At 44.4% G+C, this 144179-nt stretch overlaps 5 protein-coding genes and 1 long non-coding RNA gene across 8 annotated transcripts; 2 read left to right on the plus strand and 4 right to left on the minus strand.

Annotated features, from left to right (window-relative positions):
• Positions 1-42408: 42408 nt before the first annotated feature.
• Positions 42409-46370, minus strand: LOC127348721 (uncharacterized). Its single transcript, XR_007879904.2, has 4 exons — positions 46202-46370; positions 44367-44762; positions 44149-44260; positions 42409-42514 (listed from the first exon to the last, which is right to left on the minus strand). It is a non-coding gene; the product is annotated as an uncharacterized lncRNA (long non-coding RNA).
• A 15839-nt stretch (positions 46371-62209) lies between these two features.
• Positions 62210-70288, minus strand: LOC127294370 (disease resistance protein Pik-2). Its single transcript, XM_051324172.2, has 2 exons — positions 69145-70288; positions 62210-64309 (listed from the first exon to the last, which is right to left on the minus strand). The coding sequence occupies exons 1-2, from the start codon at positions 70189-70191 to the stop codon at positions 62390-62392; spliced, it is 2967 nt and encodes a 988-aa protein (XP_051180132.1). The 5' UTR covers positions 70192-70288; the 3' UTR covers positions 62210-62389.
• Positions 70289-72269: 1981 nt separating this feature from the next.
• Positions 72270-76308, minus strand: LOC127294371 (uncharacterized). Of its 2 annotated transcripts, none has more exons than XM_051324173.2 (4): positions 75833-76308; positions 74562-74675; positions 73156-73753; positions 72270-72877 (listed from the first exon to the last, which is right to left on the minus strand). In XM_051324173.2, the coding sequence occupies exons 1-4, from the start codon at positions 76235-76237 to the stop codon at positions 72525-72527; spliced, it is 1470 nt and encodes a 489-aa protein (XP_051180133.1). In that variant the 5' UTR covers positions 76238-76308; the 3' UTR covers positions 72270-72524. The 2 variants fall into 2 exon arrangements, with proteins under 2 accessions (XP_051180133.1, XP_051180135.1); XM_051324175.2 differs by having other exon boundaries at positions 73167-73753; positions 75833-76305.
• A 3232-nt stretch (positions 76309-79540) lies between these two features.
• LOC127294372 (succinate dehydrogenase assembly factor 2, mitochondrial) lies at positions 79541-82008 on the plus strand. The gene is made up of 4 exons (XM_051324176.2): positions 79541-79829; positions 79935-80061; positions 81452-81520; positions 81610-82008. Exons 1-4 carry the CDS (start codon positions 79669-79671, stop codon positions 81751-81753), a joined length of 501 nt encoding a protein of 166 aa, XP_051180136.1. The 5' UTR covers positions 79541-79668; the 3' UTR covers positions 81754-82008.
• A 206-nt stretch (positions 82009-82214) lies between these two features.
• Positions 82215-86426, minus strand: LOC127294373 (uncharacterized). Its single transcript, XM_051324178.2, has 15 exons — positions 86104-86426; positions 85362-85456; positions 85151-85264; positions 84922-85026; positions 84753-84824; positions 84409-84521; positions 84186-84320; positions 84031-84099; positions 83842-83929; positions 83673-83744; positions 83495-83595; positions 83252-83369; positions 83110-83169; positions 82740-82850; positions 82215-82580 (listed from the first exon to the last, which is right to left on the minus strand). The coding sequence occupies exons 1-15, from the start codon at positions 86279-86281 to the stop codon at positions 82470-82472; spliced, it is 1542 nt and encodes a 513-aa protein (XP_051180138.1). The 5' UTR covers positions 86282-86426; the 3' UTR covers positions 82215-82469.
• Positions 86427-139759: 53333 nt separating this feature from the next.
• Positions 139760-142402, plus strand: LOC127294374 (uncharacterized). 2 transcript variants are annotated; one of them, XR_007846573.2, is made up of 3 exons: positions 139760-139897; positions 139988-141888; positions 141967-142402. XR_007846573.2 is itself a non-coding variant. In XM_051324179.2 (2 exons), exons 1-2 carry the CDS (start codon positions 139837-139839, stop codon positions 141619-141621), a joined length of 1695 nt encoding a protein of 564 aa, XP_051180139.1. In that variant the 5' UTR covers positions 139760-139836; the 3' UTR covers positions 141622-141953. The 2 variants fall into 2 exon arrangements, 1 of the variants encoding a protein (XP_051180139.1); XM_051324179.2 differs by lacking the exon at positions 141967-142402 and having other exon boundaries at positions 139988-141953.
• Positions 142403-144179: the final 1777 nt, after the last annotated feature.

Below are 144179 nucleotides of genomic sequence, written 5' to 3' on the forward strand. Positions count from 1 at the left end.
TGGGTTCACCTTTGTACTCGACTGATGGATGTTCAGTTATCCACTCAACCGGATATATTTGTTTGGAAGTTAACAACATCTGGTGTTTTCTCCTTCAAATCATTGTATCTAGATTACATGAATGACCATACAAACTTTCTGCGCCCATATATATTTCAAAAATGTAAGTGTCACTTAAAATTAGGATATTTATGTGGTTCTTACTTCGCCAAGTGTTGCTTACAAAATATAATTTAGCAACAAGGAATTGTGAAGGGAGTAGAAGATGTTGTTTTGTGATCAATATGAAACAAGACAACACCTATTCATATCGTGCCCTTTTGCAAAGATTGTGCGACTTGTTGTTTATATGACATTCAATATTAGTCCTCAGCCAATATAACAAATTTGTTTGGGGATTGTCTAGGTGAGATTGCAAAGTAAGATAAATTACAAATCAGTGTTGGTGTTTGACCTTTACTTTGGTACATAAGAAATACTACGGATGATTATATCTGTAACAATGCAAAATTGACTTCTTAATGTAGGTAATACCGTTGCCTACTCAGTGGATCCGTTCATGGTTCCTCCTACAACCATCAAAGAAGTGAGAGGATTTGGATTACTGGGTGCAACCTGCTCGAGAAGGTTGCACATGATTTATACAACTAGTACAATTGACGTTTTGATCATAGAATAGCATGTTAGTGCAGAGTCACTATATATTTTCTCTTCTGTTCAGATGGTTGATCCATTTGTTGACCCAGTGTGACCCATGATGTAACCATTTGCAAATAATGCCCTTGTGGCATTTGAGTCCATCCACTCATTGAAGAGAAAGAATGAAGGAAAGAAGGGGAGATGAGCGGTGAAGCTTGACATGATGAAAGTATATGATCGTGTGGAATGGTGGTTTATTGAATCAATGGTACTGAATCTTCGATTTCCTTCTTTGCTAATTCAGCTTATTATCAAATGTGTTCTAATGTCAGTTCTTCTATCAAGGTGAATAGAGGTCTTCTTAAGCTGTAATCCTGGAATCAGGGAGGGATAATTGATGTTACCTTACTTGTTCTTGTATTGTGTATAAGGTTTGACAACTCTTTTACACCACTACAATACTAGTATTGTTGATAGAGGTGTATGTCTTTGCAATAGTTTGTTATGGATCTTGCACGTGTTATTTAATTTGCAGATGATTGTGTGATCTTCATTAATGCTAACTGTGCAAGTCCAAGGAGGTTGGAGGAGATTATCCAAATTTATAATGAGACATCTGTCCAAAGGGTAAATAAAGGGAAGAGTGCTATATTTTTAGTCCATGTACACCCGATGATCATAGAAATACAGTGAAGGAATGTCCAAATATGGAAACAAAAGCTTTCACTGAAATGTATCTTGGCTTACCATTGGCATTTGTAAAGCTTACTAGTGATACCTTTGAGTATATAGCAGAAAGTGCAAGAGGAAAAACAAATGGGTGGGCAGAGAAGAACCTCATATCCTACTTTGGAAAGGAAGGTCTAATGAAATTTGCTATTGATGCCAAACCAACCTATAGTATGAGTTGTTTCCTTCTCTCTAAAGGACCATGTGAAAAGCTCACATCCATGATGGGTAAATTTTGGTGGAGTGGAAATCTAGATAAGATATCCATGCATTTGGATTGCATGGGAGAAAGTTGCTATTCCAAAATGACAAGAAGGCACGGGATTTCGAGATATGCACAAATTCAATATTGCATTGCTAGGGAAAAGAGCCTCGAGAATCGTTATGAATCCAAATTCTCATTATTTTTAGGTCCTTCGTACGAGGTATTTGCACAATCAAAACTTCATTACAGCTACAACACCTAGAGCTGCTACTAGGACTTGGCGATCAATTTTGGTGTGAAGGGAGGCTTTGAAACTTAGTCTCGTCAAGAGAGTGGGATCAGAAGAGTCTATTTTGATTTGGGATGATAGTTAGCTCCTAGATATTGGCACAACAAAGCCAATGGGTTGTTTGCATGATTCTAATCTAACTACTATTAGTGAATTGTTGGTGCTTGATCATAAGTACGGAATATACCATTTGTTCGTGGTCTATTCTTCAATTCAGATGATGACTCAATTTTGAACATACATCTTCATAGGATTGCTGGAGAATATTGGTTGGCTTGGTCAAAAGAAAATCCAAAGGTATATTCAGTTCTCTCGAAATCAAGGAGAGGAGACAACTTGGAATGAGGGGGCTCCTTCATCATCTGATAATGATAAAGATTAATGGAAGAAGCACGAGCCTTAATGGAAATGTTTATGAAATCTTTCTATTGTTCCTAAGGTGAGATTAATTTTGTGGGGAGATCTTTGTGTTACTTTACCGAATTACATAATTTTGTCATGACGACATGTCATGGAAAATCACACCTACAGAATATGCAAAGCAAAATTCAGAAGTTTGATGCATGCGCTAATTGAGTGCAACCATGCAAAATAGATTTGGTATTCGAGAAAGGAAATTTTGATGGTAAAGTTGTGGATACTCCATCCTACGACATGTGTGGCAGATATATTATGTGATCCATCGTTTATTATAAGGGATAGACAAGTTATCATTACATGATGTACTCAATCTGGGCAAGGAATAATCTAACACATGGCGAAACTGGTTTTAATTCAGTCAAGTCAATGCAGTTTATTGAGTATAGACATTGTAGACATCGGAGTTACCCAGGGATAAGATGACTATGAAACCTCCTCGATGATCTTGTAAATGGCAGATACCATCAGAGGGTAAAATGAAGAAAAACAAATCACAAGGGTTATTCAGGTGGAGTTACGACATGGCGTCGTTAGGAGTCCTAGCCAGTGATGGCGTTTCATTACTTGGAGCTTCTTGCAAGTTCTATAGAGAATTTTTTGATTATCTAATAGCAGAAGCATTGGCTTTGTGAGATGCTATTGTAGGGGAGCATGGCTTCAGCACATTGGCGACGTAATCTTCATGGTTGATTGCTCATAACTTGTGCGACACTAGTGATTGTTTAGCAGTTTTTTTTGTGATCAAGCCTATTTTAGATGAGAGTGCCGAGCTAAGTTTGTCTTTTATGTCTTTTACCATCATCTTTGCTCGTTGTGAGGCTAATTAGGCGGCTCATTCTTCCGTAAAATGAAAATATGCAATCATTCATGTGTTTAGACGTGTTATAGGGGGGCTTTTAGTCCTCTAAATTTTGTACTTCGGTTAGAGATGCTCTTATTGTACTATACAACATTTACTGATAACGCAGATGTGTCCTGGAAATCCCACTTGGAAGTGGGAGGCCGTGGCTCATGGTGTTAATGCTTTTCTTATCGCGATCCCTACAGCAGAGGATTTGTCGAGGATTGATGGTATGCAGATGAGTGTGCCCAAGAAAAATGCACAAGCGCTAGTGACTTCATGGGCACATCAATATGTCACCCCGGAGTTTGTTATGGAGCCGGTGTGGGTGCATATCGATGGTGTTCCTGACCCCGTGCGACACTTCTTAGGACTTTGGGCTGTGGGTACTCTTATTGGATCCACTCTGGATGTTGATTTATATTCCCTTTGGAGCCAGGGGATTGTTAGAGTTCTTGTGGCCATGAGAGACTTAGCAGCGTTGGAGAAGGATAAGGATGGTGACAGACCGCCGTGCTTGGAGGTGATAGCTCGTTTACACCTCATTGGCTACAAGTTTCGTTTTCGGAGAGAGGCGGTTGGGTATAAGACAGATCCTCGGTTCCGGCCTTTTTTCTGGAAGGATGATGGCGATGATGATGCTTCCCATGGTTTTGAGGAGGAGAGATTTGATGATTCTGAGGCTAATATTGCACCGTACACATCTCACATGGATGTTGATGGTCATCCTCCTACACACACTTCTGGAGCCACAGCGGCGCCAGTTACTCAGGTGGCGTTGACCCCGTTTAACCATTTGCCGATGACAGCCAGAGGGAGGGAGATTGTGGCTCGGGCTAGGTCCGCGTCGCCTCATCTAGTCGCCTCTCCACCAGTTTCTTCGAGGGCTTCTTCACCATCTCGGGTTCGGACTTTCATGCAAGGTCGCACCCGCCCTATGTCTTCGGCCTCTTCGTTGACCATGCCGCCGAGTACGCCGCAGGTTGTACCGACTCCGTTTTCAACATCAGCACAGATGGAGTCGGTGCACAGTATCGACGAGCCACCTATGACGATGGTGCAGTCGGCGTCGTCGACACCACCACCACCCAGCTCCAGGGACGTACAGGGGCCGGGACAGCAGCCGGCAGACTCGTCTCCACCACCGCAGAGGTCGCAGTCGCTGGGGACAGCGTCTTCACTGCAGACTCAGCCCAGGAGTGGCGACGAGTTGGAGGCAGGGCGATCGGCCCTGGCGGTGTGATAACCCACAAGTATAGGGGATCGCAACAGTCTTCGAGGGAAGTAAAACCCAAATTTATTGATTCGACACAAGTGGGAGGTAAAGAATACTTATAAGCCTTAACAACTGAGTTGTCAATTCAGCTGCACCTGGAAAAGCACTAGTAAGAGGGGTGATGTGAAAGTAGCAGTAATATGGGAGCAATAGTAACAGTAACACATCAGAGTAATAGTAACACAGAGGCAATGGCACCAGAAAATAGTTGATACTACTTCCAATGACATGTAGGATCGAGTATATGATGATGAAAGATGGACCGGGGTTCCCAGCTATCTACACTAGTGGTAACTCTCCAATAACAAGTGTTGGGTGAACAAATTACAGTTGGACAATTGATAGGATTGAAATAGCATTAAGACAGAACATCAAGATTATTAATCATGTAGGCATGTTTTCCATATATAGTCATACGTGCTCGCAATGAGAAACTTGCATAACATCTTTTATCCTACCAGCCGGTGGCAGCCGGGCCTCTAGGGAATCTACTAGAAATTAAGGTACTCCTTTTAATAGAGCACCGGAGCAAAGCATTAACACTCCGTGAAAACATGTCATCCTCATACCTAAGCCTTCCCCTCTAGTTATCCCGGTTGTTGTCACTCTGGGGCCTCGGGTTCCGGACATAGACATGTGCAAACAACTTGTAGATACAATCTAAGCAATAAGTATAGAGCTTAAATCTAAGATCATGCCACTCGGGCCCTAGTGACAAGCATTAAACACAACAAGATTGCAGCAACAATAACTTCACAAACTTATATAGATAGACTAATCATAATGTAACAATCCATCGGATCCCAACAAACACAACACCGATTACATCAGATGAATCTCAATCATGTAAGGCAGCTCATGAGATCATTGTATTGAAGTACATGGGGGAGAGAGTACCAACTAGCTACAGCTAGAACCCGTAGTCCATGGGGGAACTACCCACGGAGCATGATGGAGGCGGTGACGTCGATGGAGATGACTTCCGGGGGCACTTCCCCGTCGCGGCGGCGTGCCGGAACAGAGATTCTGTCCCCCGAATTGGAGTTTCGCGATGGCGGCGGCGCCCCTGGAGTCTTTCTGGAGTTTCGTCAATTGGTATCGCGTTTTTAGGTCACCAGGGCTTAAATAGGCGAAGAGGCGGAGTCGGAAGGGCCACGGGGGTCCCACACAATAGGCCCCCCTAGGCCGCGCCGCCACCATGTGTGGGGCCCTCAGGGCTCCCCTCTGGTCCCACTCTGGCTTTCTGGAAGCTTCCGGGAAAAATAAGGTTATGGGCGTTGATTTCGTCCAATTCCGAGAATATTGCCCGAACAGCCTTTCTGAAACCAAAAACAACAGAAAACAGGAACTGGCACTGTGGCATCTTGTTAATAGGTTAGTTCCGGAAAACGCATAAAAACATTATAAAGTGTGAGCAAAACATGTAGGTATTGTCATAAAACAAGCATGGAACATCATAAATTATAGATACGTTGGAGACGTATCAGCATCCCCAAGCTTAGTTCCTACTCGCCCTCGAGTAGGTAAACGATAAAAAGAATAATTTCTGTAGTGACATGCTACTTACATAACCTTGATCATACTATTGTAAAGCATATGAGATGAATGAAGTGACTCAAGGCAATGATCTATAGTTGCTAACAAATAGATAACATATAGCAAAACTTTTCATGAATAGTACTTTCAAGACAAGCATCAAAAGTCTTGCATAAGAGTTAACTCATAAAGCAATAAATTCAAAGTAAAGGCATTAAAGCAGCACAGAGGAAGATTTAAGTTTCAACAATTGCTTTCAACTTCGACATGCATACCTCATGGATATTTGTCAACACAAAGTAATATGATGAATGCAAATAAGCAAGTATGTAAGAATCAATGCACAGTTGACACAAGTGTTTGCTTCTAAGATGGAAGGAATAGGTAAACTGACTTAACATAAAGTAAAAGAAAGACCCTTCGCATAGGGAAGCAGGGATTAAATCATGTGCTAGAGCTTTTTAAGTTTTGAAATCATATAGAGAGTATAAAAGTAAAATTTTGAGAGGTGTTTGTTGTTGTCAACGAATGGTAGTGGGCACTCTAACTACCTTATCAACCAGACTTTCAAGAGCGGCTCCCATGAAGGACGTTATCTCTACCAGCAAGGTAGATCGTCCCTCTTCTCTTTTGTTTACACATGTATTTTAGTTTCATTATTTATGGATGACACTCCTCCCAACCTTTTGCTTACACAAGCCATGGCTAACCGAATCCTCGGGTGCCTTCCAACATTCACATACCATGAAGGAGTGTCTATTTGAAAAATTAAGTTGCTTACTAATAGATCAGGGCAAAGCATGTGAAGAGAATTATTAATGCAAATTAATTAATTGGGGCTGGGAACCCCATTGCCAGCTCTTTTTGCAAAATTATTGGATAAGCGGATGAAGCCACTAGTCCATTGGTGAGAGTCTGTCAGAAGTAAATGACAAGATCGAAAGATAAACACCACATACTTCCTCATGAGCTATAAAACATTGACACAAATAAGAGATAATAGCTTTTGAATTGTTTAAAGGTAGCACATGAAGTATTTACTTGGAATGGCAGGAAATACCCCATAGTAGGTAGATATGGTGGACACACATGGCATAGGTTTTGGCTCAAGGTTTTGGATGCACGAGAAGCATTTCCTCTCAGTACAAGGCTTTGGCTAGCAAGGTTGTTTGAAGCAAACACAAGTATGAACCGGTACAGCAAAACTTACATAAGAACATATTGCAAGCATTATAAAACTCTACACTGTCTTCCTTGTTGCTCAAACACTTTTAGCAGAAAATATCTAGACCTTAGAGAGACCAATCATGCAAACCAATTTCAACAAGCTTTACGGTAGTTCTCCACTAATAGGTTTAAACTACATGATGCAAGAGATTAAACATGATCTACTTGAGAGCTCAAAACAATTGCCAATTATCAAATTATTCAAGACAATATGAAGCATTTTCTGTTTCCAACCAAATACCAATAAGTGCAGCGGTTTTCTACTCCGCCATGAACATTAAAATAAAGCTAAGAACACCAGTGTTCATATGAAAAAGCGGAGCGTGTCTCTCTCCCACACAAGGATTGCTAGGATCCGATCTTATTCAAACAAAAATAAAACACACAGACGCTCCAAGTAAAGCACATATGATGTGACCGAATAAAAATATAGTTTCAATAGAAGAAACCTAATAAGTTGATGAAGAAGGGGATGCCTTAGGAATCCCCAAGCTTAGACGCTTGAGTCTTCTTGAAATATGCAGGGATGAACCACGGGGGCATCCCCAAGCTTAGACTTTTCACTCTTCTTAATCATATATCATCCTCCTCTCTTGACCCTTGAAAACTTCCTTCACACCAAACTTCTCATAAACTTCATTAGAAGGGTTAGTACTCAAAAAACTTTAATCCACTTTAGTCCTGTAGTGACATATTGCAAGAACTCAATAAAACATTAGCTACAACTCTCCACGTCTAGAAAGCCTTACTTATAGTCCACAAGAGACAATGCAAAAAATAGAGACAGAATCTGTCAAAACAGAACAGCCAGTAAAGACGAATTTTTAAGAGGTACTTCTGTTGCTCAAATCAGAAAACTCAAAACTAATGAAAGTTGCGTACATATCTGAGGAACACGCACGTAAATTGGCAGATTTTTCTAAGTTACCTACAGAGATCCCTGCCCAAATTCGTGACAGATAGAAATCTGTTTCTGCGCAGAAATCCAAATCTAGCATCAACCTTCTATTAGAGACTTTACTTGGCACAACATTGCAATAAAATAAAGATAAGGAGAGGTTGCTACAGTAGTAACAACTTCCAAGATACAACAAAACAGTAGAAAAATAAAGACATGGGTTATCTCCCAAGAAGTGCTTTCTTTATAGCCATTAAGATGGGCTCAGCAATTTTAATGATGCTCACATGGAAAATAGAAATTGAAGCAAAAGGAGCATCAAGAAGCAAATTCAAAACATATTTAAGTCTAACCCACTTCCTATGCATAGGAATCTTGTACACAAATAAATTCATGAAGAACAAAGTGACAAGCATAGAAAGATAAAACAAGAGTAACTTCAAAAGTTTCAGCATATAGAGAGGTGTTTTAGTACCATGCAAATTTCTACAACCATATTTTCCTCTCTCATAATAATTTTCAGTAGCTTCATGGATAAACTCAACAATATAACTATCACATAAAGCATGTTTTTCATGATCCATAAACACATAATTTTCATCAAGCTCAAAAATAGTGGAATTAAAACTTTCAAACCCACTTTTAGCAATAATATAACAAGATGATTGATCAATCTCAAGAAATATGGGACTCCTAGATAAAGTCAAGACCTCTCCAATCCCATTTTCATTAGTAGTACAATTAATATTATCAAGTAACATAGGACCATCATCTAGAGCTTTATCATAAACATTTGCTAAGCAAAACTCTTTAGTACCATGCATTTCGATATCAGGCACAAACAAAGCATTCTCATAAGATTTATCAAAAAAGTATGGATTATCATAGATAACAGTAGCATAATTATTCTCACAAGTTTTACTCATAGGGAATATTTCAAGAGAATCCACAGGAACATAACATTCATCCTTCTTTGGTAAGCATGGAGGACAATCTAATAGTGTAAGAGATAAAGAGTTACTCTCATTAGAAGGTTGCATGGGTAGCTAATCCATTCTTCCTCCTTTTGTTCATCACTCTCCTCTTCTTTTTCATCCAATGAGCTTTCAGGTTCATCAATTTCCTCCTCTTTTTCATCCAATGAGCTTTCAGGTTCATCAATTTCTTCTTCCACTGGTTCCTGCAAATTGTGAGTGCATTCTTGTGCATTAATGAGTCTCTCTTTATAATCAATGATATAAGGATTATCACTATAACTTTCTGTGCAAAAATTAAGGATAGAAGAGACATAATCTTTAAGGTCCTTACAAACAACACAAGTTTCATAATTTTTAGCCATGAAGGATTCTATCTCAGAAGCTCCCATAAACAAAACAAATTGTTCTACTTCTTCGAACCCAAAATGAATATAGCTATTTGATGACCCACAAGTATAGGGGATCGCGATAGTCTTCGAGGGAAGTAAAACCCAAATTTTATTGATTCGACACAAGGGGAGGTAAAGAATACTTATAAGCCTTAACAACTGAGTTGTCAATTCAGCTGCACCTGGAAAAGCACTAGTAACAGGGGTGATGTGAAAGTAGCAGTAATATGAGAGCAGTAGTAACAGTAACACAGCAGCAGTAATAGCAATATGAGAGCAATGGCACCAGAAAATAGTTGATACTACTTCCAATGACATGTAGAACAAGTATATTATGATGAGAGATGGACCGGGGTTCCCAGCGATCTACACTAGTGGTAACTCTCCAATAACAAGTGACAAGTGTTGGGTGAACAAATTACAGTTGGGCAATTAATAGGATTGATAAGGCATTAAGAAAGAACATCAATTCATTAATCATGTAGGCATGTTTTCCAATTATAGTCGTACGTGCTCATAATGAGAAACTTGCACAACATCTATTGTCCTACCAGCCGGTGGCAGCCGGGCCTCAAGGGAATCTACTGGATATTAAGGTACTCCTTTTAATAGAGCACCGGAGCAAAGCATTAACACTCCGTGAAAACATGTGATCCTCACATCACCGCCATCCCCTCCGGTTGTCCCGATTTCTGTCACTTCGGGGCCTTTGGTTCCGGACAGTGACATGTGCATACAACTTGTAGATACAATCTAAGCAATAAGTATAGAGCTCAAATCTAAGATCATGCCACTCGGGCCCTAGTGACAAGCATTAAGCATAACAAGATTGCAGCAACAATAACTTCACAAACTTTATAGATAGACTAATCATAATGTATCATCCATCGGATCCCAACAAACACAACACCGATTACATCAGATGAATCTCAATCATGTAAGGCAGCTCATGAGACCATTGTATTGAAGTACATGGAGGAGAGAATGCCGACTAGCTACTGCTAGAACCCGTAGTCCATGGGGGAACTACTCACGGAGCATGATGGAGGCGGTGGCGTTGATGGAGATGGCTTCCGGGGGCACTTCCCCGTCCCGGCAGGGTGCCGGAACAGAGACTTCTATCCCCCGAATTGGAGTTTCGCGATGGCGGCGGCGCCCCTGGAGTCTTTCTGGAGTTTCGTCAATTGGTACGGTGTTTTTAGGTCGAAAGGGGTTTTATAGGCGAAGAGGCGGCGCAGGAGGGTGCCTGGGGGCTCCACACCATAGGGTGGCGCAGGCCCAGGCCAGGCCACGCCGCCTTATGGTCTGGTGGCCCTCTGGCCCCTCTCCGACTCCCCTTCGGTGTTCTGGATGCTTCCGGAAAAAAATAGGAGGTTTGGCGTTGATTTCGTCCAATTCCGAGAATATTGCCCGAACAGCCTTTCTAGAACCAAAAACAGCAGAAAACAGGAACTGGCACTGTGGCATCTTGTTAATAGGTTAGTTCCGGAAAATGCATGAAATCATCATAAAGTGCAAGCAAAACATGTAAGTATTGTCATAAAACAAGCATGGAACATCATAAATTATAGATACGTTGGAGACGTATCAGCATCCCCAAGCTTAGTTCCTGCTCGTCCCGAGGAGGTAAACGATAAAAAGAATAATTTCTGTAGTGACATGCTACTTACATAACCTTGATCATACTATTACAAAGCATATGAAATGAATGAAGTGACTCAAGGCAATGATCTATAGTTGCTAACAAATAGATAACATGTAGCAAAACTTTTCATGGAGAGTACTTTCAAGACAAGCATCAAAAATCTCGCACAAAAGTTAACTCATAAAGCAATAAATTCAAAGTAAAAGCATCGAAGCAACGCAAAGGAAGATATAAGTTTTAGCGATTGCTTTCAACTTTCAACATGCATATCTCATGGATAATTGTCAACACAAAGTAATATGATGAATGCAAATATGCAAGTATGTAAGAATCAATGCACAGTTAACACAAGTGTTTGCTTCTAAGATGGAAGGAAGTAGGTAAACTGACTCAACATAAAGTAAAAGAATGGCCCTTCGCAGAGGGAAGCATTGATTGCTATATTTGTGCTAGAGCTTTGGTTTTGAAAACATATAGAGAGCATAAAAGTAAAATTTTGAGAGGTGTATGTTGTTGTCAACGAATGGTAGTGGGCACTCTAACCCCCTCGCCAGACAAACCTTCAAAGAGCGGCTCCCATTTTATTTTATTTTTGGGTGGTACTCCTTCCAACCTTTCTTTCACAAACCATGGCTAACCGAATCCTCGGGTGCCTGCCAACAATCTCATACCATGAAGGAGTGCCTTTTTATTTTAGTTTTATTATGATGACACTCCTCCCAACCTTTGCTTACACAAGCCATGGCTAACCGAATCCTTCGGGTGCCGTCCAACAATCACATACCATGGAGGAGTGTCTATTTTTGTTAATTAATTTGGGACTGGGAATCCCATTGCCAGCTCTTTTTGCAAAATTATTGGATAAGCGGATGAAGCCACTAGTCCATTGGTGAAAGTTGCCCAACAAGATTGAAAGATAAACACCGCATACTTCCTCATGAGCTATAAAACATTGACACAAATCAGAGGTGATAAATTTTGAATTGTTTAAAGGTAGCACTCAAGCAATTTACTTTGGAATGGCAGGAAATACCACATAGTAGGTAGGTATGGTGGACACTCATGGCATAGGTTTTGGCTCAAGGTTTTGGATGCACGAGAAGCATTCCCTCTCAGTACAAGGCTTTGGGCTAGCAAGGTTATTTGAAGCAAACACAAGTATGAACCGGTACGGCAAGACTTACATAAGAACATATTGCAAGCATTATAATACTCTACACTGTCTTCCTTGTTGCTCAAACACTTTACCAGAAAATATCTAGACCTTAAGAGAGATCAATTATGCAAACCAATTTCAACAAGCTCTACGGTAGTTCTCCACTAATAGGTTTAAACTACATGAAAAAAAAACTTATGATCTACTTGAGAGCTCAAAACAATTGCCAAGTGTCAAATTATCCACAACATATGAGGCATTTTCTGTTTCCAACCAAACAATAAGTATTGTAGCTTCCAACTTTTATCATTGAACATTAAAAGTAAAACGAAGAACAAGTGTTCATATGAAAAAGCGGAGCGTGTCTCTCTCCCAAACAAGGATTGCTAGGATCCGAATTTATTCAAACACAAACAAAAATAAAAGCACACAGACGCTCCAAGTAAAGCACATATGGTGTGACCGAATAAAAATATAGTTTCAGGGGAGGAACCTGATAAGTTGATGAAGAAGGGGATGCCTTGGGCATCCCCAAGCTTAGACGCTTGAGTCTTCTTGAAATATACAGGGATGAACCACGGGGGCATCCCCAAGCTTAGACTTTTCACTCTTCTTGATCATATATCATCCTCCTCTCTTGACCCTTGAAAACTTCCTTCACACCAAACTTCTCATAAACTTCATTAGTGGGGTTAGTACTCAAAAAATTTGAATCCACCTTGGTCCTGTAGTGGCACATTGCAAGAACTCAATATAACATTAGCTACAGCCCTCTACGTCTAGAAAGCCTTGCTTAAAGTCCACAAGAGACAATGCAAAAAACAGAGACAGAATCTGCCAAAACAGAACAGCCAGTAAAGACGAATTTTAAATAAATACTTCCGTTGCTCAAATCAGAAAACTCAAAACTAACGAAAGTTGCGTACATATCTGAGGAACACGCACGTAAATTGGCATATTTTTCTGATTTTTCTACAGAGAAAACAGCCCAGATTCGTGATAGATAGAAATCTGTTTCTGCGCAGAAATCCAAATCTAGTATCAACCTTCGATTAGAGGCTTCACTTGGTACAACAAAACACAAAACTAAGATAAGGAGAGGTTGCTACAGTAGTAAACAACTTCCAAGACACAAATATAAAACAAAGTACTGTAGCAAAATAACACATGGGTTATCTCCCAAGAAGTTGCTTTCTTTATAGCCATTAAGATGGGCTCAGCAGTTTTAATGATGCACTCGCAAGAAATAGTATTTGAAGCAAAAGAGAGCATCAAGAGGCAAATACATAACACATTTAAGCCTAACATGCTTCCTATGCATAGGAATCTTGTACACAAATAAATTCATGAGAAGCAAAGTAACAAGCATAGGAAGATAGAACAAGTGTAATTTCAACAATTTCAGCATATAGAGAGGTGTATTAGTACCATGAAAATTTCTACAACCATATTTTCCTCTCTCATAATAATTTTCAGTAGCTTCATGAACAAATTCAACAATATAACTATCACATGCAGCATACTTTTCATGATTTCCAAACACATAATTTTTATCAAGTTCAAGAATAGTGGAATTAAAACTTTCAAACTTTCTTTTATTAATAATATAACAAGGTAGTTGATCAATCTCAAGAGATATGGGACTCATAGAATAAGTCAAGAACTCTCCAATCCCATTTTCATTAGTAGTACAATTAATAGTATCAAGTAACATAGGACCATCATCTAGAGCTTTATCATAAACATTTCCTAAGCAAAATTCTTTAGTACCATGCATTTCGACATCAGGCACAAACAAAGCATTATCATAAGATTTATCAAAGTAGCATGGATTATCATAGATAACAGTAGCATAATTATTCTCACAAGTTTTACTCATAGGGACTATTTCAAGAGAATCCACAGGAACATAACATTCAACCTCTTTCGGTAAGCATGGAGGACAATCAAATAGTGTAAGAGATGAAGAGTTACTCTCATTAGAAGGTTGGCATGGGTAGCTAATCCATTCTTCCTCCTTTTGTTCGTCGCTCTCCTCTTCTTTTTCATCCAATGAGCTTTCAGGTTCATCAATTTCCTCCTCTTTTTCATCCAATGAGCTTTCAGGTTCATCAATTTCTTCTTCCACCGGTTCCTGCAAATTGTGAGTGCATTCTTGTGCATTAATGTGTCTCTCTTTATAATCAAGGATATAAGGATTCCTACTGTAGCATTCTATGCAAGAATTAAGGATAGTAGAGACATAATCTTTAAGGTCCTTACAAATAGCACAAGTTTCATAATTCTCAACCATGAAGGATTCTATCTCAGAGGCTCCCATAAATAAGACAAATTGTTCTACCTCTTCGAACCCATAATGAATATAGCAATTCCTATTATAGCTCTTAATTAAATATTCCTCACTAAAGCCACATTGAAATTTAAGATGTTTAGTATCCTGTCGAGAGCAACAGTTTATATCATGGCGTCTAAGCAAGATTCTAGCCATTGTATTCAATTTTTCTATCATAGCACTCATTATTTTACCAGTTCTTGATTCTCTATAACAATTATAACATTCCATAAGCTCCAAGTAGGTTGTTGGTTCTCCCATGACAGCAGTTTTTAATTTTTCGGTTTTTCAAATTTTTATGGATTTTTGGGTATATGAGGAAAATAAAACAAAACTGAAATAAACTAGACAAAAGTAAACTAAGCAAAACAAAATAAAATAAAACAGAGAGAGAGGTAGAGTGTACTCCCCAGGTGAACTTATGAGTAGAGCTATGCCTCCCCGGCAACGGCGCCAGAAAACAGTCTTGATGACCCACAAGTATAGGGGATCGCGATAGTCTTCGAGGGAAGTAAAACCCAAATTTATTGATTCGACACAAGGGGAGGTAAAGAATACTTATAAGCCTTAACAACTGAGTTGTCAATTCAGCTGCACCTGGAAAAGCACTAGTAACAGGGGTGATGTGAAAGTAGCAGTAATATGAGAGCAGTAGTAACAGTAACACAACAGCAGTAATAGCAATATGAGAGCGATGGCACCAGAAAATAGTTGATACTACTTCCAATGACATGTAGAACAAGTATATTATGATGAGAGATGGACCGGGGTTCCCAGCGATCTACACTAGTGGTAACTCTCCAATAACAAGTGACAAGTGTTGGGTGAACAAATTACAGTTGGGCAATTGATAGGATTGATAAGGCATTAAGAAAGAACATCAATTCATTAATCATGTAGGCATGTTTTCCAATTATAGTCGTACGTGCTCGCAATGAGAAACTTGCACAACATCTATTGTCCTACCAGCCGGTGGCAGCCGGGCCTCAAGGGAATCTACTGGATATTAAGGTACTCCTTTTAATAGAGCACCGGAGCAAAGCATTAACACTCCGTGAAAACATGTGATCCTCACATCACCGCCATCCCCTCCGGTTGTCCCGATTTCTGTCACTTCGGGGCCTTTGGTTCCGGACAGTGACATGTGCATACAACTTGTAGATACAATCTAAGCAATAAGTATAGAGCATAAATCTAAGATCATGCCACTCGAGCCCTAGTGACAAGCATTAAGCATAACAAGATTGCAGCAACAATAACTTCACAAACTTTATAGATAGACTAATCATAATGTATCATCCATCGGATCCCAACAAACACAACACCGATTACATCAGATGAATCTCAATCATGTAAGGCAGCTCATGAGACCATTGTATTGAAGTACATGGAGGAGAGAATGCCGACTAGCTACTGCTAGAACCCGTAGTCCATGGGGGAACTACTCACAGAGCATGATGGAGGCGGTGGCGTTGATGGAGATGGCTTCCGGGGGCACTTCCCCGTCCCGGCAGGGTGCCGGAACAGAGACTTCTGTCCCCCGAATTGGAGTTTCGCGATGGCGGCGGCGCCCCTGGAGTCTTTCTGGAGTTTCGTCAATTGGTACGGTGGTTTTAGGTCGAAAGGGGTTTTATAGGCGAAGAGGCGGCGCAGGAGGGTGCCTGGGGGCTCCACACCATAGGGTGGCGCGGGCCCAGGCCAGGCCGCGCCGCCTTATGGTCTGGTGGCCCTCTGGCCCCTCTCCGACTCCCCTTCGGTGTTCTGGATGCTTCCGGAAAAAATAGGAGGTTTGGCGTTGATTTCGTCCAATTCCGAGAATATTGCCCGAACAGCCTTTCTGGAACCAAAAACAGCAGAAAACAGGAACTGGCACTGTGGCATCTTGTTAATAGGTTAGTTCCGGAAAATGCATGAAATCATTATAAAGTGCAAGCAAAACATGTAAGTATTGTCATAAAACAAGCATGGAACGACAGAAATTATGGATACGTCGGGGACGTATCACTATTCCAATTATAGTTCTTAATTAAAACTTCCTCACTAAAGCCACATTGAAATTTAAGATGTTTAGTATCCTGTTTAGAGCAACAGTTTATATCATGGCGTTTAAGCAAGATTTTAGCAATTGTATTCAGTTTTTCTATCACAGCACTCATAACTTTTCCCGTTCTTGATTCTCTATAATTATTATATAATTCAATAAGCTCCAAATAGGTTGTAGGTTCTCCCATAATAGCAATTTTTAATTTTTAGGTTTTTCAAAATTTTATGGATTTTCGGGTATATAGGGAAAATAAAACAAAACAAACTAAACAAAAGTAAACTAAGAAAAATAATATTAGACAGAAATAAACTAAGCACAAATAAACTAGAAAAAAGTAAACTAAGCAAAACAAAATAAAATAAAAACAGAGAGAGAGGTAGAGTGTACTCCCCAGGTGAACTTATGAGTAGAGCTATGCCTCCCCGGCAACGGCGCCAGAAAATAGTCTTGATAACCCACAAGTATAGGGGATCGCAACAGTCTTCGAGGGAAGTAAAACCCAAATTTATTGATTCGACACAATGGGAGGTAAAGAATACTTATAAGCCTTAACAACTGAGTTGTCAATTCAGCCTCACCTGGAAAAGCACTAGTAACAGGGGTGATGTGAAAGTAGCAGTAATATGGGAGCAATAGTAACAGTAACACATCAGCAGTAATAGTAACACAGAGGCAATGGCACCAGAAAATAGTTGATACTACTTCCAATGACATGTAGGATCGAGTATATGATGACTCTAGGGAATCTACTGGAAATTAAGGTAGTCCTTTTAATAGAGCACCGGAGCAAAGCATTAACACTCCGTGAAAACATGTGATCCTCATACCTAAGCCTTCCCCTCCAGTTATCCCAGTTGTTGTCACTCAGGGGCCTCGGGTTCCGGACATAGACATGTGCAAACAACTTGTAGATACAATTTAAGCAATAAGTATAGAGCTTAAATCTAAGATCATGTCACTCGGGCCCTAGTGACAAGCATTAAACACAACAAGATTGCAGCAACAATAACTTCACAAACTTATATAGATAGACTAATCATAATGTAACAATCCATCGGATCCCAACAAACACAACACCGATTACATCAGATGAATCTCAATAATGTAAGGAAGCTCATGAGATCATTGTATTGAAGTACACGGGGGAGAGAGTACCAACTAGCTATAGCTAGAACCCGTAGTCCATGGGGGAACTACTCACGGAGCAAGATGGAGGCGGTGGCGTCGATGGAGATGACTTCCGGGGGAACTTCCCCATCCCGGCGGTGTGTCGGAACAGAGATTCTGTCCCCCGAAATGGAGTTTCGGGATGGCGGCGGCGCCCCAGGAGTCTTTCTGGAGTTTCGTCAATGGTATCATGTTTTTAGGTCACCAGGGCTTAAATAGGCGAAGAGGCGGAGTCGGAAGGGCCACGGGGGTCCCACACAATAGGGGGGCGCGCCCCCCCTAGGCCGCGCCGCCACCATGTGTGGGGCCCTCAGGGCTCCCCTCTGGTCCCACTCTGGCTTTCTGGAAGCTTCCGGGAAAAATAAGATTCTGGGCGTTGATTTCGTCCAATTCCGAGAATATTGCCCTAACAGCCTTTCTGGAACCAAAAACAACAGAAAACAGAAACTGGCACTGTGGCATCTTGTTAATAGGTTAGTTCCAGAAAACGCATAAAAACATTATAAAGTGTGAGCAAAACATGTAGGTATTGTCATAAAACAAGCATGGAACATCAGAAATTATAGATACGTTGGAGACGTATCACGGTGACGCCTCCACAGGCGGAGGGGCACGCTGGGCCCCAGCGCTGCGAGGAGGCGGAGATCGGGCAGCTGGCATAGCAGCACCGCCTCGACAGGCGGACGACCGCGCTACGCCTCGGGCGGAGGGAGGCGTCTGCACGCAGCTGTCGACGCCCTCCTTGCCTAGGGGTGCGTCTTCATCGAGGCCGAGCCCATTGCAGGGGCTGCACCACCATCTACCCCTGCTTCGGAGGTCTCTACGCCCGCCTCGACTGTGTCTTAACCACGCTTGAGTGATCCCTCACCGGTCTGCACCTTGCAGCAGCCTCCTTCCGCTTGCCCCCCACCGGTTGTTCAGCCAACAGTGAGGAGGAGTGGGAGGTATGCACTTGCTGAGGATGCGATGGGGGCCACAGACGAGGACATGATGCAGAGAGCCATGCGGCGCAAGGCAGAGAAGAACCTCGACCTGACAGGTATTAAACAACCAGTCAATTCGTTTACATCTTTTTCAGATTCTCGTATTTCTTCCAATTTGATTAGTTTAGGTGTTTCGATGGGTAGTAGGTCAGATGTGATTTCGGTTTCGGCTAATGTGTTGAGACGGATGGAGTACGACCGTTTAACGGTTGTTCCTAAATTTTCCACTGGGATTGAAACCACCACTCCAGACGATGATGAAGATGATGACATCCTAGATGGTCAGCTTCTCTCGGCTATAGTGGGGAATATTACATAAGTTGATTTGGAACACTCAGAGCTTAGTTCATTGTATGATCTAAAGGTGTCTGCACATGGTTCTCGATCTTCGGCTGAAAAGAAATCTCATAGATATGGCAACAATAACAAATCTAAAAAAGTTTCTCGATGAATGACATGTTTCGGAATAGCAGAGGTCTTGGTGACTTGGCTAAGCATTCTCACATTGCCGCTTGTTGTAGAGATTTTGATTTGGATTTCATTGCTATAATGGAGACAGGTAGGAAAAATTTCTCACAAAGTTTTCTCGACCGATTATCAGGCGGGATTAACTTTTAGTGGTTTTCTCGCCCGCCTTATGGCAGGTGGGGGGGGCATATTACTCGGAGTCCGCATAGACACTATGACCGTCTTAGCTAGTTCTGATGGAGAGTATCATATTAAACTCGACATTTAGAATAAAACTGATTGTTTCATTTGGAGTCTCTGTGTATGGTGCCGCCCAAGATACATTTAAGGCTGACTTTTTACGAGAGTTGGTAAATCTTGCAAAATATAATCCCCATCCCATTTTAATCGGAGGGGATTTTAATTTGCTCAGATTTCCTCACGAGAAAAGCAAATGCCATTTTGATGGACATTGGTCTTTCTTGTTTAATGATGTTATCGATAGCTTAGACTTAAAAGAGGTGTTTATGTCCGGTCGACAATTTACTTGGGCTAACAGCTTGCCTGAACCCACGTATAAAAAACTAGATCGCGTGTTAATGGATACCGATTGGGAAGATAAATACCCTATGGTGTCGGTCCGTGCACTAGAGCGTATCGAAAAATTGTCTGACCATGCCCCTATCCTCCTAACTACTGGGAATCCCCGACCTATTTGTAAATGGCCATTCAAATTTGAAATTGGCTGGCTACATCGAGAGGGGTTCCTGAAATGGTTAGGACGGTTTGGGAGAGACCGGTCTCGAGTAGCACTCCAATCTTGAGATGGAATAATAAGATACGGGCAATGCGCAAACATCTCTCTGGTTGGGCTGCCCATATGGCTGGTATTCTTAAAAAAGAGAAGGCTCGCTTGTCAGCAGTGATTGATGAGCTAGAGGCTTCTGCGGAGGTAAGACCATTATCTCCACAGGAGATCGAACTCAAGAATCAGTCTAGTGCGCAGATAGCAAGCCTTATTCGCGAAGAGGAACTTAAATGGTATCAGCGTTCCAAAGCCCAACTCATATTGGAAGGAGACTCAAATACGCGATACTTCCATGGCTTGGCCAATGGGAGGCATCGGAAAAAACATATTCACTCTCTGGTACAAGATGAAGGGCTGATTGAAGGCCATGAGCAACTCAAATCCTACATTACGAATTACTATAAAGGTATGTTTGGTCTTCCGGAGGAAAGTGCATTTTCTTTAAACGAGGACTTAACGGATGACATACCCCAAGTTTCTATGGAAGAGAATGTCCTTTTGACTGCACCTTATTCAGAAGAAGAGGTTCAGAAGGCAATTTTCCAAATGGAATGCAACAAAGCACCATGTCTAGATGGTTTTCCAGCCGAGTTCTATAAAACCTTTTGGGATACTATTAAATCGTACCTTCTAAATTTGTTCAGTGCTTTGCACACGGGACAACTAGAATTATTTTGTCTAAATTTTGGTGAAGTAATTTTGTTACCGAAGGTTAATGAGGCAGAAAGGATTCAACAATATAGACATATTTGCCTCTTAAACATATGTTTCAAGATTTTCACGAAAGTGGCCACCATTAGACTTAATACGGTTGCGGATGATACGTCTCAAACGTATCCATAATTTCTTATGTTCCATGCTACTTTTATGATGATACTCACATGTTTTATACACATTATATGTCATTATTATGCATTTTCCGGCACTAACCTATTGACGAGATGCCGAAGAGCCAGTTGCTATTTTCTGATGTTTTTGGTTTCAGAAATCCTACAAAGGAAATATTCTCGGAATTGGACGAAATCAACGCCCAGGATCTTATTTTTCCACGAAGCTTCCAGAAGACCGAAAGGGAAACGAAGTGGGGCGACGAGGCGCCGACACAATAGGGCGGCGCGGCCCAGGTCTTGGCCGCGCGGCCCTGGCGTGTGGGGCCCTCGTGTCGCCCCTAAACCTACCCTTCCGCCTACTTAAAGCCTTCGTCGCGAAACCCCCAGTACCGAGAGCCACGATACGGAAAACCTTCCAGAGACGCCGCCGCCGCCAATCCCATCTCGAGGGATTCAGGAGATCGCCTCCGGCACCCTGCCGGAGAGGGGAATCATCTCCCGGAGGTCTCTTCATCGCCATGATCGCCTCCGGATCGATGTGTGAGTAGTTCACCCCTGGACTATGGGTCCATAGCAGTAGCTAGATGGTTGTCTTCTCCTCATTGTGCTATCATGTTAGATCATGTGAGCTGCCTATCATGATCAAGATCATCTATTTGTAAAGCTACATGTTGTGTTTGTTGGGATCCGATGAATATTGAATACTATGTCAAGTTGATTATCAATCTATCATATATATGTTGTTTATGTTCTTGCATGCTCTCCGTTGCTAGTAGAGGCTCTGGCCAAGTTGATACTTGTAACTCCAAGAGGGAGTATTTATGCTCGATAGTGGGTTCATGCCTCCATTGAATGCAGGACGTGTGAGAAAGTTCTAAGGTTGTGGATGTGCTGTTGCCACTAGGGATAAAACATCAATGCTTTGTCTAAGGATATTTGTGTTGATTACATTACGCACCATACTTAATGCAATTGTCTGTTGTTTGCAACTTAATACCGGAAGGGGTTCGGATGATAACCTGAAAGTGGACTTTTTAGGCATAGATGCATGCTGGATAGCGGTCTATGTACTTTGTCGTAATGCCCTGATTAAATCTCATAGTGCTCATCATGATATATGTATGTGCATTGTTATGCCTTCTTTATTTGTCAATTGCCCAACTGTAATTCGTTCACCCAACATGCTATTTATCTTATGGGAGAGACGCCGCTAGTGAACTGTGGACCCCGGTCCATTCTTTACATCTGAAATACAATCTACTGCAATTGTTCTTTACTGTTCTTCGCAAACAAACATCATCTTCCACACTATACAATTAATCCTTTGTTTACAGCAAGCTGGTGAGATTGACAACCTCACTGTCACGTTGGGGCAAAGTACTTTGATTGTGTTGTGCAGGTTCCACGTTGGCGCCGGAATCCCTGGTGTTGCGCCGCACTACACTCTGTCACCAACAACCTTCACGTGTTCCTTGACTCCTACCGGTTCGATAACCTTGGTTTCTTACTGAGGGAAAACTTGCTACTGTACGCATCACACCTTCCTCTCGGGGTTCCTGATGTCTACGTTCCCCCTCCTTTCCTGTAGACATTGTTGGGCCTCCAAGAGCAGAGGTTTGTAGAACAGCAGCAAGTTTTCCCTTAAGTGGATCACCCAAGGTTTATCGAACTCAGGGAGGAAGAGGTCAAAGATATCCCTCTCGTGCAACCCTGCAACCACAAAGCAAGAAGTCTCTTGTGTCCCCAACACACCAAATAGGTGCACTAGTTCGGCGAAGAGATAGTGAAATACAGGTGGTATGAATATATATGAGCAGTAGCAACGGTGCCAGAAAATAGCTTTCGGGCGTGTAGTTGATGGTGGTAGTATTGCAGCAGTAATGCTTAGCGGTGAAACGATAAACAAGCAGTAGTAACTCAGCAGTATTTAGGAACAAGGCCTAGGGATTAGACTTTCACTAGTGGACACTCTCAACATTGATCACATAACAGAATAGATAAATGCATACTCTACACTTTTGTTGGATGATGAACACATTGCGTAGGATTACACGAACCCTCAATGCCGGAGTTAACAAGCTCCACAATTAATGTTCATATTTTAGTAACCTTATAGTGTAAGATAGATCAAAAGACTAAACCAAGTACTAGCATAGCATGCACACTGTCACCTTCATGCATATGTAGGAGGAATAGATCACATCAATATTATCATAGCAATAGTTAACTTCGCAATCTACAAGAGATCATGATCATAGCATAAACCAAGTACTAACACGGTGCACACTGCTTGTCACCTTTACACACGTGCAGGAGGAATAGAACTACTTTAATAACTTTGCTAGAGTAGCACATAGATGAATTGTGATACAAAACTCATATGAATCTCAATCATGTAAAGCAGCTCATGAGATTATTGTATTGAGGTACATGGGAGAGAGATGAACCACATAGCTACCGGTACAGCCCCGAGCCTCGATGGAGAACTACTCCCTCCTCATGGGAGCAGCAGCGGTGATGAAGATGGCGGTGGAGATGGCAGCGGTGTCGATGGAGGAGCCTTCCGGGGGCACTTCCCCGTTCCGGCAGGGTGCCGGAACAGAGACTCCTGTCCCCCAGATCTTGGCCTCGCGATGGCGGCGGCTCTGGAAGGTTTCTGTGGTTTTCGTCGAACGCATCAGGGTTTTCGATCCAGGGGCTTTATATAGGCGAAGAGGCGGCGCAGAGGGCTTACGGGGGCCCACACCATAGGGCGGCGCGGCCCCCTACGCCGCGCCGGGGAGTGGTGTGGGGCCCCAGGGCTCCCTACAGCGGCTCTCGGGTGTTCTGGATGGTTCCGGGAAAAATAGGAACCTAGGCGTTGATTTCGTCCGATTCGAGAATATTTCGTTACTAGGATTTACGAAACCAAAACAGCAGAAAAACAGAACGGCACTTCGGCATCTTGTTAATAGGTTAGTTCCAGAAAATGCACGAATATGACATAAAGTGTGCATAAAACATGTAGATAACATCAATAATGTGGCATGGAACATAAGAAATTATCGATACGTCGGAGACGTATCAGCATCCCCAAGCTTAGTTCTGCTCGTCCCGAGCAGGTAAAACGATAACACAGATAATTTCTGGAGTGACATGCCATCATAAACTTGATCATACTATTTGTAAAGCATATGCAGTGAATGCAGCAATCCAAGACAATGATAATGACATGAGTAAACAACTGAATCATAAAGGAAAGACTTTTCATGAATAGCACTTCAAGACAAGCATCAATTAAGTCTTGCATAAGAGTTAACTCATAAAGCAATAATTTAAAGTAAAAACATTGAAGCAACACATAGGAAGATTAAGTTTCAGCGGTTGCTTTCAACTCATAACATGTATATCTCATGGATATTGTCAACATAGAGTAATATAATAAGTGCAATAAGCAAGTATGTAGGAATCAATGCATAGTTCACACAAGTGTTTGCTTCTTGAGGTGGAGAGAAATAGGTGAACTGACTCAACATTGAAAAGTAAAAGAATGGTCCTCCATAGAGGAAAAGCATCGATTGCTATATTTGTGCTAGAGCTTTGATTTTGAAAACATGAAACAATTTTGTCAACGGTAGTAATAAAGCATATGCATCATGTAAATTATATCTTATAAGTTGCAAGCCTCATGCATAGTATACTAATAGTGCCCGCACCTTGTCCTAATTAGCTTGGACTACCGGATCATCACAATGCACATGTTTTAACCAAGTGTCACAAAGGGGTACCTCTATACACTTTGTACAAAGGTCTAAGGAGAAAGCTCGCATTGGATTTCTCGCTATTGATTATTCTCAACTTAGACATCCATACCGGGACAACATAGACAACAGATAATGGACTCCTCTTTTATGCATAAGCATGTAACAACAATTAATAATTTTCTCATATGAGATTGAGGATATATGTCCAAAACTGAAACTTCCACCATGGATCATGGCTTTAGTTAGCGGCCCAATGTTCTTCTCTAACAATATGCATGCTTAACCATAGGGTGGTAGATCGCTCTTACTTCAGACAAGATGAACATGCATAGCAACTCACATGATATTCAACAAAGAGTAGTTGATGGCGTCCCCAGTAAACATGGTTATCGCACAACAAGCAACTTAATAAGCGATAAAGTGCATAATTACATATTCAATACCACAATAGTTTTTAAGCTATTTGTCCCATGAGCTATATATTGCAAAGGTGAATGATGGAATTTTAAAGGTAGCACTCAAGCAATTTACTTTGGAATGGCGGAAAATACCATGTAGTAGGTAGGTATGGTGGACACAAATGGCATAGTGGTTGGCTCAAGTATTTTGGATGCATGAGAAGTATTCCCTCTCGATACAAGGTTTAGGCTAGCAAGGCTTATTTGAAACAAACACAAGGATGAACCGGTGCAGCAAAACTTACATAAAAGACATATTGAAAACATTATAAGACTCTACACCGTCTTCCTTGTTGTTCAAACTCAAAACTAGAAATTATCTAGACCTTAGAGAGACCAATTATGCAAACCAGATTTTAGCAAGCTCTATGTATTTCTTCATTAATGGGTGCAAAGCATATGATGCAAGAGCTTAATCATGAGCACAACAATTGCCAAGTATCACATTACCCAAGACATTTATAGCAATTACTACATGTATCATTTTCCAATTCCAACCATATAACAATTTAACGAAGGAGAAACTTCGCCATGAATACTATGAGTAGAAACCAAGGACATACTTGTCCATATGCTACAGCGGAGCGTGTCTCTCTCCCATAAAGTGAATGCTAGGATCCATTTTATTCAAACAAAACAAAAAACAAAAACAAACCAACGCTCCAAGAAAAAGCACATAAGATGTGATGGAATAAAAATATAGTTTCAGGGGAGGAACCTGATAATGTTGTCGATGAAGAAGGGGATGCTTTGGGCATCCCCAAGCTTAGACGCTTGAGTCTTCTTAATATATGCAGGGGTGAACCACCGGGGCATCCCCAAGCTTAGAGCTTTCACTCTCCTTGATCATGTTGCATCATACTCCTCTCTTGATCCTTGAAAACTTCCTCCACACCAAACTCGAAACAACTCATTAGAGGGTTAGTGCACAATATAAATTGACATATTCAGAGGTGACACAATCATTCTTAACACTTCTGGACATTGCATAATGCTACTGGACATTAATGGATCAAAGAAATTAATCCAACATAGCGAAAGAGGCAATGCGAAATAAAAGGCAGAATCTGTCAAAACAGAACAGTTCGTATTGACGAATTTTAAAATGGCACCAGACTTGCTCAAATGAAAATGCTCAAATTGAATAAAAGTTGCGTACATATCTGAGGATCATGCACGTAAATTGGCTTAATTTTCTGAGCTACCTACAGGGAGGTGGACCCAGATTCGTGACAGCAAAGAAATCTGGAACTGTGCAGTAATCCAAATCTAGTACTTACTTTACTATCAAAGACTTTACTTGGCACAACAAAACACAAAACTAAGATAAGGAGAGGTTGCTACAGTAGTAAACAACTTCCAAGACACAAATATAAAACAAAGTACTGTAGCAAAATAACACATGGGTTATCTCCCAAGAAGTTCTTTCTTTATAGCCATTAAGATGGGCTCAGCAGTTTTAATGATGCACTCATAAGAAATAGTATTTGAAGCAAAAGGGAGCATCAAGAGGCAGATTCAAAACACATTTAAGTCTAACATGCTTCCTATGCATAGGAATCTTGTAAATAAATAAGTTCATGAAGAGCAAAGTAACAAGCATAGGAAGATAAAACAAGTGTAGCTTCAAAAATTTCAGCACATAGGGAGGTGTTTTAGTAACATGAAAATTTCTACAACCATATTTTCCTCTCTCATAATAACTTTCAGTAGCATCATGAGCAAACTCAGCAATATAACTATCACATAAAGCATTCTTATCATGAGTCTCATGCATAAAATTATTACTCTCCACATAGGCATAATCAATTTTATTAGTAATAGTGGGAGCAAATTCAACAAAGTAGCTATCATTATTATTCTCATCAAGTGTAAGAGGCATAGTATAATCACAACAAAATTTACTCTCCATAGTAGGTGGCACCAAAAGACTACTATCATTATAATCATCATAAATAGGAGGCAAAGTATCATCAAAGAAAATTTTCTCCTCAATGCTTGGTGGACTAAAAAGATCATGCTCATCAAAACCAGCTTCCCCAAGCTTAGAATTTTCCATATCATTAGCAACAATGGTGTTCAAAGTATTCATGCTAACATGTTCCATGGGTTTTTTAATTTTCGCATTAAACCATTCATGTCTTGACTCAGGAAATAGTACAAAGAGCTCACAGATGTTTTCCATTATGCCTAACTAGTGTAAACAAGAAACAAAAAGTTGCAATTGCAGGATCTAAAGGAAATAGCTTCGAGCACAAACACAATGGCGCCAGAAAAGTACTTTACCTGGAACCGGAGTATGAGTGCCTTTTACCTTTCCTCCCCGGCAACGGCGCCAGAAAAGTGCTTGATGTCTACGTTCCCCCTCCTTTCCTGTAGACAGTGTTGGGCCTCCAAGAGCAGAGGTTTGTAGAACAGCAGCAAGTTTTCCCTTAAGTGGATCACCCAAGGTTTATCGAACTCAGGGAGGAAGAGGTCAAAGATATCCCTCTCGTGCAACCCTGCAACCACAAAGCAAGAAGTCTCTTGTGTCCCCAACACACCAAATAGGTGCACTAGTTCGGCGAAGAGATAGTGAAATACAGGTGGTATGAATATATATGAGCAGTAGCAACGGTGCCAGAAAATAGCTTTCGGGCGTGTAGTTGATGGTGGTAGTATTGCAGCAGTAGTAACGCAGTGAAACAGTAAACAAGCAGTAGTAACTCAGCAGTATTTAGGAACAAGGCCTAGGGATTAGACTTTCACTAGTGGACACTCTCAACATTGATCACATAACAGAATAGATAAATGCATACTCTACACTTTTGTTGGATGATGAACACATTGCGTAGGATTACACGAACCCTCAATGCCGGAGTTAACAAGCTCCACAATTAATGTTCATATTTTAGTAACCTTATAGTGTAAGATAGATCAAAAGACTAAACCAAGTACTAGCATAGCATGCACACTGTCACCTTCATGCATATGTAGGAGGAATAGATCACATCAATATTATCATAGCAATAGTTAACTTCGCAATCTACAAGAGATCATGATCATAGCATAAACCAAGTACTAACACGGTGCACACACTGTCACCTTTACACACGTGCAGGAGGAATAGAACTACTTTAATAACTTTGCTAGAGTAGCACATAGATGAATTGTGATACAAAACTCATATGAATCTCAATCATGTAAAGCAGCTCATGAGATTATTGTATTGAGGTACATGGGAGAGAGATGAACCACATAGCTACCGGTACAGCCCCGAGCCTCGATGGAGAACTACTCCCTCCTCATGGGAGCAGCAGCGGTGATGAAGATGGCGGTGGAGATGGCAGCGGTGTCGATGGAGGAGCCTTCCGGGGGCACTTCCCCGTTCCGGCAGGGTGCCGGAACAGAGACTCCTGTCCCCCAGATCTTGGCCTCGCGATGGCGGCGGCTCTGGAAGGTTTCTGTGGTTTTCGTCGAACGCATCAGGGTTTTCGATCCAGGGGCTTTATATAGGCGAAGAGGCGGCGCAGGAGGGCTTCTGGGGGGGCCCACACCATAGGGCGGCGCGGCCCTGATGACCCACAAGTATAGGGGATCGCAACAGTCTTCGAGGGAAGTAAAACCCAATTTATTGATTCGACACAAGGGGAGACAAAGAACACTTGGAAGCCTTAACAACGGAGTTGTCAATTCAGTTGCACCTGGAAACAGACTTGCTCGCAAGAGTTTATCAGTAGTAACAGTTTTATAGCAGTAGCAGTAGTGAAATATGGCAGAGTAACAGAGACAGCAGTAGTGATTATAGTAAACAGCAAGATTAAAATACTGTAGGCACGGGGACGGATGACGGGCGTTGCATGGATGAGAGAAACTCATGTAACAATCATAGCAGGGCATTTGCAGATAATAATAAAACGGTGTCCAAGTACAAAGCAATCAATAGGCATGTGTTCCATATATAGTCGTGCGTGCTCGCAATGAGAAACTTGCACAACATCTTTTGTCCTACCAGCCGGTGGCAGCCGGGCCTCAAGGGAAACTACTGGATATTAAGGTACTCCTTTTAATAGAGTACCGGAGCAAAGCATTAACACTCCGTGAACACATGTGATCCTCACATCGCTACCATCCCCTCCGGTTGTCCCAATTCTTGTCACTTCGGGGCCATTGGTTCCGGACAGCGACATGTGTATACAACTTATAGGTAAGACCATAAACAATGATTATCTTCATGAAACAATAACATGTTCAGATCTGAGATCATGGCACTCGGGCCCTAGTGACAAGCATTAAGCATAACAAGTTGCAACAATATCATCAAAGTACCAATAACGGACACTAGGCACTATGCCCTAACAATCTTATGCTGTTACATGACCAATCTCATCCAATCCCTACCATCCCCTTCGGCCTACAGCGGGGGAATTACTCACACATGGATGGGGGAAACATGGCTGGTTGATGTAGAGGCGTTGGCGATGATGGTGGCGATGATCTCCTCCAATTCCCCGTCCCGGCGGAGTGCCAGAACGGAGACTTCTGGCTCCCGCGACGGAGTTTCGCGATGTGGCGGCGTTCTGGAGGGTTTCTGGCGACTTCGACTTCTTTTCTGGTGTTTTTAGGTCGAGGCGAATAAGTAGTCCGAAGGAGGGCGTCGGAGGCCGGCCGAGGGGCCACACCACAGGGCCGCGCGGCCCCCCTGGGCCGCGCCGCCTATGGTGTGGGGCCCTCGGGCCTCCACTTCAATTGCCCTTCGGCTCCGTTAGTTTCCTGGGAAAATAGGGCCTTCGCATAAATTCGAGGTTTTTCCCGAAAGTTGGATTTCTGCACAAAAACGAGACACTGAGCGATTCTGCTGAAAACAGCGTTAGTCCGTGTTAGTTGTATCCAAAATACACAAATTAGAGGCAAAACAATAGCAAAAGTGTTCGGGAAAGTAGATACGTTTTGGACGTATCAACTCCCCCAAGCAGCTTATTGCTTGTCCTCAAGCAATTCAGTTAACAAGCGAGCGATAAAAGAACTTTCACGAACACATTTGCTCATATGATGTATATATTCTCATGCAATAGCTAATACTTAAGCAGTTCATAATGAGATACATGCAAATAAGATCATCTAACAGCTATGTCAATCATGGAGAGGTACCAACAATTAATAATAAGCATCATGAATCATGTATATAAGCAGGATCGCAATGTTCATAAGAGAGTATGATAAAGTGGTAACTCGCTTTTCGTATTTGATTGGCAAAACATAAATGCCCGGGCACCTCTGGAGTTCATAGAAAGACTAGAAGTAGTGATTGTCAAAAGATAAATGCATCAAAGTTATACCACAATCAATCATATTTTGAGACAAGCATATTGTACTAAGAATGACAGTTGTGCTCTCAAGATAGTGCTCAAAGAAATAATGGAGACAAATCATAAAAGTAAAAGATTGACCCTTCGCAGAGGGAAGCAGGGATTAACTTGCGCTAGAGCTTTTCATTTTTATAAATACAGGAGTAAAATTATTTTGAGAGGTGTTTGTTGTTGTCAACGAATGGTAATGGGTACACTAACTACCTCGCCAACCGGACTTTCAAGAGCGGCTCCCATGGATTATTGCATATTTATTTGGCACTCCTTCCAACCTTTCTTGCACAAACCATGGCTAACCGAATCCTCGGTGCTGCCAACAATCTCATACCATGAAGGAGTGCCCTTTTATTTTAGTTTTATTATGATGATGACACTCCCCCCAACCTTTGCTTACACAAGCCATGGCTAACCGAATCCTTCGGGTGCCGTCCAACAATCACAAACCATGGAGGAGTGTCTATTTAAGTTAATTAATTTGGGACTGGGAATCCCATTGCCAGCTCTTTTTGCAAAATTTATTGGATAAGCGGATGTGCCACTAGTCCATATGAGAGTCCGTCAAAAGTAAATGACAAGGTTGAAAGCTAAACACCACATACTTCCTCATGAGCTATGAAACATAAACACAAATTGAGAAGCATTTTGAAGGTTTTAAAGGTAGCGCACGAGAATTTACTTGGAATGGTTTGAAATGCCATGCATAGGTATTTATGGTGGACACTCTGGAATAACTTGGTTTTCATGTGTTTGGAAGCACGAGCAGCGTTCCCGCTCAGTACAAGTGAAGGCTAGCAAAAGACTAGGGAGTGACAAATCAAGAGAGCGAAGCTTGTCATAATCATGCTTGCGGCAAAATAAATTAACGGAGGCATAAAAGTGATACAAGAACTCTGAAGCAATATAGATCATCGAGGCTTAATTGACTTTTTGTTCAGTCATATGCATGCGTGAGCATGTGCCAAGTCGATATAAATGAATTATTCAGAGGAGGATACCACAATGCCATACTTACTTATGAATAAAACAATACAAGCAAACATCCATGATATGCTACTCATATTAATAGATTGGAGCTAAACATGAGAGATCATAAACTACTAGACTTTCTCAAATAACATATACCTCACATGAACCAACTAAGCATGCTCACATGGATGAGTATATGTACAAAAATGAAAACAAATAGAGTTCATACCAGCCTCTCACCACAATCAGATTGTCGTAGATCGTCATTATTGCCTTTTCACTTGTGTAGCTTGGATAATATGAAATGAAAACCACGCTCCAGCCACCGAAGACCATTGAACTCATAAAGAACTTTACAAAACAGAGAAGAACAGCAAATATTTTTGGCGTTTTCGAATTGCAAATAAGAACAAGAGGAAACAAACAAACAAAGCAAAATCTTTTTGGGTTTTCTTATAGCAAACTAGCAATAGCAAATAAAGTGAAACAAATGCAAGAAACCAAAGCAAACAAATGGTGAAGAGAAACAACAGAAATATTCTTGGTCTTTTTGTGTTTTGGGAAGGAAAACAAAGCAAAACAAGAAATAGCAAACTAAAAGAAACACAGAAAAGCGAGATGGCAGAAATCCGCCAAAACCTGACAGCAGTACAGAAATCGATTTTAACAAAAATCTTACGTTGCTCAGATCGAAAAGTGTTCAACTAATGAAAGTTAGATAACAACCTGGGGAACCTGCACAAAAATTTGCAGCTTAAAATGACGCTCTGGCTATTTTTGACGATTTTTACAGTAACGTTCCAGAATCTGTTTTCAGGCAGCATTTCCCCAAATATCATCCTCCTCTCATTAGAAAACCACTCAAACGAACAAAACAAGTATGTACAAGTATCCAGCAACCATAATATGCAAAGAATGAGTGATGCCGGTATACCTCCCCCCAAGCTTAGGCTTTTGGCCTAAGTGGAGTTTAATCCCATCGATCCCATGAGGTAGTGTCTCCGTAATATGAAGATGGGTCGTATTCCGGGTATGTGCTAGAAGAAGCACCCGGATATGTGACGGTGTGGTCGTAGGAGGTCCCGACGTCCTCGGAGTCATGTTGCTGGTGGAAGTCTTTTATCTTCAAATGTTCATCCACCTCCTCCTTAGTGCACGACCATGACTGCCTGTCAATACTCAACAAACCAGGTTGGGGAAGAGGGATTTCCTTCTCCTCCCGATCGAAAACAACATTCTATACACCATACTATCTAAAGTAGAGTCAGTAGTAACAAAATGATGACTCTTCATAGCAGTAATATCGAGTCTCCTAGGGGCCAATGGCACATCATTAGGATCAATAGGAAGATTAAGAAAAGTTAAAACACGCAGCGCAATAGTTCCTCCAAAAATAGGCCCCCTGGTAGTCAGGCGGCGAGCAATAAGAGCACCAAGGTGATAAGACGTATGACCAGTAAGTGCAATATTCAGGAAAGCAAGATGGTAGCTAGAGATATTACTAGTGTTCTCCCTACCAAGAATGCTAGTAGCAATGTAGTATGCAAAATATTTAATGGCGGGGAGTTGAATGTTCCTTATCTTGCCCCGCTGAATGGTGCGACAATCATCGTCGGTGATTCCACGGTAGAGCTCCAGCAAGTCCCGGGGGTTGTCATCAATCCTACTTGCTGTACCTACAGGGGCAATATCCAGGGCACAACAAAAATCCTTCAATGGCATAGTCACAGTATTACCATAAATCCTGAACGCAACTGTTGGCTCATAGTGTTTGTTGTTGAACTGGAAACTCTCGACGAAGATTTTGGTGAGCAAGTAGTATTGCTCCCTTTCATCGCCCATATAAGTGGTTAACCCTGCCCTGTTGACAAGGGTTAAGAAATCCTCCAGTATCCCTGCATTCCTTAGAAAATCATAACATGGAAAAGTAGAAGCATTAGGGGGACCGTTGTCCTCTTCAGGCGCGAAGCTAGGCGCGAGGATATCTTCATTATATGATTGCCTAATCCGGGTGGCGGCCCTAGAAGGCCTCCCGGTGCTGGTTGTCCCCTTCTTGAACAACTCCCCAAAGCTAAACTTCTTCATAGCTTCTCTGAAATTTTCAACAAATGACATAAAAATTTGGTTTGGTGACATATAATTGAGGGAAACTACCATAGGAACTTGCTAGAGTACTAATCATGCATCAAAACTAGTTTCTACCACTTAGAACAAGCATGCAAGCTCACTAAACATGTTACCTACAGCAGCAAAATATTCAAGATATACTCAACCAAACGAAATTCTACTTGGATGGGTGGAGGAGTCACATACCGAAGAGCAAATGTGCCAAATTTCAGACAGAAATCTGGGCTGAGCAAAGAGATCGAGAAATCTGGAGCTCTGGAGCAAAAACGCGAGTGAGAGGAACTTGGTACGAGTTTTTTCGGGAGAGAGACTGTTCTGGGCGAAAGAGATGACAAAGTGGGGCAGAGGGGGACCCACACCACATGGTGGCGCGGCCACCTCCTTGGCCGCGCCGGCCTGTGGTCTGGCGCCCTCTGGTGCCCCACAGGTCATCCTCTGGTGCTCCTAGGTGCCTCGTCGAAAAATAGGACCAACGGTATAATTTTTGTGAATTTTTGAAAACTTTGAAAAACGCATATTTCTGGGTATTTAGTTTATTATTACTGGCCAGGAAAAATTTCGAAATCTTCAAATAACTAAAGAACTTTGCAAATTAAAAGTACTACAGCAACTAAAGCAAGTGGAGGAAGAAAGATATGTTGTTTACCTCCTCTATGCATATAAAAGGTATTTGTTAACAAGGTTGATCAAGTCTTGCCACCAAATAAATTTTACATGGCATAAGAAGAAATAAACCTCAAATCAATCATGTTACCTTGAATTGTATTGATATGGATCCAATCACGAGAGTTTGATATTCTTCCTTAGGCTCATATATAGGACAATCAATAGTTCCCACTTTGATAGTTCTCACATTAGAAATAGTATTAACTCCACACGCTTTCTCAATCCTCTTGGGGAAATAAACGGTATGCTCCCTATCATCAACATTGAAAGTAACCTTTCCTTTATTGCAATCAATAACAGCCCCTGCGGTGTTAAGAAAAGGTCTCCCAAGAATAATAGACATATTAGCATCTTCAGGCATTTCCAACACAACAAAATCAGTTAATATCAAGCAGTTAGTAGTAACTTGAACAGGAACATTCTCACATATACCAACAGGAATAGCAGTAGATTTATCAGCCATTTGCAAAGATATATCAGTAGGTATCAACTTATCTAAGTAAAGTCTCTTATAAAGAGAAAAAGGCATAACACTAACACCGGCTCCCAAGTCACATAGAGCAGTTTTAACATAATTATTCTTAATAGAACAAGGAATAGTAGGTATACCTGGGTCGCCTAACTTCTTTGGAATTTTGCCATTGAAAGAGTAATTAGCAAGCATAGTGGAAATTTCCTCATTGGGGATTTTCCTTTTGTTAGTAACAATATCTTTCATATACTTTGAATAAGGTGGCAATTTAATAGCATCAGTCAAAGGGATTTGCAAGAATAGAGGTTTCATCCAATCGCAAAATTTATTATAGTGTTCTTCTTCCTTTGATTTTAGTTTCTTAGCGGGAAAAGGCATTTGCTTTTGCACCCAAGGTTCTCTTTCATTACCATGTTTCTCAGCAATAAAGTCTTCTTTAGTGTACTTTTTATTTTTAGCATGCTTTTCAGGTTCTTCTTCAACCTCTTCTTTATCAGGAGTATCATTCTTAACATTATCATTATCATTATCATGTTCATTACCACTTTCAGTTTCAGCATCAGAAATAGAAATACTATTAGGATCATTAACAGGTTCAGAGGATTCTACAACATTTTTATGTTTCTTCTTCTTTTTCTTCCTAGAATGAGCACTAGGTTCAATGCGTTGAGAATCTTGTTCAATTCTTTTGGGATGCCCTTCAGGATATAGAGGATCCTGGGTAGAGACACCACCTCTAGTTGTTACTTCATAAGCATGTTTCTCTTTAGAATTATTCCCTAACAAGTCATTTTGCACTTTAGTGAGTTGATCAATTTGAGTTTGAATCATTTGAAAATGTTTAACAAGCATCTTAACATCATTGGAGGTTCTCTCCACAATATCATGCAATTCACTAATAGCTTGAGAATTTTCCATTAAATGATTCTCTACTCTCGTATTAAAATTTTCTTGCTTAACAATATAATTATCAAACTCATCTAAGCATTGTGCAGGAGGCTTTGAATACGGAATATCCTCCCTAGTAAAGCGTTGAAGGGAGTTTACCTCAATCATGGATGCAGGGGGAATTATCTCACATATATCTTCAATAGGAGGTAGATTCTTTACATCTTCAGATTTAATACCTTTCTCCTTGAGAGACTTCTTGGCTTCCCTCATATCTTCATCATTCAATTTAATTAAACCCCTCTTCTTCAATATTGGAGTTGGAGTCGGTTCAGGCGTAGTCCAATCATCATGATTCCGGCTTATTTTAGCCAATAATTCTTCAGCGTCGTGGAGTTCTTTTCTGAAAACACAACCAGCACAACTATCCAGGTATGCCCTAGACTCAATGGTTAGTCCACTATAAAATATATCAAGTAAATCATGCTTTTCCAGATCATGCTCAGGCCGAGCTCTAATAAGAGAGCAGAATCTCGACCAAGCCTCAGGCAATTTCTCTTCATCTCCCTGATTAAAATTATAAATTCTCTGCAAAGCAATATGTTGAGCACTAGCAGGAAAGTATTTGCGGAAGAAAACATCAAGCAATTCTTTCGGACTTTTAATAGAATTAGGTGGCAAATTATTATACCAAGTTTTAGCGTCATCCTTTAATGAGAATGGAAATATTTTAGCAACAAAGTAAGTACGCATCTTGACATCATCAGAAAACAGGCTACTTAGAGTAGATAACTCAGTCATGTGTTCAACAGCACTTTCTTTTTCAGTACCACAAAAGGGTGTTTTCTCAACAATAGCTATATGAGATAGATCAAGAGAAAAATCATAATCTTTATCCCTAATGTTTATAGGAGATGTGGCAAACTTAGGATCAGAGACAGTTTATATCTAACAGCATGTTACGCAAGCAACTGGTTAATTTTTCCTGCATCAGGAGTAGCCTTGCATTTTTCAATAAAATCATCATTAAGCTCCACATAATCTTCCTCAGGATCATCACTAAAATAATCAAGTTCAGGTGAACTAACAGGTGTAGTAGCATTAGGAGTTTCAGTATTTTCAATTTGTCTAGACCTAGCAATTGTAGCATCTAGAAAAGATCCCAATGAACCACTATCATCAAGCACAGCAGAAGCATTATCAATATTATGAGAGTGTTCAGATTCAGCAGACGTACCCACATGCGAAGCATGTGGCGGTGAAACAAGTTTATCAATCACAGATGGTGAATCAAGAGCAGCAGAGGTATTCAGAATTGTACATTTTCTTGTAGTGGATGGTAATATGGCGATCTTAGTATCGCGAGGTTTACCCATGATGGAGAATTTGCAGCGAACAATATTAATCCAAGTGAACTTCCAAATAAAGCTATGCTCCCCGGCAACGGCGCCAGAAAATAGTCTTGATGACCCACAAGTATAGGGGATCGCAACAGTCTTGAGGAAGTAAAACCCAATTTATTGATTCGACACAAGGGGAGACAAAGAACACTTGGAAGCCTTAACAACGGAGTTGTCAATTCAGTAGCACCAGCAAACAGACTTGCTCCCAAGAGTTTATCGGTAATGTAACGATTTTATAGCGATAGCGATAGTGAAATAACAGCAGAGTAACAGAGACAGCAGTAGTGATTATAGTAAACAGCAAGATTAAAATACTGTAGGCACGGGGACGGATGACGGGCGTTGCATGGATGAGAGAAACTCATGTAACAATCATAGCAGGGCATTTGCAGATAATAATAAAACGGTGTCCAAGTACAAAGCAATCAATAGGCATGTGTTCCATATATAGTCGTGCGTGCTCGCAATGAGAAACTTGCACAACATCTTTTGTCCTACCAGCCGGTGGCAGCCGGGCCTCAAGGGAAACTACTGGATATTAAGGTACTCCTTTTAATAGAGTACCGGAGCAAAGCATTAACACTCCGTGAACACATGTGATCCTCACATCGCTACCATCCCCTCCGGTTGTCCCAATTCTTGTCACTTCGGGGCCATTGGTTCCGGACAGCGACATGTGTATACAACTTATAGGTAAGACCATAAACAATGATTATCTTCATGAAACAATAACATGTTCAGATCTGAGATCATGGCACTCGGGCCCTAGTGACAAGCATTAAGCATAACAAGTTGCAACAATATCATCAAAGTACCAATAACGGACACTAGGCACTATGCCCTAACAATCTTATGCTGTTACATGACCAATCTCATCCAATCCCTACCATCCCCTTCGGCCTACAGCGGGGGAATTACTCACACATGGATGGGGGAAACATGGCTGGTTGATGTAGAGGCGTTGGCGATGATGGTGGCGATGATCTCCTCCAATTCCCCGTCCGGCGGAGTGCCGGAAACGGAGACCGGCTCCCGCGACGGAGTTTCGCGATGTGGCGGCGTTACGGAGGGTTTCCGGCGACTTCGACTTCTTTCCGGTGTTTTTAGGTCGAGGCGAATAAGTAGTCCGAAGGAGGGCGTCGGAGGCCGGCCGAGGGGGCCACACCACAGGGCCGCGCGGGCCCCCCTGGGCCGCGCCGCCCTATGGTGTGGGGCCCTCGGGCCTCCACTTCAATTGCCCTTCTGGCTCCGTTAGTTTCCTGGGAAAATAGGGCCTTCTGCATAAATTCCGAGGTTTTTCCCGAAAGTTGGATTTCTGCACAAAAACGAGACACCAGAGCAGTTCTGCTGAAAACAGCGTTAGTCCGTGTTAGTTGTATCCAAAATACACAAATTAGAGGCAAAACAATAGCAAAAGTGTTCGGGAAAGTAGATACGTTTTGGACGTATCAGGCCCCCCCTCTGGCCGCGCCAGGGTGTGGTGTGGGGCCCCCAGGGCTCCCCTCTGGCGGCTCTCGGGTGTTCTGGATGGTTCCGGGAAAAATAGGAACCTGGGCGTTGATTTCGTCCGATTCCGAGAATATTTCGTTACTAGGATTTCTGAAACCAAAAACAGCAACGAGGCTGGCACTTCGGCATCTTGTTAATAGGTTAGTTCCAGAAAATGCACGAATATGACATAAAGTGTGCATAAAACATGTAGATAACATCAATAATGTGGCATGGAACATAAGAAATTATCGATACGTCGGAGACGTATCAGTTCCCAACGGACATGTGTTAACTGCACACATCAAGTAATTTTTCTGGCGCTGTTGCCGGGGAGATCAAGACACGCTGCAAGGGGAGTCTCCCACATCCAATCTCTTTACTTTGTTTTTGTCTTGCTTTACTTTGCTTTATTTACTGCTTTGTTTGCTCTTTATATCAAAAACACAAAAAAATTAGTTGCTAGCTTTACTTTATTTACTGTCTTGTTTGCATTCTCCATATTAAAAACACAAAAAAAATTAGTTACTTGCATTTACTTTATTTACCTCTTGTTTATTTCTTCATGTTTCCTCCTAAGTTCACTCTGAAAAAAATACCGGTAGGACAAGGGTCTATCATTGGAAGAGATAATATAGAAATTTTTTTCACTCATGTTAGTATAGTGATACGTCTCCGACGTATCGATAATTTCTTATGTTCCATGCCACATTATTGATGTTATCTACATGTTTTATGCACACTTTATGTCATATTCGTGCATTTTCTGGAACTAACCTATTAACAAGATGCCGAAGTGCCAGTTGCTGTTTTCTACTGTTTTTGGTTTCAGAAATCCTAGTAACGAAATATTCTCGGAATTGGACGAAATCAACGCCCAGGGGCCTATTTTTCCACGAAGCTTCCAGAAGTCCGAAGACGAAACGAAGTGGGGCCACAGGGTGGCCAAACCCTAGGGCGGCGCGGCCCACCCCCTGGCCGCGCCGACCTATGGTGTGGGGCCCCTGTGCCCCCTCCTGACTTGCCCTTCCGCCTACTTAAAGCCTCCGTGACGAAACCCCCAGTACAGAGAGCCACGATACGGAAAACCTTACTGAGACGCCGCCGCCGCCGATCCCATCTCGGGGGGATCCAGGAGATCGCCTCCGGCACCCTGCCGGAGAGGGGATTCATCTCCCGGAGGACTCTACGCCGCCATGGTCGCCTCCGGTGTGATGTGTGAGTAGTCTACCCCTGGACTACGGGTCCATAGCAGTAGCTAGATGGTTGTCTTCTCCCCATTGTGCTATCATTGTCGGATCTTGTGAGCTGCCTAACATGATCAAGATCATCTATCTGTAATTCTATATGTTGCGTTTGTTGGGATCCGATGAATAGAGAATACTTGTTATGTTGATTATCAAAGTTATATCTATGTGTTGTTTATGATCTTGCATGCTTTCCGTTACTAGTAGATGCTCTGGCCAAGTAGATGCTTGTAACTCCAAGAGGGAGTATTTATGCTCGATAGTGGGTTCATGCCTGCATTGACACCTGGGACAGTGACAGAAAGTTCTAAGGTTGTTTTGTGCTGTTGCCACTAGGGATAAAACATTGATGCCATGTCTAAGGATGTAGTTGTTGATTACATTACGCACCATACTTAATGCAATTGTCTGTTGCTTTGCAACTTAATACTGGAGGGGGTTCGGATGATAACCTGAAGGTGGACTTTTTAGGCATAGATGCAGTTGGATGGCGGTCTATGTACTTTGTCGTAATGCCCAATTAAATCTCACTATACTCATCATGATATGTATGTGCATGGTCATGCTCTCTTTATTTGTCAATTGCCCAACTGTAATTTGTTCACCCAACATGATGTTTGTCTTATGGGAGAGACACCTCTAGTGAACTGTGGACCCCGGTCCAATTCTCTTTACTGAAATACAATCTACTGCAATACTGTTCTACTCCCTCCGTCCACAAATAAGTGTACATCTAGGTTTTTTGATAAGTCAAACTTTATTACATTTGACCACCTTTTTAGAAAAAAGTAGCAGTATTTATGATACTAGATTAGTATCACTAGATCCACCTTGAAATGTAGTTTCATAATATAGTAATCTAATGTCACATATGCGTATAATTTTTGATAATAAGTTGGTCAAAATAAAACAAGTTTGACTTATCCAAAAACCTAGATGTACACTTATTTGTGGACGGAGGGAGTACTGTTTTCTGCAAACAATCATCTTCCACACAATACGGTTAATCCTTTGTTACAGCAAGCCGGTGAGATTGACAACCTCACTGTTTCGTTGGGGCAAAGTACTTTGGTTGTGTTGTGCAGGTTCCACGTTGGCGCCGGAATCCCTGGTGTTGCGCCGCACTACATCTCGCCGCCATCAACCTTCAACGTGCTTCTTGACTCCTACTGGTTCGATAAATCTTGGTTTCTTACTGAGGGAAACTTGCTGCTGTACGCATCACACCTTCCACTTGGGGTTCCCAACGAGCGTGTGCTTTACGCGTCATCATATAGCTGAAGATTTTGAAGATAGACACTTGGTAGAACTTGCTCCTACTTATGAAATTGCTGCCGCTTCTTTAGTACACATGTTGGAAGCTAATTTGTCAATCTCAACCCCATAATACAACATATGTTTCTTACACTCTCTGATATGGAGGAAGGAGAAAAGAAAGATTTTGTCTTAGAAACCCTTCTTAAAGAATTTGGTGATATAGCAAGAGAAGCTAGAAAAGTCTTTATTAAATATAAGATGCTTGGCCTTTATACCAATTTTGCTAATACTCTTGAAAAAATGGAAAAGGATAGATTAAAGTACACTAATGAAGTTAATTGTGAAGGGGATATTAAGACATCAATACCTTGCAAGCTCTTAGGAATGTTTGAGGCACTAGAAAAGAATTATGGTTGGATTGTTCCTGAAAATTTGTTTGATGAGAATAGCAAGCCTAAGAGTAATGAAAAGGGGCCTCTGAAACTTATATAGACAAGATACAATGCATAGTTGAGAAAACTCCCAACTCCCCTGGTAATAATGTTAACTAGATTTAGATGTGCGCCTTGGAGCACGATCCCGTGAAGCTCATGAAGATATTTATTTTATATAAAACAATAAATTAATTGCCAATATAATAATACATGTCGGTAAAATTGAATTAGGATAAAGCAGATGAAATTACAAACGGAGCAGCAAATTTAGTCACACATTTGCACGCAACCCGGTCTTTAGCATCGATGAATGTTTTGCAAAATGCTTTGTAACAAATTACAGGACAGAGACAGCAGAGTAAACATGACTACCGGAACCAGCGCAAAATAACATTTATAGTCTAACCGACCAGCATCGGTGATAACACTTGGTGCTGCAAAGTGATCAAACAACAGAATAGAGTAGGTTATAAGCGACCCTACTTGTACTATATAATGCACACCAGCTTTTTTTAGATACAACCTTGATTCTAAGTTTACCAACTGTTTGACTTGCCGCATCAGGTATTCATATTTATCTTCTAGATGTTTGAGCGCAGTGGAAATATCTGATGACCATGTTGGTTGCTTCTTCAATAAATCTGTAGATTGGATTCCACACAACTTCCTGTACACAGTAGCACCTTCCAGCTGCAATGTAGAGTCTTCAAAGTACAGATTAAAAAAAATGGCGAGAACACTTGCATTAAGAACATCATGATGTTTTTACTAACGTCTATGTAACCAGCAGTTTCATTACAAAGTAAACATGTGGTACAAAGCAAATAGTTCAGTTAATGTAAATCATCACTAAGTGTATATGAGAAACACGTGAACGTGCTTTTAGTGTACAAACTATTCAAAAGAAACTTTGAAACATCTTATTTTCAATTCAAATTTATTTTCAGAGGAGCCTACATGAGAATAAAACTGAATGGCAACATACTTCAGTGTACCACTTCAGACTACACATAAAGATAAAAGGAGACATCAGCCACACCAGCTGCCCCAACTGCATCTTGTGGAAGCGCCGGCACGCCGTTCCGTTGGTACAAAAATTACCCTTCCATTCCTTTTCTGCTTATAAAGAGTCCTTCCGTCAGTGTAGCAACTGCCCGTTCAATGTGTTGGATATTTTCTCTGTAGAGTTCGCCCATGATCACAACATATGAGCAGTGAGACCAGCTACTTCTATCGGATATACATATGCGAATCACAATCTTGTCCCCTCTTACTCATGCCAAAGCTCTTTGATGTTCCATACAAGTAAGGATAATGCATATCAGACTCCAGATCTCAACTTTTTGTGAGAACTATTTCAAGAAACCAACAATAGCCGATCACAAAAACTACATAAGAATTTGTGAAAGCACACATAGAACTCTTGGAGAAATTGAAGCCAAGTCATTTGTCCATGAATGAGGAGATTAATAGATTCAAAAATACTTTGCAATCATGTCTACATGTTTTAATTAACTGGGAACAAACCATTATGCTAAATGAATATTCTATCTGAAAACATGCACAAAAATAGATTTTTGGTAATGAAAAACTAATCGGCCTTGGTCTGATTGGCTCCTATTTCTTAAGGAGGTTTACAAAAGGTTATATATGAATATACTATATTGTCATTTGTTGGTATTCACCAAGAGCGGTTCCAAACTTTGCTAAAAAAAATTATTGGCATCGTTTTTACTACTACTTGCTTTTCCAAGCCACAATATTGCCTTGCTAATCCCCAAATAAACATACAATTAGTGTATCCATGGCATGAAACACAAACCATTACCCAAATGGATTTATCCAGAGTAAATCATTAATTTTAATTGTGGAACAGTATATAGGAACGCACAGCTCTGCTTTTGTATTTTTCAAAACTTGTTGCAGAGCATTTGTGGCATAAGAAGTACTTAAGTCATCCTACAAACTGGGTTACTGATCAAGCTCCAGAACCATACGATATCTATTGGTCAAACATTTGGCTTCACTATAAGCAGCTTTGGATCCGACGGAACTACGTTTCTAGGATGTATTGTTTTTTATGCTCTTATTTCTAGGACCGGTGGCATTTATGCAACGTCTAGCGGAAGCTTCTTTTCCTTAATGAGTTATTGACGAAGTAAGTACCAACTTTGTACTGGAACTAAACTCTAGTATTAAAGTTCATCTTCATATCTAACTTGTAGACTCAGGTACACATCGGATCTAATTTTGAGTTTAAACTTGAAATAACATGCAAAATAGTTGATATTTAGATTGATTAACACATCCTATTTTGGCGCATCTTGTGCTTTGAGATTCTTGAGGGACCATTCAGCATAGACATATGGTCTTTTGTTCACCATTAAGCATAGATATATGGTCTTTTGTTCACCATTAAGCATAGACATATGGCCTTTTGTTCATTTGTAGGTGTCTTCTGTTGACTCCACATATGTGTGCAGGAAGTACATGATCCAGCTAGTAACTGGATACCTTCCTAGTGTCATCCTTTTTGTCATCCTTGCCAACATGGGCAATCAAAATATAAGGATGGAAGTTACCGGTCAATGGTGTATTTTGGAGACTGTTGTTCACCACCTCAGCTAAATCCTGAATAAATGTATGAGAGCTAAATTATGAAAATCATCACCTCGGCTAAATCCTCTACGATGTTTTCAACAGCCAGCACGACCAAGCTATCGCACCATCACCCTCTGCCACTCTATCCTATCATCTGGGTATGACGGGAGTTTGGATCTAGAATATAGAGAAGAGACGCAAAGGACAATTACCTGAATAACTGAGAGGAGGGCAGCGAGGAGTATTGCTGGGATACATCAAAATCCAAATAGTCTTCAGTACAGAGCGGTAGAATTGCCAAAAGTAAAGCATTCACAAATTACCCTATAAAAAACAGAGCCAATTAGTAAAAGAAAGAAATATGAATACCAATCTCAATTGGAAATATAAAGAGTTACACAAATTCTCAATACATTCCTAACTGACATACCAATCCCAATCCCAATCTCAACACAATTTTGAATGGAAATAGGAGGTTCTCATGTGAATGCGGTCCCAACCGTCAGCAGTCCCAGTCCTAACAAGATGGAGTTAAATCTTAGTTTCTCTGACTGTCATATAATTGTCTAACCATATGAAGAAACGGTTGGCTGGGCAACCTAACACGAGAAGAATGTAAAAAACAGTTTCAATATGGAAAAAAAACAGAAAGTGCTCTTGTTAGGAAATGAATAAATATGAAATCTAATTAATCGTTCCCTCATGATTGAAGAACATGGTCGAAACATGCTTGTGGCACCATAGCCCCCACGCGCCTTTCTCTGGCAGCAAGCGCACCGTGAATGAGCAATGCCTCGCCTCGACCTCGCGCATCTCTCGGACAAATCTGTCCAAATTCGAAACATTACTTTTAAATTCAAACAAATTACTTAAGAAACACTACTGTCAACCTGACCTATAAGTATACAAAGGCTGAATTTGTAGAAATTTAACTGCACAAAATGGATTTTACATCTGAGAATTGTTATCTGATGCGCGAGTCTGAAACGATTCATGTAACTGAAACTGAAAGGGGCAATATATTGTACATGCAAGTCACATATCTTAGAGAGTATATAAAATGCATATAAGCAGTGATTGACTATAGCTACATTTCAGAAAAATAAGCTATGAGCACAATTCATTATGTACGTGTGTGTGTGTTTATATATATATATTTATTTATTTATTAATAATTGAAGATAAAATTAGATTAACACTCAGTGGTCAATTCGGGCTTTCAAACGATTATACTACGTATGTACATTCAGCAATGTGAACTCAGGTGGCTTAAGTGACAAAAAGGAAAGATAGAAACTGGCCAAGGTGCATTCACTTTTAGTCAAGAAGCAACTTCAGGCTATAGTCACTTTATATATGGAATGAAGAGTAATATTTTCAGGCTAGTTAGCTCTGTTGAAAGAATAACAAAACCATTATATTTTATTATATGTATATACATAAAGAATATTCAGCTTCCATAACTGATGTGTGCTTCTCCAATTAAAATGAAAATTTATTTCAAAGTCCCGACACCTACACTCGAATTTTGATTTACAGATAACTGTAATACACAAATTCTGTAAAAAGCTAAAAATATCTTCCTAGGAAAGTAGACTGCTGTATTTTCAGGCTGTTTTCTCTAATGATTTTGCTTCCAGTTTCAGGCCAGATTGGTTGTCTATTGGCAGACAGGCACATCCGGAAGGCAAATATATCATCAATGATTCATTGATTGAATAAAGATAATAATGGGTGGACTCTAAATGAAAGAAAATATTCTTATATCAGATGATAACAACAAACGAAATGCTAACTACTGAGCCTCAGACTACTATTGGTGGCTTGGATGAAGTAGGTTGTTAAATCCCTATGTTATTTATTGGAATGCCTTGTGTTTGGTTGGCTCTGTTTGATCTTTCTTGCATCTAAATTGTATTACAAATAGGTTGTTCTTGCGGTGCTGTCCCTCTGACGCCACCAAATGTTGTTAAAACTAATGGGCTAAACACGTTAAGAAAACCTTGATATATACTAAATTACTAATACTATGATCTATAAGGTTACCTCCTATTTTATTCATGTGATCTAATGCACAAGATCACCGCCTTCTGCAGGGACCCCAAAGATCTTAAGAATTCATCTCTTCAGTGAGCTGTATTCAAGGACTCCCCATCGTGAGCTAAAATTTCAGAGGTACTTACGCATATTGTTCACATGCCTGTACCGATACTGCTACTGCAAGATGTAAAGAAAAACACTGAAGGGGGGGGGAGGGGGGCTTACTTTGCTGTGTATGTTGCCATTGCTTGGAGACCGTCTTGGAGGATGACTTCGTGGATGTGATTCTCCGGTTGCAAGCGTCGGCCGGAGATGCACCGCACCACCGTGGATTTCCTCTTCCTCCTACCTCAGATCGACTATCTTCTTCCCATTTCAATTTCCTTTTGTGCCTCTCCTCTTCAAATCCGATTCTCACTTGCTGCAGCAGACCAACCAAGCCACACATGAACAAACCAGGGAAAAAAAGGTAGACTCAATGTAAATATTGTGATACCATACTATGTAAGCTCAAATCACCTAGTGGAGGAAGATCTCTCATTGTTATTCATCGAGCGGACCCAAGACCTGCAAGAAATTGCAGCTAGAAAAGTTCAGCAAGATAACTAAAATTCAAAAATCAAGAGGACTCAAGGGTCATCAATATATAGCATAAATAATGCATTAAACAGCTCATACCAGGAGATTGCTGATTGCCGAAACAAACTAAGAAGACATTGCCAAAGACAATAAAAGCTGTGGCTACCATGACTCTGAAAGTAGAGTGAAGTCCTAATAGTCTTATATCATGATTACATGTACTTGAAGACAACTTGCTCAAGGAACCTATGCTAGCAAATCCTGGTCAAATTTTATTAATATGATTTAAAGATAAAAGCCTACATGCTCACATAACTTCTTAATCTTCTTCACTACACAAATTGAAAAACTGAGAAAGCTACCATGATGACCAACACCGAGGAGTCACCCACCTAGCAGCTGCAGGGGTCCTTGACCACAGGTCCACCAAGTACATTGCATTCATGCCCCACGTCACCACCACCAGCTCACCATTGATATCCTGCAATGGAATCCCATGCCTGATAAGCATATCATCAAACAATTGGCCCACAGCAATATCTCTACACCAGAACACCAACCATGTTCGGCACCAGCAGATCCACCTTACATTTGACCATGGAGAAAGATCTCGAACCGGCACTGTCGAAGACCTCCTTCTGCCTGAAAAAAAGGAGGGTTACGGTTCGGGTACTCGGGCAGAACTCGGGGAGAAGTTGTGGCCATGGTCATCCAGCCATTAGGGGCGAAGAGGATGAAAGAGCACATAGAGAATAGGATAAATATTCTCGCCAACCAGCGAATCAGAGGATATGAAATTACAAAGGATATGAAATTACAAATCAATCTTGCCAGCAGCCATGGCAACTTGTAAACCATGAGGTTCAGGTTATCAGCCTACATCTGCCGGCCACGGAGCTCTACCAACTGTTCCCCCGGGGGAAGTATGGCGCGCGGCGGGTGGTGCGAGCAGCGGGCTGCTCTGCATCTGTCGGCCACCAGCCGAGATCCTCCCTGGGACGACACGACGGTGCGGCGCTGCGAGCGGCGAGATGGGTCGCGGCTCGAGCGGCGGCCTGCGCCTCGTCCCGATGATGGCGATGCGACGAGCTCATCCGGAGGATGGGGAGGTGACGGGTCGACCAAGATGTGGTGGAGCAGAAGGGAATGGGGCAGAGGTGGAGAGAGGCGTGGCCGGCTGCCGTGCTCAGCAGAGATCGGTGTGGTTGGTAGGATGGAGGAGGCGATGCGCGGAGAGAGGAACGTGGGTGGCAGCTGAAGGTGAGGAAGGATGCGCCCGATTGGCCTAGGGTTTCACTCGGGCTGGTTTTGTCTCTCGTGGCTTCTTCAGCCCGCGCGCGCCGAGTGGAAGCCAGACGCGGGAACGGCCAAGATACATCGACGGAGAAGATCCTAGGGCTGAGAGGTGCTAATCTCTGTGAGGCCCCCGTTGGGGGGCATCATATATACCTCCCTGGGACGACACGACGGTGCGGCGCTGCGAGCGGCGAGATGGGTCGCGGCTCGAGCGGCGGCCTGCGCCTCGTCCCGATGATGGCGATGCGACAAGCTCATCCGGAGGATGGGGAGGTGACAGGTCGACCAAGATGTGGTGGAGCAGAAGGGAATGGGGCAGAGGTGGAGAGAGGCACGGCCGGCTGCCGTGCTCAGCAGAGAACGGTGTGGTTGGTAGGATGGAGGAGGCGATGCGCGGAGAGAGGAACGTGGGTGGCGGCTGAAGGTGAGGAAGGATGCGCCCGATTGGCCTGGGGTTTCACTCGGGCTGGTTTTGTCTCTCGTGGCTTCTTCAGCCCGCGCGCGCCGAGTGGAAGCCAGACGCGGGAACGGCCAAGATACATCGACGGAGAAGATCCTAGGGCTGAGAGGTGCTAATCTCTGTGAGGCCCCCATTGGGGGGCATCATATATACCCCTGGATGCTTCATCTCTTGATAATACTTGATTCACACTTTCTGCGCCTAGCTGAAAGGCGTTAAAGAAAAGCGCTTATGGGAGACAACCCATTATTTTATTTCTGCACTTTTGTTTTATATTCGAGTCTTGGAAGTTGTTACTACTGTAGCAACCTCTCCTTATCTTTATTTTATTGCATTGTTGTGCCAAGTAAAGTCTTTGATAGTAATGTCGATACTAGATTTGGATTACTGCGCAGAAACAGATTTATTACTGTCACGAATTTGAGTAGAATTCTCTGTAGGTAACTCAGAAAAATCTGCCAATTTACGTGCGTGATCCTCAGATATGTACGCAACTTTCATTCAATTTGAGCATTTTCATCTGAGCAAGTTAAGTGCCCCAGAAAAATTAGTCTTTACGGACTGTTCTGTTTTGACAGATTCTGCCTTTTATTTCGCATTGCCTGTTTTGCTATGTTTGATGGATTTCTTTGTTCCATTAACTTTCAGTAGCTTTGTGCAATGTTCAGAAGTGTTAAGAATGATTATGTCACCTCTGAATATATGAATTTTCAATTATGCACTAACCCTCTAATGAGTTTGTTTCAAGTTTGGTGTGGAGGAAGTTTTCAAGGGTCAAGAGAGGAGGATGATACAATATGATCAAGAAAAGTGAAAAGTCTAAGGTTGGGGATGCCCCCGTGGTTCATCCCTGCATATTTCAAGAAGACTCAAGCATCTAAGCTTGGGGATGCCCAAGGCATCCCCTTCTTCATCGACAACTTATCAGGTCACCTCTAGTGAAACTATATTTTTATTCAGTCACATCTTATGTGCTTTACTTGGAGCGTCTGTTTGTTTTTATTTTTGTTTTGTTTGAATAAAATCGGATCCTAGCATTCTTTGTGTGGGAGAGAGACACGCTCCGCTGTTGCATATGAACACATGTGTTCTTAGCTTTATTCTTAATGTTCATTGCGAAGGTTGAACTACTTCGTTCATTGATATATGGTTGGAAACAGAAAATGCTGCATGTGGTAATTGGTATAATGTCTTGAATAAATTGATACTTGGCAATTGTTGTGCTCATATAGATCATGTTTAAGCTCTTGCATCATGTACTTTGCACCTATTAATGAAGAACTACATAGAGCTTGTTAAAATTTGGTTTGCATGATTGGTCTCTATAGTCTAGATATTTTCTGGTTAAGGTGTTTGAACAACAAGAAGACGATGTAAAGTCTTATAATGCTTACAATATGTTCATATGTGAGTCTTGTTGTACCATTTATACTTGAGTTTGCTACAAACAACCTTGCTAGCCTAGCCTTGTATTGAGAGAGAATTCTTCTCGTGCATCCAAATCCTTGAGCCAAAAACTATGTCATTTGTGTCCACCATACCTACCTACTACATGGTATTTCTCTGCCATTCCAAAGTAAATTACTTGAGTGCTACCTTTAAAAATTCTATTCTTTGCCTTTACAATACATAGCTCATGGGAAAATAGCCTTAAAAACTATTATGGTGAAGAATATGTAGTTATGTATCTTATTTCTTAATAAGTTGCTTGTTGAGCGGTAACCATGTTTTTGGGGACGCCATCAACTTTTACCTTTGTTGAATATCATGTGAGTTGCTATGCATGTTCGTCTTGTCTGAAGTAAGGGCGATTTTCATGATCAAATGATTTGAGCATGCATATTGTTAGAGAAGAACATTGGGCCGCTAACTAAAGCCATGAATCATGGTGGAAGTTTCAGTTTGGACACAAATCCTCAATCTCTTATGAGAATATTATCTGTTGTTAAATGCTTAAGCATTTAAAGAGGAGTCCATTATCTGTTGTCTATGTTGTCCCGGTATGGATGTCTAAGTTGAGAATAATCAAAAGCGAGAAATCCAATGCGAACTTTCTCCTTAGACCTCTGTACAGGCGGCATAGAGGTACCCCTTTGTGACACTTGGTTGAAACATATGTTATGCAATGATAATCCGTGTTAATCCAAGCTAATTAGGACAAGGTGCAGGCACTATTAGTATTCTATGCATGAGGCTTGCAACTTATAGGATATCTTATACATAACACATATGATTTATTACTACCGTTGACAAAATTGTTTCTATATTTTCAAAATGAAAAGCTCTAGCACAAAAATAGTAATCCATGCTTCCCTCTGCGAAGGGCCATTCTTCTACTTTATTGTTGAGTCAGTTTACCTATTCTTTCTATCTCAGAAGCAAACCCCCAGTACCGAGAGCCACGATACGAAAAACCTTCCAGAGACGCCGCCGCCGCCAATCTCATCTCGGGGGATTCAGGAGATCGCCTCCGGCACCCTGCCGGAGAGGGGAATCATCTCCCGGAGGTCTCTTCATCGCCATGATCGCCTCCGGATCGATGTGTGAGTAGTTCACCCCTGGACTATGGGTCCATATCAGTAGCTAGATGGTTGTCTTCTCCTCATTGTGCTATCATGTTAGATCTTGTGAGCTGCCTATCATGATCAAGATCATCTATTTGTAATGCTACATGTTATGTTTGTTGGGATCCGATGAATATTGAATACTATGTCAAGTTGATTATCAATCTATCATATATATGTTGTTTATGTTCTTGCATGCTCTCCGTTGCTAGTAGAGGCTCTGGCCAAGTTGATACTTGTAACTCCAAGAGGGAGTATTTATGCTCGATAGTGGGTCCATGCCTCCATTGAATCTGGGACAGTGACAGAAAGTTCTAAGGTTGTGGATGTGCTGTTGCCACTAGGGATAAAACATCAATGCTTTGTCTAAGGATATTTGTGTTGATTACATTACGCACAATACTTAATGCAATTGTCTGTTGTTTGCAACTTAATACTGGAAGGGGTTCAGATGATAACCTGAAAGTGGACTTTTTAGGCATAGATGCATGCTGGATAGCGGTCTATGTACTTTGTCGTAATGCCCTGATTAAATCTCATAGTACTCATCATGATATATGTATGTGCATTGTTATGCCTTCTTTATTTGTCAATTGCCCAACTGTAATTCGTTCAGCCAACATGCTATTTATCTTATGGGAGAGACACCGCTAGTGAACTGTGGACCCCGGTCCATTCTTTACATCTGAAATACAATCTACTGCAATTGTTCTTTACTGTTCTTCGCAAACAAACATCATCTTCCACACTATACAATTAATCCTTTGTTTACAGCAAGCCGGTGAGTTTGACAACCTCACTGTTACGTTGGGGCAAAGTACTTTGATTGTGTTGTGCAGGTTCCACGTTGACGCCGGAATCCCTGGTGTTGCGCCGCACTACACTCCGTCACCAACAACCTTCACGTGTTCCTTGACTCCTACTGGTTCGATAACCTTGGTTTCTTACTGAGGAAAAACTTGCTACTGTACGCATCACACCTTCCTCTTGGGGTTCCCAACGGACGTGTGTTAACTGCACGCATCAGCGGATCATATTGTTCAGCCATCACAGACCGCTTTTATGCAAGGAAGAAATATCCTGGATGGAGTGGCGGTGTTGCATGAGACGGTACATGAGATGCACACCAAGAAATTACATAGGGTTATTTTAAAATTAGATTTTGAAAAGCCGTATGATAAGGTCAAGTGGTCTTTCCTACAACAGACTCTCAGGATGAAAGGTTTTTCTCCTGCGTGGCGCGCTTTGATCAATGATTTTGTGTATGGAGGAAGTGTGGCAATCCAGGTTAATGATGATACCAGACACTATTTCCAGACACGAAAAGGGTTACGCCAAGGGGATCCGTTGTCACCAATGTTGTTTAACATTGCGGGCTAAGTTTGAAGGTATGATTGATGGTGTGATCCCACATCTAGTCGATGGTGGTTTATCTATCCTTCAATATGTCGATGATACAATTCTATTTATGGATCATGATCTCGAAAAAGCTCGCAATCTGAAATTAATTTTCGCGGCATTCAAGTAGTTGTCGGGATTAAAATTAAATTTCCATAAAAGAGAACTGTTTTGTTTCGGTGATGCCCAAAATGATACGACTCTTTATGCATAGTTGTTTGGTTGCGGGCAAGGCCTATTCGCTATTTGGGTATTCCGATTCATTATCGGAGACTCACAATCGCGGAATGAAAAATAGTAGAAGAAAAAAATACAAAAACGCCTTAGTAGTTGGAAGGGTAAATTGTTTCCCTAGGAGAAAGATTGATACTCATTAATTCGGTACTAACAAATATGGTACTGTACATGTTATCATTCTTCCTAGTACCAAAAGGAATTCTGTATAAACTCGATTACTATCGATCCAGATTCTTTTGGCAAGGGGACATCAAGAAAAAGAAATATCGACTGGTTAAATGGAGCATAGTTTGTAGTCCCAAAGATCAAGGGGGGCTTGGAGTTCATGACTTGGAAGTTAAGAATTCATCCCTGCTAGGTAAATGGCTGTTTAAGATCCTTACCGAGGATGAGATATGGCAAACTATTCTTAGGAGGAAGTATATCAGCTCGAAGACGTTATCCCAAGTGGTTTGGAAACCAAGGGATTCACACTTCTGGGCAGGTCTCATGACGGCAAAAAATGTCTTTTTCCGCCATGGTACTTTCTCCATCAATAATGGAGCTCATAAACGGTTCTGGGAAGACATTTGGTTAGGAAATGCACCCCTAAGTGAACAGTATCCCGCCTTGTATTGTATTGTTCATCGCAAAAGTGGTACCATTCCTACGGTAATGGCTACCTCACCTCCGAATGTGACGTTCAGACGGGTTTTGCTTGGACAAAGGCTGCTGGCATGGAATTCTGTAGTTCACCAGCTAGGAGATATATAACTATCGACTGAACCGGACGAATTTAGATGGAATCTTCATGTAGATGGCACTTTCACGGTAAAGTCATTGTACAGCGCGATCCTTCATTCTGATATACCAGTTGATAATAATAAGAAGATTTGGAAGATGAAAATACCATTCAATTTTTTTTGGATGGTATCTTCGTAGAGGGGTTATCCTCACGAAAGACAATCTTGTTAAGCGAAATTGGTATGGAAGTACCCGGTGTGTGTTCTGTCAACAAGACGAATCTATTAAACACCTCTTCTTCCAGTGCCAATTTGCGAGATCTATATGGTCAGTCATCCAAGTAGCGTCTAGCCTGTATCCTCCGACTAGTGTGGCCAATGTCTTTGGTAATTGGCTTCATGGTATCGATTCAAGGTTTAAGTTGCTTCTTAGGGTGGGGGTGCTAACAGTTATCTGGGGCTTTGGCTAAGTACAAATGACAAGATTTTTAACGATAAAAATTGCTCCTTTTTGCAGGTTATCTACATATATACATGTATTCTCCGTTTGTGGTTACCTCTTCAGCGCGTGGAGAATCGAGACCTATTTACGGAGGTCTGTACACGGTTGGAGGCTGCGGCGAGGGATAATTTTTCCCCATATGGGTGGCAGCATAGTGTACGGATTGAAGCCCCACCCACCCCTTAGGCGTCTTATATTTCGTCGCTTCGATATGTATTTCACCTAGTTTGTTTTTATCAGACTCTTGACTTGAAAATTTTAAATGACTGTGTGCATCCTGATTATGCAGAGACTAAGTGTAATTGCTTTTAAAGTAATAAAGCATCCTTTATCGAATAAATACAACATTTATGTTAGCTGCTAGCTCAACTATTGTGTTTGCTCAAATGTCTATCCGCTTGATTTGTTTTGGATGACCGATCCATAGGGTTGTTTGGCCCTGCGGAAATATAGTCGTGAGCAGGAATTCCCAGCCGGTTTGAAAGAACACCATCTGAGTTTGCTCGCCTATAGCCGTTGGCTTGGCTCTACGGAAGCCAACTTTGTGATTTTCTCAACCGGTTCTAGCAGTGCGAGTTGAGCAGTCGGCTCCACTTTGGAATCGACTGAACAAGTTCTGCTATAAGTCTGCAGTAATCTGCTTATATTTTTTGACCAACATTTCTGCTTTGTATCCGCCTCCAAGGCTCCAACATGTCTATGGTGTGGCTTGTTCGCCGCCGGCCGGCGGTGATCTTCGAGCTGAGCTATGGGCTGCCCCGGGACACGCCGTCCTCCGGCCGGAGAGTTGGACCCCCCCCTCTAACTTGTGTACATTATTAATAAGAAACAGTAAAACTTAACCAGGTTTTTTTTTGAGTCACTTAAAACTTAACCAGCTAGAAGCCTCCACAGCGTTTAGGGCCGTTCCATCGCAAAGTTAGAGCGTGTAGCTGGTCAGCTCACGTTGCTGGGCCGCTACTCCCACGATTGACCTGAACGCCTTCATATGAATCGGGCCAGCATGCACCATGGGCCGGGCCATATTGAAGTAATTTTTTTTTGTTTAGTGGCCTGCAACTGCTGTCTTCCGTGCACCCACAGTCCAGCGGCGGCGCTTTGTTTGCCTCCCCTTCAGCGATGGCAAGGCCACCGCGCTCGCCTCTCCGTCGTTGCCCCCAGCTAGGACCGGAAGGAAGGGGCTAACATCCAAAGATTAATTGGCAGGCTACTTGATCCAAAACCACCACAAGAGAGAGCTGCAATTTCTACGCAATCGATGGGCAGTCACAGTTGGTTTCAGGTGGTGGACAACTTGGTTGAAGACATAAACATCGATGGAGATGGTGCGCTCATGTGTTATGCCTACATCTACTTTCTTTCCTAGCCGATGTATCTGATAGCACTATTTTGAATCATATTTTCCACGTTTTTTTTGTAGATCAGGCTCATGCACCAACCCTATTTGCAGGAGATTAAAGACTTCAGCATGGATTCAGTCCTCAAATATACGCAGCTTACTATTGGTAATAGAAAATTAGTTATGACTGTTGATTAGAGTAGGTACATACCCATGTGAAATCTTTGAATTCTAAGCTATTCCAACCAAATTTTATTTGTGTCATTTTCTAAAGTTGCTTCTTGGCCACTTAATAATCAAGCAAATCTAAGTTATTTACTTCTTGTCGTGTTAGCAATGATACATCTGCAATAGCAACATTGTGTGACTCAAATTTATTAAGATTTACACTTGCAGAACTCACTTGTTGTTCCAAAGAAAAATAACCCGTAGAGATTCATACTATCCAGACATATGGGCAAACGGCCTTTATTCAGTCCGAGCTCATCCTTCCCATAGCACTACCCTTCACATGTACCGATTTCCGGAGCCCATGTAGATTTACTGATCAATGATCAAGTTGGCGCCTTAAGACAATGATTTTTTCATGGAAAAGTGGCCTTCACACTAGTAAGAAAAAGCCCACGTACTTCTAGCGTATCAAATTCGGCTACCAGTTGCGGGTGGTGATATAGTGGTATTAGTTACTAGTCGTGTGCCCGACCAACACGCGAGTAATAATGCTTGTACCGGTCGTGTGCGCCCAGAGCATGCTGCCACTAAGGTTACTGGTAGCGCACCCAGCGGCACGTGACTAGTATCCCGCCTGCCTTTCCCCCTTCTTTACACAGACATATGTAACATCAATTATCAGGCAGCAGCAGATACACAGAATTAGCCAAATGACAAAATCAGTACACTACAAAGCCAAGCAAATGACCAAATCATTACATTGAGCACAATAGCCAAGTGATCAAATCATTACACTACAAGCCAAGCAAGTGACCAAGTCATGATATACATTGAGCACAATAGCCAAGTGACCAAATCACTCCTCCGCCTTTGGCTCCACGGGTGGGTAATGAACAACGACCCCGTCAGAATCTCTTGGGCCGGGGAACTCACCATCACATGAGGAGGAGACGCCCCGCTGTTTGTAGTAGAAGAAGGTCTCCCCGTATAAATTATCCAAGTAGAAATAACACTTAGTCCCTGGCTCCATCCCGTAGAACTCTATCATCTCGATCCTTCCAACTACACCCGTGAAAATAGGTTCAGTTCGCCTTATTGGTGACTTCAACAACGAAGGTCCTCTCCGCTATGGGTAGTATGTTCAATGTTTCTATGTAAATGCTCCATGAAGTCATGTCTTGCGCTACATGGGGTAGCCTAAACACAATTACGGAATAAACAACAATTAAATCAAAGATACAAGTCAATGCAACACTATATATGAACAACTAACTAATTGGACTAAAACATACCGACATAGTTTTATTGTCCTCTTTGAAAAGTATGACAAACTTTTTGTCCATGCACCTATATTGGGGTTATGTTAACAATTACAGCATACTATAGCATACAAATCAATTGGACCTAAAAATGAACTTCAAATAAGGCCTCATATTTATATTGGACCCAGAAATCACAAGGACGGGGTCAGCGAGCCAAGTACGGTGCACAAGATTTGTATTTGTGCATATGATAAGGCTCGCTGACACCACCCCAGGATCACGCCAAAAAAATCTAATCATCGGCCATTACTAATATAGCATTATTAGCATCAAATCATCGACCATATGACAAATATTAGGGATTTAAAATGAACTTCAAATAAGGCCTCATATTTATATTCGATCCAAAAACCGTAGAGATGGGGTGAGCAAGCCAAGTACGATGCACACAATTTTTATCTATGCATATGTCGCTTACACCACCCCACAATCACTGCCAAAAAAATTCTAATCATCGGCCATTACAAATATAGTGTACAAATCTATATAACATACAAATATATGTAGCATACTATAGCATACAAATCAATATAGAATTTCCGACAAATCTGTATAGCATACAAATATAAATAGCATACTATAGCATACAAATAATATAGCATACAAATATAGCACAGACGCACGGTGGGGGGGAGGTGGCGGTGGCAGTGGTGACGACGATTGGTCGAGGAAGGCGGCGGCAAGTCGGGGAAGGTGGCGGTGACGCGCGCATCTAGAGGAAGGTGGCGGCGGCTCCGACGGCGCTAGTTAAGGTTCGCTCGTTCGGATTTGGAGATCCAGAATGAGGAAAGAGTGGGAGCTAGGGAGGTTAGTTGTATACCACATTCCGGGAAATAATAGCAACATGATGCAGACGGGGGCACGTTGCGGCTAACTCATTAGTCGCGTGTTGCCGTGGACGCACACTGCGGCTAACTTAGTAGCCGCGTGCCTATCAGCGGTGCGCTGCCGGTAGTTTGTTGTCACGTGCAGCCTCGAAGGCACAAGCTGCCAATAAGATTGCTCCTATAGTCTTATTTGTGGATCTGACCCTAAGACGAGCTTCTCGAAGATGTCTTATAAGTGGTAGCTATATAGCTATAAGCATAAGACATCTTTGAGAAATTCTGCCATAGGAGCTTCCCACGATCGATCGACGACAATCTTTGCTAAATTTTGTGTTTTGTGAGAAAGTGTGAGAGGGGGCACACATATATATAGCACCTAAATTGGTGCACAAGCACTATGCTTATCGTCTCATAAAGTGCAGCCATTGATGCATCGTGCGCACTCATAATGCTTTATATCATTCCGGAGGAAAAGGAGGCGATAGTGTGTTTCTTAGGTACGGGCACCGCATACCAATCGCATGCCAAACAAGGGCGCACTACCAATATCTTCTTACCTGTTGCGTACCCCCGTTTTCGCCCGCTGTAGAAAATTTCGTGTTATGTGCACAGGTGGTTCCCACTTACTAGCCGTGTGCCTTACCTGGTGGTACACTACCACTATGATCTTACTAGTCAAGTGCTCCTTTTTGGCCCGCTGCTAAAAATAGGAGCCGAGTGTGCTTGCTGAAGCCCGCTGCCATTAGTCGTGCCTCTATAGCCTTTTCCCTACTAGTGCCAGTCGGGTACATGGCAACACATGTTGATCAATTTGTTTGCACCCACTCTTAGTTCATTTCATGTCTGATCAAATGTCATATTGAATGTGTAGGTCCTACAAACAAAGGTTTATTGAATGTCTATACAGTTTTACTTCAAGGGTATGCTTGATTGAACCCCACCGCCAACTCAGAATTCACCGGCCCGTCTCAAAATATCTACTTCCTCCGATCCATATTATTTGTCGCTAGTATGGATGTATCTAAAACTAAATTGTGTCTAGATACATCCATACTGGCGACAAGTAATATAAGTTGGAGTGAGTACATATTTCTACTCTCTCGTACCATAAATTATTGAATGTATAGGTACATAACTTTTATTAGCTCAAAGGTGCTTCATCAATAATTTCGTCGTGAATATTTAAATTGAACTTAACATGATCATGTACAGTATAACTAAGCCTACTTAGCTATGATGAATAATCATTAGAGTATGTGATCTATTTAATCCAAGTGCAGTTTTTTTATGCAGGACGAGGATGCTCTAATGAAACTATTGACATTTGAAGCCTGAGAGGATTTGGTGAAGAGGAGGGTAGGGAAGAACTCCATGATGATCTGCCAAGATGTAAGTTTGGATGGATGAACTGAGACTGGTGAGAAAAACAGTAGTCAATTCAGTTTCAGAGTTGCCTCTTCATTAGTTTATAAGCTCGTTGAAGAATAAGTGATCCCATTGAACAAAAATGTGGAGGTTGAGTACCTTCTAAAACCTTATTCACACACTGATGCATCAATAATTTTCTCATGCAAGATATCTAGCTTTCTCGGAATGTTATGTACTCTCTCCGATCCATATTAATTGTCCCTAATATGGATGTATCTAGATACACTTTAGATCCGTGAGTTGTAATAAGTTTTGATACTGCAGACTGAATTTTCTAATAAAGCAATAAAGGTTGTATGCATCATGTCGATGCAGAGACCGGGACTTAGTTCCCATTTCTAAAAAAGAGATACACTTTAGTTCTAGATACATCCATTGAGCGATAAGTAATGTGAATCGGAGGGAGTACATGATTACAAACTCACAGATTGATGCATGAGTAAGGATTCTATTGGTTAACAAATGCTTAAAATACGGGAGGGAGGGGTACTGTGTTTGGTTGGGTTGATATTTGGACATGCTACCTATTTTCTTCAGGATATCTTTCTTGAATGATCGTCTTGAATCGTAGTCCACATTTTTTGTTTTGTGAATTTGCACTCTCTACATCCATTAATATTTTCCAACTTCCTAAAATTTGCAGTATGTTAAAAATATGCATATTCTCGAGACGGATAGTATGCTGTCATTGGTGAAGGCAAGTGAAGATGCATATTCAAGAGGCGGAAAGTATGATGCCATTGGTGCGAAGGCAAGGGAAGAAGCGAGAGAGTTCACCGTGGAAGCAGATAAGTCACCAATGTCGGAACTCTTCCCTTAGGTGTGTAGATTGTAGAATTTTTTATGTTCGTAATTGAGATAAAGTTTGTATCTATATATGTTTTTCCAAAACCGTAATACTTTGGACAACTCTCCCAGGCTTGTGAAACAAAACACAATCCATTTTTTTATATTCTTCACTTTCCAACGTCTTGCAAATATATACTAGATCAATGACTTAACGGAGTGGTAATTTTTATGTAGTTTATTTCAGTAAAATCATCTTTTTTTTTCTCAGAGAAGCTATCAGAGGTACCATTACTCAATGTTTATTTCTTGCAATGTCTTTAGAGGGCATATATCTTATAGCATGCCTTATGCCCATAGGTTATTTCTCAAACTATTAATTAATTATTTCCCTCTATCTACAAAGCTCAAATCAGATATAAAGAAGTAATGATATTGTTTGATGCCTTTCAGGTCTAATGTTTTTAGAATATTCTAGATTTTGCCGCTTCTGTGGCTGTCGTTGCATTCCCTTCCAGTACACAAAAGTGGCTCCTGTTTTTATTTCACTCCCTTTTTTTTCGCGAAAACGCAAAAGACTTGCGTTTCGATGCATTGATAGAAAAGAAAGTTATATGTACAAGCCCCCGAAAGGGCGCACCCCACCATACAACTCAACCCAAGAAAAACTAGTCTAGGGGAGGAGCTGGCGGACACCACGGGCTCCCGCGTCCGCCCATTGCCGCGCGTCAGACCTAATGTCGTTGAATAAGGACGTCACCGAAGGTCGTGCGTTGTCGAATACCGCCGCATTCCGGTGCTTCCATATCCACCACGCCGTAAGCATGATAATCGACGAAGTTCCTTTGCGCAGCTGGCGAGGGGCGGTCCGCACAGCCAACGACCACCACTCCACGAAGTTATTTCACTCCCTTTTTTTTCTAAGAATATAGGTTAATAGATTATACTGGCAAGAGAACATTTTGAACTTATTTAGAAGTATTTTTCATTGATATGATGCACCTTCTGCATCATTGAGTTAATCGTGACATAGTTCAGAGCTATATCTTCTTAATTTATGCATGCTCAATTTTGGATTATTCTTATGCGCTATTAGTAATGTAAATGGTGCTGCTTTTAATCCTAGACCCTGTACCGCATGGTCATGCTCACAACTTTGTTCCTATTTCACATGCATGTCTTTCGCTGTGGTCAATGCATATTGCGTGCACTATGATGGGTGTGTGGTCTAGGGATGTTATTGTCTGTGATAACCTTGTGGCTACTGCCCTAATGTAAATTATGTAATACAAAACATGAGCTGCAGACAAGACTGCCTGGAAGGATGTAGTTTCTTGCGGTGTTGATAAAGTTGAATCTTATCACCTTATCAAGTTATGAGTGTTGTTGGCTTGTGATGTGCATGGGTGCTTGGCATATGTTTAATCAGTATTATTTGTGACTTTCATGAGGCAGAATCAGAAACATAAATAATTTCTCTTCTGACTTCATGTATTGAGAAAATTCCTAACCTTTTCTTAGGGAAGGAATTTGAGTGTGACTTTTGTAGTGTTAACCTCGATCTTCTGGAAACAATTAGAGGCATTGTTCTTCCTCTCTTTTTTCCTAGGTTAGACTTGTTTCCACTAAAAATGTATAATGATCTAAACAAGTATGACTCACACAAAACTGTTGTAATTTGAGTCGTTCTATCATTCTTTCAAAAAAAGATGAAACTGTCCAAATGTCTATTTGCTAATCTATGATATTTTCAAACATGGACGGGCGTGGCAAAGCGTGCTTTTATGGTCTAGTAGCATATATGTTGACACTGCCTCTAATCATCAATTAGTATTTCTTTGGGTGAGCACCTGCAATTCTTAACAGCTGAGTAAAACATAACTGTTGTCATATTGCTGCAAGCTATGTTTGCCGGTGGAACCTCAAGGCTAACGTTTGATAGATGTAACCAACAATTTCTATATATTGTGTTCTACTGTGGTTACCCTTAGAGCATTTGGTGTTATTGTCAGCTTCGCGTTACAAGGGTATCAATAAAACACATGAAAAACACAATTGTGGCTGGAGCGTTTTCGTGTTTAGGAGCCTCTTAGTGTATGACGTATGTACATAAGAATGAGAAAAATAATAATATAAAGGGAAGTTTACAATTCTGGGCTGAACACCCACAGAACTTGTTGAAGATTTTTTTTTGGTTTTGGAACGGAACTTGTTGAAGAATGTTTTCTTCTTTCACCTGTGGAGAACCACCGGCAAATTCTGGCCTTCCAAATATCAAAGTTTGGCTTCTGGCTGAGGAAGAAGTTTGGATGTGGAGCATTACATTTAAATTTTAATAATCAATTCATCAGTATACGTAGTAAGCAACAAATCTCTTGCATTTGAAAGATCAATATTCTTGTTGTGCTTTGTTCGAAATTGATCGTGCCACTGTAGTTCAATATCGGTGGTCGTATCTGGCATGCAGTTACTAGAGATTGTCACCCCCGCTTGCAGTTCAAGTAGATAAGCAAACAACATCTGTAAAAAAAACTATTGCTGCAAGAACACGTTGCCAATATGGTACGCAGTAATCAGTATCATTTGCTGGAACAACTGTATGGAACTTGATCCGAAGACAACAACATTTATACATTTTTTCACTACATGTTCTGAGGCTTAATTTACTGGAATGTTATTTACCACTCTTTGGAGTTCTAGCTCAAGATGAAACAAAACAAACCGATAATGTACATAGATTTGACAGAAAATAACTTAAACAATCATGAAAAGCCTTCAGTCCTCATTGCCCGGCTGCCGTGCTTGGCTGTGAGCTTGCAGGGAGAATAATCTTGCCTATGAAGAACTTGGGACGTTTCTTGTGCAGACTAACCTGCCATTGACTGATCTGCCATTGCAATGTCTCTATAAGTTTTTCCTTCTCACCACACTGCATGACAAGAAGCTCATTCAAGTTCACCAGATGTGGCACTCCAGACAAGGCATCAACACTGTCACTCAGTGCTCTGCAGTTTTGCACCCAAAGTTGCTCAAGCTCAGGCATCGCGTGTACCTTGATTTCGATCTTATCTTGCCCGTCAATGTTAAGGAATTTCACCTCGGGTTCCTGGACCGTCACCATTTTAATCTTTTGTAGCCCGTCAATGTCAAGGAATTTGAGCTTTGGGAATTTACTTGTATAGAAACACAATGACTCCCCTATGTAGGATTTCTCCCACAAACCAAGGAAAGCAAGACTGCGCAAGTTCCCTAGGATATCAACTTGTCCTTGCTCCAGTTTTGTCCCTAGCAGCCTCACCTTGGTCAGATCATTGAGCGAAGCGATCCATTTGGGCAACAAGCATAGATTTCCTAGTAGCTTCAATGAAGCTAGATGCTTTGGTGTTGTTGATTCATCCATTTTTGCAAGAAACCCAAGGGAATGAGATCGCACTTCAAGCCTTTGCAATCGACCGAGCTTCCCTATTGAGTGGCATAGCTCCTGACTTCCTTTCTCAGATAGACCCGTGACTGTTACTCCTAGCCTTTGCAGGTCTGTAAGGTGCTCGAGTCTCCTTGCCACACCATGGAGCCGACCAATATTCAATGCACCCAACATATGCAAGTTTCTTAGCTTCTCGATACCTTTGGGGGCCTTTACACTCAGTTGGTACTTGTTGGAAATCTCACTACGGTTGCAGCACACAAAGGCTGCCATGTTTCCCATCTGAGTGGTCTTCTGGTTATCCATCTCTGCTTGTTCCACCTTCTGCAGTAGATCTTTCGAGAACTTAACACCAGCTAGAATATAACGTAGCTTCTCAAGTTCTACAATTCCAGGAGGGAGTTGTGTCACTTTTGTGCCTTGGATGTCTAGTGTTTCTAGGTACCGGAGGTTTTGCAACGAAGATGGAAGCTTCGAAATATTTTTTCCTCTCAAAGAAAGATACCTTAGGTGATGAAGATTTCCTATGTGCCTAAGGTCTTCATTCTTCACATCGGTCGTGTCTTCTAGGTCCAGCACACGCAACAACCGCATTTTAGGAGAGATGAGAGAAACAGGGCAGTCACCAAAAACCGTCAGTGATCGAATGTAGGACAGGTTTATATTTTCTAGCTTCTTCTCCTTGTTCCATCTGGACACTACCAAGTGGCGTATCTTGCTTTGTGGAACCCCATTGCATTGCTTCTCGATGAGAAATAGTTGGTTTTCCTCAATGGCCTTGGGCAGGATGATCTGCAGCAGCATGCTATGAATCGTACTATGACCAACTCCGAAGCTAGGTATAATCTTCTTCTTCTTAGAAGGTTGGATCATGCTTCTATTCATAAGCTCATTGTAGAAACGCTCTGCTACTTCCTCCACTGGCATATCGCGGTTCTTTGCTATGTAGCCCTCTGCCATCCAGCGCCTCAACAAGCGATTGCATCTGATATCACAATTTTGAGGGAAGATACAGAGATACAAGAAGATTGATTTCAAGTGATACGGCAAGCCATCATAACTTGAGACAATCACATTTGTGATGTTTCGGAGATCAGACTCCAGCTCTGCTCCGAAGTGTTCGTGCAGCTTCATCCATTCCATGCTTGTCTTGGGCCTGTTGGCTAGAAGACCTCCTATTGTCGATATGGCAAGAGGAAGGCCCCGACATCTCTCTAAAATACATTTTGTTTCCTCCTCCAGTTCGACAGGCAAACTACACTTAGTTGTTTTGTAGACCTACAAATGGTAGAAATGAAAATTAATTATCGAGTCTTCTAGAAAATAACATAAATGAAAAACTCAAGTCAACATGCATGGTATTTAGTGAAACATCATTTTAGTTCTGCTATAAAACGAAGTGGAATTTCTGGGAGCAAGATATAAAAATATTTTCAATTGCCGTGCACGTGCCACCATTAAGAACAAGTGTGTGGTACTACCGAGCCATCTGGTTCTATCCATGATCACGATCTGGCATGCAGGGGCTGGGCGAGCCGCTTTGCGGGTGATAAAAAACCATGACGGCGCATGGAGGCAGGGAGATAGAAAGAAGGCACGCGGATTGGTCGAAAAGGCTGATGGAAAGGAAAGAGGAGAGGTACGCGTACTTACACAATATGAGAGTTCCTTGTTATTTTATTTAGCAGAACTCTTTTTTCGAACTTACATCTAAATGCGTGCCATATTGAATCATTAGAAGAACTCCAAAATAGCAGAATAGTAGGGTCTCTACATTTACAAAGCAAGAACACCAAATAAAAAAGGAATGCAAATCCTACAAAACTAAAAGAGACCCAAACTAACTTGGAAAACAAAAGAGCTCGACAACTACAACTTAGGAGGGTCGAGCATGGCTAACTTAATCTTGTAGTTAATGGGGGCTATAGATGTGTGTGCAGGCCATCTCACATGTTATTCACCGAGACCTAAAGTATGTGAAAATATTCTCGAACCAATCAAAGAGGGCCAAGGTTAGACAATTTACGGATTATTTATACTGATCACTGTGCTTTATGTGCACTTTTAATTTTTTGAGGTCACCTTAGTTAAACAATACTATCTCATGATGAGTCTACCGTTCAGTTCAAAATAGTCCATCTCTTCTACGAGCACCTCCAGAGCAAGGGATGCAGCTGTCAATGAAGGAAATTGCAGTGGTTGGTCACTGGTGGAATTTTCATTGTTGTTAATCTTTTAATTTGGTTGTGTGTTGGAATGTGGTACTGCTGCATCAGCTGGTAGTTGCACATAGCAGGTTCAACATAGGTTTTCATTTTACATTTTAATTTTGTAGTGAGTGGTCAACAAAGGAGCACAAGAAGAGGCCAGAACACAGATGGATCAGCTGACTTGGTCATGCTCGTTCCCCTTTCCGCAAGGAGCAGAATCCAATTTACTAATTTTGGTGTATGATGATTGTGATAGTTAAGCAGTTGGGTATGTATACCTTGGTGTTGAGGCATGATAAAATTATTGCCAAAATCTCTGAAATAATTCACCCATTTGTTTGTCTCCTTCATCATTCACAAATTAACTCTTGTTTCATTTTTATGTGATGCAGGGATTGTCGAGTTGTAGAATCTTAGTACTAAGAATTTCTTTTGTATCGCCCTCATCAACTACATATGCTTCTTCCGTGGCTCCTCCCGGCAATGTTTGGCATTGCTTCTCCCTTCCTGTGTGAGTTGACTCTTAATTTTTTATCTCCTCATTTTACCACGCATTTGTTTAGCCTACTGGATTTGGATTCGGCCCGTTGAGGGATTGATTCTTTTCTGCTGATTGAAATGGTCCAGGCTCTAGCTATTGGTTCTTTCATACCGAAACAAAGCATATAATATAGTTCATTGTTTTTTCCTATTCCACATTTTGCAATATTGCTAGAGATTATATAGCTATTCAACTATGACCCTACAGGTACCGACGCTATTGTTGTGCACAAAGGTATGCTCCCGTGAAGCAAAGTTTTGATTTTCAAATGCTATAGTGATATTCTAAATAGATCGACTCGGGTGTTCACACTAATGGTTAGTAGTTATGCAAACTGGGGATAAGTCAAATTATATTAATAGCATTTAAAATTGATGATTGTTGTCTATGCAGTAGATAATATTTTCCAAAAAAAATTGCTCTCTTGATTTTCTTTTGTGATGTGTGACGTTATACTTTTTTATTCACCTACTGATTCTCAGAGCATGTACTAGCCAAAATTTTCTTTCATTTTAAGTAACCAATTAATGTTGCCGCTGATTTATATAGTGCCCTTTGTTGTACTGCTGCTGATGCGCCTAACAGATTGTGTTCATACATGCTAGATCATGTCGCGGAGATCTTAATGAAGGCTCTGCTTTGCAAGATCATGGTTTTCAAGCCCAGCAAAGGGTGTTGCATCCAAGGTATGCTATGTAACCTGGCAATAACTACTCCTCAAATATCAGATCATATGTGGTGTCTACACTTAAAATTTTGTGCTCCCTCCATCCTAAAAAGTATGTCTTAACTTTTTCTAAATTTGGATGTATCTATGCACTAAAACACGTCTAAATACATGTGTATCTAGAAAAAATTGAGACATCCTTTTTAGGATGGAGGGAGTATATCTGATGTAATCAGTGAAAACATTAGGTATGCTCTTACACTCCTACACTTTTTAGAGGATTATCCATTCTTTAAAATGGATAAAATCCTAATCTTGGTGAATTTGAAGTATACTTGTAGTAGCATGGTTTCCTTATAATTGTACTTGTAGTAGCATCAGGATAAAATGATCGATTTAGGACCAATTAATGCTCATATTTTGTCAATAAAAAAGAATAATATGCAGAGTAGTTAATTTCCTTTGCTTCTCGCTGGAATTTAATTTAGACTTGCTCCGTTAATATGCACAGTATGGGCTGCAAGATTTCTCTTGATACAAGCTCAGACATGTAATAAAACATATAGATATGTTTTTAGTTTTACCATGTACCAAGGAGAATTATGGCGAACCGATTCTATTTATTTTGGATAGATGTGTTAAACTTCCGAAGAGAGTATTTTTTTCAGATGGTTCAAATGAACTCTCACAACACTTGGAAGCATCTTCAACGAAATGTACCCGCCAATTAATTTTCCCTGATAAGATCCTAGTAATATTTTTTATGAAATATATTTATTCACATTCACAACATTGCACCAAGAATATAGTTTCAAATCATCGCCACGGTGTTTTGATGTTTGCAGATTTGCCACGGGCAGAATGATTTCAAGATGCTAAATTTACGGTTATTATAATATCTGATGACTTCCCCCTGGCTAGCATCGCTCTTTCATTATTAGGTATGTTCCCTCAGTTACCTTTGCTTATTTTGCCCGGTGTTTTCTTTCCAGTTTCTGTGTGCACTTTTGGTAGTAATTCTGCACAACGTTTGGGAGCATATCACCAAAAATCATGTCCTCCTTAGGATTATGAATAATAACATTTTCTGCCAATTTTCTTTATTTGCAATTTGAGTTGGTCTATGCTCATTTAAATGTAAGTGTTGTCTTTGGAGTGGTGGTAACAAAGCTACTAAGAAATACTTATGTTTAGCTTTCTTAAGATGTTGGTTTGGTGCAGAGATGTAATTCCAGAAAGGAGAAGAAAAATCTTGATGGTTAGAAAAAGAATTCTTGCATGTTATGGTGTTGTACCGAGTTAAACTTTGTCAGTATGGGAAAAAACCTCATTTGTTTTGCTGTCCTGTATGGGTCCTCAGGAGAAACAATAACAAAATCATCCTTCCAAGGCAAGTAAGAGTTCAACTGTGCACATTGGACTGCCAAAGGCTTTTAAATTAAGGAGCTAAAATTGACGGCCTACGCTGAGAAGAAACTTCCTTTATGTTTGTTGGCTTGTGAAGTGTTGTTCTAGCTAGATTAATGTTCCACTCAGCATGCTGCCAACTTTGTGGGCACATAAATGCATACACATTTCCTCATTTGTGATTAATTCTTCTTGAACAAAGTATGCATTATTGTTTGTTCATGTTATTTGTGGTTAATTTGTATCATGTTTAAATGGAATGTTAAGATGTGTACCAGTAAGGTTGGGGGAGAAGATGTTGTATGGTTCATGTCCATCCATATGTATCATGTGCGTACTAATATAAATTTCCCTGCAAATGGGCGCACAGGAACATCTGACATAATACATATCTCTTGGGTTGTAATTGGGGCACAGATGATCGTCAAGGAAGCGCCCCATGGCGCGCTCTAGCCTCTAGTATATTTCAATTGCATGTTCCAACGATTATTTTCTTATGTTGCAAGCTGCAACCACTTCGCATAATTTAGAATCCAGTAGGTCAGAGGCAATTGTAATTCATCGTTTACACTAATCAACTCCAAGGCCCATAATTTCTTCCAAACTATCTTGCAAGTTACAACTCCATTTCAGTTTTGTAACTTAGTTAATCATACTAGGCATATGTTTTGTTCAGCAACAGGGAGCGAGGGCGCCATCCACATGCACTCAAATGCTACCGTGATTCAACAAAACCAAAGCTTCAAAGATCAGACCGCGTTGGTGCTTTATGGAGGTGGATACTGATGGGGACATTTCAACATAAACGTTGGTGCTCTATGTAAGTGACTTGTTGTTTAATGGACGAGCTTGGCAACTCACTATCTACTAAATATGCTTTATTACCTTTGATATTTCGGATGAAAATTGGATTATCCGGATAAAAACCATGGGACACTCCTAAATAATTTCTGGATACATATATCTGGGACCATATTCTTGTGTCGAATCTGATATCCTTATACGCCGGATTCCTCAAAACCGGATATGAATTCTCTAAAACGGATTTGGAAACATATACGTTGCAAAAATAATCATATCCCGCGGGATCAACCACAATACAAAACAAACTATATTTTGAAAAAAATACTTAAAATTGCAGTAGAGTTTGTAGAACTGCACACTGCTACTTAAAAGTCAAGATGCAATACTATGCAATTTGAGATGACTGCAGGATAGTGTACGTAGTATATATTGAAAGAAATGAGACGATATAAAATTGGCAAAATCAAGTAGGTTAGGTGTTGACCTTCTTGCATAGGAGATTCCTGGACTCCTTATCCCCAAGTGGCTTGAGCTCGTAGACATGGTCGTGCACCTCCCCGGCGCAGTACAGGGCGACGTCCTTCCGCCGCGTGGTGACGATGACACGGCTTCCCTTGGCGTTCTGAAAATTAAACAGTTTGGGCCGTACCTGATCCCACTCATCCCTCTTTAGCAGGTCATCGACTACGATCAAGTAGCGCTTTTCTTTGAGGTGCTCCTTGATGTCGTCGTCGTCGTCGTCGTTTTCGTCGTGTGCTGCCGCTCCGAGCCCGAGCTGCTTCCTCAGCCGCCGCATGAACTCGTAGGTGTTGTCGAGCGGGTGCGGCACAGTCACCCACGCGCTGCAGTCGTAGGCGTCGAGGAGCTCCGGGTCGGTGCGCGCCATGCTCACCAGCGACGACTTGCCCATGCCGCCCATCCCCCACACCGACACCACGGCCAGCGCACTGCCGTCTCCGCCGGACATGAGTTCCTTGACCAGCTTTTCTTTCTCACTACTCCGCCCGATGATCTCCCACTCCTGGAACGCCAGCTCGGTGGCCGACAGCACGTCGTGGTAAGGGGGGAGCTGGAGCTGGACCACGTCCGCGTCGGCGGCGCCCGCCCGCGGGTCAGCGAGGACGTGGTAGCGCAGGTTGCGCTTGTTGAGCTCCTCTACGCTGTGCTTGAGGTCACGGATCCGCTGGGCGATGCTGTGGCGCGCGGCGAGGGAATCCGGGAGCCACCTCGACCAGGAAGAAGCGGCTGTGGTGGAGTAGAGAGCGAAGTCGAAGAGGCAGTCCTCGACGTCGTAAGCCAGGTCGCGTACCTGCTTCACCCACGTTCGCACCGTGTCGTTGCGCGCCGCTGCGTCGGGGCGCGCCGACGCCACCCTCAGGAAGGATTGCATCATCTCCAGCTCGTTGCGGATGAACTCCACCTCCCTCGGCACGCCAAGGAGACGCGCGACCTCGTCGGCAACGGCGGAGCCAGCGCTGCTCAGCACGCCGTCCAGGACGGACCTTGCCAAGCTCACCGCCGTGGCTTCCATCTCTCTAACGCTATCTCTCTCCCTCCTTGCCCCCAATCAGCGCTAGCTAATGCTCAAATAGAGTTGGGACGATATGTAGCTAATGGCCGGTTTGCTTATATAACCTGGACGTGGGCACATCAATGGTCGTTCGCATAGCCAATTCGCAAAAGTGAGTTTCCCATCACTTGAGAGCTGGACTTTGGGGTATACGTACCGGCCATCGAACGTAGTAGTTGACATGATACTGCCTCCGTCCTGATTTACACACGTGCATCATTACCAAAGGTCTATGTGAATTATGTTATGTCCCCAATCCCATATTACTTGTCACATGGTTAGAAACTTTATTCGAATACGAATCAAATAGTATTTTTTTTTCTTGAAACATGCAACATAATGAGTGCACCCTCTTATAAAGCAGGTCAAAGATACTCCTTCCATGCACGAATAAGTGTACTTCTAGAGTTTATCTTAAATCATACTTTTTATAATTTGATCAACTTAACATGGAAAATACCTTGCACATACCGTCTGGGACAAGAAACACCCCTGCTCCCGCATATTGGTGTTGGGAATCATGGAGAGTCATCAAAGGTGCATGTGATTTCCTCCAACTATATCGATTCTGGAGAATCATAAGCAAAGCATACAACCGTTGACAAATATTTTTCTTGTATGATTGCAAACAATCTTCACAATGATTCAGATCCAAAAATCATGGCCATGCTAGAGTAGTATAAACCACTCGCTTGAACACAAACAATTGAAGGATGCAATCCAAGAAGAAAATAGCCTTGTTCTTCCAAATATATTTCCTCTATTAGATTCAGTATGTTTCCTTCTAGATAGGGGATAAAAACAACAAAGTGGTGGGAAAACAATGCGTGTAGCATAAGGTCGGCTTTCCACATAGAGGGTATAAATCCAGACATGAGTGAAATCCACTATTTCCGGTACATATATCAATGGCAGTATAAAATCATCTATCTTTGCAGTTTTTTTTTTTTTTTGCGAATTATCTATCTTCTCAGTTGATAGATGTAGTGACTACATCAATGTGAATTACTAGATTTGGACATGTTTGATTCGTGATGGAATCAAGTCATAACATGCCTTTTTTTTGTCTTGGTACAACCAACGTAGTGAGTTCCTTATACACAAAGATTACTCGCTCCTACAATGAAAACAATAACAATAGTTGAATTGTTTGTCAATCTCTCGCTATCTCTTAATCTTACTTTCAATAGTTAGGTGGGATTTCAGAGGCGTGTTCGGTTTCTCAATGTAGTTCGCTCCATGAAGGAAAGAAAACGTCCAAGCAGCCGGCCGGCCGGCCGTGGTTTATTTATTGTTAAATTACATGGGACTTTCCTTGGAAACTCTCCATCTCGAAATAAACATGTATACATTCGCAAAAAAAAAAGGTAGACGAATGGCATGACGTTGTTCCTTGAAATTCATGACGTTGTTCCTGGAAATTTCCTGACGTTCTGGGTAGCGTACGCTTGACTTTATAACCACTTATCATAACTCATGACGAAGCTTCTCCAAGAAGGAAAATCATATCTGGGGATGAGTCAGCTTCGTTTGTTTTTCTTTTTGTATATGTTGGACGACTAACAGTTGGTACGGAGACCGTGGAGAGATGCAACGCTGAATGTGCATGTTAGAGCAAACAGTTGATAAGATATACTCAATTCATCTTTCGCTCCAAAAAAACAGTACTTTATTGACGTAGGCTGGAGATATAAAGCTGCGGCAAATAATTGCTCAGCGTATACATGTACAACGTTTTTGTATTTGTTAAGACAAGGCTTTGACTAATGATTGCTCATATTACTCCGTATGTAATCTACGACGTGACATAGAAATGATGGCATTGGATTTGTAATGAAACTTGCTTACAGTTGTAATTGTAGCACACAAGGCCACTAGGATGAAAGCAACACGTTAACTATCTTGTGTCTTTCCCAAAGACGGATTATCTTTTCACTAACACGCCAATGATAACCTACCTAATCTTGATGTTCCATACGTCTACGCTTCAATAGATACGTAACTTATTTTCCAAAAAAAAAAAAAAAAGAACGAGCAGGTAGAGATAGGGAGACTCGTTAGATCACGACTCCACGGGCATTGCAATGCCGATTCTGCTCACAGCATAAGAATAGTTACAGTACATACCACCAGAGTCTTGACACAAACAACTACCAGTTAGTACCACCAGTCTAACGTAATAAAGGGCAGCGACTGAATCCCTTTATACAGCATACCAAATATATCAGCGGTAAGGATGGTGATGCCATCTTCAATGATCCGAACTCCCAGTCCCTTGGGCACAATGACAACACTCAAACGGACAAAGCGGAGCTATCTCGGTTCAACAAGATCATGCAAGCAAAGAAACACAAGATGGACACAAAGCAATCACAGGTAAGCTGGTGCAGCCGCGGCAATGTATACCGATGGCGCGGCAACATTCTCGGCCTGGGTGATTGCTGGGGTGCCTGCATATGAATAGATCGTCGGTGCAGCTCCATCAACATTGGACTGCACTCCGGTTGCACTGCTTGGATCAGATCCATAACTCCTAACAAGCCCCAAGTTCGTGGTAGCTGCTTCAGGTGCTGCAGTTTCGCTGCTTGGGGTATACCCATACTGCCTAACAAGTTGCAAGTTCTCATGTGCTGCACCATAGGCAGATCTGAAATATAAAAATATACAAGGAAAAAAGCGCAATGAATGATTTCTGCATGTAGCAAAAAAAAACATAAATAAATGTTGGCTTTCCAACACATGAAGTGTGTATCTACATTGTCTCTGCAGCTAATTCCTTTTTACAAAAATCTAGAGTAGATGAACAATACAGCTTTCGGACATCAATGAGCCAACATTGACATATGTACACAAATAGGTTTGAAAAATAGCTTGCATGTAGAAGAAATGAAGGAACAGAAAATACTTGGAGAAATTGGTGGTTACCATACACACACCTCTCAGAAGTTGTTTCCTGGTAATGAGATTTCACAGCATCAAATCGATATGGATCATCCCGATTAGCAGTAAAATAGGGATCAGTAGAATAGACAGGGCGTGGGACATGTTGTGGCACAAGGTGTTGGGTTTGCACATAGGGATAACAGGAAGGGGTTGCTTGGGCATAGTGGTAGGCAGACGCTGATGGATCATATGATTCATATCCTGCTTGATACGGATGCCCAGCTGGGGTCGCATAGTAAGCAGGCGCAGTGAATTGAGCGCTAGGAGGAGGTAGGTGAGAATATGGATATGCATAAGGCTTGTGTGGCACCAGATGAGCAGCCTGTGCAGGAACATAAGCACTTGGGTAATGCACATAAGCAGCTGGCTGTGTTGGGTGAGAACCTGAAGGAGGCAAGTAAGAAGTAGTGGGATCAGGATGCCTGTTGATAGCTGGCTGTGTTGGGTGAAAACCTGAAGCAGGCACGTAAGCAGCAGATGGATCAGGATGCCTGTTATCAACATAATGCCTGTAATCAGCAGATGGAGCAGACTCTGGCAGTACAGTAATTGGCCGGAACAATCCTCTCAGTTTCTCAACCTACAACAGAATACCAACAACAATGAAAATGCAATGCTGGTAAATGTATGATATTGTTCATAGCTACACTGGTAAGATTAACACAGAACGTAAAGATGGAGGATAAAGCAGCTATTCCTACCCGCTTTCAACTAGCTGATACACTGATATGAAAGGACTATACCAGTAATTCCAATTAGAAACTCGAGAATAAATTCAGAAGTGAAAGAACTTGTTCCTGTTATATCCATTTTTTCACCAATATACAATGTGCTTATTTTCTCAGGACAAAGAAATAATTTAATTAAAAAACCAATCATCTTAAATACAAATAGAAACCTTACAGGGTGCAGTTAACATAGAGAATGTCTGCTTCTACTAAATAAAGGGCTGAGATGAATGCAAAGGACATTAAAAAGATAAATTTCAGCCCTCAAAGTTCAGTCATAGTGATAACAATACATTGTAGTCTCTCTCAATCAAGACTTGCCTCTATGGCTCTGCATATGCTTACACCACAACATCAAGTTATTAAATTAATGGATTGCATGTTTCAGCGTTCTTCTAATTATCGGTTTTCCTACATATATCCTTCTCATCTAGAGTGGGAAACTACTGTGCAAAGTTCAAACTAGGCACTAAAAGATGTGAATTGACAAGTTTAATGTATATACAAGACCATACATAACCAAGAATTAGTGTTCATCTGACACACTGCATGAAGTTCGAACCACCTTGTACAGGAGTTACAAATAAAAAAAAGATTCGACACAATTGTTTCAACCTCTCCCCAAATACACAACATCAGTAAACCCTGATTACTACTTACTTGCATAACGGTAAGTTCTGGACAGAATTTCCCACGGGAATAATTCTCCTTTATAGCACTTCTTACACTACTCTCTGGGATTGGCATGAAATCACCATCAATTGTAAATTTGACCTGCCCATATAGAAAGACAGTGAACATTCAAGGTAGAATAGTATAATAATGTACAGCTAATTTATCAAGTTGATGGCTGGATGTAATTGCAAACTGAAATGCATAATATGAGCAAAGAGGAACTGAAATTACACAAAACTAAAATTGTCAGGATTCCTTTGGGAGATAAGAGGTAATAAAATATCTGTCATAGCAGTAGAAATGAGTTGAGACTGATTACTGGCTTTCCCATGTCCCCATATTAACGCCAGTCACCGCAGAAGGGAAGTATCAAAAAAGATAGTACTTTCATCCTTAACTTGGATCTTGTGGTCCAAGTTGGTAGCATTACAATCATCGAAAGCAAAGAAGCAATACAAGCTGTTGTGACGCCAACTGACTCATGCAACTGCCATTAGTCCTAGCTAAAGAAGCAAACTCAATCACCATCCGATTACAATATCTCTTGATTTCAGAATCACAAATACAAGGTACTGAAGCAACAAGAGTAATGCCATGGGCTGTGGTAGCCTGTTGGGCCAATGCTCAGTCACATGTTCATCCCCATAGCCAGCAGTAAAATACTACATTAATTAACAATTGATTGACATGGACAGCAGGCTACCCAAATTGCTTGTATGGCTGGAGAATGAAATATCACCGCCCTCAGACCAATGGAATTGAGGTTCTCTCAATGCTATATACAACTAGTCCTTTAGTTACCAGCTTCCCAAGTTCCCAGCAATCATCATATCGCAAACTTCCCAAACTACATGATCCTTATTCGGTGAAAACTTTTTTTTTTCTGGATTCATGTCTCTCCCTTGTATCAGCACAGTAGAAAGCCACCCTTTGGCATCTGGCAAACCATAACTGTGCCTAACAGTGATTAAGGATTTGCCACCATAAAGATCGGGACTTGGTGATGATTTGTCACAATGTCGTGCCACTGAAAAGTGAAATGAGGCACCACGACCCACATTTCAGTAAAATATCGAATGAAAGATCATCAAGCTCCAATCTTTATGGTGTAAAGATTCATACACGAACAATTTCCAGAGTTAATTTTTTTACCTAGTACCAAATTCCATACTATCTAGAATCCCATAAGGTGAAATCTTAAGTTAAAAAACTCGTGGCAATTTTCTTATGAGCAGGGGCGTGGAGGAAGGCGGTACCTGGGCTGGGTAGCGTCCTTGGAATGCGGCGGGTTCGAGGTCGAGGCCGCCGTCGGAGTCGGCGCGGTAGGGTCCGTAGAGGTACTTGGAGTCGAAGTCGTAGAGGAAGAGCGCCGCGCCGCGCCTGATCCGGGAGACGTCGCCCAGCCTCCCCCGTGGCAGGCCCAGAACCCTGTAGCTGAAGCACTGGGGCTTCGTCGCGCCGCTGCACATGAAGACGAACCCCGCCGGCGGCGACGAGGAGGAGGAGAAGGAGGCGTTAGGGCCGGACTTGGCAGTGGTGGTGGCGGTGGCGGCGGCGGCGGCGGCGGCGGCAGAGAGGTCTATCGCATCCCCCGCCGGCGTAGGCTGCGGGCTCTTCCGCGCCGGCGAGGAAGCGGAGGGGGAGGACGGGTGCTTCGCCATTGAAGCGGGTTAGGGCTTTTTGTCCTGTCGACCTGTCGAGCTTGCGGAGAAGAGGAGTTTGAGCAGTGATGGCGAATTGGCGAGTCATGTGATGTGATTGACCAAGGTTGACGCGTGTCACTAGCACATGAAAGACACTCCCTCGGTTCCCTAACCTAAGACCATTTCCTTAATTATTTTAAAATAGACTAGATATATACTAAAATAAAATAAATAAATCTACATAGTACTATAAAAATAAATAATCAAAATGAGTGAATCTATAACAAAAGGAACTTTGTATTACATTAGTGAGGAGGAGCAGTCAAAATAACATCCCACATATGCTGCCATGGTGCACCAACAGATCATTTGGGGTATGGAGGCAAGGCCCCCGCGGGCATCTTCACCCTCACCGGGGCTACCTATCATGTCATGTCAGTGTGGAATGGTTCGCGTGGATAAATGAATTAAAAAATGGCCTCCAACGGGAAGACCCAAACGGACCGATTGTTCATGTGCGATCCATATATCCACTAAATTTGTGTCATGGACGGGTCAAGCTGGACAGACGATGGATAGGCGCTGGTGTCCGACCTGCCGTTCCTCCCATCCTGGCAAAGCAGGCTGGGCCATGGTCCCTCCCACCATGCTTAAATGGCCCCTTTGGCCAGTAGCACCATCTTTTTGACTTTGGTGGCCCATGTTTACATGTCCACATGGAAATGGATCACAGCACATGGCCACATGGTTGTTGTGGAAGGACAAATTGGGTCCTCCCACTGTGGCATGTGTCCACGCAGACCAGACGAGCTGTCTCAAACTGCCCGTGGGAGGATCAAATGGGATAAAATGGGACGATTTGGACCATTGATTTGGGTCGTGCCACTGGAGATGTCCTGAGAGCATGGCTTCAGACTCCAGAAAACCATATTTGTCCCCCATTTTTACTTTCTTTGGTGGCTTATATCGAACCACTGTATATTATAAGATATTTTTGTTTAGTTACATGCAAATTCCCCTTAAGGATCAACAGATGCAAACCACTACTTTTTGGTTGCCATCATGTTGCTATATGTCGCATACGCAAGTGCAATAGGAGCGTGGATAGGGAGGGCATACTTTATTATGATTTTATTATATAACCATGGTCTCACTATGCCGAAAAAATGAAAACCTAATTAAAGAATGGAAGCCTCTCGTTAGCGAGGGGTCGTCACCTCCTACACCTCCAATGCTCCAAGGAAACCAGAGTCCTGAGGCGGATCGGACCAGTAGTTCTAGCTCTTTAGATCTTTTTTTCCAGATAAGAACATCTCCATCCACCATCACCTGAATAGAGTGTGTGGGATGGCTACTATTGAGGGCGCCCAAACACTTATCCAGCTCACTGGGCCGGATGTCTCTTTTAATATATTTCTTAAAATAAACACACAAATCTAAACAAACTGAGTGAATTTCATTAAAAAAATTAGGATTTTACAAAATTAAACCCTAACCTATATCTAGTCATGGCTGTTGTTATTGTTGTCGGAGTTAATGGTGTTATCCACCGCCGACTAGTCCTTCACCCAATCTCTAGGTCAGCGTCGCATAACCGCGTTTACACCCGGTAGTCTGCCATCCACGCCGAAACCTCCTCCTGCTTGGCTTCCTCGGCGACAAGTGTGGTTCTGACTTGGGGCGTCGGGAGGAGAGCCAGGCCTGAGGTGGCGACCGCGCCTCCATATTGGGGGTCCGGAAGACTATGTTGATTTATGGTGTCGAGTGCGGCTCTGTATTCAGTTGTGTCTTGAGGATGAGAAGGGGAGGCCTAGAGTGAGAAAATGAAGGGCATGATGACAACATGTGCGACGTTGATCGGGGTGATAGCGTGACACGCGGCGGCAAGTCCTTTATCTGTTTCACATGGTAGATACATTGGTTCACATGATCTCCAACATGCGGCCCTCCATGCTCCACAATTGATGGCTCTCGACCGCAGTCTCGTGCATAGGGATGGCATGTATAGACATGTGTGGAGCCATCACATACCCGTACACATCGCACTAGATCTTACCCATCACATGTACCCATACTCTTCAATGGGTACACGTTTTTTCCATACCCCTCACCCGACAAGGTAAATGGGTACCCGTGAATAAAACTATCCGAGTTTACAACACATCAAATTGACCAAAAAATAGCCATGAATAACAACATGAATGTGTGACTAGGGGAAAATTAAGTAATTTATAATAGTAGGTGGATCCATTTATCAAATTTTGAATGGGTAAATTGGTATGTGGGCATGGGTTTTATGATCCCATACTCATGCCCACTCTACCCAATTGGTATGATATTTTTCCATTACATCCCATGAGTAATTTTTTTTTCATATTCATAATTCTAATTGGTTTTTACCCGTTGGATACGTGGGTCATGGGTACCCATTATTGTCCTTGCTCGGTATCGACTCGTACTCCTAATTTCTTGGCCAGGAGACAACTAGTGGCCAAACCTCAATAACCAGAGAAGCATGACCGACGACTCCACTCCAGATCCGCTCACTGGTAGCATTATTCCCGCCTCCCCTTCCTCCACCATGAGGATTCGAAGGGAGCAGAGAGAAGCATCCAACAGATAAAGAGAGGGAACACGCTTAGGCTGGTGCCAATGCATCACCCCACTATAGCCTCGCCACGTCAGCTTTTCCCTCACTCTCACCCCACGGTTCCAGTGCACGGGCTATAGTGCCAGCTCTCACTTCTCTCTCCTCCCTACCGCCTCCCTACCGCCCCCACTAGCACCGCTATCGCCTGCCTCTCGCCCCGCTCTCGCCTCCGACGCGGGCTATAGGCGGGCGGTACCGCGCCCTAACATCGGGCGGTGGAACCACCGCCCGCCGCTACCGTCTCGCCCGCCTATCGCCCCGCTACCGCCTTGCTGCGGGCGGTACCGCCCGCACTGCCGCCCGCGTTGGCACCAGCCTTATTCATAGTGCATCCATCAGATCCACCAGCTCCACTCATCTTCCACCACGAAAGCAAGCCAGAGATGGGGATCGAAAGCCTTCCCAAGCTGCTCGTGAGCACGAGAATGACGCACACAGGAAAACAAAGCTACACTACATATATGCACACACATCCCTCCTTTCCCCCTCCCACTCCGACCAGCAGCACCGAGGAGAAGAGACGAGAAGATGACGGGAATAGCGTCGTCAAATTTTTTCACTTGAATTTTATGAAATTTTGAGCGGGGGAACTAGTCCGTGACGTAGAACACATATTTCTGCAGCCCGCCTTTCACATGTGAAAATGGCGATGTGCCAAGTCGCGGTAGGCGAGAGGCGACACCGATGCTCTTGTCGCCTGGCCCAAAGCGCCGCCACGCCGCACCGTACCTAGCCCGACTTTCTTTGAAGAGGCGACGGGGCAACCAGTCAGCCACCTCCCCTCCTCGCCGCGGTTCCCATGGCGGCCACGCTCCTCCGCCGGGCACTTCAACTCCGCCGTGCCCTCCCCTCCCCTTCCTCCCACGCCGCCTCCAGCCGCCTCCTCTCCACCCAGCAGAACACCACCGCCACCCCCATCGACCTCTCCTCCGACGAGAGCCGCCGCCGCCTCGTCAACAGGTACCCCTCGTCTCCTCCCCCCTCCTTCTGAATTGCCAACCCATATATGGGCTACCAAGTACGGTTGCTGATTTAAGGCCGCGGCCTCGTGTATACTACGTGCAGTTTGATGTACAGGAGCAAGCAGAGAGGGTTCCTGGAGCTGGACCTGGTGCTCGGGACCTGGGTAGAGCAGCACATCAGCTCCATGGACGAGCCCAACATCCGATCCCTGCTCCAAGTCCTCGACATCGTGAGCTATCCTGCCACAGCCCCTACCCCTCCTCTTCTTGCCATCTGATAGCCCTTCTGAGCTATGGTTTGCTGCCACATGCTTTAGATTGAAAATCCAGCTACAGATTTTCCTGTTTACTGAATATTCTTTATCCAGTGTAATGCTACAAAACATAATGCTTCTTTGCCCTGGACTTGCCAATTTTTTGCCTGTTTCACGTTTGGCCCAGTCAAATTGGTCCAAAAAATCATCCCACCAGCTCATGGGCAATGTACGAGTCAACAATTGTCAGCACTGTTTTGTGTAATTAGGATGCTTCAAGTATAAATGTACTTGATGTCCTTCCGTCACTTGACATGGCTAGACAATTACTTCTATTGCATCTGTGCACGGTTTAGTGTCTACATTTTACCACTCTTCTAACCAATCAATCTCAGGATCACATCTGTATTAAGAACATCGTTCCTCTCTAGTCTAGTGCTACTATATTTAGTTGTAAACCGCCGATTAGTTATTTCCATCCCTTACCAATATGAAGAATTACCAGTTGAACATGCTAAATATCTCGTTTGGAGTGGTAGAGCTCTCTCTGTCCAGCTTGGATCTGTATGAGTTAGTTTTTGGAGGTGGTGTTTTGAACCTATTATTTAAAATGCATTTTTTTTTTAGAAATGTCACAAATTTCTGAAATAAAATTTTCGTGTACGTCTGGACATTCTTTGTTCGCGCACAAGTTTTTGGGGGAAAAGAACATTTTTTTTGTCCTGTGCAAAAAAGACAAAAAATGGCATCTGAATAATCATGTTGGAGCATAAAAAATTATCTTTTTACACGGGACACAAAAATGTTATTTTTCCCCGAAAACTTACCTCCGAGCATAGAATGTCTAGTTGTACATGGGAAATTTTATTTCAGAATTTTTTGACATTTACCATGTGTTTTCACACAATGGGTTCATATGCACCCGTGAGCCAGATTGGTTATCCGTTAGTTTCTTCATAAAAAAATCATAACCAGTTCCCCACCACGCAATGAAGCTTATGTATCCCTTTCAGCTGTGTGGTGAACTGGTGATCATATCTAGTGTTGGCAGTAGAATCCTCGGGCAATTACAGCTTTTAGCACCGTCAGGTTTCTTCCAGATAATGAAGTGAATTTACTGTCCCCAACTCATATAATTTTTTTTCCTTTCAGAACTCTCCAGTGTTATTTCTAGATTACGTTTCTTATCAAGTTGGTCTCCAGTGTTATTTCTATACATTGTTATGACAGTCTTTCATTGTCAGCTGCTCTAATAATTCATGCATCCTGTTACTTTTGCTTTTGCTTGGCTTCTTCCATACCGATTGTTCTTGTATATTGTTTGTTGGACTGTTGGTTCTAATTCTATAACTGTTTGATTCTTCAGGAGAACCCAGATTTGTGGAAATGGCTTACTGGCCAAGAGAAAGCACCAGAGGCTGTCAATTCTAATCCTGTATGTGATAGCACAATACCTCTGTTTCTGCCCCTCTCTAATAGTCTAATTGCAACTATACTGAACGATTTCTGTCCAAATCCAAATAGGTATTTGTTGCTATGAAGTCGAAGGTCACGGATAACCTGAGCAAGCACTCTTCTCCAGAGACCCGATCAGCACCTGGTCAACCATGGGTGCGAGGGTGGGATGACAAGAGGGGCCTGGATGGACCGAAGTATGGAAACCAGTGATGAGGTGCTCAAATGAACTGTGGCAGTTTTATATCCTAAGTAAGATTGTTTTGTTATCCTCCTTGTGACGATGCTTGTGTAAATAAAGTAAATCATGGGTAGTGATGTTCCATCGTTGAAGGACTCAGGATATTGGATTGTTACTGGATGTGTGCTAATAATGTTTTCATTGTTAAAGAAAAGGCATTTGTAGTGGTGAAGTGTAACCAAATGGATCTCATTGTTCCAGTTCCTAGTTAATTCTGTATGCACAAATTGCTCATGTGTTCTACTGAAATGTAAAAATTGTAACATAGCAGTGTTTAATACTCCCTCTGTCCATAAAAGGATGCTCAACTTTGAACAAATTTGGATATATCTAGATATTAAAATAAGTCTAAATACATCTAAATTTTGACATAGTTGAGACATCTTTTTATGGACAGAGGGAGTATGAATCAACGCATCGTACAATCGGTGTAGAATCAAAACTAAGCATTTGCAAGACAGAATTTGGGCCTTTATGTGCACATAACTTATTCAACATTGTACGCACTGAAAAAAAAAACCCCAAATAGACCACTCTTATTTACATAAGAGATGAAGGAATGAAACAATAAAATAATGCAACTCCGAGATTATTTATGGTACATGAGGAAATCGCTATGAGAGTACTGTCCTAATGGATTAACACGAATAAGAAAGGAGATATCATTGCTCTTAACACCCTGCAGAGCCTAAGGACCGGCTGGGGCCTGTTGGGCACGCATCACCATTTCCTCAGTAGTAGTCCCTATAATCTCGTTTGCGCGCTTCAGTGGAACACATATGATTCTCCCGATCGAGTCCTGGCAGAGATTTAATGAAAGAATCAAGAGATTTGAAATTAGCTCGGGTACATGAAGTATAGTACTGTACTTCCGATGCGGGAAAAAAGATGCACTGAAGTAAATGATAGTTTTGGCGACGAAGGATGACTCTGCAGATCAACTATTTGACAATCTTACCCGGGAAACAATTCCAAGCTTTTCTAGCTTCTTCACAGCATCAACAACGTCAAAATTACACTCCACGCCAAACTCTTCCTTGATGAGCTGTTCGCAACGTAAATCAAGATCCTGCAAAGATCAGCAAACTCATGTGTCAAAAGAATAAATGGATCTTTGAGTAAACCAGCCATCTGGTATGATGAGCAGAAAAACCATCTAGTTAGTCCTACAAGCACGGAAATATTTTCCTTGAAAACATGTCCATTTTAATCAGCTGCAAGAGATTCAGTAGCTTGTATTGTGATGCTGTTCTCCCCATACCGATGAAAAAAAAAAAAAGAATGTATAGTCAAATATTTTTTTTTTAATTAACTAACTGTGCACTTACTTGTATAGTAGCCTTTCCTTGCTCCATCAAAATATAATAAGAAACAATAACCTCCTTAATCTGACAAGGAATTTGTGACATGTCAGCGGCACATTCAAGACATGCTACACATAGCAAAGTAAAGGTCTCGGTGGTTAAGCACCTCTTGCTGGATCACATCGTCGCATAAGTGTAGAAGGGTTCCTTTTCCACTATCAAGCTGCTTATCATACATTGATTTCGTAATCAAATTCTGGTAAGTCACCATATTTGCCTGAAATCTGTTTGTGTAGAAAATTCACCATGTTGATAAATAAAATGGCGCAAAAGTTGATCCAAATAAAATAACATGGCGCGAGATAAAATGATTCTTTTGAAAGGGGTATCATAAGTTTAGAGGACATACGTGAAGTAGATCTTAGCGCAGTATCCAATTAAACCAGAAACTATGGCTGTCACAACCCATATATCAGCCTTTGGCATTTCAAGAGAACTTATGAGAGTGGCCTGAAAAGAAGAAGCATTGAGATGGTTAAATATTATCTCAGTAATATGTTTCCTATCTCAAGGCATCACATACATACCAAACCAAGCACAGCAGAAATAAGAAATTTGACCCAATCCATTGGCGTTAAACTAGGGTTCTTCTTCTCTGGCTACATCATCAGTAATAATATTAGGCACACAATGAGAGGGAACAAATAGAACATGCTAAAATCACATATGAAGCGCAAATCAGATAATGTATATTACCAGGACCAACTCCATGTCAGCCATTGGAATGTTCTTAAAATGCTTTACGAATATTCCTCGATCTGGCTTAGTTTCTCTGCTGGCCCTCCTGTAATGTGTTACAGTGAGAGTATGAAATAAATACTATATGTCAACACTGAAGAGAAATTGCTTCATTATTTAGATAAATGGAAATTTTGAGAGAATTACCTATATACCACGATCATCCTTTCGAATGTAGGCTCTTGAATTGTCATCTTTCTTAGTAAATTCTTTATGCTGCCATAAAAAGGAGAAATACACGTTGCACTGTGAGTTCACATTTAGTGTACTAAAATATCACAAGGAGGGTCCCAATCAACAACCTCAGTTCCATTTTTTCTAGGCGAATGCGTTCAACAACGAGGTCTGCTTGCTCCTCTTCTTCGTTGACTTCGTCGGTTTTCTTTGTGTCCTTTTTTGGCCTCAATTCTCTTTTCTTAGAGAACAGTTTATCAATCCTATTTTAAATACAATATCATCATTTTGGCGAATTACCATATCAATGATTAAAAAACATGATTTTGATTCTGAATGAAATTATCATACATTGTGACTTTCAACAGGAATCTCCAAACTCGGGATATGATAACATCCACTTTCTCCATAAAGAAATAATCAGTTGTTTGGTCGATTCCAATGCCTCGGCGGAAGACAATATACTACAAAGGTATGGTTGAAGTTGTCAGAACCCGTATATAAGATTAGACAGAACTGAAGAAATGTTCTCAGCATCAAATCTAACTTTCACATGTCGGTGGAGGACAGCAAGCAAAACTGGTAATGAAATCATCAGAACAAAAAGGCTGGCTTCTTCCACAGCTTTTCTACTTGTAGTTGTTATGGAAAAGTAGAATCTACATCACGTGCTAGTTAAAGACCATGATGAATACCTTATCAGCGAATTCTGGTAAATTATCACGTGGGTGCTCTTTAAAGTACTTTTTCAACAACTTGTTGTCGACCTACAATTGATCACAAATTAGTTAAGAAAGTCAATAATATGTGAAGCACGAATTGCTGTGAGCCTTATTTTAAACTGCTACAAATGTAGCTTCTGACCTTGGACTCGTCAACTTTGATTGGCAGGTTCAAAAGATACTGACCAGAATGAGCTACATCATTCTCTTCATCGGATAACAACTTGAAATTACTCTTATCCATTATCTACTTAAGACCACAGATATGCATGGAACAAATGGTAAATTGGTTTTGGTCAGATAAAATCTCACACATATTTATCTCTGAAACCGCATTTATTATTATTGAAAAGTTCAGATTGTGATCCAACCTGGAAAAGATACGTTAGAAAATTGAGTTCAAGAGTTTCAATCTCCGCAGGTGTCAGGCTCTGCTGCTCCAAACTCTTCTCACCATGAACAGGATCGAATAGCGCATACAATTGCTGAATCATGGAACCAATATTCAGCTATAAAAAAACTTTACCAACTCGGAGACAGTTGCAGAAAAATAAAAGAACGTGAAATGAAGGGGACTAGTACCATTAGATCCTCAAACTGCAGGAGATACCAAGCACGGACAGTGTACTCCACCCTCCTACATAGCTTCATAAACTCGGCACGGTCGTTGTCTTGCTCTATATATAGAGTAAATCAGGAGCATGCGTGATTATGAGAATGTAGATATAACAACGCATTTCGAGTTCACAGTCCCACACGTCATGAAATTCAGTCATAGAGAAAAAATCAGACCTACTCCGTAAAATGACACAATTGTTCACTCTACGATGAAAAATCATGATTTTCTACTCTGTAAAATGGAGTGGACTGCACCATCTGTAACCCACGTGAGAATGCACCAAAACTATAATGATGATTGATGATACCAAAGGCAACTTCTCAAAGGCAACTTCGACAGGGTATGGCCAATGGCCCTTATCTTCTTTCTGGGCAATTGAACAAAACAGGATTCAGGGTAACCACCAAACTGCACATTATCCTACATTCCTACTACCCAACCCATGGAACTAGGTCCATTTGTCTATGTTGGGCCGGTAAAGCAATGCAATTGAACTGGTGAACTAGGGCACCGGTAGACAGAGATCAGTGACGACAGTTTTAATTGAACGGATAATCAAAGCCCCTAGAATTGCACAGAAGTTCAGAAATCAACAAATGTCTCCCCCATTTCCAAGAAATGCGACGCCTCTAGGACCGGCGGCGCAGCCCCAATGCCGCGCGCGCAACTATCAAACGAAACGGTGGGATCAATGGGAAACGATACCGATGAGATAGGCCAGCTTCATGACGAGCTTGGGCTTGAGGATGGGGATGACGGACTCCCTCTCGAGCCGTATCACCTCCTTCACCACCCCATCCTTCTTCTCCTTGGTCTTGGCCTCCATCACCGCCGCCGACGCCGTCCCGGGCTCGCCAGCCTCCCTCCCCAGAGCCTCCACCATTGGTCCAGGAAATAGGAGCGATATATAGCAGCACCGACCGGGATTCGAAGCTTGGGATCGAGGGAAGGGATGGGGTCGGGTTGCGGGAAGAGGGAAACCGATCAATGACGCCGAGGGCGAAAGAGAAAGACAGAGCCTTTTGTGACCCGTGGCACGAGCGCTCTGTTGGCAACCCGACAACTTCAGAATTTGCCCTCTCATCCTTTGGCATGCCTAAAATTGAATTCATGACCTTCAAGAATGTTTCTATCTTTTCATTTTTCGTTCGAACCTATTTTTAGAGCATGTTTGATTGCGCGGAGTGTGGGAACTAGGACATCAGAGCTATTATACCTTTTTTTTAGAGATTCAGGAAGGGGCGGCAAAGGAAAACTCTATGAGCTTCTTTGATTCATAGGATAGAAAAATCATAGAAATAAGAAAAACATAGGATTAGTATGTCATATCTAGTTGAATCATGTAGGAAGAGGGGTTCTCTTTGATTATGTCAAAGAAAATTTTCATGATATGTGACCTCATATTTTTTTTAGATTTAGAAAGGGGCGGCAAAAAAAACTCTATATCATCGTCAACCTGTAGGAAGATAAAGTATTACCTAGGTTTATGTTGCCTGGAGGCTGAGTACTCTTTTTTTTTAACAGGAGAAGGGTCCAGAGGACCCCCGAAGTTTCATTCATAGCGGTAGGATATAATTACACATAGGACCTTAGAAAAGACCGTGAAATACAACTTAATCCTATGTTTTACCATAGAGGACCTCGCGGAAAATCTGGAAACGCGATCCAGTCCTCCTCCACCGTCGCCATTGCCAAGCTCTGATGCGTCGGCCGCCAATCCTACCACCGAAGACAAACCACTTGGGGTAGGGCTGACGCTGGATGCCGAGCTGAAGCTGAAGATCCTCCCGTGTGGAGGTTGAAGAACCGTCGGGGCCAAAGCCACCGAGGCGCGGAGTGACCCCTTCGGTCAAGGATAGCGGCGGCGCATCTCGCCATCGCTTGGGAACCTCCGGCGGCGAAACTTCGAAGAATTCTCCGATGCCACCAGATCTCGTCATCTTCCTCACCTGATCGTCACCGAGGCGACCAAATCTGAGAGAGATGACCAGCTCTAGCCACATCCCAGGATTATTTAGAAAGGGAACGGAAGGGGCACCACCCACCATCATCGGCTCCGACCTCCAGAGCACGATGGCCAGCAGCGCCCACCTCACCCACCACCGATGGCCGCCCAAGCGCCACCACGATGAACCTCCCCTCGACATGACGCCATACGACACAAAGGCACAACTAGAAGTACTACTATCTACAGGGGGGCGACCTCTCCCCTCCCATCGTATCCAGACGGCAAAGCCGCCGGTGGTGAGAGAGGGGAGAGCCGGAGGAGGAGAGAAGACTCTCAAGTTACTGTTCAGAGGCGAGAGAGGAGAAGGGGGGAAGTGAGAGCCTCCGAGGCTGAGTACTCTAATTCTCGCATGTCTGTTGTATTGCTTATTGGTGGATATTACACTGTATTTCTTATTGAGGGATATTACATCGTGAACTCCTTGCCAGGATTAGTTGGTCAAGGTGCTCGAAATGAATCTCTCTCGGCCATGGTCCTCCTTTTATACTACGGAGGGGATACCATAGTGGCCGATAGGATACTGCACTCTCGCTCACCACTAGGAGTGGTGACCATATAAAGATACATGATACACAACAAGAAGTATGGCAGCCGAGTGACGATGAACATGCATCAACCATTAGCGGACAAGGCCCTGTCCTCATCCAGTCCCATATTTTGACCTTGGTCCTTGATCCGGCATGAATTCTGCTCCCGAGGAACTGTCCTTCCTTTACTTTGGGGCTACTCTACACCGGCCTATGTATAGGCCGTCCTGAAAAGGCTTGATTACAATCATGTCTCCCTCTGGACCGGGGTGCAATTTAAACATTGTTTGGGATACGCTTATGCCGGAGGCGTTGGTGGTGATAAAAACGTCTTCTCGCGTGGACTCGGCACTGCACTATCCCCTCCTAATCCCTGAAGGTTCATGTATAAAGCGGTCAAGGCTGATTCGAGGATGAGTCATGGCTGATGTACCCTTTCCCGTAGCCGAAGCGATGCATCACAGATGACTATTCCTTCCCGGAGTTGGGATTAAGAGGGGTAGCTTCTCGGGCTCGATAACTGATCTTCACACATTGGATCCTTTAGTTCGTGAGGGTTGCGGGGCTTAGGGGCCCACACTCTGTGGGTTCGGGATACCTGATTCTCCTAAATCTAACGTACGGAAGCCCCCGAAAATGAGACCGGCAATGGCATGTTTGCCGAGGTTGCACCCTTAGGAGTGGGGTCAATTGACTTTGGCCTTTAAATAGGCGTGACTACGTTCACGCATTCTTCTTCTTCCTACTCGCGCTCGTCTCTTCTCCTCTGCATGCTCCCCTTCACAGTTTCCACTCATCTCGCCCAAAACCGAACTCTCATCTCTTCGGAGAGCGGCCGCTCTAAAGGAGACATGGCTCATCAAACCATATAGTGTCTATGTCAGGGGAGATTTGGCCCGGAACTCAATAATCTGAAAGCAATTGAGTCCATGCCGAGGCTCGTAGCCTCTAAGGATCATGAAGGGCGCACGACTTTGGTGAAGCACACCACCTCGCCCGACCTGGGCGAGCTGAACATGGCCATCTTCTCCTGCTTCATGATGATAGGGATGGTCCCTCTGCTCTTGTGATTCTATCATGTCGTACTGGAGGCGTAAACCCTTAGCTTGGACCAACTTCATCCCAATGTCGTGCTAGTAATGGCAATCTTCCAGCATCTATGTGAGAGCTTCATCGGAATATGTCGGTGGCGCTCTTTTTCCATTTCTAATCGCTCAGGTCGAGCCAGAGTTATCGCAAGGGTGGGCTGATCGCTTGCCGCCATGTTGTGGAAGATTTCCTCTGGAAGCACTTGGCGCCTCTTCAAGCATGAGGCATGACAATACTAGGGGTGAATGGATGCAACCCATCTTCAGCCAGGGTTGATGCATGAGGTGCCGATGAGTGCATTTTTAGCATGTTTTTACACCATTATTTCATAAAGATATCTCTCAGTAGTAATAGGATTTTTTTACCGCGCTACCGCGCCCTTTTATGCTTCTCTACACAGGATCTCGAAATAATAAGGCAATGGTGAAATATAAATAAAAACTATCATTTTATGGTATTTTGACATGATAAAAATCATTTAAGCACTTAATTATGCACCTGGGCGAAAGGGGGGTGCGAGGACAACTTCTAGTAGGTTTAGCCGGCATCGGTACAGGGGGAGCCCCTTCCCGTACCGTACACCCATACGCCGTGCCTGAAGCACCGCCTTGTGAAATACTTTCATCTCGCGCAGACGACAGACACACAACTTCGAAAAACACGGAAACACCGCCCCCTGGATAGATCTGGAGGAGGAACTTTGGAGAAGACATCATTCGGGCTGCTACACAGATTATTGGAGGACAAGGCATCATCCCCTTCATCATCAACCGCCGTATCTCCATCACCATCACCGATCCATTCCTCCTTCAACCATAGTTGTGATCCCGATTGCTATTGTGGATTTGTATTCAAATTCATACCATTACTTTCATCCTCTCCATAAGATTATTTGATGCTCTTGATTGTTTTCATGTGTGAGTAGTTCCTTTAGTTCTTGGGGAGATGGAGAAACCCTATCATGAATATTAAATGAATCTAAGATGATCTATGGTTTTAAGTTATTAACGTGTGTTAGTTCTATCTCTTGATATTATGTGTTTTGCACCATGTAATATTTCCCTTGTGGTCTCGAGAGGGAACTACCCTTTGAAGTGTGGTAAAGTGAACGACGAGAAGTGACATTACCGCATCGGCACTTTAACACATGGATGAGTGGGATAAAGGGGGACTCAACAAGCTCATATGAGGTAAAACTCTTAATTGCGATAGTCAATATATGGTTTGCAGAAGGCTAGCCGCAGTGGTTATTTAGAGATGTGATGACCGATATATTTTTGGGTGCATCTTCTTATGGAGCTCTCTCCACACACATTATGATTAAAAGCATATTTTATCTTGATTAACATGAATCCTAAAGCTAGAGGTGGATCCAATAATCCCCGAGAACACTCTGTCTTATTAAGTTTCAACCCATTCTCACTAAACTTTTTTACTTATTGCTTTGTTTACTTTCTTGCAATCAATTACAACAATCACTTAAAACACCTTTATTTGAGATTAAAGAACAATTTATAAGTAGCCTTTAATATATAGTAGCAAGGGGCATTAAGACCTTAACTAGTAGCTCCTCGTGGTTCGATACTCTTATTTCGAAAGTAGCTACAATTGATCTATGTACTTCTAGTCACTGTCGTCGTGGTGAACAGACAGATGCCATGGGATGGCTTGAGTTGGGGCTGTGTCGTGGTATCGTCACGGCATATGCCATAGGGTGGCTAGTCGAAGTGGTTCCTGAGGGATCTCACGGCGGTATCCGGATGCGGGTATGGGCACGAGCGACACGGCGACGTACCCAGGTTCGAGGCCCTCCGATGGAGGTAAAACCTCTACTCCTGCTATGAGTGTATATGATGATCACACGATACAATGGTGCTCCTAGAGCTGTGTCCGGCTGCTCCTGAGAGGCTAAGGGAGACGATGGTCTCTCTCACAGGGCAGCTCTGTAGGTGGGTGAAAAGTAATAAATGATCGATCCCCTGCACGAGAGGGGGTAGTGCGGCTTATATAGGCACCGGCACTTTACATATAAGACCCTATAGTTTACTGGCCGGCTTGGCCGGCTCCGGCTTCCGCTCCTTCCCGAGGCGGTGACGTCAGGAGTGGTTGAGGCATCGTGGCCTGTCCCATCTGACTGCCACGGTCAGCGGTATGGAGAGGAGGTGTCCCTGTCTCCGTCAGCCACTGTAGCCAGTACGGATCGTCGTAAGCCCTGACGGCCTGTCCGGCGCGTGGCACTATTGCTCCACAGTGCCCCGCGCTTTACGGAAGATGGAGTCGGCGTGGACTTTGGGAACCCGGATCACCAACCCGGTTCCTTCCAAAGGTGCAAGACTCGCCAGCCTCGAGTCGGTCGAGGTACAAACCCCGATCGGATATGGCTTGTAGAAGCCGGCCCAGCTACAGCATTGGTGGCCGCAGCCGAGCCGACTAGGACCTAGAGCCAACCGGCTTCCGGACCAGCCGGCCACGGCGCCCGGCCGCTGCTCCTCGGCCGGCCTTTGCCGCGAGCCGGCCGGTGGCCAGCCGGCTGCTCCACGTCCATTGCCCTATCCGGGTCTTCCCCGAGCATTAGCCCCGAAGGCGGCAAGGTCCTACGTTTAGAAGGACCTAGGCAGGTTTTCTGGCTTCTTGAATATATTTGACGGCACTTGGAGGGGCCGGCGAGGATTTCCTTTCAGCCGGCTGCGCCCTCATCCGGCTCGTTCTGCCGGCTGCTCCCAGCCGGCCGCTTTTTACACTTGTATAGTTTTTGCTTTCTCGCAAGATCTGATGGCGTCTCCGCCTTGTCGACGAATTTTGGTTCGGATGGAACTTATCGTCCGGCTCCGACTTGCGGCGCGCCGGAGTCTCCGCCGCCTCGGGCCACTGCGCCCGACTTGATCCCGACGCCTGGCACGGCGGTCGGTTCGTCTGGTCACATCAATGTCCCTCCGGATCCGGTGCGGTAGTGGGCGACGTGGTGTGGCCGTTTACGGTAACGGTAGCGGTCGTGGGAGGAGTTACGGCGCGATAAATGCGGAGAGGTGGCCCTCGTCGGCGTCTTGGAGGCCATCCGCGCGCCGCGGTCGGCTATAAATGCCGCGGGGGCGGTATCGGCGGCACTTGCCCCTTTCTTCCTCCTCGCGCTCTGCCTCGCTCCTTCTCTTCACTCGAGCTCTTCGCTGCTCCGACGCCGTTCCTCTTCCGTTCTTCTAGCGAACCTCAGCTAGCGGTTGCCCCGACGATCTTCCGCCGAGCTGCCGCCGCAAACCCGCCAATCCGGCGCCACGGGGCCACGCGCATCGACGGCGCGCCCTTCTCCACCGCGATCTCCTCCGGCGAGGAGCGGCTCTTCTTCGCCCTTCCGCCTCTCCTGGACCTCCTCTTCTTCTTCGTCCTCGATGGCCCAGCCGAGCGGCTCTGGAAGGGTTCCTATATGCAGGAGGACGACATTGCCCGGCTCGTGCGCCTCCGCCGCATCCCGGCGGGGTGATTACCAGGGCGCCGGGCGCGGAGAAGGAGCCTCGGCCGGAGCCCGGCGAACGCGTGGTCTTCGGCGCGCATCTTGACCGCGGATTGGGTCTGCCGGCTTCCAACTTCTTCCGCCGGTTCCTCGACCACGTCGGACTGCAGCCGCACCAACTGCCGGCCAACGCCATGATCCTCCACAGCGGCGACGTGGCCTTCATGGAAGCCTACGCAGGCTGGGGTCCGGACGTGGAGTGTTGGAGCCGGCTGTTCTACATCAAGGCGCAGAGACGACCGAAGGCCGCGAGGACCTGCGGCGCCGCCTCCATCTATCCTCGCACGGGTACGTCCTTCCCGCGGATTCCGGTCGATTCTGTAAAGAATTGGCAGATGTCTTTCTTTTATGTGCGGAACGAGAGCCCGGCCTTCGACCGGCTCAACCTGCCGGAATACAACCCGGCTCCGCCAGTCGGCCGGATCAACTGGGGCTCCAACCCCAAGTCCTCGGACCCGGACGCGGAGGTGAACCTCTTGTGGGACTTCTGGGCGAGTGCGTCGCGGAGGGCCGGCTGAGTGCCGAGGACCTCCTCTGCACCTACATCTCGCGCCGGGTCATACCGCTCCAGTGGCGCGTCCACAAGATCGGCCATATGTCCGGCCGGCTCGACCCGACACGGACGTCGAAGGTGGAGCTCTCCAAGTCCCAGGTGGCTCACCGGGTGAACAACATCACCAAGGCCAACATGCCGGACAACTGGAATTGGGGGCTGCCGCCTTACAACCGGGAGCAGCCGCCTGGCGGTAAGTTTAACGTTTTTGCCGTCTTCGGCTTGCGGCTGCGTGGCCGACTTGATATTTATCTTGTTGTTTTTAGCTTTTCACCCGCCAAGGCATCGAGGATGGCGACTTGGCGACGAAGGTCCGGACGCCGGATCACATCGACCCGGCTGACCTAGCCGGCGACCAAGCCGGCGACGACGATCTGCGGTGGTGCGGGATCGGGCGGCCGGGGGAGCATAACCCGCCGCCCTCGCTGAGCATGAGCAGGAGCAGGAGCGGGAGCGAGGAGCGGGAAGCAGGCGGAGCCGGCCCAATCCGGCACGGGGCCCATCCCGGCGGTGCCTGCGCGCGCGGTGCCGCCTACGAGCACGGCGACTTCTGCGCCGAAGGGGAGGAAGCGGGCCGGCGTCGGGTCTACGGCCGCTTCGGAGGCGAGGGCCAAGAAACAGCGGCCGTGGCGCCCAAGAAGGTCCGGAGAAAGCCGGGTGAGTTCTTTTCCTTTGTTGTTTGATTCCTTTTCTTTCCTTCCTCTCTGTACTTATCTTTTCTTGCTTGTTCAACTAGGGCCGCGATTAAGTTTACCCAGGGAGGCGGCTCTCGGCAGGCTCCTCCCGTCACGTCGCCGCTTCGGCGGCAAAGGAGGAGCCAACCCCGCAACCTTCGACGCGCGCGCACGCCGCCGGCTGCTAACGTGCCGCTGCGGCCACGCCACCTTCTGCGGGGCGTCTTCTTCTGCGCGCCTTCTGCCGCGCTGGCGGCGGCGGAGACCAGGGTCGGTCGGCGCGCCGGCCGACCCTAGACGACATGTTCCCGCGCCGCGCCCGTTTGTGGAGCAGCAGCCGAGCCGGCGAGGGCATGCCATCTGCGGCGGAGCTGGAGCTGGTGGGGCTGCGCCGCCTTCGACCGAGTCGGCGGGCCCGCGCCCAACGTCGTGGTGCCGGAGAGCTCCCCGGAAGGAGCGCCTCAAGCGCCGGATGCGACGGCTCCCACCGGGCCGATCGCCGACCGCGCCGCCTCCGGCCGGAGCCGACGAGGAGGGAGCCGGCCGGGAAGGAGCCGGCGAGGGAGGAGCCGGCGCGCTCGAAGGACGCCGACTCCCGGGCGCCGGTAGGACGAAGGGCCCGCCGGGCCCAACCGAGGGCCTTCATGTGGCCAAGGGGGCCCGGCTGCTGCATGTGCCGTCGCCTCTGACTCCGGCCTTGGCTCGGGCGGCACCATGGAGGCTGCGTGGCACAAGGCGGATTCTTGCGAGGTGTTCAACCGGGAGGGACAGCCTGGTGCGGCGCCCATGAAGATGGTCTTCTCCGGCTACCGGGCCAGCCTTAAGAACAAGGCCGCCGAGGCCCTTGCCCAGCTAGCAACACTGGAGGATGCTGACAAGGTAGGTGTCTTCTTGTTTTTGCAATTTTGTTATTATCCTGGTAGCCCTCCGAGGCATGGTCCGGCTGCTTGGAGCCGGTCCGGGTTTCGTCTGGATATCTGATTGTTTCTTTCGTGCGGTTACGGAGCGACGCACCGTCTTGTACAACAAGGTGGTGACTAGCTACCACAAGGCCAAGATCGAGCGAGCCGGCTTGGCTCGCGAGCTGGAGGCTGTCAAGGGTGAGGCCTTCTCTCTTTTGACTTGCTTTTCCTGTGAGTTTCCTTTTTTACTGACGGCCTATTTTTGCCGGCTTGCAGCTGAGGCCGCCCGGATCCCGCAGCTTGAGTCGGACCTCCGAGTTGCCCGCGCTCAATGCGCCACAAGTGAGGAAGCGAACCGGGCTGCTGCCGCCAAGCTGAAGGTGGCTGACGGGGAGCTGAAACGGCTGCGCCTTCTCGAGGCTAACCATCTCAAGGAACTTGCCGCCCTCAAGAAGGAACAGGAGGAAAAGCTGGAGGGTCTGAGCAAGCGGTTGGAGGAGGTGGAGCGGCAACGGCTTTCGCTCCAAAGAAGAGGTGACCACCAAGTCCAACGAGCTGTCGGCCACCGCCAAGCGGTGGTTGGGGGAACTTAGCGCGCTCGACCGCGGCTTGGCGGGTGAGTCTTTTGTCTTATGCCTTCCCTTTTGCCGGCTTTCGGCCGTCGGCTGCCGGCTTAGGTTGGCCGCCGGCGGCAGAAACTTGACTTTTTCGAAATCTCCATCTTCGGGCTGGGGGCAGTCGGTTCTTGCCGGCTGCCGTGCTTACTTTGGAACTTCGGAATCTCCATCTTCAGGCTGGGGGCGATCGGATCTTGCCGGCTGCCGCCAGGCTGCACTTTAGGACTTCGAAAATTTGCATTTTTTAGCTTATTTCGGCTTTGATGGCTTCGACATGCTTTTCTTCTATGCAGCGGCCTTCCACGAGGCGCGGAGGAGGCGTTAGCGGCTGTTGGCAGGGCGCGGGAGGATCGCCGGCAGGCCACTGGGGAGCAGAGCTCCGACTGCTTCACCATGGACGACTATCTGGCGTCCATCGCCGCCCGCGTGGAGCCGGTCACCAAGCTTGGCTGGGAGCTGCGGAAGGCGGCGGAGGAGCTGGTCCGACTGCTGTGGCCGATGGAGACGCTGCCGGAAGATCTCTCCAATCTCATCGCTTGGCTGGACAGGGCTCCCGACCGCTTCTTGGACTGGAAGGAGTCGGCCACGCGCGCCGGAGCCGATATGGCGCTATCTTTTGTGCTCTCCTGGTATAACGAGGTTAGCCTCGACCAGTTGGAGTTCCGGCGCGCCGACGTGGAGGACAAGCTCCCGGCGGAGAACAAGACTGCTCGGCTTGCCCGCGCCTGCGCCATTGCCGACTTCGTCGACAAGTCCATCTTCATCGCGGACCCGAATCCGCCGTCTGACGACGAGGAGGAGGAGGCTGAGGACGAGGAGGCGGACGACGTGCCCGAGGATGATCCGGCAGCCGGCTCTGCTGATGCTCCTCCGACTGGTCCTGGTCCAGCCGGTGCTTAGCTTCTACCTGTCTTTCGATTGTTGCTTTTGCAAGACAATTCGTTAAATCCCCGGGATGCCGGGTGCATATGTAAGACAATATTATCGCCCTTTAATTATGTCACACTTTAATGTGTTTGTTAATCATTTTGCGTGCCGAGTTGCTTTCTTTCGACTCGTTCGCTTTTTCCCATCCGCCCCACTCTTTGGCTGTGCCCTTGCCGGTCGTACGTCCGACTTGCGATCCGTCGCCGGATCAAGAGCGGGCCGCTGGGTGGGGGCGACGTGATTTCGTCGACCGAGCTGAATTCGGCAATCCGGCACTTTTATGAAAAGTTGCAAGTCAATTCGCTTTACTCTTTCCCTTAGTCGTTTTTCGCGTGCCGGCTCCCTAGGCCTTACTCCCGGCGCCGGACAGCCGGGTTGCGGTGCAGAAATGGATCGGAAGCCGGCTGTCGGAAACCGGATCACGTTACTGAGCCGACTGCGTGAGAGGGTTCAAGCCAATTGGCGAAACAAGGTAAAGTACGCGAAAAACTTGTCGGAAACGGCGCTCTCGGCGCAAGCTTTTGCATAACTTACAAAAGGGATACAAGGGATACATACATTCCTGCTCTCATGTGTAAAATGGGCGGAGTAACCTGACATTCCAGGGACGTTTAGTCTCCTCGTCAGCCTTGTCCGGCTTGTTTTTCTTAGCCTCTTGGGCATCTATGAGATAGTAGGAATCATTGCCTACTGCCTTGCTCACGATGAAGGGACCCTCCCATGGGGATGACAGTTTATGCTGTCCGGCTGTCCATTTGGATCGGTCGGAGCACTAGGTCTCCTTCTCGGAATGCCAAGGGCTGGACCTTCCGGCTGTGATAGCGTCGGAGGCTTTGCTGGTAGATAGTAGATCTAGACTCAGCCAGCAGCCGGGCCTCTTCGACCAGGTCAACTCCATCTTCGCGAGCTTCTTTGGCTTCGGCCTGTGTAGAGCTTGATCCTTGGCGCATCATGCTCGATATCGATCGGCAGACGGCTTCGGCCCCGTATACGAGGAAAAATGGTGTGAAGCCGACTGAGCGGTTTGTCGTTGTGCGCAGGCTCCACAGCACATTGGGCAGTTCTTCGATCCAGCAGCCGGCTGCTCGCTCGAGCGGCTCCACCAGTCGGGGCCGGATGCCGGCTAGGACTAAGCCGTTAGCCTTCTCCACTTGTCCGTTGGACTCTGGGTGTGCCACGAAGATAGGGCCATCCGGATCCCCATTTCCCCGCAATAGCGAGAGAAGATGCCTTGGGAGAAGTTGGTGCCGTTGTCGGTGATGATGGTGTGGGGGTAGCCGAATCTCACAATGATTTCCTTGAGGAATGTGACGGCTGTGGACCCGCCCAGTTTCTTGATTGGCTTGGCTTCGATCCACTTGGTGAATTTGTCAATCATCACCAAGAGATGTGTCATGCCGCCTCGCTGTTCTGAATGGGCCTACCATATCCAAGCCCCATACGGCAAATGGCCATGTGATGGGGATGGTTTTCAAGGCGGAAGCCGGCTGGTGTCTCTGCTTTGCGAAGCGCCGACAGCCGTTGCACTTCTTCACCAAATCCTCTGCGTCTACGAGCGCGATCGGCGATAAAAACCGTGCCGGAAGGCTTTGGCCACTATGGCTCTGGATGAGGCGTGATGTCCGCACTCTCCTTGATGGATTTCTCGTAGGAGTTCAATCCCTTCAGCCGGCTCGACGCACCGCTGGAACACCCCACTTACGCTGCGTTTGTACAGCTGGTGGTTGATGATGGTATAGGCCTTGACCCTTCTCTCAATCTGCCTGGCCTGGACTCTATCATCAGCAAGACACCGTCGGTGAGGTAGGAGAGGAATTCTTGTGCCCATGAAGGTACGCATCTTATCGCGAATACGCTAACCAACAGGGCCTCTGCGTGGGAGCTTCCGGGTTCGGCGCATGGTCGCCGGGTTCGGCTTGCTAGCCGGCGGGTTCGGCTTGCTAGCCCCGAGTTTGGCGATGAAGCCCCGGGTTGGACTGAGAAGTCCCCGGGTTCGGCATGGTAGCCGGCGGGTTTGGCTTGTTAGCCCCGACTTGGGTGATGAAGCCCCGGGTTCGGCTGAGCAGCCCCGAGTCAGCCGGCACGAATATTGAATCCGAGTCCGGTGACGGTATGATGGACGGCTTCTTGAGAACCGCCAAGGCGACACCCGGCGGAATAGCTTGCCGGGTTGAGCCAATCTTGGACAAGGCATCAGCCGCCTCGTTGTTTGCTCGTGGCACGTGGTGGAATTCGCAGCCGTCGAAGAAGCCGGATAAGCTGCTGGACGTGGAAGCGGTATGAGGCCATGTTGGCGTCCTTCGCGTCCCGATCGCCAGATGCTTGCTTGTATGACCAAGTCGGAGTCGCCGAAGCAGAGTATGCGACGCACGCCAATCTCCTTGGCCAGCTTCAGCCCATGAATGAGCGCTTCATATTCCGCCACATTGTTGGATGCGGCGAAGTGGATCTGCGGGACGTAGTCCAGCCGGTCTCCCTTAGGAGAGGTGATGACGATGCCGGCTCCCAAACCATTGCGCATCTTCGAGCCGTCGAAGTGCATCTTCCGTGTGTGGAATCCGGCACGGGCGGCAGGTATCGCTTCTCAGCCCGGTCGACGAAGAAGTCGGCTAGGATCTGCGACTTGATGGCTGTGCGTGGCTCGTATAGGATGGTGTGGGCGGCTAGCTCCAGTGGCCCACTTGGCAACCCGGCCGTTGGCATCCTTGCTTGCCGATGATTTCCGCCAAGGGCGCTGTGGCAACCACCCCGATGGGGTGCTCTTGGAAGTAGTGCTTGAGCTTCTTGGCCGCCATGTAGACGCCGTAGGTGACCTTCTCGGTAGTGGGGGTAATTTTGTTTCGACCGGGAGAGCACTTCGCTAAGGTAATAGGCGGGCGCTGAACCAGCTGCTCCTGTTGTCGGCTTCTTTGCGCTCCACCACCAGGACAACGCTAACCACTCGGTTGGTGGCTGCGATGTACAACAGCATCGGCTACAATGAACCCGGCGTTGCAAGGATTGGCGCGGTTGAGAGCACGCGCTTCAAGTCACGGAAAGATTCAACCGCATGCGGGGACCAGACGAATTTGTCCGCCTTCCTCATCAATTGATACAGGGCGTGCCTTCTCCCCGGCCGGTGACGAAGCGGCTCAAGGAAGCCAGGCAGCCAGCAAACTTACGGACGTCCTTGAGGCACTGCGGCAGTTCCATCTTCTCCAGGGCACTGATCTTGTCCGGGTTGGCTTCGATCCCTCGCTGAGAGACGAGGTAGCCAAGGAGCTGGCCAGACGGCACGCCGAATGTGCACTTGGCCGGGTTGAGCTTCATCCGGAATCTTCTCAGATTGGTGAAGGTTTCTCTCAGGTCATCAAGGAGGGTAGTCGTCTCCTTGGTCTTTACAACGACATCATCCACATATGCGTGAACGTTTCTGCCGATTTGATCCTGCAAGCATTTTTGCATGCACCTTTGGTAGGTGGCGCTGCATTTTCAAGCCGAACGGCATAGTCGTGTAGCAGTAAGCCCCATACGGGGTAATGAACGAAGTCTTTATTTGATCATCCGGATTCAAAGGAATCTGGTGGTAGCCTGAATAGGCATCTAGGAAAGACAACAGTTCGCAGCCGGCAGTCGAGTCTATGACTTGATCTATGCGCGGCAGGGGAAAGGGATCCTTTGGGCACGCCTTGTTCAGGCTGGTGTAGTCGATTCACTTGCGCCTGGAGCCGTTCTTGTTCAATCCCAGGCCCGGGTTCGCCACCCAGTCTGGGTGCAGCACTTCCATGATGTAGGCGGCAGCTAGGAGCCGGGCGATTTCTTCACCGATGGCCTTCCTTCGTTCTTCGGCGAAGCGCCCGAGAGGCTGCTTCACCGGCTTGGCTTCAGGCCGGACGTGGAGGTGGTGCTCAGCCAACTCCCTCGGCACACCCGGCATGTCTCTTGGAGTCCATGCGAAGATGTCCCGATTCTCACGGAGGAAGCTGGTGAGCTCGCTTTCCTATTTCTTGTTCAAGCCGGCACCGATGGTGACGAACTTGTCGGCTGCGCCGGGTCCAGCAAGATCTTCTTGGTGTTGTCGGCCGGCTGGAAGTGAGTCGTCCCAGCCGGGTTGCCCGCAGCCGGCATGTCCGTCTCACGCGGCTTTGGCGAGGGCGACGGCGTCGTGGATGAGCTGCTTCTCGGTGGCGTTGACCAGCGTAAGGGCCATCCTGGAGCTCTGCGTGGCGCAGGCCATGGAGCGGCGATCGTCGCCGGCTACGGTGATGACCCCCTTGGGGCCAGGCAGCTTCCTCTTCAGGGACCCCGAGGGGGGCCCCGCCCTGAACTTGGTCGGGCCGGCCTGCCCGGGAGCGCGTGGTAGGGACTCACGAGGTCCACCACCTCGAACTCGATTCTCTCGGTGCGGAAGTGATCCGGCTTCCCGAACATCACCTCCAGCGTGATCCGGCCGATCGGCTGGCAGCAATGGCCTGGCACGATGCCATGGAAGACGGCGGGGGTGGGCGCAACTCGGCCTCTGGATGCCCAGCTTGCGGGCGGTGTCGCGGTAGAGGATGTTGATGCTGCTGCCGCCGTCGATGAGGACGCGCGAAACGCACGCTGCGCCGGGTTGTGCCGATGGTGGGGTCGAGGACCATGGCGTAGCTGCCCGGCCGGCGGGACAGCCGGTGTGTCGCGGCGATCAAAGGTGATGGCCTGCTCGACCAGTTTAGGTCTTGGGGGACCGGCGGTATGACCGCGTTGACCTCGAGGAACGGCGCTCTTGGCTCGTCTGTCCTCGGGCTCGGAGGTGAAGATGATGTAGGTGGCGTCTTCAGCCAGATACCGGCCGCCATGGTGCACTTGGTTAGCCTCGAGGTGCTCGAGGTTGGCGTTCTCTGCGCCGGCTTGGCCACCCGGCCCGCCGGCTGGTGGGGGCGGAGGGGGAGGCGGTAGAGGTTCACCGCTTGTCGGCCGCTTCATGAAGTGGCGATCGCGGGTGGTGTGGTTGGAGGGGTTCTTGCCGCTGTGGTACTTGCACGGCGAGTCGAGCATCTGCTCGAAGGTATACTTCGGCTTCCACCGCCGGTCTTGCTTGGCGGCGGCTGCCGCTGCCGCGTTGTGCGCCACGGCGGCTACGTGGGCGGAGCCGTACCGGCGGTCCGGCTGGTCGCTGTGACGCTTGCCGCGATAGTTGTCCCGCCGGCTGCCGTGCGAGGCGCCCTCGGCCGGCTTGTTGTTGTCCCTTCCGGTGGGGGCCGGCGAAACGTCAGCCGGCGCCTTGCCGGCTTCCTCAGCCAGCGCGTACTTGTCGGCGATGGCCATCAAGGCGACCATCGACTTGGGGTCAGCTGCGGCGCAACTTATGCCACGGCATGGTGTTGGGCCGACAGCCTCCCATGAAGAAGCTGATGGCTGTATCTCGTGCACGCCCTCGCAAGAGTTGCGCATCTCGCACCCGGCGCGTCGGTACGCGCGCGATCCGTCTCGTCCGGGCCCTGCTTGCACATCTCAAGCTGTTGAGGCGACCCGGCCGGCGATAAGTGCCGGTGAAGTTGCTGATGAAGGCGGCTTCGAAGTCCAGCCAGCCGTTTATGCTGCCGGCTGGCAGGTTGTTGAGCCACGTGCGGGCGGAGCCGAGTAGCATGAGGGAGTAGCGCACAGCCCAGGGCGTGTTGCCCTTGGCGATGCCGACTGCCGTGGAGTAGTCCAGCAGCCAGTCTTCCGGCTTGGCGGTGCCGTCGGACTTGGGGGTGTCGCGCGGGAGCTGAAAGCCGTCGACCATGGGCTCGTTGAGGATCCGCGGCCCGAAGCATTTTGGGCCGGCTGGCCCCTCTTCTTCCGCGATGCGGGATTGAACCAGCCGGTCGAGGCGGTCCCGGGCGTCGGTGGGCTCGATGCGTGGGCCCAGCCGGAGTGTGCCGGCTGGCGCGCGCCGCTTGCTTCGAGCCGGCCGGTGATGACGGCGGGGCCCGGAGTCTTGCTCCTGGTTCCGGCTCGGAGGGGGCCGGCTGCGGCGCTTGCCGCTCGGCTGGTGGCTTGGCCGGCCCGAGCTTGCATGCGTGGCCCGGGAGTCACGGTGCCGGCTTGGTGTTGGGGAGGCGGACTCGGCCGTGTCCCTGGCGCCTTCCTGTCGTTGCTCGCAGCTCCACGAGCGTGAGAAGCTCTGGTGGCATTGACATACACGGGTCGGCGATCTGCTGTTGGCTGCATTGAGCAGCTCGATCACCCGCCTGGTCCGGCGGCGTAACTCTTCGCCTTCGAGGCGGTTCAGCTCTTCCGCGGCGGCACGCCGCGCGCACGTTCTTGTCGGGGGTGTTGTAGACGGGGAGCTCCGCGGACGGAGCCGGCGAAGGAGCGCCGTCGCGGGCGATCTCAGCGCCAAGGTCGCGGCCCCTGCGGCGGATATGGCTGGCTCGGCTTGGCTCGTCGCCGCCTGGAGTGAGGCCGTGGGCGCGGTTGTATTCGCGCTGGGTGATCTCCATCTGGCGCTTAGCAGCAGCCAGTTCTTCGGTTTGCTTGAGGAGGAGCTGGCGGTGCGCCTCCAAGTCCGCCTCGATGGCGGTGGGGTGCACCGGGCGTGAGCGGGGTGCTCGGTTTTGCCCGGACTGTATCCAGCCGGACGGTGGTGGTGGCGCTTTCGGGCCTGAGCCGGAGGCGTTGGGGTCGATGTTGCGCTCCAAGTTGGGGCCGCGCATGCGCGGGTTCTTGGTGGGGAGCTCATCGCCAGCCATCATGACTTGCACGACGGCGGGGCCGGCGGGAGCGCTGCTGCCGGCTCGCGGAGGAGGGCTAGCGCAGCGCAGCACCTGCCGCGGGTAACGCGGCGGTGCGACGGTGGCGACGTAGACGTCGAAGCCGCCGAAGGAGATGACGCTGCCGCCGGCTGGGAAAGGGCGGTCAGCGAAGCAGCCAGCGTTGTCGCTGACGCGGCTTGAGGGAGCCGAATCTCCAGATCAAGCCTGAAGCGACTCGCTCGCCGGTGGTGATGGTGAGGCCCGTCCGGATGAAGACACCGGCCGAGGATGCTGAAGGCCCCACGGTGGGCGCCAAATGTCGTGGTATCGTCACGGCATATGCCATAGGGTGGCTAGTCGAAGTGGTTCCTGAGGGATCTCACGGCGGTATCCGGATGCGGGTATGGGCACGAGCGACACGGCGACGTACCCAGGTTCGAGGCCCTCCGATGGAGGTAAAACCTCTACTCCTGCTATGAGTGTATATGATGATCACACGATACAATGGTGCTCCTAGAGCTGTGTCCGGCTGCTCCTGAGAGGCTAAGGGAGACGATGGTCTCTCTCACAGGGCAGCTCTGTAGGTGGGTGAAAGTAATAAATGATCGATCCCCTGCACGAGAGGGGGTAGTGCGGCTTATATAGGCACCGGCACTTTACATATAAGACCCTATAGTTTACTGGCCGGCTTGGCCGGCTCCGGCTTCCGCTCCTTCCCGAGGCGGTGACGTCAGGAGTGGTTGAGGCATCGTGGCCTGTCCCATCCGACTGCCACGGTCAGCGGTATGGAGAGGAGGTGTCCCTGTCTCCGTCAGCCACTGTAGCCAGTACGGATCGTCGTAAGCCCTGACGGCCTGTCCGGCGCGTGGCACTATTGCTCCACAGTGCCCCGCGCTTTACGGAAGATGGAGTCAGCGTGGACTTTGGGAACCCGGATCACCAACCCGGTTCCTTCCAGTGCAAGACTCGCCAGCCTCGAGTCGGTCTGAGGTACAAACCCCAGTCGGATATGGCTTGTAGAAGCCGGCCCAGCTACAGCATTGGTGGCCGCAGCCAGGCCGACTAGGACCTAGAGCCAACCGGCTTCCGGACCAGCCGGCCACGGCGCCAGCCGGCCTTTGCCGCGAGCCGGCCGGTGGCCAGCCGGCTGCTCCACGTCCATTGCCCTATCCGGGGTCTTCCCCCCGACAGGCTGAATGTGCGCTAGATGATTCGGGGGAGGGTTTTGGTAGCACAGGTGACAAGGGATTAACTTATCAATACCTACGTATTGTAGACGAGGGTTTAGTCGGAAGTAGAGGGAAGTAGATCTCGAAGGTTTCAGCCGAAAAGTACTCGACGATTTAAGAAACTAGGGTTATGTTGACGTTGGATTCGATCCTTTCTTTGTCCCTCGATTCCCCCTTATATAAGAGGTGGAGTCGAGGATAACGTGTTACACAAGATTACAGATTCCGGGGAACTCTCCGAGTTCAACCCGCAAAGCTACAAGTCTATATTTCCTAATACAACTCTAACTTTACTTAATACTAATCTGGGATTCCAAACTTCATATTCTTCGACTCGTGGGCCTTCAGTAAACCCCGGGTACCATCTTTGGCAGGCCCATTGGGGGTGCCTATGTCAGTAGCCCCCGAGATTTTGCTTGAATCGAAGAATCAGGGAAAATCTCCATCTTTATAATCATCCAATAACTCTGTCAAGCTATTACATATCTTTGGATACACAATTATATATTGTACAGGGATAATGGTAATTGGGGCTAGTTCATCTGACGGATCAGGTACTAGTTAACTGCTCTAGTGGCAATCCGCAAAAACCTACTTCAAGATCACGTCCCTGGACATGATCTCGGGATACTGGTGTTAACTCGGCAGGTGCCGCTTAAGGTCTTACCATCTGTCGAGTCCCAATCATGTTTTATCGGGTACCTAACGCGTCCGTTAGGAGTTTTCTTCGTATCTTTTGATACGGAAAAAAGTAGCAAACCGACGTCAGAGATGGTGCCACGCCGCTCAGAACGGATCTGGGGTCTTACCTTCGCAAAGTTTTGCGGCATTCAGAGATTATTCGCAACTTAGGCGCTCTGAGAATATATTGTCGAGTGCTTTTTCAGCTGTTGGAATAGCACATTTTACTGAGTCAACAGATGACTTATCTTGCCTTCCCGATGGGAGTATATGTATAGTTATTTGTATAACTCGAAATATGCTCACTATACTTTTTATAATTTCATCGGGCACGCGAGCAGCGTTCCCGATGGGAGTAGCCCCCGAGGCTACAACCAAGGACTTGTACTTGGTTGTAGGCTCAACACTTTAATGCCTTATGTCGCTATATTGTCATTCTTTCTCCAACTTTTTATTTTTATCGGGTGTGCGACCAGCGCTCCAGATGGGAGTAGCCCCCGAGGCTATGAACAAATGCTTTCTTTTGATCATAGGCTCTCGCCATTTCTATTTTGTCAAACTTGTATTTGATCAAAGGCTCTCGAGGTAGTCAATAGTCTTTTACTGTCGCTAATTCCATTAATCTTTACAGCCGAGATTTTCTTTTGGCAAGGTGACATCATTACTGACGATAGCCACGATCACTGCATCGGGAAGACGCAAGCACTGCTCTCTCTGTCTTGCGGGCCCAAAACCCTCATCAATTTGACACGTCGTGTAAGTGGGAGACACACGTCCTCCGCTTTTTCTGGTGCACGCACTGTAGCATCTGTTCCGTTCCTTCACAGTCAAAATACACTTTTACCCCTTAGCCACGTGTACATCATCCATCCCACAATTATTCTATCCAACGGTGCGTTGATTCGCCAATTCCCTATATAAAGTCTTCTTCTTCCTCCGTTCACCCTTTCGCTGCGCCGTGATACGCGTACAGCACGCGTCCGTTGGGAACCCCAAGAGGAAGGTGTGATGCGTACAGCGGCAAGTTTTCCCTCAGTATGAAACCAAGGTTTATCGAACCAGTAGGAACCAAGAAGCACGTTGAAGGTTGATGGCGGCGATATGTAGTGCGGCGCAACACCAGGGATTCCGGCGCCAACGTGGAACCTGCACAACACAACCAAAGTACTTTGCCCCAATGAAACAGTGAGGTTGTCAATCTCACCGGCTTGCTGTAACAAAGGATTAGATGTATAGTGTGGATGATGATTGTTTGCAGAGAACAGTAGAACAATTGCAGTAGATTGTATTTCAGATGTAAAGAATGGACCGGGGTCCACAGTTCACTAGAGGTGTCTCTCCCATAAGAATAAGCATGTTGGGTGAACAAATTACAGTTAGGCAATTGACAAATAGAGAGGGCATGACCATGCACATACATTATATGATGAGTATAGTGAGATTTAATTGGGCATTACGATAAAGTACATAGACCGCTATCTAGCATGCATCTATGCCTAAAAAGTCCACCTTCAGGTTATCATCCGAACCCCTTCCAGTATTAAGTTGAAAACAACAGACAATTGCATTAAGTATGGTGCGTAATGTAATCAATAACTACATCCTCGGACATAGCATCAATGTTTTATCCCTAGTGGCAACAGTACATCCATAACCTTAGAGGTTTCTGTCACTCCCCCAGATTCACGGAGACATGAACCCACTATCGAGCATAAATACTCCCTCTTGGAGTTAAGAGTAAAAACTTGGCCAGAGCCTCTACTAATAACGGAGAGCATGCAAGATCATAAACAACACATAGATATAAATTGATAATCAACATAACATAGTATTCTCTATTCATCGGATCCCAACAAACACAACATATAGCATTACAGATAGATGATCTTGATCATGTTCGGCAGCTCACAAGATCCGACAATGAAGCACATAAGGAGAAGACAACCATCTAGCTACTGCTATGGACCCATAGTCCAGGGGTAGACTACTCACTCATCACTCCGGAGGCGACCATGGCGGTGTAGAGTCCTCCGGGAGATGAATTCCCTCTCCGGCAGGGTGCCGGAGGCGATCTCCTGAATCCCCCGAGATGGGATTGGCGGCGGCGGCGTCTCTGGAAGGTTTTCCGTATCGTGGCTCTCGGTACTGGGGGTTTCGCGACGAAGGCTATTTGTAGGTGGAAGGGCAGGTCAAGGGGCGTCACGAGGGGCCCACACAGTAGGTCGGCGCGGCCAGGGCTTGGGCCGCGCCGGCCTAGCGTGGCGCCGCCTCGTGGCCCCACTTCGTTAGCTCTCCGGTCTTCTGGAAGCTTCGTGTGAAAATAGGCCCCTGGGCGTTGATTTTGTCCAATTCCGAGAATATTTCCTTACTAGGATTTCTGAAACCAAAAACAGCAGAAAAACAAAGAATCGGCTCTTCGGCATCTCGTTAATAGGTTAGTTCCAGAAAATGCATAAATATGACATAAAGTATGCATAAAACATGTAGATATCATCAATAATGTGGCATGGAACTTAAGAAATTATCGATACGTCGGAGATGTATCAGCATCCCCAAGCTTAGTTTCTGCTCGTCCCGAGCAGGTAAACGATAACAAAGATAATTTCTGGAGTGACATGCCATCATAACCTTGATCATACTATTATAAGCATATGTAATGAATGCAGCGATCAAAACAATGTAAATGACATGAGTAAACAACTGAATCATATAGCAAATACTTTTCATGAATAGTACTTCAAGACAAGCATCAATAAGTCTTGCATAAGAGTTAACTCATAAAGCAATAATTCAAAGTAGGGGTATTGAAGCAACACAAAGGAAGATGAAGTTTCAGCGGTTGGTTTCAACTTATAACATGTATATCTCATGGATATTGTCAATGTAAAGTAATATAACAAGTGCAATATGCAAGTATGTAGGAATCAATGCACAGTTCACACAAGTGTTTGCTTCTTGAGGTGGAGAGAGATAGGTGAACTGACTCAACAATAAAAGTAAAAGAAGAGTCCTTCAAAGAGGAAAGCATCGATTGCTATATTTGTGCTAGAGCTTTGGTTTTGAAAATAAGAAACAATTTTGTCAACGGTAGTAATAAAGCATATGTGTCATGTAAATTATATCTTACAAGTTGCAAGCCTCATGCATAGTATACTAATAGTGCCCGCACCTTGTCCTAATTAGCTTGGATTACCTGGATTATCATCGCAATGCACATGTTTTAACCAAGTGTCACAAAGGGGTACCTCTATGCCTTTGTACAAAGGTCTAAGGAGAAAGCTCGCATCGGATTTCTCGCTATTGATTATTCTCAACTTAGACATCCATACCGGGACAACATAGACAACAGATAATGGACTCCTCTTTAATGCATAAGCATGTAGCAACAATTAATTTTCTCATATGAGATTGAGGATATTTGTCCAAAACTGAAACTTCCACCATGGATCATGGCTTTAGTTAGCGGCCCAATGTTCTTCTCTAACATTATGCAATGCTCTAACCATTTTGGTGGTAAATCTCCCTTACTTCAGACAAGACGAACATGCATAGCAACTCACATGATATTCAACAAAGAGTAGTTGATGGCGTCCCCAGAAACATGGTTATCGCACAACAAGCAACTTAATAAGAGATAAAGTGCATAAGTACATATTCAATACCACAATAGTTTTTAAGCTATTTGACCCATGAGCTATATATTGTAAAGGTAGAGGATATAAATTTTAAAGGTAGCACTCAAGCAATTTACTTTGGAATGGCGGAGAAATACCATGTAGTAGGTAGGTATGGTGGACACAAATGGCATAGTGGTTGGCTCAAGGATTTTGGATGTATGAGAAGTATGCCCTCTCGATATAAGGTTTAGGCTAGCAAGGTTATTTGAAACAAACACAAGGATGAAGCGGTGTAGCAAAACTCACATAAAAGACATATTGTAAACATTATAAGACTCTACACCGTCTTCCTTGTTGTTCAAACTCAATACTAGAAAATATCTAGACTTTAGAGAGACCAATTATGCAAATCAAATTTTAGCAAGCTCTATGTATTTCTTCATTAATAGGTGCAAAGTATATGATGCAAGAGCTTAAACATGAGCACAACAATTGCCAAGTATCACATTATCCAAGACATTATAGCAATTACTACATGTATCATTTTCCAATTCCAACCATATAACAATTTAACGAAGAAGAAACTTCGCCATGAATACTATGAGTAAAGCCTAAGGACATATTTGTCCATATGCAACAGCGGAGCGTGTCTCTCTCCCACACAATGAATGCTAGGATCAATTTTATTCAAACAAAACAAAAACAAAAACAAACCGACGCTCCAAGCAAAGCACATAAGATGTGATGGAATAAAAATATAGTTTCAGGGGAGGAACCTGATAATGTTGTCGATGAAGAAGGGGATGCCTTGGGCATCCCCAAGCTTAGATGCTTGAGTCTTCTTGATATATGCAGGGATGAACCACCGGGGCATCCCCAAGCTTAGAGCTTTCAATCTCCTTGATCATGTTGTATCATCTCCCTCTCTTGATCCTTGAAAACTTCCTCCACACCAAACTCAAAACAACTCATTAGAGAGTTAGTGCACAATCAAAATATACATGTTCAGAGGTGACATAATCATTCTTAACACTTCTGGACATTACACAAAGCTACTGAAAGTCAATGGAATCGAAATATCCATCAAACATAGCAAAACAGGCAATGCGAAATAAAAGGCAGAATCTGTCAAAACAGAACAGTTCATAAAGACGAATTTTATTGAGGCACCAGACTTGCTCAAATGAAAATGCTCAAATTGAATGAAAGTTGCGTACATGTCTGAGGATCACTCACGTAAATTGGCATAATTTTCTGAGTTACCTACAGAGAATTTTTCCCAGATTCGTGACAGCAAAGAAATCTGTTTCTGCACAGTAATCCAAATCTAGTATGAACCTTACTATCAACGACTTCACTTGGCACAACAATGCACAAAACTAAGATAAGGAGAGGTTGCTACAGTAGTAAACAACTTCCAAGACTCAAAATAAAATAAAAGTACTGTAGTAAAAACATGGGTTGTCTCCCATAAGCGCTTTTCTTTAACGCCTTTCAGCTAGGCGCAGGAAGTGTATATCAAGTATTATCAAGAGATGGTGTATCAACATTACCTTGGGCTTTACCCTTACCTTTCTTGTTCTTTTTCTTACTCTTTGATTTAGGGAATACATGTCTTCCCCCCGGTGTAGAGGTGAATTTCAGGGTGCCTTCTCCCATATCTATGACTGCTCCCAATAGTTTCAGCAGGGATCTTCCGAGTGTGATTTGTCCTGTTCCTACACATTCAATAACAAGATAATCAATGGATATTGTTCTTCCAAGAATGGTTGTATGCACACCTGCGGCTATTCCCTTAGGAATTATAACAGAGTTATCAATAAGAGTTATTTCTTCTCCTCCTTCAACGAATCCCCAAAGTTTCAAAGATTCATGAATACTCTTAGGCATAAGGCAAAATTCAGACATAATATCACAATTGGCATGAAGAGTTTGATCACCGATAACAATTTTAACAGTAGGATCCCATAATGAAGGTTCAGAGTTCACTAAAACTTGTTCAAGACGGTTACGAACATAGCGATAGTTGTCATTCAAGTGAGATGCACTTGTCTCAAGATTGTTTAATCTATTATAAATGCTAATAAGGGCTGAATCAAAGTTATTAGCTGAATCATGTGATGCAACCAACTTCTTTATGGCATTAAAAGCTTGATCCCCATTGCAATGAAGGAAATCTCCTCCCACTAAAGCATCCAAGGCATATCTATAGCGAATCTTAAGACCAAAATAAAAATTACTAAGGAGCAAACTTAGAGTCATTTGAGGTTCAGCTTTACGATAAGAAGTAAAAATTCTGGACCAAGCATCTTTAAAACTCTCCTCATCCCCTTGATTAAAAGTGAAGACTAATTCTTCAGGTGAAGAAGTAACAAGTGCAGAACTAGACATGGTAAGAAAAGTAAAATGCAAGTAACTAAATAAAATACAAGTAACTAATTTTTTTGTGTTTTTAATATAGAGTATGCAAACAAGACAGTAAATAAAGTAAAGCTAGCAACTAATTTTTTTGTGTTTTGATATAGTGCAGCAAACAAAGTAGTAAATAAAGTAAAGCAAGACAAAAACAAAGTAAAGAGATTGGGATGTGGAGACTCCCCTTGCAGCATGTCTTGATCTCCCCGGCAACGGCGCCAGAAAATCTGCTTGATACGCGTACATCACGCGTCCGTTGGGAACCCCAAGAGGAAGGTGTGATGCGTACAACGGCAAGTTTTCCCTCAGTATGAAACCAAGGTTTATCGAACCAGTAGGAGCCAAGAAGCACGTTGAAGGTTGATGGCGGCGAGATGTAGTGCGGCGCAACACCAGGGATTCCGGCGCCAACGTGGAACATGCACAACACAACCAAAGTACTTTGCCCCAACGAAACAGTGAGGTTGTCAATCTCACCGGCTTGCTGTAACAAAGGATTAGATGTATAGTGTGGATGATGATTGTTTGCAGAGAACAGTAGAACAATTGCAGTAGATTGTATTTCAGATGTAAAGAATGGACCGGGGTCCACAGTTCACTAGAGGTGTCTCTCCCATAAGAATAAGCATGTTGGGTGAACAAATTACAGTTAGGCAATTGACAAATAGAGAGGGCATGACCATGCACATACATGATATGATGAGTATAGTGAGATTTAATTGGGCATTATGACAAAGTACATAGACCGCTATCCAGCATGCATCTATGCCTAAAAAGTCCACCTTCAGGTTATCATCCGAAACCCTTCCAGTATTAAGTTGAAAACAACAGACAATTGCATTAAGTATGGTGCGTAATGTAATCAATAACTACATCCTCGGACATAGCATCAATGTTTTATCCCTAGTGACAACAGTACATCCATAACCTTAGAGGTTTCTGTCACTCCCCCAGATTCACGGAGACATGAACCCACTATCGAGCATAAATACTCCCTCTTGGAGTTAAGAGTAAAAACTTGGCCAGAGCCTCTACTAATAACGGAGAGCATGCAAGATCATAAACAACACATAGATATAAATTGATAATCAACATAACATAGTATTCTCTATTCATCGGATCCCAACAAACACAACATATAGCATTACAGATAGATGATCTTGATCATGTTCGGCAGCTCACAAGATCCGACAATGAAGCACATAAGGAGAAGACAACCATCTAGCTACTACTATGGACCCATAGTCCAGGGGTAGACTACTCACTCATCACTCCGGAGGTGACCATGGCGGTGTAGAGTCCTCCGGGAGATGAATTCCCTCTCCGGCAGGGTGCCGGAGGCGATCTCCTGAATCCCCCGAGATGGGATTGGCGGCGGCGGCGTCTCTGGAAGGTTTTCCGTATCGTGGCTCTCGGTACTGGGGGTTTCGCGACGAAGGCTATTTGTAGGCGGAAGGGCAGGTCAAGGGGCGTCACGAGGGGCCCACACAGTAGGTCGGCGCGGCCAGGGCTTGGGCCGCGCCGGCCTAGTGTGGCGCCGCCTCGTGGCCCCACTTCGTTAGCTCTCCGGTCTTCTGGAAGCTTCGTGTGAAAATAGGCCCCTGGGCGTTGATTTCATCCAATTCCGAGAATATTTCCTTACTAGGATTTCTGAAACCAAAAACAGCAGAAAACAACAACTGGCTCTTCGGCATCTCGTTAATAGGTTAGTTCCAGAAAATGCATAAATATGACATAAAGTATGCATAAAACATGTAGATATCATCAATAATGTGGCATGGAACATAAGAAATTATCGATACGTCGGAGACGTATCACGCCGCACCTCCGTTCTCTCTCCTCAAATCTTCCCTTGCACCCAACAGCTCTTGAGGACAGCCAAACTCTCACTCTCTTCCGCGATTGTTAATGCCACCACGCACAAGGCTTACCAGGCACAACACTCCGGAATCCAAGATGGCGGCGCAAGATCTGGAGTGGGAGAGATCCAAGATTTCCAATCAGGACCTCAACCTGATGAAGAAGCTCGGGTTGATGAAGAAAAAGGACGCGCTGCGCTTCCCCAGCGAAGAAAGCTATCCATCGCCTCCTATCGAGTATCGGGTCAGTTTCGTTGACCATCTTATCCGCGGCCTCTCTACCCGCATTCATGATTTCCTCCGCGGTCTTCTCTTTGTGTACGGGTTGCAGCTGCATCAGCTGACTCCCAATTCCATCCTCCTTGTCTCTATTTTCATTGCTCTCTACGAGTGCTTCCTCGGAGTCCATCCTAATTGGGCTCTGTGGAAGCGCATCTTTTGCCTCCGCCGCAATGGCTCCCACAACATCGCCTATAACATAGGTGGTGTTTTTATTTGCGTTCGCCCTGATGTCAAATATTTCGACGTCAAATTCCCCGACTCCGTCCAAGGGTGGCGCAAAAGATGGATGTATGTGCGCGAAGAATGCCCTGACTCGGTGGAATACAACATTGCTCCTTTCGACGGAGGTGCCGAGATTCTTCGCCGCCGATCCTGGGACGAGGAGGCCACTGATACGTCTCAAACGTATCTATAATTTCTTATGTTCCATGCTACTTTTATGACAATACTCACATGTTTTATACATACTTTACATCATTTATATGCATTTTCCGGCACTAACCTATTAACGAGATGCCGAAGCGCCAGTGCCTATTTTTTGCTGTTTTTGGTTTCAGAAATCCTACAAAGGAAATATTCTCGGAATTGGACGAAATCAACGCCCAGGGTCTTATTTTTCCACGGAGCTTCCAGAAGACTGAAGAGCATACGAAGTGGGGCGACGAGGCGCCCAAACCACAGGGCCGCACGACCAAGGGTGGGCCCGCGCCGCCCTATGGTGTGGGGTACCCCTGCGCCGCCTCCAACTCTGCCCTTCCGCCTACTTAAACTCTCCATCGCGAAAACCCTATTACCGAGAGCCACGATACGGAAATAGTTCCAAAGACGCCGCCGCCGCCAATCCCATCTCGGGGGATTCAGGAGATCGCCTCCGGCACCCTGCCGGAGAGGGGAATCATCTCCCGGAGGACTCTTCATCACCATGATCGCCTCCGGACAGATGTGTGAGTAGTTCATCCTTGGACTATGGGTCCATAGCAGTAGCTAGATGGTTGTCTTCTCCTCATTGTGCTATCATGTTAGATCTTGTGAGTTGCCTATCATGATCAAGATCATCTATTTGTAATGCTACATGTTGTGTTTGTTGGGATCCGATGAATATGGAATACTATGTCAAGTTGATTATCAGTCTATCATATATGTGTTGTTTATGATATTGCATGCTCTCCGTTGCTAGTAGAGGCTCTGGCCAAGTTGATACTTGTAACTCCAAGATGGAGTATTTATGCTCGATAGTGGGTTCATGCCTCCATTGAATCTGGGATAGTGACATAAAGTTCTAAGGTTGTGGATGTGCTGTTGCCACTAGGGATAAAACATCGATGCTTTGTCTAAGGATATTTGTGTTGATTACATTACGTACCATACTTAATGCAATTGTCTGTTGTTTGCAACTTAATACTGGAAGGGGTGCGGATGCTAACCCGAAGGTGGACTTTTTAGGGATAGATGCATGCTGGATAGCGGTCTATGTATTTTGTCGTAATGCTCTAAGTAAATCTCATAGTAGTCATCATGATATGTATGTGCATTGTTATGCCCTCTCTATTTGTCAATTGTCCAACTGTAATTTGTTCACCCAACATGCTATTTCTTATTGGAGAGACACCACTAGTGAATTGTGGACCCCGGTCCATTCTTTTACATCTGAATACAATCTACTGCAACCATTGTTCTCTACTGTTCTTCGCAAACAAACATCATTTTCCACAGCATAGATTTAATCCTTTGTTTACAGCAAGCCGGTGAGATTGACAACCTCACTGTTACGTTGAGGCAAAGTATTTTGATTGTGTTGTGCAGGTTCCACGTTGGCGCCGGAATGTTGCGCCGCACTACACTCCGTCACCAACGACCTTCATGTGGCCCTTGACTCCTACTGGTTCGATAAACCTTGGTTTCTTACTGAGGGAAACTTGCTGCTGTACGCATCACACCTTCCACTTGGGGTTCCCAACGGGCGTGTGCTCTACGCGTCATCAGCCACCGAAGAAGAGAAAACGGCGACAGAGGCGCTGATGTCCCGTATCCGCGAACTTCAGAACACCCGTGGCAAGGAATTTTCGGGTATCCAGATTACAACGTATTTCCTTAGGATTAGAGTACAACCTTTACAAGCTCGCAAAAATCCCCTCTGGATGTATGCTGGCGAAGAAGATGCCGACCGGCTCTCAAAAGACCTTTCTGTAAAGGACTTGGAGAAGCTTGTCTGAAGAATTTCGTCGCTGAGCAAGAAAGATGCTATTCCATCCTCTTGCCGCGTGGAGCCATACAGTGGCACCAACGCCCTCCTCGAGGTAAATTTTTTCGACTATTATTTTGTCCTCTCGAATTTTTTAATATCTGTCGACTAGTATTTTGCTGACATCCCTTGTGTAACTTCTTGTCGACATATCTTGTCCTTGTAGAATCATCCAGTTCTAGCTTCTCTTCCTCCTCTTCATGAAGGTGGGGAAATCGAAGAACGGGCTGTTGTCACCAACGACAACCAGGGTACTTCTCGCCATGAGAGTGAAATCGCGGGTTCTCAAAAATCCGCGGCCTCCTCTGAAAAATAAGTTGAATCCGAGGCTACCGAGTCGACACACTCCCTCCCCTAAGCTGTTTCTCCAAGGAACAAAAGAAAAAGGGACGAAGTTGCCGATTCCGGCACCTCCAAAGCAGGTGAACTTTCTGCCGAAGAAGTTGTTCCCAATGAAGAAGGGACAACTTTCAACCCTTATGAAGATGCCCTTGTCAGCTCATAAGTTCCTGTCACTTTTTGTTTTTTGCACCCGATATTTTGTCTATGTTGTTTCTTATATTGTCGCCTATTTGTTATAGTGGTGACGAGGACGAAAATCCACCTATTGACGCGACTACTCGAACGAGTACATCTCGTACTTTAGTTATCTCCGAAGCTCAACCTGATGCGGATGAAACCTCGCCTCATTAGCAAAATATAGAGCATCCGACTCCAGTTGCGAGCCCCTGATGGCGTGTATTTCACACGTTCGTTGGGCAACCCCAAGAGGAAGGTATGATGCGCACAGCAGCAAGTTTTCCCTCAGAAAGAAACCAAGGTTTATCGAACCAGGAGGAGCCAAGAAGCACGTTGAAGGTTGATGGCGGCGGGATGTAGTGCGGCGCAACACCAGAGATTCCGGCGCCAACGTGGAACCTGCACAACACAACCAAAGTACTTTGCCCCAACGAAACAGTGAGGTTGTCAATCTCACCGGCTTGCTGTAACAAAGGATTAACCGTATTGTGTGGAAGATGATTGTTTGCAGAAAATAGTAGAACAAGTATTGCAGTAGATTGTATTTCAGTAAAGAGAATTGGACCGGGGTCCACAGTTCACTAGAGGTGTCTCTCCCATAAGACAAACAGCATGTTGGGTGAACAAATTACAGTTGGGCAATTGACAAATAAAGAGAGCATAACAATGCACATACATATCATGATGAGTATAGTGAGATTTAATTGGGCATTACGACAAAGTACATAGACCGTCATCCAACTGCATCTATGCCTAAAAAGTCCACCTTCAGGTTATCATCCGAACCCCCTCCAGTATTAAGTTGCAAAGCAACAGACAATTGCATTAAGTATGGTGCGTAATGTAACTAGTGACTACATCCTTGAACATAGCACTAATGTTTTATCCCTAGTGGCAACAGCACAACACAACCTTAGAACTTTCATCCTTGTCCCGGTGTCAATGCATGCATGAACCCACTATCGAGCATAAGTACTCCCTCTTGGAGTTACAAGCATTTACTTGGCCAGAGCATCTACTAGTAACGGAGAGCATGCAAGATCATAAACAACACATAAGCATAACTTTGATAATCAACATAACAAGTATTCTCTATTCATCGGATCCCAACAAACGCAACATATAGAATTACAGATAGATGATCTTGATCATGTTAGGCAGCTCACAAGATCCGACAATGATAGCACAATGGGGAGAAGACAACCATCTAGCTACTGCTATGGACCCATAGTCCGAGGGTAGACTACTCACACATCACACCGGAGGCGACCATGGCGGCGTAGAGTCCTCGGGAGATGATTCCCCTCTCCGGCAGGGTGCCGGAGGCGATCTCTGGATCCCCCGAGATGGGATCGGCGGCGGCGTCTCTGGAAGGTTTTCCGTATCGTGGCTCTCGATGCGGGGGTTTCGTCACGGAGGCTATTTGTAGGCGGAAGGGCAGGTCAAGAGGCGGCACGGGGCCCCACACCACAGGGCCGCGCGGCCAAGGGGGCCGCGCCGCCTAGGGTGTGGCCCTCCGTGGCCCCTCTTCGTCTCTCCTTCGGACTTCTGGAAGCTTCGTGGAAAAATAGGCCCCTGGGCTTTGATTTCGTCCAATTCCGAGAATATTTCCTTACTAGGATTTCTGAAACCAAAAACAGCAGAAAACACCAACTGGCACTTCGGCATCTTGTTAATAGGTTAGTTCCAGAAAATGCACGAATATGACATAAAGTGTGCATAAAACATGTAGATAACATCAATAATGTGGCATGGAACATAAGAAATTATCGATACGTCGGAGACGTATCAGCATCCCCAAGCTTAGTTCTGCTCGTCCCGAGCAGGTAAAACGATAACACAGATAATTTCTGGAGTGACATGCCATCATAATCTTGATCATACTATTTGTAAAGCATATGTAGTGAATGCAGCGATCAAAACAATGTATATGACATGAGTAAACAAGTGAATCATAAAGCAAAGACTTTTCATGAATAGCACTTCAAGACAAGCATCAATTAGTCTTGCATAAGAGTTAACTCATAAAGCAATAATTCAAAGTAAAGGCATTGAAACAACACAAAAGAAGATTAAGTTTCAGCGGTTGCTTTCAACTTGTAACATGTATATCTAATGGATATTGTCAACATAGAGTAATATAATAAGTGCAATAAGCAAGTATGTAGGAATCAATGCACAGTTCACACAAGTGTTTGCTTCTTGAGGTGGAGAGAAATAGGTGAACTGACTCAACATTGAAAGTAAAAGAATGGTCCTCCATAGAGGAAAAGCATCGATTGCTATATTTGTGCTAGAGCTTTGATTTTGAAAACATGAAACAATTTTGTCAATGGTAGTAATAAAGCATATGCATCATGTAAATTATATCTTATAAGTTGCAAGCCTCATGCATAGTGTACTAATAGTGCCCGCACCTTGTCCTAATTAGCTTGGACTACCGGATCATCACAATGCACTGTTTTTACCAAGTGTCACAAAGGGGTACCTCTATGCCACTTTGTACAAAGGTCTAAGGAGAAAGCTCGCATTGGATTTCTCGCTATTGATTATTCTTCAACTTAGACATCCATACCGGGACAACATAGACAACAGATAATGGACTCCTCTTTTATGCATAAGCATATAACAACAATTAATAATTTTCTCATTTGAGATTTGAGGATTGTTGTCCAAAACTGAAACTTCCACCATGGAGCATGGCTTTAGTTAGCGGCCCAATGTTCTTCTCTAACATATGCATGCTTAACCATAAGGTGGTAGATCTCTCTTACTTCAGACAAGACGGACATGCATCGCAACTCACATGAAATTCAACAATGAGTAGTTGATGGCGTCCCCAGTGAACATGGTTATCGCACAACAAGCAACTTAATAAGAGATAAAGTGCATAATTACATATTCAATACCACAATAGTTTTTAAGCTATTTGTCCCATGAGCTATATATTGCAAAGGTGAATGATGGAATTTTAAAGGTAGCACTCAAGCAATTTACTTTGGAATGGCGGAAAATACCATGTAGTAGGTAGGTATGGTGGACACAAATGGCATAGTGGTTGGCTCAAGTATTTTGGATGCATGAGAAGTATTCCCTCTCGATGCAAGGTTTAGGCTAGCAAGGCTTATTTGAAACAAACACAAGGATGAACCGGTGCAGCAAAACTCACATAAAAGACATATTGAAAACATTATAAGACTCTACACCGTCTTCCTTGTTGTTCAAACTCAATACTAGAAATTATCTAGACCTTAGAGAAACCAAATATGCAAACCAAATTTTAGCATGCTCTATGTATTTCTTCATTAATGGGTGCAAAGCATATGATGCAAGAGCTTAAACATGAGCACAACAATTGCCAAGTATCACATTACCCAAGACATTTATAGCAATTACTACATGTATCATTTTCCAATTCCAACCATATAACAATTTAACGAAGAAGAAACTTCGCCATGAATACTATGAGTAGAAACCAAGGACATACTTGTCCATATGCTACAGTGGAGCGTGTCTCTCTCCCATAAAGTGAATGCTAGGATCCATTTTATTCAAACAAAACAAAAAACAAAAACAAACCGACGCTCCAAGAAAAAGCACATAAGATGTGATGGAATAAAAATATAGTTTCAGGGGAGGAACCTGATAATGTTGTCGATGAAGAAGGGGATGCCTTGGGCATCCCCAAGCTTAGACGCTTGAGTCTTCTTGATATATGCAGGGGTGAACCACCGGGGCATCCCCAAGCTTAGAGCTTTCACTCTCCTTGATCATGTTGCATCATACTCCTCTCTTGATCCTTGAAAACTTCCTCCACACCAAACTCGAAACAACTCATTAGAGGGTTAGTGCACAATATAAATTGACATATTCAGAGGTGACACAATCATTCTTAACACTTCTGGACATTTCATAATGCTACTGGACATTAGTGGATCAAAGAAATTCATCCAATATAGCAAAAGAGGCAATGCGAAATAAAAGGCAGAATCTGTCAAAACAGAACAGTTCGTATTGACGAATTTTAAAATGGCACCAGACTTGCTCAAATGAAAATGCTCAAATTGAATGAAAGTTGCGTACATATCTGAGGATCATGCACGTAAATTGGCTTAATTTTCTGAGCTACCTACAGGGAGGTGGACCCAGATTCGTGACAGCAAAGAAATCTGGAACTGCGCAGTAATCCAAATCTAGTACTTACTTTTCTATCAACGGCTTAACTTGGCACAACAAAACACAAAACTAAGATAAGGAGAGGTTGCTACAGTAGTAAACAACTTCCAAGACACAAAATAAAAACAAAGTGCTGTAGGTAAAAACATGGGTTGTCTCCCATAAGCGCTTTTCTTTAACGCCTTTCAGCTAGGCGCAGAAAGTGTGTATCAAGTATTATCGAGAGACGAAGTGTCAACATCATAATTTGTTCTCATAATAGAATCAAAAGGTACCTTCATTCTCTTTCTAGGGAAGTGTTCCATACCTTTCTTGAGAGGAAATTGATATTTTATATTACCTTCCTTCATATCAATAATAGCACCAACAGTTCGAAGAAAAGGTCTTCCCAATATAATGGGACAAGATGCATTGCATTCAATATCCAAGACAACAAAATCAACGGGGACAAGGTTATTGTTAACGGTAATGCGAACATTATCAACTTTCCCCAAAGGTTTCTTTGTAGAATGATCAGCAAGATTAACATCCAAATAACAATTTTTCAGCGGTGGCAAGTCAAGCATATTATAAATTTTCTTAGGCATAACAGAAATACTTGCACCAAGATCACATAAAGCATTACAATCAAAATCTTTAACCTTCATCTTAATGATGGGCTCCCAACCATCCTCTAGCTTTTTAGGAATAGAGGCTTCACGCTCTAGTTTCTCTTCTCTAGCTTTTATGAGAGCATTTGTAATATGATGCGTGAAAGCCAAATTTATAGCACTAGCATTAGGACTTTTAGCAAGTTTTTGCAAGAACTTTATAACTTCAGAGATGTGGCAATCATCAAAATTCAAACCATTATAATCTAAAGCAATGGGATCATCATCCCCAATGTTGGAAAAAATTTCAGCAGCTTTATCACAGGCAGTTTCAGCAGTTTTAGCAGTTTCAGGCAGTTTTTCGCGCTTTGCATTAGAAGTGGAAACATTGCTAACACCAATTCTTTTATTATTAATGGTAGGAGGTGCAGCAACATGTGTAGCATTAGCATTACTAGTGGTGGTAATAGTCCAAACTTTAGCTATATTCTTCTCTTTAGCTAGTTTTTCATTTTCTTCTCTATCCCACCTAGCACGCAGTTCAGCCATTAATCTTATATTATCATTAATTCTAACTTGGATGGCATTTGCTGTAGTAGTAATTTTATTATGATGATTCTCATTAGGCAAAACTTTTGATTTCAAAAGATCAACATCAGCAGCAAGACTATCGACTTTAGAAGCAAGTATATCAATTTTCCCAAGCTTTTCTTCAACAGATTTGTTAAAAGCAGTTTGTGTACTAATAAATTCTTTAAGCATGGCTTCAAGTCCAGGGGTGAACTCCTATTATTGTTGTAAGAATTCCCATAAGAATTACCATAGCCGTTGCCATTATTATAAGGATATGGCCTATAGTTGTTACTAGAATTGTTCCGGTAAGCATTGTTGTTGAAATTATTATTTTTAATGAAGTTTACATCAACATGTTCTTCTTGTGCAACCAATGAAGCTAATGGAACATTATTAGGATCAATATTAGTCCTATCATTCACAAGCATAGACATAATAGCATCAATCTTATCACTCAAGGAAGAGGTTTCTTCGACAGAATTTACCTTCTTACCTTGTGGAGCTCTTTCTGTGTGCCATTCAGAGTAGTTGATCATCATATTATCAAGAAGTTTTGTTGCTTCACCAAGAGTGATGGACATAAAGGTACCTCCAGCAGCTGAATCCAATAAATTCCGTGAAGAAAAATTTAGTCCTGCATAGAAGGTTTGGATGATCATCCAAGTAGTCAGTCCATGGGTTGGGCAATTTTTAACCAGAGATTTCATTCTTTCCCAAGCTTGAGCAACATGTTCAGTATCTAATTGTTTAAAATTCATTATGCTACTCCTCAAAGATATAATTTTAGCAGGGGGATAATATCTACCAATAAAAGCATCCTTGCATTTAGTCCATGAATCAATACTATTCTTAGGCAGAGATAGCAACCAATCTTTAGCTCTTCCTCTTAATGAGAAAGGGAACAATTTTAGTTTAATAATATCACCATCTACATCTTTATATTTTTGCATTTCACATAATTCAACAAAATTATTAAGATGGGCAGCAGCATCATCAGAACTAACACCAGAAAATTGCTCTCGCATAACAAGATTCAGTAAAGCAGGTTTAATTTTAAAGAATTCTGCTGTAGTAGCAGGTGGAGCAATAGGTGTGCATAAGAAATCATTATTATTTGTGGTTGTGAAGTCACACAACTTAGTATTTTCAGCGTTGGCCATTTTAGCAACAGTAAATAAAACAAACTAGATAAAGTAAATGCAAGTAAACTAATTTTTTTGTGTTTTTGATATAGCAAACAAGATAGCAAGTAAAGTAAAACTAGCAACTAATTTTTTTGTATTTTGATTTAGTGCAGCAAACAAAGTAGTAAATAAAACTAAGCAAGACAAAAACAAAGTAAAGAGATTGAGAAGTGGAGACTCCCCTTGCAGCGTGTCTTGATCTCCCCGGCAACGGCGCCAGAAAATGTGCTTGATGGCGTGTATTTCACACGTTCGTTGGGCAACCCCAAGAGGAAGGTATGATGCGCACAGCAGCAAGTTTTCCCTCAGAAAGAAACCAAGGTTTATCGAACCAGGAGGAGCCAAGAAGCACGTTGAAGGTTGATGGCGGCGGGATGTAGTGCGGCGCAACACCAGAGATTCCGGCGCCAACGTGGAACCTGCACAACACAACCAAAGTACTTTGCCCCAATGAAACAGTGAGGTTGTCAATCTCACCGGCTTGCTGTAACAAAGGATTAACCGTATTGTGTGGAAGTTGATTGTTTGCAGAAAACGGTAGAACAAGTATTGCAGTAGATTGTATTTCAGTAAAGAGAATTGGACCGGGGTCCACAGTTCACTAGAGGTGTCTCTCCCATAAGACAAACAGCATGTTGGGTGAACAAATTATAGTTGGGCAATTGACAAATAAAGAGAGCATAACAATGCACATACATATCATGATGAGTATAGTGAGATTTAATTGGGCATTACGACAAAGTACATAGACCGTCATCCAACTGCATCTATGCCTAAAAAGTCCACCTTCAGGTTATCATCCGAACCCCCTCCAGTATTAAGTTGCAAAGCAACAGACAATTGCATTAAGTATGGTGCGTAATGTAACTAGTGACTACATCCTTGAACATAGCACTAATGTTTTATCCCTAGTGGCAACAGCACAACACAACCTTAGAACTTTCTGTCACTGTCCCAGGTGTCAATGCAGGCATGAACCCACTATCGAGCATAAGTACTCCCTCTTGGAGTTACAAGCATTTACTTGGCCAGAGCATCTACTAGTAACGGAGAGCATGCAAGATCATAAACAACACATAAGCATAACTTTGATAATCAACATAACAAGTATTCTCTATTCATCGGATCCCAACAAACGCAACATATAGAATTACAGATAGATGATCTTGATCATGTTAGGCAGCTCACAAGATCCGACAATGATAGCACAATGGGGAGAAGACAACCATCTAGCTACTACTATGGACCCATAGTCCAGGGGTAGACTACTCACACATCACACCGGAGGCGACCATGGCGGCGTAGAGTCCTCCGGGAGATGATTCCCCTCTCCGGCAGGGTGCCGGAGGCGATCTCCTGGATCCCCCGAGATGGGATCGGCGGCGGCGGCGTCTCTGGAAGGTTTTCCGTATCGTGGCTCTCGGTACTGGGGGTTTCGTCACGGAGGCTATTTGTAGGCGGAAGGGCAGGTCAAGAGGCGGCACGGGGGCCCCACACCACAGGGCCGCGCGGCCAAGGGGGGGCCGCGCCGCCCTAGGGTGTGGCCCCTCCGTGGCCCCTCTTCGTCTCTCCTTCGGACTTCTGGAAGCTTCGTGGAAAAATAGGCCCCTGGGCTTTGATTTCGTCCAATTCCGAGAATATTTCCTTACTAGGATTTCTGAAACCAAAAACAGCAGAAACAAAGAATCGGCACTTCGGCATCTTGTTAATAGGCTAGTTCCAGAAAATGCACGAATATGACATAAAGTGTGCATAAAACATGTAGATAACATCAATAATGTGGCATGGAACATAAGAAATTATCGATACGTCGGAGACGTATCAGCCCCCGTGCCTCTTCACCAAAGAGAGCTAGGGTCGAGCCAGTCAAGGAGCCTACCCTGTTAATTGGTGGTTCGACGACTCCTTCGATGGATGATGTAAGTCTTCCCTTCTTCTTTATCTTCCGAACATTTCAATGCTTTCGACTCTCCTTTGGTTTTTGTTTGTTGCTGTCGAACTTTCTCCTTCCTATATTGATTTCTTTTTCTCTGGTTTTCTTTTCAGCATTTGATGAAGGAATTTATCCGTCTCGGTACCCAATTCGTCGGGTACCATGACCATGCTAAGAAGCTTGAAGGTACTATTTTCCTGCCTCTTCTACTGAATAGACTCTCCTTCATTATTTTGTCGTGACATTTTACTGTCCTTTGTTTTGCGAGACACTCTTGCGGAAGCTAACAAACGTGCTGATGCTCTTGCTCTTAAGTTAGAGCAAAGCGAAAAAGCTCGCAAGAAAGCTGAATCAAATGTTGCCGCTGTCGAAGATCTTCGAAAAAGACTTCACGACGCAGAAACTTCTTTAAGCGAAAACATAGCTCAGCAGTCTGCTCGTGAAAAAGAAATCCTCACTCGCTTGGAGTCACAGAGTCGACGTTTTGTTAGTAAGTACTCAGATCATTGCTATTTCTTCGGGTCATCATATTTTTCCTGGCGCGCTTTTTTGACAAGCTTCCTTTTGCTCATTTAGGGAAAACGCAGCAAGATTTTGATCTAGAAAATCCTGAAGGTGATCGCCTTCTCGACGAGCTCTCCCTCCTTGAGATTAATGGAGATGAGGCACACCAGGGCCTTGCTGACGCTAGATCAGGTCTGTCGCGGCTTTTTCCCTACTTCTTTGTGAAGAAAGAGGAACCCGAGACTTTTGCTGTCCTGGCCAAGTGCTTCAACTCCCAAGAGGATCTTGGGCTGGGTCTTCGGCAAGAAGGCTTGAAGATTGGTGTTGAAGGCACCATTGCATTGGTTGCTGACAGCCACCAAGACGTTGACTGGGCAAAGGTTGGTGATGTGAAGAAGATGGAGACGAAAAGATGGCAGTCTTTGATTAAGGCTGCCAAACCGAACTCGAAGAAGATCCTCTCCTTCCTTGGATGCAAACCAACTCCCGCTCCTAGTTCATCAAAGCCGGAGGTCAAGTAGACCATCATGTCTCTACTTTCGTTTTGTATTTCTTTTGATGTTGCCGCCATAGTAGCTTTGGCGGCAACCCCCTTTGTAATAGCCATGTAAATATCTGACCTCATTAATGAAAGCTATGTTGCCAAATTATTGATGTCGAAATAATTCTTTCCAGTTGATTTTTGACAACTATACCGCGATGCCTCATTCCTCGGATGCTTTGCCCGCTGCGTCTTGCTCGAAAAGGTCCTCCACTGTCGAGTTTATTGGAGGTTCTTCGAGTGCTGCACAGAATGAAGACTTGGACGAGCTCCATCAACAACTGCAGTCGATGAAAAAGCAAGCTCTCGTGATGATGGAACAATCTCAAAGATCATCGGACCGGGAAAAAATTGATGTTCAACAAGCTCGAGAAGCCATAGCGTTGAAGGAGACTGCGGTTGCTGAGGCTGCTGAAGCCGCTTCCCGAGAAAATTATATGCTTCAACTGATGAACGACTCCATCTTGGATATGACAGGTACGCTTCGTAAACTTGGTCATACTTTATTTTATTCTTACTGTTTTTTATTCCTTGCTGATGCTTCCGCTGAAACAGGTTCTTTTTTGGATACTGCTGCCGAAGATCAGCGTGTTGAAGCTCGGTCTAATGTGCTTCTCAAGATTGCACTGGAGCATGGTTCTAATTTTTGGGTTACGCCTGAACGTACCCGCCAAATCGTCAGATTTCAAGATCGCGCGGATCAGGTCCGCGATTTTCTCGACTTCTGCACAAGGACATTGTCCTTAGTTTATAGCACCATGTTTCCACACAACAAAACACCCGAGACTCTTCCTGCTTTGATGGATAAGTTCCGAGATGCCCCTCGAATCCATGAATTTGTGCGAGCCCAACTATCTGCTGGGGTGCCTATGTCAACAGGGATGAACTCCGGATGGATTACCGGTAGCTTTCCTGAAGAACTTGGCCTTGGCCAGAGGTTGAAGAAGAAGAACACAAGCACTATCTCAACTTGGGATCTCTGTATTCCATACTCAAATTAGGTTACAGGATATCAGATACCTCGTCCCTCAGCTAGCTTTTTACTTACTTGCGCAAGGGTGTGCCTCCTCTCCTTATATAGGGGAGAGGATGGCTTACAGGGGAAGAAACCCTAATGGCATCTTTGACTAGACAAACTACTTTACAAAGCCACTTTGGCCCAGCTGGCACCGGCTATGACTTTAATCAGGGGGTGGTGACCTCTGCCGGTACCTTTTACGTCATTTCCTGCTTTGGCGCCAGGGCTTCGTTTAAAGCTGAAGTGCTTACCTCATCTTTGTCCTCCGGTCCTTGAGAGCATCTTTGACCGGACTGCCGACGTGTTGCCCATGCCGGTACTCCGGTATCATCTTAGCCTTTTTCGGTATACCCCTCCCGGGGTACCGATATAACTTCACTTAGCCATGAACCTATCTTCCTTATCCGGAAGAGCCTTTAAACCGGTACAACGCCTGCCTAATCAAGGCTAGTTTGGCATGCCTTTGGCATTGTTATCACCAGATTTTAACCAAATCAGAGGTGGGCCGTGATTGAGATGGGCTTAACAAATATACGTAGAAAATATTCATGAATCGGCCTTGTATAGAGAGTTTGGGCTAAATTGCCCGTGTATCTGTAAATATAGTAGGATACGTGTCGGTTAGGATTAAAAGGTAGAGTTTAGCTCGTACACGGTTGGGATTATTCCCACCTTAGAAAGTCTACGGACTATAAATATGTATCTAGGGTTATTGAGAAAGAAGACGATCACGTTCACAACAAACCAATCTAGGCGCATCGCCACCCCTTGTTTCGAGGGTTTCTTCCGGGTAAGCGCTATGCTGCCTAGATCGCATCTTGCGATCTAGGCAGAATCTTGTTTACCTGTTGTTCATGTGTTGCTCGTACTGAAGCCTTTTTGATGGCGAGCAACACCGTTATCATGGATATTTTAGGGTTAGCATCGGTACTTTCTCGATATATTGATTAGCCATGCTATTCCTGGATATCTAGCCACCCTTGTACCGATCTTAGGTGCAAGGGTGGCACTCTGCTTAGTCATTGTTTAGTAGATTCGATCCGTTACGGTTGCTCCTTGTTCTTCAAGGATTAGTTTAATATCTGCATAGTTAGGCCTTACAAACGGGTTGAAGGATCCAGTAGTACATAGGGTATAGTTTGCTAACCCTAGAGAAGATGTTCCGGGAATCAACTCCACGTTGGTTTTTAGGCCTTGTCTAGGGCCGGTTTATTATCACCTTTCGTGTCTACCAGGCTCAATCACGTGTAGGACGTTCCGATTATGTGGTGAAAACCCTAAATCGTCGTAGATTGTTTTAGCTTAATATTGATCAAGCAGGACCACCATGTTATCGTAGATCTCATACGAATCATGGGTGGATCGGCTCCTCGAGCCGATTCACAGGACAACCTGAGAGTCGATCGAGGCTCGTATTTAATGTTTACGTGTATGCCATGCAGGAAACTAGTCGAAGCAATTCATCACCTTCCTGGCCAGGTATAGGTCAGGTGGCACGCCCTTGCACCAGCATCGGACGTGCGTGCCGGATGTTTGCGGGCCGTCACCGAGGGACCAGGGCCCTCCAGCAGTCCTGGGAGCCTCCCGGCTCTTCGTGTTGCCCGTCGCTACTCGTCGGTGGGTTTTGGTGGTCAACAGGCATACCGGGGGTCATCCCCCCAACAGTCACCGGCTGCTACCATCGCCGTACATGCTGCTCATGAAGCAGTTCTTTGGCTCGGAATCCCAACCGACTCTTCTGCAGGGGATAAATCCCTTTTTTGTACCCTGACCGTGATGAGATCCTAGCAATGATGCCATACTGCAACGAGTGTGGAATCAAGAACTGTTGGATGGCTTCCGACCCGGCCTTCTTTGGATTTTGCGAACAAGGAGAATCAGTGTTTCCAACACTTGGTGGGCAAAACACATGAGCAATTTTTCATTCATGTACGGCTCCATGGGCGGGTCGTCCCCACCCATAGAGGGTACATGCGTCCTTAAATGGGATGCTGAAGTTTGCATACCCCTCTATATCGACAAAACTCTCGGTTGTATCTTACATACATTCTCGATTGGCTTCTCGTTATAAGGACTAGGTTTTAACATCTAGCTAACATATCTCGTAATTAAAATATGCAGTGATTGCTAGAATAATCCATACAGAATCAAGTATTGCTACAGAAGATCTTAATATTATCGCACATAACTCTTTGAACATTTTAACGGATATGAAAATCCATGCCTGTTTATTTATAGATCCATTTATATTCGAATGGCTTCATGCCTTCCTACCAAGTTTGAAATTTAATGTTCGTATATGGAAACTATCGCAGATTTTATGACATATGGCCATTTTGACAGATTCAGGGCCCATCTTTTGCTATCTTATAAGTTATAGATTTATTGTTGTCAGAACAACAGTACTTCATCCTCAAACCAGAGTTGGTTTAGTGCAAAGTCTGCATCACCTACACCGTTTAGTTGTAGTCTCAACAAAAATCTCTACATCACATGTAGTGGCTTCCAATCAGTCAAAAATAGGGAACTCCAAACCAACTTCTGGCATTGCGCTACTATTGTCATGATGGTGAAAATTCTCCAATCTTGTCGAGCTGCACTATCCTCCGACACACCTTTTTCGCAAGAAACAATTTCTTCAGAAATCCACCTTTTACGATAAACACTTTTTTTTATCTTTGGTCCTATTATATGAAAAACACTCAATATTTTATTTGAGATAACATTTGTAGAAGCATTAGTGTTATCGATGTGTGTTTCACCATCGAGATTTATGATAAACGATCCATCCACTATGCAGCATAGTTTTAAGTTGAACAACGACTGTTCTCATAAATCCATAACTATGTAACAATTTACTAAGTTCTCTTCAATAAATCACAATTGCTAGGTAAGATGCCAACAATGAACATAATGACCTTTTATCTTTGTTCTCGATGTGCATCATTACCATATTCTATTCTACTCTCTTAGGCCATTGTAGTTCTTGTATCGAGTTTATTCGTATGACAATCAATATCAAGGAGGACTTGGGATTCATAAACTTGAGGTCAAGAATAGAGCCCTACTGGGTAAATGGCTGATCAACCTTCTTACCAAATATGGGGTATGGAAAACCACTCTAAAAATAATGAATATGGGCTCATGTGCATTGTCTCAGGTATATTGAAAACCTGAGGACTCGCATTTCTGAGTTGGCCTTATGGCAACAAAAAAATTTCTTCCCATATGGCTCTCTCTCTATTAGGGATGGCTCCGATATATGGTTCTAGGAGGATAAGTGGTTAGGTAATACTACATTCTGGAACAATATCCAGCCCTGTACAATATTGTGTGTCATAAAAGTTATACTTTAGCTAAGGTGTTGGAATCTTCACCATCGAATGTGATGTTCCGAAGAGATTTTGTTGGTCCCAGGCTTACATCTTGGAATTGTTTGCTTCAATGTCTAGCTCTGTTCCAACTCACGTAAGGGACATACAAGTTTCGATGGAACCTAAATGAGAAATGATATTGGTAAATTCTCAATGAATTCAATGTATAAAGCTTTGATCCAGCTTGAGGTGCCAGTTGATAATAATAAAATATTTGGAAAATGAAGATTCCACTAAGAACTAAAGTTAGGTAATACTACACCCTTGAACAATATCCATCTCCATTTACGACTGTCTCTACAACATTTGGAGGACCGAGAACTATTTACGAAGGTGTCTACATGGTTGGAGAATACGACGATGGATTATTTTACCCAACATGAATCTTAGGACTGGACCTCCATCACCATAGGTGTCTGTACAACTTCCTAGATAATTACTTGTATTGAGCTTTTTTTTTCTCTTTTAATTCCGATACAATGGTTTTGGAGCAGCTTTGTGCATCTTTCTGTTTTTTCGATAAAGGGTGTATATTAATATCACAAAGATATCAATTACACCTTGCCTCTGCACCAACACTATATTGAAATACATCAAGGTTACACATAGCCAAGAACAAAACAGATTAAATATAAACAAAGACCCTGTCGTAGTGATGAACCACTCTAAACAGCAACCCTCTAAACACCACCAAAGACAACACCCAGACCATAAAAGAGGTTCTCCAAACCACATGCCTCCAAGAAGGAAAGCATGCAGAAGCATTGTCGTTGCCTGATCAAGGATCTTGAGTTTTTACCCTAGAGTAAGTCTGACTTCCCAAAGTAGTTCCTACAACAAGGCTATTGCGAGGTACAACCTGTTGAAAGTGCATGGCGCCCCCATGTATGATTTTGGTAATTAATGATAATCCATATGGACTAATGTTTACATTGAAATCCAATTATAGGATTTGTCCATAGGCAATAATTTAACCATATGTTGGCTTCAAGGTTGCAAGAATAAACAAGCGAATAAGATGCAGTGAGCCATTAAGTGTATTTTCAAGACATTATCATAAGGAAGAAATAAGAAATTGTGTGCAAGTTCAAGATGAGCCATCCCGAGGAGATCATGAGCTTGAAGCTTGCCATCCATACGATGATCATGGTAATGTGAAGATGCTTTGAAGAAGAATCTCTCCATAGTGGAGTAAGGGCAACAATCCACAAAATTTCATCAAGCAAGAACAATCAAGAAATACATTCCATCTTGTTGCGGTCAATATCGTCATCATCTAGATCAAGTGGAATGTGCAAGACTAAGGTTTGTTATCAATAAGATTTCTTTCTTACAGGTCTCGTGGTTTAGTTGGGAAACCACTTAGGTTAGTTACCGTATTACCAAGAGGACTCTCGAGTGAGTAACTTGGTTGTATCGTTTAGAGAGAGCTCAAATCTTTGCATCATCTTTCTTGGTTGTTATATGGTGATATAAATCTTGTGATTATTTCCATGACAAGCTCTAGTTCATCAAAAACGGATTTTGCATGAACTACTTATTGCGTTTTCCATAGTCAAGTTTTTCCCGGTTCTTCGTATTGAGAGGTTTGAACTATATATTCGTGGAAAAATCTAACCCACTTGTTCTTGAGATTTTTACTCTTTGTGGGTATCTATTGTCATCATATTTCCAACACAATTGACTTCACCTAAATCTGAGTTCCCTAACTTAGATTGTTTCATTTTCAAAGTTGAAGGTTTTACTAATTTGTCTCTTATAGATAGGTTAAACCTTTCTTCATTTAGTTTTACCCTCCCTTGTTGGAATTTGATGGTTCTCGATATGATCTTGTAGAGCTTGTTTCTAACTTGAAAATGAGCCAAGATCATTAAAATAGGACTTCGGGTGCTCAAGTTATGGTGTTTTCTGTTTGGTTAGACATGTCTGGCCAGGTCGGACGAGTCCGGCTGAGCGGCGCTCCTCACAGTATACCTTCCCGGTATTGGTCCAGACAAGCCCGGACCACTCCGTCTGTCCAGAGTAGTCTGAACCTGCGTGTGGGTTTTTTCTATGTTCTTATTCCAACCATTAGATTCCGTTTGGTGGGGAGGGTATAGAAGGTCCCTTTCTTCCCCCTTGGGCTGGTTACTTCTTCCATTGTTGACTGAAGTAGGGATGTCACCCGTAGGATATGGGTACGGGTAGAGCCATCCCATACCCATACCCGTCACCTTCAATATTATTTGTCACCCGTACCCATACCATCAACGGCTACAAGTTTTCCCGTACCCATCACCCGATAGGGTAAATGGATACCCGCGGGTAAAAATACCCATGCTTACAACACATCAAATTGTTTAAAAAATATGATAGGAGGTGAAGCGATCCTAAATAGGGGTCTAATCCTCACTAATCTACCAACAATTGTAAGAGCATCTCTAATAGTAACCGAAAACTTCGGAACCGAAAAAACCTATAATCAGTCTCCCGAAAACATGGCTTAGGATGATTTTGCAGCTGGCGCATAACAGAACCCGTAAACACGAAATGAAAAAACACAATTGAAATGTCGCCGGAGAATTCTTCATTTATCATATATAGATGGTAGTTTGATGCTCCGATTGAGCATCAAATTTTACAAAATATAAACTACAAACCTAAATTAGATACTAACCCTAACTGCGCGAGATGATTCCGAGCAAAATGAGGCTCGAATGGCCTCTGCGCGCGGCGGTGCCGGTGGTTGCGGAGCTTGAGCATCGAGGCAGAGGACGGTGTCTACGCGGAGGACGGTGAAGAGCTCCACTACTCGGATTCAAGCTCGACTATCTCGGGCTTGATGCGGCGGACGCGCTCCTCCCGGCGCGCCGCCTCGTACTCCCGCACTTGGCGGACGGTGCTGGCGTCCTCCTGGCGGAAGCGAGCGCGGGCCTCCGCCTCCGTGATCGCCGCCACCTACGCGATCACGACATCCTCCTTGTTGGAGCCATGCACATAGTCTCCCGCGGAAAACGTGGGCTCCCACGCGGAGACGAGCTCCTCCTCCTCGAAGCCGTCGTAGATGGGCAGGCGCGGTAGGAGGCTCGAACCGCCGGATGAGGATCCCTTGCCGCCATTGTTGCCGTACTTGGCGAGCTTCCCTGGGGGCGTGAGCCCCCAGTTCTTCTACCGGTGGGCGCTGCGCTTGCGCGCGCCCTCCGACCGTTGAACTTGCGCCGTTCCACCTCTGTATGGAACACGAGGGCCGCGGCGGTGAGTCCCTGCCGCCCAATCCCGCGCCGCCCCGTACAGAGCCATCACGCGAAGCCATGGAGTTGCGGAGTTGGGGCGAAGCATCGCTTCTGCGCGCTGGTTGCTCGCCGGAGAGGTGGCTGGTGGCGGCGGAGCGAGTGGTAGCGGCGGAGGGGAGTAGGGTTTGGAAACCGAACTCCCCTCCACGGCCCGTTTTAATACGGGGCGGCCGCCGAGTTTCTCGGGCCCTCGAACTCTGTTTACGGGCCAGACCGCGAGTTCGGGCTATGTTTTGGGTATATTTCGGCCTGAACTTGTAAACTCGTCGGTTTTTCGGTTCCGGCTCCTTCTTCAGTAGAGTTGCTCTAAGACCGGAAAGCGTGAGGTTTATCCTAGCAAGATGAGCTAGATACGGCGAGAGGACTGGCATGAGCTAGATATGGAGTACACAGTTAGTTCTACTAGTTTGTAGAACTTCGAAAGAAGTGACCATTTTCTGATATCGCTTCGTGAGTAAAATCTTTACCATTGCTGCTACTCTACTACCGATCTGACAGTCACATTAGCTTTTTTTTTTAGAGAAACAGGGATCCAAACCCTGGCTCCAATTATATTGAAACCTTCCGACGAAACTACATCATTCAGATTTGTTTTCGCACTACAGAACACCAACACTTCGTACAACGCAGATCAACCAGATGTTTTTTAGGATACAGATCACAAACTAGAAGTTTTAACTGACAGCAGCAAAGGCTAAGCGAACCAGCTCAAAAATCAACAACAACATCACTCGAGGCTAGTAACTTCAAGGACGATACAAGACTTTGAAGCCTGCACCATCACCCATCAGAATCAAATCGTTTGCTTCCAGGGTCCTCGCCAGGTCTTCAGCCGTGATCAACATCGGCCCAAACCCCCTCGTGATGTTCATGTCACATACATCCAGAGTCGATCTTGCCTTCTTTTGGGGTGTCAGCCAGGCTCCAGCCACGACAGCAGCGGCGGCAACCGAGCCAAACTCTGTAGCTTGCTCAGCAACAGTTTCAGCTCTTCTCTTCCTTCCTCTTTCAACGAGATTTTCCACTGAGCACAGCTGCAAACCATACGTCTCCACAACCCCCGCATGCCAATCCATTGAGAACGATCGAAGACTTGATCATTTCTGGTAATCCAGATAGTTCTCAATCCAGCAACAAAGATCATATTGTACTTATTATTCTTTTTTCTTTTCATTCCAAAGAGATGTAATGTCAGGCATACTTGAAATCTTAAGATTAAGACCCAAAGCTAAAACAATTTCTTTCCAAATATTGAAGCAACCACACAGTCAAAGAAAAGATGTTGACAAGATTCCACTTCATTACAAACAACACAAGTTAAATCATCAACATTTTGTCTCTTGACCAAGTTATCTCTAGTGAGTAACTTATTGTGGAACATCAACCAAAGAAAGAAATGGATTTTGGGGGTACTTTAATATCAACAAGCTAATCCCTCCAAAGTTAACTACAACATACATGAATTTCACACTATAAACCCCATTGGCTTCCCACATCCAAATCAAACCATCCTTCATGGTATTCAAAGTAATAGTTTGGGCAATTTGTTGAATTTCCAGCCACTGCATCATCAATCTATGGTCAAAGCATCTACTAAAGGTTACTTTCAGAGAAGACCCATCCCAAAGATCAGCAATGGTCTTATTCTGTTCATTTACTAGGAAATAGACTTGGGGAATAGCCCACTTGGGGAATTTAATCATACTAAGTAAATAAATAGGAATACTGGCCAAGACACTTCTAACCAACTCTAACTTAGCAACATGGTTAAGAAGCTTTCCTCCCCAACCAGCAGCTCTCTTTAGGATCTTGTCAACAACAGGTTATATATCCTCTCTCCTAAGCTTACTGTGATGTAGGGGAACTCCTAGATATTGCATAGGAAAATCCCCTAACTTACAACTCAAAGATTGAGCAATATGTTGTGCATCAATCTCATCCACATTAATAGGGACTAGATAACACTGATGGAAATTAATCCTCATACCAAACATATGCTCAAAACAAGCCAGGATCCATTTTAAATTTATGGCAGAATGTAAACTATTTTCTAGAAAGAGTAGAGTATCATCAGCATACTGCATACTAATGATCCCCTTCCAACTCTTGCATGAGTCCAGCTAACTGTCCATTAACAATAGCTTTGGACAAGACCTTAGTGAAAACATCAGCCATGAAATTAAAAAGAATGGGGGATATGGGATCCCCCTGCCTTACACCTCTACTGGTGAGGAAGAACTGACTATTGTAGTCATTGATCCTAACACCAACAGATCCATTGTGCAATAGCCCAACAATAATAGACATCCACCTAGGGCTAAAACCCCTCATCCTCATGACTCTCAAAAGAAAGTCTCTGTCCACCCTATCATAGGCCTTTTCATAGTCAAGTTTAAAAATAAACTCAGATTGACCCTTCTACACTGCTTCATGAATAACTTCATGTGCAGAGACAACACTCTCAAGGATATATCTCCCCTTAATAAAAGATGTTTGACTAGGAGAAATAAGTTCTTCACTAGTCACACCCAGCCTATTAGTGGCACACTTAGAGAAAATTTTAAAACTGCAGTTGGTTAAGGCAATGGGTCTGAATTTCTGTATAGTTACAACATCAGCCTCATTTGAAATCAAAGTCAGTAGAGAGAAATTCAATCTAAAAAGATCCAGATTCCCCTCATTCCAATCCTTCACCATAGCCATGAAATCAGCTCTAATGAGCTCCCAAAAATGTTGATAAAAAGAAAATAAAATCCATCAGGTCCATGAGCACCCTCAGCATAAGAGCCAAAGATTGCATCCTTTACCTCTTTTTCAGAAAAAGCAGCATTAAGCATGTCATTATGTTCTTGGGACACCATATCATCTGGGGGTCCCAAAAGTCATCCATGAAATTAATGTCAAGGCAAGATTCTTTGGAAAAAAGGTCCTTATAATATTTAACAGCAATATCTAACATACCTTTGTTGTCTTCAACCATCCCTGAATCAACTTGCAACTCACAAATTTGCTTCTTCCCCATCCTCTGATTTGCTACAGAATGGAAGTAAGCAGTGTTACGATCCCCTTCTAAAATATATATTTCTCTAGACCTTTGTCTAGCTTTTATTTCCTCATTACTCCAAATTTTAGTAAGCTCAACAGAAATATCCTTCATTCTGGATTTAGAAGCAAGTGATAAACATTGAGTAAGCTCAATAGCAGTCTTGCCATCTCTTGGAATCCTAGAGCTCATTCTTGTAGCTTGCACAGGTCCCCACTGCTTCTTGTCCTTCCATACCACAGAAGGCATGGGAGGGTCAGGTTTGTTGGAGACCCTTTCACCACTCATCTCTTTAACACCCTCATTTTCTTCATCACTCTCAACATCAAAATATTGAAGGAGATTCTTCCCAATGTTATCCTCAACATTCCTTATCACAAAAGCATTGTCAGCAGAGATGTGTGGCTCCTTGCCAAACACCTTATCTTGCACACTTGTCTCCAAACTCTGTTGAGCAACAAATCTAGAGACACTCCTTCCACCAATAGGAGGGATGGAAAGATCTGTCTCCATCTTGCTATTGCTCCCACCAGTCTTGCTCTTATCCAAAGCCTTGAAGTCATCACCAAGTTCAGTGTCATCATCAATCTTGTCCCCTTCATTACTGTGACCAAGGTCTTCATCATCATCCTCATCCACATCAATAGCTTCTCCTTCAGCCTCCACAAGGAAATCAATCAGGAAGAAACATTGCTCCATTTCAAAAAGCTTGTTGGATGGGATTTTGGATTTGTCCCTTACAACCACCTTGACTCTTACTTCCTTATAGAAACTCCTGAAGATGCCATCCAATCAATGTTGACAAGCACACCTAGAGTAGTGGAGATTTGGAAAATTGTCTTCCATGTCAGCCACTTAGCAGGAATGCCAAGTATCTTGACCAAATCTCTTGGAATTCCTCAAAAGGTTTTGCTTCACCTTCCCAATTCACAAAGTATATCACTACTCCTTCCTTCTTGGGATTAATGGAGGGGTATTCCACCAATTCCTTGATTCTCTTGCTAGGAGGAAACCTCACCAAGAACCTCTTAGGACCAAGCTGTCTGATTTGCCAGCACCAATTCACCTTCCACATTTCATTGAAGCATTTCTCAAGCTCCTCAGCAGATATTTTTCCCTCTTTGACCACCACCACCCCTACATTGTCCATATTCAACCATTGAACTGCTTCTGGTACTTCCACCTCCACATGAAAGAAACCCAGTCCAGGATTAGCACTCCCCCAATATTGGGCAGTAGGTAGAAGAGAGTACCACATCAGGCAAGTATCCATGTGATGCCCAGTTTTGCTGCAAATGAGGCATCTTTTGATTCTGGTGCAGAGACCTACATAATGACCAAGCTAACATTCTTGAATTTGGGGTCCAGGATTGGTCCAGGACCACTAGCCACTATCAACTGCAAATTGTTCCCATTCCTATCACCACTAGTCTTGAATCCATCACAAGCAGTCCCTTTCCGATTCTTCTTCTTATTCTTATTACCACCAGAGATTTGCTGTTGTTGTGAAGGGTTCAGACTAGCACTGCTACCCTGGCTATTAGGTTGAGGAATGCTGGGAGTAATACCCTGAGGCATCATCATCATGGGGTTGAAACCAGCTGGGGGAATTTGCTGATTGCCAAAGAACTACGACCACGGACCCATCGACATATTCCACATATGGGGTTGCATCATTGGAAACATACCTTGCCCAGCCGTCCCCATCTGCTGCATCATGGGTTGGGGGAACTCACTTTTGACAATCACTGGATCAGGAGCGGCACCAAGGGAGGTTGCATCCGCTTTTGGTGTCGTGGCTACCGCCGGAGGAGCACGACCACCACCAGAGCCATGGCCACCCCCAGCTCCACCAAACCTTCCTGCACCTCGACCCCCTCCCGCCATCTTGACTACCTCCACGAACGATCTCCTCCCTTCTTCAGCTCCCCACAGTTCCGAGAACTTGATCACCGTTGGCTTGGGAAGGAAACCTGCTCTGGCGGGGTAGCAATCTGTGGGAGAGAAGGATCTCGCATGGACCAACTCCCTCCTGACCCAGAAGAGAGTCTGAGAACCAGGATGATCCCTAGATCCGACCAGGCGGAGTTTGTCTGAGACGGGCGGAGCATCCTCCACTATATCCAATTCGGGAGGCGTATTTCTAAAATCCGCCGACCCAGAGAGGCCACCAACGGACCGATTGCGATCTGGCGGATCCAATCGACGGCCCCCCATGGCTGCCAGCGCAGAGCGGCTGCGCGATGGGGCCCGCCTCTAGGGGCTTCTCCTAGCCATCATCACCCTCTCCAGCGAGAAGCTTCTCGTCGGGGATGGATTTCCTTGGCGAATCCTTTACATCCGCCGCCGGAGAGCCGCATCATGACGAGGACCAGCTGACCCCTCAGCCCCCGCCCCATCACCGCCAGGCAGAAGCAACGGAGATGGCCTCTACGGCGAGCCCCGAGACAAGACCTTCACGATATCCACTTTTCCAACATCCTCCAGGCCTTGTTCCTCCATTAGCCTCTTCGGGTCTACGGGATCCTTGAGCTTGATCATCGCCAGTGCCGCGGCCACCTGCTCCTCGAGACCCTGCCCTAAGATCTGAGGCCGCCACCCCTTTGCCATCTGCACGACTGCCCATGGCGACGCGAGGCTGATCTGGAGGATCAGCAGCTTCCGCCGTAGCAGCGCTTGCCTTCTCCCCTCCGCCATCTCCGCCTCCTTCTCCCTCCGCGCCCTCTCCTCCCCCATCTTCACCTCCTCTGCGAACGATGGGAAACCCGCCGTCCACTTCGGAATAGACATGTTCCTCCGCCGGACGCACCGGCAAGTACCAGTGGCGGCGGGAGATCGGGGCGGGGAAGGAAGCGGCGGCGGCGCGGAATCGCCTGAGATCAGGTCGCCTGAGCTATCGCCTAAGAAGTTGCTTTTGTGGGATATTTGCTTTCGAATTGAGATTTTTTTTTTTTTTTTTTGAACAGAAAGAAATTTTTATTACTTAAGCACATTTTACAGAGAGTAGCGTGAAGGGAGCCACGCTATTTGCAGAGAAGATGGCCTGAGTTGGACATTGACCTGACTCAGAGCATATACACCTGATGGATACAACATTCGTTTGAATTCTAGTTGCTAATCTAGCATGATGATGTGCTTTAGTATTGTAGCTTCTCTGCAGATGAGTAATCCTGAATTGAGATTTAATACTGCTATCAGTCACATTAGCTTCCTTATCTTGATTTTTTCATGTGCACATAAACCACAGAAAGTAGCTTTGAATCCGGCAAACTTGTGCGTGAAGAATGCAAGTCTGGAGGTAGACCTGTTGATCGGAGTTTGAAGCTTGAAAGCATGTATTCCGAACTGCTGGACGGTACTCACGGAAGGCAGCAAGATGGGCCATGGATGGACCAGCCTCGCTGCAAAGCAGTCAAGCACTCCTTTCTTCGCTGGGCGATGGTGCCGCCTAGGCCTGAAATGGTGATGCAGGAGGGGAACCGAACAAATACAAGCAGATCACGCCAGACCATCAGGATTCTTTCGGTGACCAAGGCACGCAACCGACCGAGCTACTATCAAGGGAGAATCTTAGCTCTCCTTTCATTACTGTCTCAGAAAGGTTGCGGTGAAAAATGCACACCTTCACCTCAGTGCTTGACTGACTACATACAATCTAGTAGTAGATCCTTTTCTGCAAAGTTTACCAATTATTAGCGCTTTTGAGAAGCTTTCTCTGCAATTCAACTGGGCAGGAATCTTCTGTTCTTATCCTTAAAGGAAGGAAGATGTATATATATACACACAGATGCAGGCTTGGACGATGCATCATTTGCATATACATGTGTTGGGCTACAAGCTCTGAAAAAACAGTGTAAAGTGAGCGTTGAGAGGGTAACTGAATTCCATGGCCCAACTGCTACATTCTGCTAGGCGGCAGAGCAAGGCCAATAAAATGGATGACCAAGGTGCCAAAAGAATTTATCCTTGTGTCGGTTCAATTTGGTCATGTAAGGAATAACTAATCACACTTTGTTATTGTTGTTTGCGGACTGCAGGCGAATCTAGCGATTCGGGTTCCTTGGTTGTAGTTGTAGAGATGGCCAAGGAACTCAGCCGCAACCTAGCCACCTTGAAGTCATTCAAGCCCCAACAAAAGGACCGCATCATGGTCGCCAAGGTCCGCCACCTCACGCGCAACGTCTGCAAGAGCGAGTATGATCCTGATCACGTCTCCATCGGCCCGTACAACCACCATCGGCAACTCCCGACGCAGCATGACAAGCTGAGAAGCCTCGACGCCGTACTCTCGTGGGCGAAACACGGGCACGGCACGACGGTGGAGGGCTACGTCAACGAGCTGGCCTGCCTGGAGCCCAAGGCGAGGAGTTGCTACAACAACACCTTCGATGACATTCCCAAAGACCAATTCGTGCGCATGCTCTTGCTCGATGGCTGCTACATAGTCGACCGCTTCGTCAACTTCGAAGAACAACCCACCACGAACGATGAGGGGACTGCTGCTGCCAATGGTAGTAGCATCCCGTCGGTGGTCGCCGCCTCCCCTGACTTGCAAGAACAACCCACCATGAACGATGCGGGGGCTGCCGCCAATGGTAGTAGCATCCCGTCGGCGGTCGCCGCCTCCCCTGACTTCCAAGAACAACCCACCACGAACGTCCCGTCGGCGGTCGCCGCCTCCCCTGACATCCAAGAACAACCCACCACGAACGATGAGGGGACTTCTGCCAATGCTAGTAGCATCCCGTCGGCGTCCGCGGCCGAGCTCGAATATTTGGAGTTGGTGCGCGACGTGTTCTTCCTCGCGGAGAACCAGATACCGTTCTTCGTCCTTGAGAAGATCGGCGAGCTGGCAGTGCCGCACGGTAGGGCTCATGTGGGTAGATGGATCGCGGGTCATGCCCGTGATCTCATGAACGACCAAATGTACACAGCCGCAGCGCCGGGGCCGGCCATGGTGCCTCCCGAGCTGACGATGCCAGGCAATCTTCTCCATCTTGTGCATATGCAGCTGAAGCCTGAAGCTGGCCTCTTTCCAGGCGCCACAAGAATCAGTGCCGCCGATGAATCTGCGTCGGTGGGCAGGTGGCGCACGGCGACGGAGTACAGCTACGCGGGGGTGAAGTTCAAGGTCCGGGCCATGAGCGAGAATGAGGGCGTGCGTAGCATTCTGGACGTGAAGCTGGATAGCAGCGGCGGCACGCTGGAAGTGCCCTGTCTGGACATCGACAACGAGACGTGGCGGCTGCTGCGCAACCTGATGGAGCTGGAGCAGCGGAACCGGGACACTGTGGGGAGCAACGTGACGGCGTACTGCGTCTTCATGTCCCAGCTGGCGAGCGACAGGAAGGACGTGGAGCTGCTGCGGAAGAGAGGCGTCATCGTGCACGCCCAAGGCAATGACGGCGAGGTGGCCCAGTGCTTCGCCGACCTCTGCAAGGGGATCATGTTCAATCCTAACAACCCGGCCATCGATTACCTGTGGGGGACACGCCAGAAGCTCGACAGGAGGTCCCGGAGCTACCCTCGGAGGTGGATGGCGTGGCTAAGGCGAAAGTACTTTGCCAACCCATGGCTCGCCGTTGGGCTCCTGGCGGCCGCCATTGGGCTAGTCTGCGCACTCGTCCAAGCACTCTACTCTGTTTTCAGTTACAAACATGGACGGAACTAGAAATCAAACATCATGTCGTTAGGGGTGGGCGGTATGTTGATCCGCCTCATCTTGGTTTAGACTTTAGAGTCATGGTACTGAGGCTGCCGGTCTTGGTAGTGACGCGGTCTTGATGTTCTATGCCTCCTCTCTTCGCCATTAGGAGGGCTGGGCGTTGGGGGCAAGGCAAACGTTCGTTATGTGGTTGCTTGGGGGCGTATGCATGGTTCGCCACCAAAGGCCATGCAGCTGGGCTCGACAATGATCACGTCGACCAATCTGTCTAAGGTGAAACAATCGCTGTATGTTTGTACTGCTAAGAATGATTGTGATACAAATTTTCAGCCAACAAACTATGTTGCACAGGGAGGTAATACACATGTTTCTACCCCGGTTGGTAAGCACGAGGAGGTGCCGAAGATGATGCAGTATACCCATGAGCAAATTGTTGCTTTTGGGGGGATTCAGGAGGAGGCGAGGCGCAAGGTGCGGTCGAGTGGAAGACTGTGGACTCAGCCTAATGCCGATATGACTCAAATGGAGAGGGTGATGATGATCGCAAAGAAACGCGTGGAGACGCCAGTGATAGGCATGTCTACCTCGAAACCAACCTCCATTACGTCTTTTTCGGAGGATCAAATTATTGATAATGCTATGTCACTGGGGGTTTCTTTGGGTGTTTCTCATTCTGATTGCATTAAGTCATCTAAGTTAATAAAAGATTATGAGATACAGAGATCACTTACTATGTTAAAATGTAATGATCAATCGAAAAAAATCATGAGAATGCTTCTCTTTTTTTAGCGGTTTCACGTGTGCACGACCTATGTGATGATTTAGAAGAGGAGGAGAACTTTCGGAGTGATGTCGATGTGCAGATTCCTCCGGTTTTTACTAGGAAGAGAAAACAACGCAAAAAGAAATCGTATGATAATAAAAATGTTAGAAGGAGTAACCGTATTAGAATCAAACCATCAAAATTACAATGAAAAATCTGAAAGGAATAACGTGGAATAGTGAAGGGTTTAAAGATCCAGGAAAATATTTGTTTGTTAAGGAGTCGATAAGGGAGTATGACCTAGATTTTATCGCTTTGCTAGAGACAGGACAGTCTATTTTTGCGGTACATTTTTATGAGATTTGGCAGCGGGTAAGGAGTTTGCATGGCTTTATTTGCCGCCACATGGGAGGCCGGGAGGAATTATCGTAGGGATTAACACGACTACTTTGGTGGTCAATAGGGTAGATAGTGGAGACTACTGTGTGAAGCTGTCTATCACTTCTAAAAAAGATGGTTTTCAATGGCTGCTTGTGCCGGTGTATGGTGCGGCACAAGATAAAAATAAATATGAGTTTCTTGCAGAATTAGTGAGGACTTGTGAATTTGAAACGATACCAATATTATTAGCTGGGGACTTTAATAATTTGAGAAAATCAGAGGATAAAAGTTATAATAACTTCAATCCCCGCTTGCCATTTATTTTTAATGCGATTATTGAGAATCTTAATCCAAGAGAAATTGCTTTGTCTGGGCGGCAATTTACCTGGGTAAGTAGAAGAGAAAATCCTACATATGAAAAATTGGATAGGGTACTTGCAAGTGTTGAATGTGAACAGAAATACCCTTTGGTCACTGTCCGAGCCTTGACTCACTCTGGATCTGATCACACTCCGATTTTGATTGATGCAGGGACCTAGGCACATGTAGGTAATAAACCACGTTTTTTCGTTTGAGTTGGCATGGTTAGAACAGGAGGGGTTTTATGAGCTTATTGCAAATGAATGGGCGGCCATCCCCATTGGAAAGACTCCAATTCAAACATGGCAAAATAAAATAAGGCATTTGCGCCGATTTTTATGTGGTTGGGTAAGGAATTTAAGTGGAAAATACAAGAGGGAGAAGGAACGGCTTTTGAACATTATAGACACATTGGATATTAAGGCGGAAACGTTGCCTTTATCACTTGTTGAGCGCAATGAGTTAAAAGAAAGCTAATGATAATTTAAATAAGCTCCATCGAGAGGAAGAGATTAAGTGGGCACAAAGGGCTAAAGTAAAGTACATCCAGGAAGGGGCGATAATACCAAATATTTCCACCGCATAGCGAATTGTAAATATAGAAAAAAGAAAATTTATCTACTTGAACAAGATGAGGGTACCATTGTTGAGGATGATAATCTAAGGGTATACATTTCGGAGTATTATAAAAAGTTATTTGGTAATCTAGATCCTAGTTCGGTCTCGTTGGATGAAGATAGAACTAATGATATCCCGCAGTTGTCGGCAAAGGAGAATACAATGCTAATTGAAAAATTCTCAATGGAGGAGGTTCATGATGCTATTTTTCAGATGAAACATAATAAATCACCTGGACCAGATGGCTTCCCTGCGGAGTTTTACCAGCATTTTTGGAGGGTTATTAAAAATGATCTGATGGCTTTATATGAGAGCTTTCAGAAACGGGAACTGCCTCTGTATAAGCTGAATTTTCGGGTGATTACTTTACTACCTAAAAACAAAATTTAACTCAGATTCAACAATATAGACCCATATGCTTGCTCAATGTGAGTTTTAAGAT

Source organism: Lolium perenne, chromosome 4, assembly GCF_019359855.2.
Source record: "Lolium perenne isolate Kyuss_39 chromosome 4, Kyuss_2.0, whole genome shotgun sequence".
Classification (NCBI taxonomy): domain Eukaryota; kingdom Viridiplantae; phylum Streptophyta; class Magnoliopsida; order Poales; family Poaceae; genus Lolium; species Lolium perenne.

What these genes read in the sequence shown, in the direction of transcription:
- LOC127294373 (XM_051324178.2), bottom strand. Translation starts at nt 86,281, where the DNA reads ATGGTGGAGGCTCTGGGGAGGGAGGCTGGCGAGCCCGGGACGGCGTCG. An exon ending in GAAGCTGGCCTATCTCATCG is followed by an intron (nt 85,457 to 86,103) that starts GTATCGTTTCCC and finishes CTCTATATATAG; the next exon opens with AGCAAGACAACGACCGTGCC. An exon ending in TACCAGAATTCGCTGATAAG is followed by an intron (nt 84,522 to 84,752) that starts GTATTCATCATG and finishes ATACCTTTGTAG; the next exon opens with TATATTGTCTTCCGCCGAGG.
- LOC127294374 (XM_051324179.2), top strand. Translation starts at nt 139,837, where the DNA reads ATGGCCCAACTGCTACATTCTGCTAGGCGGCAGAGCAAGGCCAATAAA. An exon ending in CAATAAAATGGATGACCAAG is followed by an intron (nt 139,898 to 139,987) that starts GTGCCAAAAGAA and finishes TGCGGACTGCAG; the next exon opens with GCGAATCTAGCGATTCGGGT.
- LOC127294371 (XM_051324173.2), bottom strand. Translation starts at nt 76,237, where the DNA reads ATGGCGAAGCACCCGTCCTCCCCCTCCGCTTCCTCGCCGGCGCGGAAG. An exon ending in AAGGACGCTACCCAGCCCAG is followed by an intron (nt 74,676 to 75,832) that starts GTACCGCCTTCC and finishes CTATATGGGCAG; the next exon opens with GTCAAATTTACAATTGATGG. An exon ending in TTCTGAGAGGTGTGTGTATG is followed by an intron (nt 72,878 to 73,155) that starts GTAACCACCAAT and finishes TTTATATTTCAG; the next exon opens with ATCTGCCTATGGTGCAGCAC.
- LOC127294370 (XM_051324172.2), bottom strand. Translation starts at nt 70,191, where the DNA reads ATGGAAGCCACGGCGGTGAGCTTGGCAAGGTCCGTCCTGGACGGCGTG. An exon ending in GGAATCTCCTATGCAAGAAG is followed by an intron (nt 64,310 to 69,144) that starts GTCAACACCTAA and finishes TACCATTTGTAG; the next exon opens with GTCTACAAAACAACTAAGTG.
- LOC127294372 (XM_051324176.2), top strand. Translation starts at nt 79,669, where the DNA reads ATGGCGGCCACGCTCCTCCGCCGGGCACTTCAACTCCGCCGTGCCCTC. An exon ending in CGCCGCCGCCTCGTCAACAG is followed by an intron (nt 79,830 to 79,934) that starts GTACCCCTCGTC and finishes TACTACGTGCAG; the next exon opens with TTTGATGTACAGGAGCAAGC. An exon ending in AGGCTGTCAATTCTAATCCT is followed by an intron (nt 81,521 to 81,609) that starts GTATGTGATAGC and finishes AAATCCAAATAG; the next exon opens with GTATTTGTTGCTATGAAGTC.